The sequence below is a fragment of the Phasianus colchicus genome, chromosome 5 (assembly GCF_987193195.1).
Source record: "Phasianus colchicus chromosome 5, bPhaCol1.hap1.1, whole genome shotgun sequence".
NCBI lineage: Eukaryota > Metazoa > Chordata > Aves > Galliformes > Phasianidae > Phasianus > Phasianus colchicus.
Window position 1 is genome coordinate 37,513,992 of NC_143440.1, and position 144,179 is coordinate 37,658,170.

The 144,179-nt window shown below is 38.6% G+C and overlaps 1 protein-coding gene and 3 long non-coding RNA genes across 6 annotated transcripts in view; 3 read left to right on the forward strand and 1 right to left on the reverse strand.

The window, feature by feature from the left end:
- The first annotated feature begins 37,501 nt into the window (after positions 1 to 37,501).
- On the forward strand, positions 37,502 to 47,116 carry LOC149917859 (uncharacterized). Its single transcript, XR_016466969.1, has 7 exons — positions 37,502 to 37,649; positions 38,223 to 38,284; positions 39,330 to 39,505; positions 41,037 to 41,134; positions 41,989 to 42,132; positions 44,102 to 44,290; positions 46,188 to 47,116. It is a non-coding gene; the product is annotated as an uncharacterized LOC149917859 (long non-coding RNA).
- Positions 47,117 to 50,910: 3,794 nt separating this feature from the next.
- Positions 50,911 to 56,218, forward strand: LOC149917860 (uncharacterized). Of its 2 annotated transcripts, none has more exons than XR_016466970.1 (3): positions 50,911 to 52,161; positions 53,915 to 54,003; positions 55,949 to 56,218. It is a non-coding gene; the product is annotated as an uncharacterized LOC149917860 (long non-coding RNA). The 2 variants fall into 2 exon arrangements; XR_016466971.1 differs by having other exon boundaries at positions 50,911 to 51,968; positions 52,046 to 52,161; positions 53,915 to 56,211.
- Positions 56,219 to 56,316: 98 nt separating this feature from the next.
- Positions 56,317 to 82,805, forward strand: LOC149917861 (uncharacterized). The gene is made up of 4 exons (XR_016467303.1): positions 56,317 to 57,483; positions 75,873 to 75,994; positions 78,327 to 78,443; positions 82,172 to 82,805. It is a non-coding gene; the product is annotated as an uncharacterized LOC149917861 (long non-coding RNA).
- A 48,912-nt stretch (positions 82,806 to 131,717) lies between these two features.
- The window catches only part of MBIP (MAP3K12 binding inhibitory protein 1), a 12,728-nt gene continuing 266 nt past the window's right edge, over positions 131,718 to 144,179 (reverse strand). Inside the window, exons 2-9 of one of the 2 annotated variants that reach the window (XM_031593830.2) lie at positions 140,930 to 141,049; positions 139,029 to 139,250; positions 138,828 to 138,924; positions 137,332 to 137,397; positions 135,639 to 135,791; positions 134,583 to 134,680; positions 134,034 to 134,072; positions 131,718 to 132,603 (exon numbers count right to left, since the gene is read on the reverse strand). In XM_031593830.2, the coding sequence (XP_031449690.2) occupies positions 132,496 to 132,603; positions 134,034 to 134,072; positions 134,583 to 134,680; positions 135,639 to 135,791; positions 137,332 to 137,397; positions 138,828 to 138,924; positions 139,029 to 139,250; positions 140,930 to 141,049 (903 nt within the window). In that variant the 3' untranslated portion in view covers positions 131,718 to 132,495. Of the gene's footprint in view, positions 132,607 to 134,033; positions 134,073 to 134,582; positions 134,681 to 135,638; positions 135,792 to 137,331; positions 137,398 to 138,827; positions 138,925 to 139,028; positions 139,251 to 140,929; positions 141,050 to 144,179 lie in introns of both variants that reach the window. The other variant, XM_031593829.2, reaches the window with a different exon arrangement.

Below are 144,179 nucleotides of genomic sequence, written 5' to 3' on the forward strand. Positions count from 1 at the left end.
GACAGCATGCAATTTCTCAAAATATATATATATATGTCCATTAAGGAAACAATCATGTTAACTATCCATCTGATTTGAAAAACAGTGGATCCTCACCATCTGAATTAACATAAAGAAAGCATAATGTTGGAAAAACACTACTCATTTTCTTACACTTGAATTTAAAAAAAAAAGAAAAAGAAAAAGAAAGGAAAATTTCCATTAAGGTAGGAAAGATTATCAGCCTCAACAAATTCAAATTTTCCCTTTAGCCATACAGAGATTATAATAAAAGTGCAGCACGATCTCATTTTTCTCTGTGCCTTACTCCACTTTCAGGCCTTTAGTATTTTTAATGGAAATGTTTTAATTAATGAATTAACTGAGAGGCATAAGGACAGAGGCATAGTTTCAAAGGTTCTTTTTAAAAATGCATATTGTTTGTTACTGCATTTCAACTCAGATTAAAAGCCAGGGAAAGCTACAAAATCCTTCCCCTCCTACAGTCTTGCTCAGTAAAAACTGTCTTAAAAATACTGTTGCTTAAAAAAAGGTATTACTCATAAAGCGCTGTATATGAGGACTAGAAGAGCATGCATCTATGATGAATGTATATTGCTTATTCTTTGGAATAATTTGGTGTGTATGTCTGCACTTGGATTTATTCAATTTGAAACAAAAACATCATGAGAGATGGACAGATATCTGCCAATTATGCTGGTAAATGTACAGCTGTTGCTGTAAATGTTACGTAGGAAGCAATACGAATCAGTAGTGGTGTTATAAAAAATGGTCTACCTGTCCTACAGTTTGGCTTTAAAGCTATGAAACCCACTTTCTTCAGATGATAAATTTTGTTTATTTGCCCGCACTGAGCTGTGTCTTTGTCTCTACTGAGCTGTACAAGTATGAAGAAAGAATGCAGGTCAGCACTGCTCTTCAACATGAGAAAAACAATTAATTTTTCTTCTCTTTTTTCTTCATCTAAATCAGTCTGTTTTATGCACTTTGAGTTATAGCAAGCAGATTACATTTCATCCCAGAGAATGCTGAGATATGCTTTCGTCAACTGTATAGACTTTAGGCTGTAAATGTGTTGTGAATTGTCCTTGGACTTGCCATGATGATGCTTTTTTGGGGAGACCTCATTGTTTTGGCCAGATAAGATCACTTTTGCACTTTTGTCACGTGGAACACTGAAAGCCTTTCTCTAGGAAAGGCTTTGGCTCCTTCACAGCCCCAAACATAGGAGGAGAACCAAAGATTTATTGAAGCCTTGCAGCTTAGGGGTAGTGAGCAATGGTATTAAGCTGTTCAGGTGAGGTTCTGAGAGGCATGGTTCTCCTTGCTGACATCAGCAGTGTAATCAGTAGAGTGACACTGCTTGCATAAATGCATTAGTCTGCTGTTTCTAGATAGGCACTCACCTCATTGAATTTTGTCTCTTTATACATTTAGTGACTCCAGTTACTGCGTGAGGTTTTTGGTTCACTTGTCAGTGTCTGCAAGGAATAGATAGCAGAAGCCAAATTTATTTCTCTGTTTCCCTACAGAACTCTGATTTGGAAAAGAGATTTGTTGTAATACAAACTCAAATGGAAAAGAATATAACTGTATTTAATTATTCAGCAAATAAATTTGCTTAAGACATGTGAAAACATTCTCTAATTTGATGACACTTCTGGAAGATGTGTTTTATCCAAAAGAATATCTGACCATTGTCTGCCCTTCAAGTACACTACTGACTTCCTTTTTAGAAGAGGAGAGGTACATCCTGACCAGTTTTATTCAGCAATATTCTTATGTGACACTGATCCTTTGCCAAGCCAGGAGAAGGAGGAAGGCAGCATAGGGTAGGGGATGTGGCTTCCTTGCCATGGTACATGACTTCATTTGAGAAGCTCCCACACAGAAAACATGCAATAGCAAATAATAGAGAAGTCGAAAATACCACATTTGGCATTACATCTAGTGTGGAGAATGAAGTGTAAAGTGAACTGTAGCAAAAATGAATATGACAAAGGTAAATGTTGTGCGAGTTCTTTAGTAGAACTATTCCAACATAACTAAAAATCATTATACCAGCATGTAGAAAAATATAATCAAACTATCTTTTGACAACATAACAAGAGCTCTCAAAAGAAACTTACTCTGCTTATATAAACAATTAGTAAAACTTTAATTTCTGCTTTATTAATAATAGCTATTAAAGACTATGTGTTACTGAGCAATGCCTTAATTCCTAAAGACATTGAGATTACAGTCTTAACAGATCGAATAAAAGCACAAAGAGGAGCAAAGAGAGAACTTCCATAGGCAAAGAAAACATAAGCTATTGAGATCAGTGGCAATCTAACACTTCAACCAAGAAATATGCATAAAGGAGGAGGAAATGTGTTCCACAGAGGTAGTCAAACTTATCTCCTAATTGTGTAAGGACAATTGTTGAGGCATTTGCCATAAAAGAATTTCATTCTTTTTTCTTTAAATTAAAATTATATAAACTGACAACTGTACTATTCTATTTATTTCAGAAGAAAGATGTAGAGGATATTTTTCACCCTCTAGGCTAAGAGAAGGCCAAGATTGCCCAAATACAATGACTAAATGTAAACAATTGTCAGTATCTCAAGTTCATGTAATTCTGGGATATGGGATTTGTAACAAGCTAAGGCAGAAGCTCTTTGCAAGATCCTCTTGGTAAAAAAGTTGGCAGAGTATGATTGAGAAAGCTTCATTAATGCCTTCCTTCACATTCAGTTAAAATAATTTCCTTCCCTCATCAGCAGATTTTAATATAATTTAAATTTGAACATATATAAATTTCAAGAACTGCAGCATCTAACTATTATGTTCTGTGAATAGCCGCATATTCAGCAACAAAAACTTTCATTCTAATGTTTTAAAGCCAGGTAACATCTCTCCAGGACTTCTCAGCTATACATCCTGCTCATTAAGCTGTGAGTTATTTACATATGAGAATAGATGAGAGTGTGGTTCTTGAAAACTGGGGTGTTGGCAAGACAGGACATGCTTGTCAGGATGATTGTCTGATACCTGGGGAACTTATCTGGTTCTTGTTTCAATTGGAACGTGGGTTAGTATTTGTGCCAAATGCTTTGAGGTTTGTGTTTTCAAGCATTTCAGTGTCATTAATACGGTTTAATATTCATTGGAGTAAGACAGCTTTTTATAAATTGCTCCATGAGTTACAAGAAAGCACAGGCAAAAGTTCAGTGGTAAAATTTTAAAGCAATTCTGCATACCCTCGTCCTTTGTGGGCCCATTTTTCCATGGTTGCTTCGGGTGATAAGTAACTGTTGTGGATGGATGGTCCAATGTGGCAGAGATGGGAGGAGGAGTCAAGAAACACCATTTGGAGAAAAAAGACACCTATTTTTACAATATTTTTTTTCCAGAGAATATGTTGATCGAAATAAATGAAAACAAATAACAAAGCAAGCACATAATACGCCTACTGTTTTCTCTGAATCACAAACAGGCTCAGGGGTCCCTAAGCCAATAAGTTTTCCATCCTTCTTATTTTTATACTACACCATGAAAAGACTGTGCTTTGATACAATGAACACTGAGGTACTGGGGAAAAAGGCATTTCCGCTCGAGTACCATCCCTAATCTGTGGGTGTTAACTAGCTCCAACTGGCTTAGGCAGAGGCAGACAGCTATGTGGATACAGGGCAATAAATCAAGAAGGGAGAGAAAGAGGAGGGAAATCAGGCAGGTGAATAAAAGAATACACATGTAAACGGAAAAAGAGGGAAAAGAATGTAACACTGACAGGAAAAAAAATAGGGCAAAGTGCAGAGGAAAGGAAAAAATAGTATGGATTTTGGAAAAGGCAAGGTGAAAAAGAAAACATTTTTTTTCTTTTACTAAAATTTATTGCAAAAACATATGTAGTTTAAATGATTTTCACTGTAGTGTGTGCATAGATTTGTGTGTTCTTGACTACACCCTACATTGTCTAAATTGTGTTTCTTTAGAGTGCTTGCACGAGGTGTTTGTGTGCAATATTTTTTTATACTTAAATTGTATTTGAAATAAAAATATTGCTTTTCCTGTTTTAAGTGCACAGAAGGGTGGTTTTGGTTGCAGTCTGTGTAATTACAGGATGGAAAGATCCTCCTGGTTTTGGTGTTATCATTATTCAGTGCCTATCCTTCAAATTTCAGGTGGTCCTGAAAACTGTCTGTACTTTCATACTCACTTAAGAAAATGAAAGCCCTTAACATAGTCTTTAGTCACCTTTATTCATCCTTGACTTCTGTTCAGAATTTGCTTTATGGCTCAGATCTGGTTTTTGTCTTATTATTAGAACACTCAGTGACTCTTTACTAACATGCAGATCCTCCGCTATGTTTCAGTGTGATGGGGCAGCTCACGCAGCCTTATCTCTGACTAAAATAAGCATGCCTTGTCATCGTTCTGTTTTTATTTTGAGGGAAAGGCTTTGGGTAGCAAAGTGGGTAGAGGAGACGTTATAAGGAAATATCTGTATGTACCTGAACCGATTTAGTCATGGTGCAGGTGTTTGGATGACAACTGACTCTGTTTGCGCAGAGCTGAGTCACTTGCTGACACTGACTGTTGTTGCAGCAGCTCTCCATAATATAAAATGTCTAAAAAAATCCCAGTCAGTGTTTATATAAAATAGGTGTTTATTAACCTTTGATCCTCCTTCAGTTAAAAGCAAACATGCAAAAACACTGATTTTGAATTGGTTTCCACCTGTAGCCCTTTTTCTGCTCTGTTTAAAAAAGCTGAAATTTGTTGATCTCATGGATCAGTGTTTCAAATGTCTTGCAGTCCGCCACAGCCACTGGTAAAATTCAGAGAAGAGTGATGCTGTTTAACATTTAAAATAAATAAAAATTTAGCATCAACCAAAAATAAACTTTAATTGAATATCATTGTGGGTAGTCCAGTATGGTCCAATTGATGTCACACTGCCAAAAATGTTTAGTAAAAATTGGTGTAGTAGTTTGGTCAGGTATTGGAACAGGCTGCCCGGGGAGGTGGTGGGGACAGCATCCCTGGAGGTGTTCCAGAACTGTGTAGATGTGGCACTGAGGGACATGGTTAGTGGGCATGGTGGGTCAGCAGTTGCACTAGATGATCTTAGAGGTCTTTTCAAACCCTCATGATTCTATGATTCTGTAATTCAAGTTCATTTTCAGTTATTTTGCCTTTTGCTATGCTGAAAAATGAGAATGTGAAGTTATTGTTGACAAAAAATGTTCTGAATTTTTCACAGTATGGGCAAAGTATGACAAAAAAACTGCTGACAGATTGGAATAATTTCTTTGAGGTCACTGATGTCAATAGTAACATGCAGAAATTCTTGTTTTTATAAGAATTAATTTTAAGTTATTTACTTAACAATTATCATTTTTGTTTTTCTCACCTCTAGTGGCACAAATTTCAGTGAATCCTTTGCTCTTTTTTCATTTGAATTATCTCTAAATAGAAATGGCTGAAATGATAACAAGCTTTATTTTCCTTGTAATTTAGGTAGGTTTTATTGATGCACATTGAATGATGAAGTGCCATGTCTAATCTTTATCCCAGGTGAAAGGTTCTACACCTTCATGAGAAAGGCAGGCTTAGTCAGGTAAATGATCTAAATCAATTTTAAAACAACAAGAGAAAGGTCCACATCATCGTAATAATTTAATAAATAATTAATAATTATTTAATAAATAATCCAGGATAGCACACATTTTATCCTGCTTTCTCACTCGATGGCTGTGATTTAAATAAGATTTTGATGTTACTTACATGCCACGCATTGCACATACCTGCATATATGCATATACCTAAGGCAGTTATTTTAATCCAACAATTAATGATTACAAATTGATATTGAAAATAATATTCTGTTATTTATAGAAATTCTTTCCTGAAATCAAATCAATCATCTGCCCTGCAGTGCTGGCCCCAGCATTCTCAAATTCAATTTCACCCAGGCCAGAAAAGAACAATTCTCAGCACATCTTCCCATCATAATATAATCTCAAAGAGGAAAATGAGTACACACAAAGAGCCTTGCTTAAAAAAAAATTAAAAGAGGCAAGCACAAGGGTAAAACTCATGCAGAAGACTGCTAAAGGTATCAGGGACAACTTCAGTTGTGGCAAAAATTTTGTTCAAAGTAGAATATAGAAAATCCTGGAAGCTTCAATTTAAAACTGTAATGAAACAAGCCAAAAGGTTGTTGAGCCTCAACACGCATGATAAAAACACACAAATAGTGACATCATTTAAATTAGAAAGGGAGAAATCCTGGCTGTAGCTCATTCAAAACGTAAAAGAAGCATACTAGAAAAATAAGATTGTAGTAAATCCATACAAAATCCTCAAATTTACATGAATTATTTCTATTGTTTATGTATTATGGTTTATGAGTGTTCTTAGTAACTTGATGGAACAAAGGGAAGTGTTTGTATGTTTCTTTTTTTTTTTCTTTTTCTTTCTTTCTTTCTTTCTTTTTTTCTTTCTTTTTTTTTTTTTTTTTTTTGGTGCTATTATTATTATACTTGAACCTTTCTGTGTGGAGAACAAAGTAGAATATTCCTGTTCTGAAGATCTTAATATATGTATAGTAATAAACTGATAGAAATAGATTGTGTTAATCTAAGAACCTGAAAAAAACCACAAGTGAACTTCTAAACTGCTAACTGTGGGGGATAGTGACAGCTTTTATCAGCACTGATACCTGAGGAGTGGAAAGGGCCATTTGTGATGCCTGTTTGTTGTTTTTTTCAGAGCCTGTAGAGTGTGAAATTCATTAGAGACCAAAATTCATTAGTGTATCTGAATTCTGCAATGAGCAGATTAGCTGAAACTGTAATAGAGGCCAGAACTAATACGTGACAGTGTTTTAATGTATTGTAATGGAGAAAATTGCAGCAAAACTTGATGTTATGTACTTGGATATTTAATTGGCATCTTACCAAAGGTTAACAAAAATTGACTATTATGGAGTAAGAAATAAGTTTCTTCCTGATTTAGTAATGGATTAAAGAAAATGGGAGAAATGATAGGTGATCATATTCCAAAAGATTTAGAAGGGCTGTCTGCTATTCAACGTATCTTTGACTGATTTAGAAAAGGAGGGGGTAAGGAGATGATTTTTGGCTGATATGAAATTTCTCAGGATAGCACAAGCTTTCTCTTTAGGATTATAGAAGCATTTTACTGAATTGAATGATCAGGTAAGAAAATACCAAATTAATGCAAAGTAATGCGCCTGAGGGAAAAACAATTGTAATTATGAAGCTCACAGTGGTGGACTCAAAATTAGCAAAAATGATCTTGGAGCTATTCTGATTAATTCCTTAAAAACATCAGCCCAGCTCTCAGCAGCCATCAGAAGACAAACAATACTCAGAAGTATCTGAAAAAGAATGAAAAGAGAAACTGAAATCTTGATTATGTCACTGCATACATTGATGAGATAGCAACACAGTGATTGATTTGGGGAGCTGACAGAGGATATATAGACCTAGAAAGGGAATGGTTCTGTATGAGAATTGTACTCATACTCTTCAGCTTGGAAAGAGACAACAAAAGGTGGGTGTGAGAGAGGAATAGAAAATCATGAATGACATGAAGAATCTGAATAGGGAATGATTACTCACTGCAGGGCACCCAGGGAAACTTTTTGGCAGCAGGTTTAAAACAAACATAAGAAAGAGCTTTCCTGCTTAAGAATATCGTATTTTAAAATTTATTTTCACAGGATGCCAAAATTACAAAATGTTTAAAAGCAATAAAACATTTTTAAAAAGAAGAAATAATTAAGAGCTATTAAATACAAGATGGATGATTTTTTTAGAGTGCAACTAGCACTCTACTTTTCCTCTTTTACATACTGCTTTTCCTAAGTATCACCTTCTGGCCACTGGCTGAGAAAAATCTGTTAGTTTGATCTAGCATGTCTGTTTTTATGGAAAACAGCATAGAAAATATGGTTTATTCAATACTAAGTATGCAAGTTCTGATTCTGCTATCCTTTCCGCTGGCCTATGCTTAGCATAAAAGCTAGCAAGGTTTTTGTTGAGATTGCTTGATTAAATTTGGTGTAACTTAATAATCACCAAACTCTCAATAATAATCTAACAAAATCCAATATTTCTTTCTATGCGTTTATAAAAGATCTAATAACATACAAATGTTTTCAATGTTGATAAGAATGATTAATCAAATAGAACACTTAGACTGAGATTCAGAACAGTAAGTACAGTGTGAGTTACAGATGAGAGATATATCTCTATGATCAAGTGAAAGGCGTTAATTCATTCTCTGTACAGTCTTGCTTTAGTAAAGCAAAAACAGAGAAGGAAGGGATGGTTCCATATTTTCAGTATCTTTGTATTCATAAAACAGTACTGGAAGAACAGTAATCCATTACTGTATTACTGTATGAATGCTGAGGCTTCCATTCATTTCAACGGCTGCCCCACTAAACGTGTGGTTTCTGTGGGAACAGAAAACAGTGTAGTTGGAGAACGTGGATGTCTTTGTGGGTCTACAGAGCTAATGCAACAATAGCCCTTTCTCTGTCAAGGCCCAAGATGAACAGAAACATAACTATACAATCAGCTATGTGTTAGAGGGCTTTTCCTCGTCTCTTTCTGGGCAGAGAAAATTAGATTCTTCTGAGTCAAAAGCAGAATGTGTTGAGAATACTGTGCCAAAAAAAAAAGAAAAGAAAAGAAAAGAAAAGAAAAGAAAAACCACCCTAAAAATCTGAGGCAGAATGATACCCTAGTGATCTTGAGATGGGGGTAGTGACAAAAAATGGCAAGACTGGCAACTAACATTGTAATCAGCCACTGAAATATTGAGATGAGCTGTCAAGAATCAAGTGTTCTGCTATTTAAAATTTATAGACAGGTACTACTGTGTTGCCTGGAATATACATATATATTTTTGGAAGCTGAAAAACATAAGATCTTGTCTGATGGGCACCCAGCTACTCATGCAGGGTGCTCATCCTAACGGAGCTGGGACCACTGGTGCTACCACTGATTGGATGCAGGGCTGCCAAGAAGGCTGTGCAGAACTGCATCCAGCAGTGGCTATGTTGCATAGTGGCAAATGGCCAAACAGTCCTTTCAGATTATAGACCTGTGGGTTAAGACAGCACAGTCTTGTGGACCATAATGACATCCTGGCCCACGAGACTCAGACACCAAGAAGTCTTTCCATATATCTCCTTCGATATATGCTTGCTGCTGGTTGAACCAAGTAATTACTTGCAGAAATGTTCTGAACTCCTGGAATTTGTGAAACCAGTGAAATAGAAATAGTTCATTGAAACCAGAATAGAAATGGGATTTGCATTTATGCTCAAGTAGGAATACTCAGAATGGAAACTTCATAGATAATGGCTTAGACGACTCAATGTACGTGTAGGTTTGTTTCTACTGGCCAGTGGGCATAAAATATTGGCTGAAAAGAACAAATCTGAACTTCTGTTATTACTCCATAATTTTTTAAAAGAAATCCATGTTTTTACCTTTATCTCTGAAATTTGTTTTGAAATCCAGAAATGAGGATGCTTTTTGGGTTGCACCAGGTAAGGCGAGTCTGATATGAGTAAGGTGTGAATAATGGTTCCTTTCATCCCCCAGATATATGATGCTGATAGTGTTGTTAACAGTGATTCTAAGTGTATGCAGATTGTAATCTGTGAAAATACTTGTTCACTTTTTCTTAACAATATAGGTTCTCCTACCAGAATTAATGTTGTCAAATAAGAAGGGCTGATGGTTTTTTTTCCAAAAAGTGCATTAAAAAAGTCCATCCAAAATTAATGTACTAAACAACACATTTGTGCTTTATGCTTATTTGTAAAACCTAGTTCAGTAATTTAGTATAAATGCAAGATTCAGAGCTATTGTACTACCTGCATGCAGTTGTATTCGTGACAAGTAATGCACGAAGAGACTACAGTGGAGCAGGCATATTTCCTTTCATTTGCTAGAATAACAACTATGGAAAGAAGTTGCAAAATATTCTTCACACAAGTATTAGTAGTATTTTCCTAAACTTTTGTGTGTGTGGACTTCAATTTAACTTGGATTGTCCCCTATTATTTGCATGACTTTCATTTGGGAAAGTAGAGCAATAAGAGTGCTGGAGAATGTGACAAGGTGTGATGCTGTTTTATTTTTTTTTATCCTCCAGCACTGGCTGGCAAGGTCACTGTTTGAATGGATTGCCTGCGTATAACCTTTTCTATCTCACAAATAAGAGCTTTTCTGCTGCAGTTCTCAGAAATTACTAAGAAATCCAGATAAAAAATCAAGTTTTGAACATTGTCTTGTGGGTTTCCTTATATACCAGTATTTGTGATAAGTTTCTTGATTTGAAAACGTGTTTTCAGATGTATTTGCTGTCTGGTTGCATGTGGTAGTGTTACATTTTCCTGAAGCCACTGTTATTTGTGATGAATAGGAACTGTTGGAATAATCTGTAGTGATGTTAATTCACATTCACTTGTAGTGCTGCTGCCTAGATACATAGTAATTGTTCCAGAATACTCCATTCTGATATGGACAAATATTTGTGATGAAGACGTCACAGTGAGTTTTTTAACTCACTTCTTCTATGAGCTCAGAAGTAGCTGTTTTTAAGTGAGGCAAAGCAAAAGGATAGGAATACAGATAGAGTTTTTTAAGATGTATTAATAATTCCATATTTCATTTATTTAATTGTACTGGAATTTGATTATTCAAATTCCAAATCAAATATCAATCGAAATAAAAATCAAATATTGATTTGATTATTTGGTTACTTGATTGACTTTCCTCTTCATAAGCAATTTCACATGTCTTCTTAACTTCTCCTCTTCAGCCTTCTTGCTCTTGTTGACAATTGTTACTTTGAAACAGACTAAGAAAATGTTTGAAAACACTGGAGAGCTTCTATAGCAATGGAAGCTAGTTCATCTGACTTTGTGGCGAATTGGCTCTCAGAACAGCTCCTCTTTGTTCTATCTGTAGTGCTCTTAAAGGCCTTTCGAAAATGGTGATTGTGAATTACCATATATCAAGTACAGAGAATCTATATGGAAAAAAGGAATGTAAGGGACAATAAAATTGCATTCCATAAATAATAGTATAGGGCAAAATTGGAAACCATAAAGATCTGTTGCCCTTTCCACCTTCCAAGACATAATTTTATAATCTTTTACCTGTTTTTTCCCCTGTTATCCAGGGAGTTAATATTACAGCTGAAGATCAATCAATGTCAAATTCAATTTAGATTTATAGCTAATATCAATTTTGGAGAGATAAATTATATGTGTGATAATTTAATATAATGCATTTATTTATAGATTTTTGGAATCTTATTCAGGTTTACTAGTCAACATTTTCCATATTAAACTTTCCCCATTATTTAATTATGTTAAAAAAGAGGAACTTGAGAAATAATTTAAAAAAAAAAAAACAGCTTTCCTGTTACACCAGCAATCATGGACTGACTATTTTTAGAACTCATGTGAACTATCTCTTTTTATTGACACTTTTCTATTAGAAATTTAATTTTAAAACTATATTTCTCTAAGAAGGATTCCCTTGGAGAAATGGTCCAAGTGACCATTCCTGCAATTTTTATAGTGATTCTGCATGGTCTACATCTGTCCTCCTGAACAGTATTTCTGAATACCTGTCCATGGAAAGATAAATTTGATGACATTTTCTAGGCCAGTTGATGACAAACCTGTCTCTCTACCCAAGTCTTCAGTTACTTTGCTCAAACTAAAATCTTGGACCAACTCTCCTGTATGGCTGTAAACTCAGGCAGAGAAAGTTGCTCATTTTTGACTCTAAGTCCACCCTAATTTTTTTTTTTCTTTATGACTTTGTGTACTGCTATGCTTGTCTGGCATACAGTTTGGCTTTGCCCTGTAAGTTGTTTTTCCCATTTGGTCTAATTTGATTATTGTCACTACAGTATTTAAAATCTTTCATGTGTTTCCTTCCAGCTTGAAGAAGTTGGTATTATCAGTTACATGCTTTTTTGTCTTTTGTTTTGATTTGGTCTTTGGACAATGGCTGCAAGACTCTTTCTTCCTATGTTTCTCTCACCTTTAATTCCTTTGCTTTGCAAAAATCCATTTCACCTCACTGACTCATTCTGGAAGCTTTTCAAAACCTTTCTCCTTTTCCTCCAGACTAAGGGTAGTCCCAACTTCCAGTCAGCCTGTGAGCCCAGCTTCTTCATCTACTTGTTGAAGTTCTAGGCAAACACTTTTCTATTTCCTCCATGTTATTCTTATAACTCCCCCTAAGCTGGGGAAAGAGAATATCTCTATAAGCAGCCTCAAACTATTTCATTTATCCTCCAAATCCCTCCTTAATATTTTTCTTAAATAGGACTGGGACAGCAATAGCAGTCAAGTGAGATCAAGCTGAGCAATACTCTTAGCCTTATTTTCCCCACTGACCTATTTGCATTACTTGCATTTGGACTTAGAATGTCATCTGAGGCAGAGACAGCAATATAAACAGCTTAAAAGTACTGCAGCAAGTCAGTTGATAAGCACGGTTTCAGAATACTTGCTAGAGAACTGAGAAGTGGTGGACTGTAATGGATGAATGCTTCCAGCTGAAGGTGAGAAGGTATTAAGGGATTTACTTTTCACTTCCTTACTTCTCAGACAGGTTTGTTTTATTTGATGGAACGTTTATTGTTTCCCAATTAAGTTATTTGTATGTTAATGATATCTATGGATAGCGCAGGATGATAAATATTAAAATAGGATGTGGAAGTGATTCATATTTCGTGAACTCTGGTCCTGAGGTTTTTACAATTATCAGAAAAAATTACATTAATTGCACCAAATTATATGATGAGTGGGGGAAGTTTTCATTAGTATCCATTACATAAAGCAACGTAGAAATAAACATCACCCATTATATATGCATCACTAATATGTTCAATCTTACATAATAGCGATGCATATATAATGGGTGATGTTTATTGCTTTGTGGAGTTCTAAGACTTCTAATACTTACGGATTTGGGTTAATTATGTCTGCAGGAGAAGGAAATTAGATGAGAGGGAAATATTTTGGTCACACAAACCTTGTTTCCTTAGATAAAAAATATTCTCTATGAAGATCAGCATCTTAAAATGTGAACCTGAAAGCAATCTTGCAGCATCAGACTGCATGGGCCATGTGGCTGGCTGCCAAAACATGAGACTCCACCAAGAGTCCAACCAGCCCCTACCACAGGGTAGATACTGTACTTGCTCTTCCATTTCAGCTACAGTGCATTGCTTCTGAGGTGAAAGAATTTGATAAAAAAGGGAGATATTCTAATATGTGATGTGTACGATTTTTCTTCATGTATGTCATAGTGGAATTGTTTACAAAGCACACTAGAAATTCCAATTCAATGAAAAAATGCACCCTCCATTTTTTTCCAATGGAAGAGGGTAGTTGAAAGGCACATTGAAGATCTTGTTACTCCTTCAATTTATTTGTCAAACCCTTCACTCTCTTCTTCCCTGTAGAGCTTGTAGTACAGACTTTCCTTTTGGTCTTTTTCCTGGCTCCATTATTCATTTATAAGACAAGTTTTATCCCTGACAAAAAAAAAGTTTCTGGAAAGAAAACTAACTTTACTTTAATCCTTTGATGGTATTATTACAAAAAGTGAGGAAACAGTTATGAAAAATAACTGAGCAACTCCCTTTCAACACATTTTTTCAGAAAATCTCTGCTTCTCTGTGAACATTTTATAGAATGTGACAGAAGTGGCGGATAATATATTCTGGAGACTGGTTTATTCCATTATCAAGTATTTAATTCACTTTGTACACTGCTTTTAATCAGCAGACAGCTTAGAAAAACTGAGCCATCTTTCTTTTCTGGAATTCTAAGCAGAATAGACTTTAAATGCAATTTAATACATTGGGCTTGTTCAGCCTGAAGAAGGCAGAGGAGAGACCTCATTGTGGCCTCATTGTGTGTACAGGTATTTGCTTGTACAATACATACTCTTTTGTTCATGCAGTTGGCATGGTAAGAACAAATCAGGCTTCTTCTGTAAACTTTGGAGTCTTTCTCAGGTAGCAGAATGTACAACTTGATGTATGCAAAACAAACAGCCATTAAAAAACACATGGATCTTATTTTAAAAATGTAAATCTCCCGTTTGAATTAAATGATCATTATTTTCACATAAGCTCTGTGTTGTAATAAAATCTGATAAATTAAGTAAGAACATAATCCAGTAATCTCTACATCCAGAATCTTTGCAAAGAAGCAAATATAATGTGTGATAGTTAACAGTGGAGAGGGAAAGGTGTGAAAGAAGGCTTGAAAAGAAAAAAAAAAAAAAAACCAATTAAAATTATCCTTAAGAATATAGTCAGAAAAGACAGATTTCAATTTAAGATAAGATTTGAGTGAGAGTTGGACTTGAGGAAAGAGTTAGAAGTACCCACAGAAGTTGTTCCACACTGAGCTGTCCTCTTGCTCAGACTCAGAAGTCATTAGAAGACATTTCTAATGGGCTGTTCTGTAGGGGAAAAAGAAAAGAAAATTAAGATCCAAAACTAAAATACACAGCAGTCTCTGTAGACTTTCTTCTCTTCTTATTTTTCAACTTTTTCTACAACTTCATGTTCTTTCAAAGAGGCAGCACATAAGCAGAGGGGTCGGGGTGTTACTTTTGTGACAGAAGAGTTCCTCTTTATCTGAAGTCATGCTGAATGAAGGTGGGAAATGGACATCAGTCCAACACACAGCACTTAGGGAGCGATGTGTTTGCGTCAAGGCCTCTAAGATGCCTGCTGGCCTGGGGCAGCTGGAGACTCCAGGTCCCACAGAAGGGCACTGTGATTGCTCCATCATTGTTATCCAGAGAGGGTCCTTAAGCAATTCAAAGTAGTGTATGGCTAAGAAACCTTACCTTGTTCAATAAAGTACTTTGGAATGGTGGTCCAGCACTCTAGTGTGTGGAATAAACAACATATTTCTGTTATATGTGCTCTTATTAACAAGAGGACGGGTGCTAATAGAGCCCTGAGACTGCATTGTTTATAATGAGATTTCTGCAAAAGTTGATTTTTTTTTAGAGATCACGTGAATAGAAATCCTGGAGAAAAGGGTACATTTTGTGCTTTGCCTTGCACAAACTGAGGCATGTGTTTGTTGGCTCTGTACAGTGGAAGCTTTCTTTCTGAGTCTGTCTGACACAATAGGAGGAGCAACTTTACATGTGGAATCAGAGTTTAGAAAAGTGTTTGTATTGCAACAAATAGACAAACCTATTAAGTTGCAGTGATGTGATCCAGGCCCTCAGCAGCTTCATCTGAAAGCTAACCTATATATCAGCTCCAGATGCAGAAAGACTGGAATGTATGGTGCACAGGATTTAGATATTTCACAGTAAATTAATTAGGAATCAAAATTTTTGAAACTGTATGCTCAACATCTTGTGTTTTCTAACTTGATTTGTAGACGTTAAGCCGTTCTGCCCTTTTCCTAGGAAACTACTACATTAAAAGAAATTCAGTTGTTTGGTATGTTATTATAATCTTCTTCTGAACCAGCATTGAGCTTTAGTGCTTAATACCATTTAACACTGTATAATCATTTAAATCCACTTTAATGACTTTTGTAATATAAATGTTTTAAGTGTAGTAACAATTATTTTAACAAGTGTTTCCTGATTCTAGGCATGTGTAAAGAAGATGGGGTATGTAATATGTCTGACCAGATAACTGCTTTTACAAATTATATTCATTCTTCTTTATTTAGCTGCAAAATGAAGAGAGTTCAGTGTAGTTCAAGGAAAGCATTGTGGTAAACAGACAGCTTAAATGTGAGCAGTGTAAAGAGCAGCAGCTTGCAGAAATATTGCTATAGATACTAAGACCATATCCTGGCTTGGTACGGACCACACATAATTGAATCATGTTCAATAGAAGGCCATTACAAAACAGAACTGATTTGCAATGCTAATGCAATGAAGACAGCTGTCGCTGGGAATTAAATATGATCATTCAAAGCCTGAATAAATGAGGTGCCCATTATCTTCTGGCTCTGCTGCAGCCTGCTTAAAGAACACAAATAAATGATACTGTCTCAATAACCAGCTCAGTTTTGTCTTCTAGCCATAGAAATATTAAGAAGACAGGGAAGAGGGAGGGAATACAACAACACCAACAACAAAAAGCATAGTCAATTTACAAAGGCAAGCAGAGAAGCAGTGCCCTAGGACTCTATTTTCAACAGAATGGTATTTGTGGAAAAATGGGGAAAATAGCTCTTTAACCAAGCTAACGTGTTTTAGTTTAAAAAACGTGTTCTTATTTGCAGAGAAACAGTGAAAAATAACGGGTGTCTAAAAATTACCAGCAGCAATTTTTCCAAAAGAAATCAGCCAGAGAATCCAAAATGTCCAGTGGACTGGTGTGGAGACTGTGAAGAATGAGAAGGGGAAGGTTAAGGGAAATTTCCTTTCCTTTTTCCGTGCAGTGCTGTGAATGTCATGAAATATTGCTACCAGTTTTAATGTGAGCCACAATCTATGCACAAGGAAAAAGCTAATTAAGGTGAAAGAAATTTACACTTGTTTGAAGAGGAAGTTTGTTTAATTTCATCAAGCCCACAGCTGGAAGAAGGGAAAAGAAAGTTATCGCAGACATGAAGGCTGCTTCTGTTTCAAGTCAGGCTGGTACCAGTGCAGTGGGCAGGTCAGCAGATTATGTGGCAAGTAGGGCATTGGCTAGAATCTCACTGCAGAAAATACTGTGTAAAGTCTGCGCTTAAAAGGAAAAAAGAGAGCAGGTAACTTGCATAAATCATATTGCTAGGATATATGTATGTGTGAAAACATTTCCGTAGAAGTGTGATATCCTTGATGGGTGATCATGAATGAAAGACTATAGAGCTGCTTTTCTCTGATCAGACAAACTATTTCCCCATCACTTCCCCTTTGTATTATTTTTTGTTTTCCAAAACAGAAATAACAATCAGAGCCTGGAAATGGTCAAAATAGGCTGGGAGATGTGGGAGACCCTGACTTTATAATAAATACCAGCAAACGTAAAGTCATATGCAGACACACAAAGGCAAATAAACAGGATGGATTCCATTTGGAGATTATCTTTTTAGAAGTCAGAAACGTTAGTAATGGGTAGAAAAAAAATTGTTGTGTAATAATGGACTGAAGGCCAGGCTGGTTGCGGTGGAATGCGCTGTAAGTCAGTGCATAAACTACAACAGTGTTTGCAAGACTCATTTTATAAGAGCGTCTGCACTTGAAATATAGTATGTGTCCTTTAGATCCTCACATGTACTGAAACTGTAATTTAAAAAGAAGACAATTAATATGGGGAAAAAAGTAATGGAGTATGTGTGTGGAATGACCAATAGAACCAATCACTGCTCTGTAGAAATCAGAGGAATTGGAGACACAGATAAGTGAAGCTATACATGAAGAAGTGGAATTATTTGTATTTTGAAAGAAATAATGGACATAAGAGATACCTCCATAAAGCAACTGTGAGAGGTGTTTCAAGGACAGAACCCTTTGATATCAAAACATTTTGTAGGTTAACTCCTCTTGTGAAATTAAATAGAGCAAGGTCAAAGAAATGAGTATTTGAAATTATTATTTTAAGTTCCTTCATCTACCATTTTCTTGATAACTATATAGTTTGCAAATGCTTTAGCTGTGAGCTGCTAAATAGAAGGCCTATTGTGCCCTACTGTGAGAATATCTTTAATGGATTCTCTATTTTCCCATTTTCTCTCAGGTTTTAGTATTTTTCCTGTTTTAAAACCCAGGGAGGAAAAACCTTGCATTCACTGTTTTGAAACTCTGTGAGTGCAATGCAGAACCTGTATATTTACTATCAAAGCCTTTGATTATGTTGAGCTGGAGGGGTTATTCCCTGCCCCTTTCCCACCAGAGACTATTGCATTCCCTGTAGATTTATGCCTTTTACCACTTCAAAAATTTCAAAATACATTTTAATTGATAGGAAACTTTGTAGGACTGTGGTTGATGGTTGTGGATTTTTATTTATTTATTTATTTCAGTGAACGGCAACACCACAGGTGATATCCAGCCAGAGAAAGAAGCACAGCACTGCATGGTACTGAAGTGTGGTGCACTTGAGCATGGCACCTCACAGACAGTGGGAACATGCATGGCAAGGCCTTTCCAATGCTGTCCTCTGTTGACGGTTTTCTCTTCTAGGAAGAGGGAAAGCATCTCAAGCATTACCAGATAAATGAATCATCCTGTTGCTCTGGAAAACAAAGCCAGGAGAATTCAACTTTTTTCCCATCTTTAGTAAAGCACTTGGTGTTTTCATGCTCTGTAATTGTAGCAATTAAAACTGACAAATGTAGAACAGTTTGCATGTTTACCAAATGGAAGTACGGCTCGCAAATTATCCTGCTAGCACTGTGAGAGCAAACTTCAATATTGTTTCACAAATACACTCCTGTGGCTAATTCTTTAATTTAGGGTGATGCCATCTTAGCATAGAGAGAAATGAAGACTTATGAAATATTTTATTACAGAAAGTAGATTTAAGCTGGCCCTACAGTGTATGAAAATTCAATCACTTAAGGTTCTTCATACAGGAAACGAAGTTTGATTTCACAAATTTTGGGCCTTGTGTTGGACTGAAATGGCACTAGTTCCCTCCTGTTCCCCTTATACTTAGCTGTGTTGTGGAAGAAAAGGGGTCAAAATGCATATAATGACTCACTATCTTCTATTTGAGTTGAAATCAAAGCATTTGCGAATAAAAGCCAGGGAAAGCAGGACAGAACAGGAGAAATGGGTACTGTGCTCTCTCCTCAGCAGCTGGAGCACTTTCTGGGTACAAGAGGGCAGTGTTCCCTTTCCTTATACCTGGATGGATTTTAGCCCATTGCAGTGAATATTCCAAAGATCAGTGCAATGTAGGTGCATGTATTTCAATTCTAAAATGTTCTGAATCCTCTTGCGTGGTTGTTCTGCCCCTACTTAATTTCAAATTCCCTTTGAATGCTATCGAAATCCAAGGAAATTCCTGTTCTTTTCCAGGTGTAGACTGTAGTTAGTTTCCTGTATTGTGGTATTTAATTGGTAGAAGCTTCCTTTAAAAAAAAAATAAAAAATCTTCATGATATCTGGATCATATTTCATTTTCTATTTCATCTAAGTACCTAGAACAGTCCAGAAAGAAGAATACAGGTAATGATAGTATTGCTTCCAGGTAAGAAAGAAGTAAAATCCCATTTGGTTTGCTCTTCTTAACATAGTTAAGGAATGCAGCTTGTGTCCACCATGTTGTGCAATTCACAGACTAAACCAGCATTTATCATAATAAATGGTAAGTGATTGATGGAGACTAATTACAACATTTCACAAGTAATAATTGTTGTTAAATGTTGGTCTTTACAGCTTAATCTTTGCGTAGCTCTGAAGAGGTCTTTTTGATTTCACTTGATATGATGACATCACCTTCAGTTCCCTAAATTCCAGACTGTGCTCTGTCTTGTAGCTCTGCATTAGGGAACCAGGTGCTGGGCTGCCCTTCCCATCATGGTGTTTTCAATTCCAAGAGATGCACTTCAAAGTGGGCAGAACTTGATATAATCTTTGAAACCTTGGAGCTGATAATCTTTGAAACCTTGGAGCTGGAGAACCATATGGATACCTACGTATTCTCATAGTTTTTGCTTTGTTTCTGCACGTGTGGATGGTTGTGGCTGGGCTACTTAGAATCCAGCTTCAGAACACTGGATAGGTTTGATGTGTTTGTTCAACCTTCTTTGCATAATTCTTTGCATAAATTGTAATTTAATTCTTTTTCTTATTAAGCATAAGCTTGAATAGAAATAAGTACTGAGCAAAAGTGTTTGTGTTGTGTTGATAAGGCTGGATGTGCAGCTATGAAGCTGTTGCACAGCAACAATATGCATTATCTTTACATTATGAGACGACTGTAATTTTTGTATTGTATACTCAAAACATGAAAATAAACTGTAACAGAAGGTCTTCAGTAGATCTTTGTTCTCAGCCTGCATTTTTTCAGTCATTTTGTTTCTCTTCCAAATGGTCTAAACTGTATTACATTTCCTGACAAATTTAATTTAAAAAAAAAAAAAAAACAACTTCACACTAATTAGCTAATTAGGGGCCATAAAATGTTCTTTCTGTCCCTCTCCATTTTTATTCTTGTTTATTTCTGAAGTGTGAATGGGGTGGAAAATCCATCCACTAAAAGGGAGATGGAGATTAATTGAACTCTTTTCATACAGTTCCAGGTAGAAATCAAATCCAAGACCCAGAGGTGAAAGGTGAGCTCTGTAACTACTATACCAAACTATTCTTGGTAATTATCAGCATGAGCATAATTATTAACATTTCAATTATACTCACAGCACTACATCTCTCCAAGGGGTTTAACTCCACTGATTTTTAACTTGTCTTGTTTTTTGGTAGACATCCAGTTGGAACAAAGTTGCTGGATAATATTTTTGACACAAAAGGGTAACACACTTTTCAGAATATGTGATCTATATGTTTTGTCCTCAATGACACTTGCGTGCTTCCAGATTTTGATTGCTTGGTAAGACTACTTGGCATAGTGAGGTGTCTATTTCAATAGACTTAAATAACTTGTTACACAAGAAAGAAATGAACAGCTCCAGACTATCCTCTCTTAAAATCTAAAGTTGAAATTACAACTTAGATGAATAATACTGCATCCTTCGATTTAAAACAAATATTTGATCTCTGCTGCCTAATAACTTCTAATGTAACTGCTTTCTAAAATTTAAAATGCCCAAGTATGAAGACCAATGTTTTATGATTTTTAAAATATCTTATATATTTTTAACAGTTTGTGATTATTCAAATCTAAATAGCTTAATAAATAAAAAAATTATAAGTAGAAATCACTTGCTGCTTCTCTATTTCTTCTATGTTATGGTTGAGTTTTGCCTATACGGTGTTTGCTATCTGAGTAAAGTTGCCACATTGTTCTATATTTACAGGAGTGGTACTTTCTGAAAATGCTTATTAGAACAGCCTACCTGGGGAGGAATGGAGACTTCAGCTTGACTGCTGATAAGACAGCAAAAGCAACTCACCTAAGGACTTGCTGACCCTGCAGAAGAGAAATTAAATGAAACAATGTGTAGCACAGGTAGTATCCTATGTTCCTGCTGTGCAGTACATGGGTATGAAAGTAAATGGGTTCAACAGATGTAAAGTTCTTAAATCTTCATTAAAAAATGGCAAGCTTCTAACAGGGCTGGAAGAAAGAAGAGTGCAGTGTCCTATATATTCTTTCCTATTCTTGTGCTTTTTCATGGAAACCTGCTTATGGCCAGAAAATTATGCATTAGATGAACCTCTGGACTGATACTGCATGGACACTTAAATTTTCTTCTGTAAGAACTGTTCTTTTAACAGTTATTAGTTAAGGCTGCAACACAGCCTAAAAACATCTGCATGCAGCAGCAGGATGTTGGGTCATTGGCAGGATTTATGTGTAATCAGGATCCTAGAAAAAAGTATATTGCAAGCTTACATTTTAGATGGTGGGCATTGTACTTTGGTGGTGTACACAAAAGATGCAAGAACACGAGAATGCTACAAGACCAAACACAGGATCTACGAAATGTGTTGATTTATTTCTTCCTAAAACAACAATAATAGAGAAACAGAAATACCACAGAAGAAGTTCAGTAACACAGGAAAAAGATGCAATGGCTTTGGAGGACTCTCCCAACTTCCCCCTGGAAAAGCAGGATGTACCTTTATGAAAAGATAAACCATAGTTAAAAGGGAAGGTGGAAGAAAAGCACTGATTTGAGGAGCTTTGTAGAGACTACAAAAACTATTTTGCACAAGTTAGTGCTGCACAAAGCTTCAAAATAAGTGGATCATGAGGCTCAGAACAAGAAAACAAAGGCCAGCAGACAAATTGGACATTTACAAATATGTCAGGTTATGATGATGTCAATAGCAACTTAAAACAACTGCAAGTAAAACCAAGCCATGTGCAATTGTGCAGTGAAGTGACAAAATATCACCAGGAGAAATATAAGCAGTATTTACAATCCCAGGTAAAATGTTCAACCTGAAATGATCTGGTATCAGCACATAAGCAAGTTTATGAGTTGTATCAAATGACTTTGAACCAAAAAAACAAAACACAACTCAGAATTGATTAGATACCAGGACTATCCTCCAGCAATAGTATAAAATTGCCAAGGTGTAGTTGAGGAAAATAAAAATCTTCTGGGCACATTACACCTGGAAATACATTGAGCACTTCCACAGACTAGAAATTTTTTCCTTAAGGCATACTTGTTCATAACTTTAAACAAAAACATATGGGACAATTATCTAAACTGGAAATGGCTGCTTACCTGACAGTGTGATATTGCTAGCAGGTTTGGTTAACAGTAACTTCCTAAGTCTGGACTAGTAACATAAGACTGATAATGAAAATTATGGGCTGGTTCTCCTAATGCAAGTAAAAGACTTTTCCCTTCATAATAAATAGCACTGTTTGCATGCTATCTGTCCTTCTGCTTTGTCAGAGCTTGATACCACTGCAGCTGGGAATGATCACGTTCCAGATTTCAGCTGCTGCAGCTGACCACAGCCACATTCTGCATTCTCTGCCATCTTTGCTGTGAGAGCAGCAGTCACAGCAAACCTGCAGGTTTGTGACTGCATGTGTATTTATAGTAAAGCTTTCTTTTTCAGCCACTCTTCTTTTTTTAAATAGGAGATTAATTTTTTAAAAATGAAAGATGAGACTAAGCCAGAATATACTGCTTTACCTCATGATGCCAGTGTAGGTGCTAAAGGAAGGCTGCTGATGAAATGCAGCCCCTTTTGTGTCTTCCTAGCAAACAGGTGATGCAGGTTCAAACCTAGCATGACAAATCCAAAACGGTTTCTACAAGGACATCTCCAAAGAATAAAGAGATTCTTCTACTGAGCTACAAATGCATTATGTGGAAGCTGAAAAATCTTTGTAACAACTGAAGATAGTAGAGGCCAGAGATCAATTCAATGCTTATCAGTGCAGTTAAAAAACTGAGCGGTCCCCAGAGCTTGGCCAACCAGCACTGTCTTTTCTCAGATAAAATTCTCATAGTGTTAACTAGAGTCTTAATGAGCTCAAGTTCATTAGTACAAGATAGCTGAGATCACACCTTCCTGGCTTCACTACCTCTTCAGCAAACCAGGTGAGCATTTATTTTAAACACTAAGATGTAATTTGTAACAATAATTCCAAAAATAAATGAAAAGAAGGTAATGTGTAAGTAATAGTGAAAGATTAACAAATCTAAGAGAGTGAGCTTAGAATATTTTATACAGACAAATAAACGTTAGCTTATGCAAGGATGTTGTGTCTGCCAGAAATAAAGGTAAACTCCCAGAGCTGTTCCTACTCACTGTAACATAAGATTGGATTATAGAACAAAGCAGCTCTACCTTTGTTCATGTAAGCTTGAAGGAGACATGCACCAAGCTTCTCTGAAGTAGCTTTACCAGAAAATACTGCAGCTGAAGAAGGGGTTATGTACTGCAAGTCTATTGTCCCTTGTCATGTCAGGCAAGTCTTTTGCTTGGTGAACAACATGCTTTGGGCAGGAGATCAAGCTGTTGGTGAAGCTGTGCAGTGTTAGATATGTATCCTGCACCTGGCAAGATTGTGTTCATGTCTGGTTTCTAAAATGCTGTGTTTTGTCTCAGATTGGAAGTTGTGACAGTGGAAACTTAAATTCAGTGTGTGCAGTTACTGAGGGCAAATGGTTCTGTGGAAGTGTGTTTAGTCACAACTCACTAGATACAGTCAAAGGGAAAAACAGCTCTTTTTCAAGAGCTGTTTCAAGAAACACAAGTGAATAGAATGGAAGAAGCTGGAGAAGAGTTGTTATGTTGCCTTCAAACTGAGAGCAGGATTTTAAATTTTATTAAAGGATAAGAGGGAGGCACAGGGGGAAGGCTATCTTAACTGCTTCAATTTGGGCAGCATGTAGAGGGGAGAGCTGAGAATAAGATGGGAAGATTCTGTATTAGTTCAGAGGAAAATAGTGAGTTAAGCATTTAATGATAACAGTGGTCCCATTTTCTTTTTACAGAGAATGGAAATAGATAAAATATGAATAAGGTCAGCCTTGAATGCATTGCCTTGAGTAAGTGCCTCATGAAAATGAGGAATCTAACCCTAGGTAAAAGTGTGATTGAAGTACGCATGCTTTTATAGCATGCAAAATACTAAATCAGTAAATCCTCCATGTGTGCATAGGCATGTACATGTGTGCATGCACAGTGGGGATGTGCACTGTCATAACTTGTTACCAAGCAAACATTGTTAACCAATCAGTTCATACAATAGTAACCTCCTATGTCAGTGACAGATTCTACAGATTTAATTTAGTCAGTAAGCTCTGCCTGTATTGATACTGATGAGCAGTAAAAGCCCCTGTCAGTAGAGTAACTCAGACTCCTTGGCTCTTATGCCCCTGTTGTGTTTGACTTTGGAACTCAGTTTGGAAAGTATTTTCATCTGCATCTTTGAAACTAGGACTGTACATTTAACCCATCTTTCTACAAGCCCATTTTTACTTCTGGAACAGTTTGCCTTTTTTCCTCTAATGGTTGCAAGTGTGACAGTTGTGTTTTACGTATGATGCAGAGCTACATCATTACAATCCATTGTAGCCAGCAAAAAGAGTTCCTGATACAGGGAGCACTCTGAACCCTGAAAACCCAAATTACTTGTCCTAACAGGCTCCAAGCTCTTTCCAATGGTCTGTCAAAACAAACAAAGGAAAACTGGAAGAACAAAGGAAGGAGGGGGAGTGTAGACATGTATAATGTAAGATTGTAGAACTCCATTGTTTTAAATCAAACACTATTTTTTATTTTTAAGCATATGATGGTTTGCATCAGGCAAGCTTCAATTTTTTCAGTGGGTTTTGCACCGTTGGTGAGCTTTGCTGTAGTTTGTTCAAGGATAGCATGAAACATCTGCCTATCTGCCTGTTGCATATAGAAGTATTTGGAGATCTCTGCTTTATCCATTGTCATTGATAGGAGGTGCTGAGATTTACAGGATTTGTTCCTAATCGCAAAACTGTAAAAAGAGTTGCTAAACTTCATTTATAATTACTATACTGGAGAAGAACATACAGTTAAATTCAATACATAACAGCTATCTACATTTCTTTTTCTAGTTTCAACAATTTTTTTCCTGTAGAAATAGGCTTTGAACTCAGCAGCAAATGGACCAGAGTGTATGTGTATAGAAACTCTAATATAAATTAGTGCCTTTTAAAAATCACTGTAAATTCTGTTTTCTGTAATTATAACAAGCCCTAGAGTTTTACCCATGTAATAGTATTTTTTTTTACTGTCTTCACCATTATTTTCCTTTTGATTTATTTAACTACATCTAACTTGAGCAAACAGTGTTAAGTGGGGAAACGGATGTGGTTAAATAGTCTATAATTATGCCTTTAGTCATCTGTTGCCATCACAAGGCTCCTCCTTGTGATAGCACAGGCTACTATGACCAGAAAAAGTGACCTAAATGATTTCACCAGCAGCCTTGCCAGTGCCTGATGCAGAATAGATGGCCTTATTAAGCAATCAGAAAAAAAAATAAATAAATAAAAATCGACCGTTGCAGTGGAATAGTAATCAGCAGTGTTTATACTATCCCCACAATGCACAATCAGAATCATGAATTCTGCTAATTGGGTACCTTCTGCATCCAGAGGTGCCTGCAGTAGGAAACAAAAGGGATTTGAAAATTAGTGTTTGTAGCAATTAGCTTCTGTCTGAAGGCTTAGCCCAGTTCATGGAAGCCATGATTTAAACAGAGATTATTATAGTAACTCTGGTATTTAAATGTCCTCTGTCATTATTCAGCATCAAATTTAGCATAGCAAGACTAATTTGGATTTACTCTTTAAAATATGATTGTTCTGAATTTTCCTAATCCTTAACTGCAAACCATATATTTTATGCTTTTTTTAATATTTTCCACATCAGTTATTTTCTTTTAAAGATTATGAGCTTGTTTCAGACTAACTGTAGAGGTGATTAAATGTGTTTGCTATTAAATTGCTGAGATTGAACGAATAGCATGTTGAGAGAGTTGGACTATTATTTTTCACAGAATGATCCACATTCTACTGGCATATTGAGGAATTCCATGCTTCGTAAAAATGTAAGGACTTCAAGTTTATTGTTCATAAACATGGCTAGAAAATTCACACCAGTGAGTTGTGATATATGAAAGTTTAAGAAGAGAAATTTAGGCATGCATTTTTCTGAGTAAACTGCTAGTGTATTTACAGATGGGCTTCAGTCAAAGCTCAGTGGATTATATTAAGTAGGTTATAAAAAGCCTTTAGCCCTTTTCTTTCCTTTGAATCTTCAGCATTTCCGATGTAATAAACTGACAGACAAATCTCTGTGCTTCAGTTCTTACCATTACAGACTCCTTGCTGTTGGTGCTTACAGGACAAATTAACAATAGTACAATTTGAGAAACCTCTTCACCTTTTCTATCAAAGCATCAGCTTCATATTCCTGCTTTGCTAAATCTCTCCATATGGTTACAGAAGGTCTGTGACAGGAGCATACAAGAAAAGCTTAGAATTCAGGAAAAAAAAATGAAGAAGAAATAGGAAAAGGGAAGTAAAATGTCTTTAAGCCAGCCCTCAGTTTTAGCTCTGCTCTTTAAAGGTTATGCTGAACAACGGAAATGTATTATCTGCAATTTATTAATAAGTTCCCATCCTCATTAGTTAACCGCTATTTAATCTGTATGTGATTAACTGTGTGACCTTAAAAAGATTGTTATTACTACAAAATATTACATTATGAAATCATTAAGTTATAGGAAAATATTGGTACTTTGAAGACAATCAGAATGATAAGTGTGATAGTTTTTAGAGGTACTGTACCAACACTTCCTCTGACTGATTGCATTACATATTGATATTAGCAAGTATCAGTATGTAGCGCAATCAGTCAGTGGAAAATGAGTGAAATGTGAACTAATGAGAGCTAATTGTCTCATATAATAGCAAGGACAGAGAATTCTATCAATTAAATTAGTCTGAGTTGAAACAACTATCAGTGTAATAATGTTGATAATATCAACCAAATTAGATGTAATGAAATAAATGCTACGCTAAAGATCAAGGATACCCATTGGCTCTGACTCCCACCTGGTGCTACCTAGTGAGAGAGCCTCACGACTTAGGGCTCAGTTTGCTCAAATTTCTGCCTACAGCACATGCATTTCTGTTCCCAGGAAACAGAAGGAATTTTGAATTCTTGTAATTCAAATATGGCAAACAGAGGAAGCCTTCTGAGAGAGCGAGGCAATGAACAACACGTAGTACAGATGTACCACTAAAGACTATTGCTATCTCTGGCACACCTCTTAGTGACAGTGGGTGATGTGATAGGTGGGAAATGCAAGCTTGAGCAATCCTTGCAAATCTGCCCAGGTATCAAGGCTTTTTTTCTTTTTTTTCCCTCTTAGAAATTACTGCATTTAAACATCTGTCTGACGTAATCAGTAATGGTCTTATAGTCTGTAACACTGTTTTCCCTTTTCCTCCTAAGTCCCGTTCCTTCTGTTTGTTTGGCAAGTCAGATATTCACAACCAGATCCCAGACCCTTAACTCACAATGGGGAGTGGATGGGGATGGTTGGGTTTTCAGAAAAGCTGAACCCGCAGCAGGTCCCACTGAGGGCATGGAAAGCATGAAGGTTTCAGCCCTGGTATTTAGGAGTCCAAATGGAATTTTTCTATCCTTATCAAAGAAAACACAAGTGTGTTATAATTGAGCTCTCAGTGATACCTCTTCTGAGTAAAATTAATCTCTTGTTATATAGGATCAAAGGAAGAAAAAGCTAGAAATAACAGCACCCAGGAGAAAGCTTGAGTTAGAGAAGGGTGACACACAGTTCATCAGCAGCCCTGAAGCCACATAATCAGCCACTAATTGAACAGCTTATTATTTAGAAAACATTTGACATCTTTCCACCTTACAGACTTCAGAGAATGCTGAGAGATGTAGAAACTCAAAAAGCACGTGTACTGACATAAGTAGTAAAGATAAAATGATTTTTTTAATAATTAAAAATATGTTTAGAGATATGGTTTTAACTTAGCCAAAAAACAAGCTAAAAATCTTACATTTGTGTATAAATGGGAAAACAATCAAGAAAGCAACTGCAGAAGCACTAGTGGTGGATCACACAGGGGAGGACAGCCAGCTTGAAGGCTGAATTGATGATGGATAGACTGGCAAGGCCACAAAGATACTAGCCCATCTGAAAAAGCACCTGGAAACTCTGGTATGATATCAACATGAGTCATGAATGAATATGCAGATGTACTTACCAAAGGTATAGTAAGTAGTGATTGAATAAATTTATTAGTTAATTCTCTTAATACATGAGGATAAGTGAAATATTTAATGTGGAGTCTTAGATGTGATTACCAATGGTTATTTTCAGAGGACCTTCCAGCTCCTTTTTGTTTCTTCTATTTTTCATTTAGCAATACTATTATCTCACCTATTTTTGAGTTGCCATAATTTCATCCCCTCATCTGTTAATGGACTTTCTTTCTCTTTAGTATTTACTTCCCGATCTATAAAAGCTTTTTTAATCCTCCCGAGCTCCTTTTATTCTTTCTGGGCTTGATTGTAATGCTACACCCTCCCCTGGCTAAGTAGCTCCATAGCCCCGGAGCAGCCTGGAGAATTAAGTAGGACTTGAAGTTCTGGTCTCCTTCTGTGCTCTGCTTCAGAAGACAAGGCTGGGCTGTGGCTGTGTGACTTCCAGTCTAACCAGTAACCCTGGCAAACCAAAGAGAAAAGCATTTTGCAGGTACCGTGCCTTCTTTCCCTGCTGACCTGCTTGCACGCGGTGAGCCCTGCTCTTCGTGCCAAAACTTTGGCTGCACAAGAGAGCAGTGTGCAGCAGGTAATGTAATACTTTGCTCCTTCTGTTAGTCCCAGCTTCAGCTTCTTAATTTTTTATAGCCTTCAGTTAAATGAGGAGGTCTTATTGCTGTGCTGGCTAGCAGGCTCAGGAGCACTGTCAAAATGCTATAATCAGGCAGTCTGGATGTGGAAACAGCATCGTGCACTGGTGCACCATCAGTGAAGATGGGACAGTTCAGCCTTCTGATTTTTGGCTCCTCGTGTCAGCTTCCTCTAGCTCACTCTGGTTATTTTCAGACAGTTTTCTAAGGAAATGGTTCTTATATGATTTTACCACGTGTTTGCATACACTTCTGTCCATTTTCCCTTTAGTTATTTTCTTTCTCCCTTTTTCTCCTTTCTCCTTCCCTCTCCTCTATGACATTTAGCTTATTTTCTCAAGCCAATTGCACAGGAATAATGGTGTTAGGGAAAAAAAGAAAAGAAAATCCCATGAACATCATCTCTGAAGAAAAAAATGCAACCTGTGCTCAGTCTTCATTAGGTCTGAGAGATCTCAGTGCTTGGTAAAGTTTCATCTCTCATTATGTTTTCTGAGTCTAACTGGGGACAACTTCTGGGGGAAGAATTCCCATTGCTGAACTCATATGTGTCTGGTGAGTAAGCTCATGCTTAATGTTGATGTAACTCAGTCAGAAGAGTGGTCGGCTGTGGCACAAAAGACATTTGGCTTCATTAGTTTAGCCTCACTGGATTATGTAATACTTGTTTTACATCTCTTTTTGATACCAGATATTTGAGCAAAGCTTCAAAAATCCAGTATTAGGTTTCAAATTTTCCTGCTTTGTTTCTCACAGGAACTATCTGCAGTACCTTACTTCAAACTATGTGCTGCTATTTTTTTTTTTCTTTTGAGGGCTCCTTTGTTATCTTCAGTATGGTTGTTTTCAAGAAATCAGACACCCTTTAGTTTCTGCTTCACTGTCTTCCTTTCAGTACTTCCCAAATATTGTTTCTTCATTTTTCTCTGAGAATTAACATGGTTTCATTTTCTGAGCAATAAAAGTTTGTAACTTAATTTCCTCTCTAATATATATGTGACTCTATTTGTTATCCTTCAGAGAAATTCTCAGGAATTACCCAGGTCAGGATCTCTCCATCATGGATTTTACAGGCTTGAGAAATAATTATTCTTCCTTGCCTGTTTGTGCTTTGTAGTCAGTTCTCTAGGCTGGCTTCATGTGTATCACCATGGTTTCTCTGTGGGGCAGGAGAGCTGCCACGTGTGGCCAGCTGTCCACCTTGTGTAAAACACACATGGTCACACTGTGTTTCACTAAAAACCTGAAGCACTGTTCACACAGCTGAATAGAACTTTGAGGGGAGACCAGTGGGAGCAGTTAATTTGTAGAAATAAAAAGGAGAAAGTAGTCAGATATTTTCTCTAAGGTTGGTACCAATCAAAATGTTGGTAAGAAAATGTGCCAGAATACTGGAGTAATATATGAAGATGTAGATAAATATCCTAGCTCATGTTTCATTGGTGACTTCTACATTTTTGCCCTTAGGTTTCTGTCACAGACAGTACTGAATCATCCTGTGAAGTAAACAGGAGTTATGACATCTGAAGATAATGAATTTAAGGACCCCAAAATATGTTGTTTTTCCACAATTAACTGCTTTCAGGTAACCTTCAGATTTGGCTGCTGTTATGTTTCATAATGTATATTGTGGCTCTCTCTTTTTTTCCCCTTCTTTTGCTTTTGTATTGCTTTAAAAAGACAACAGAACATGCTGTGAGTTAATGTTTCACTTGTAAAAGGTTATGGATTAAGCTCAGCTGGTTTCTCAGGCTGACACAGGGTTCATGATTAGAAGAATGAAAACAAACATGAATTGAAAATGTCACTAACCTTTATTGGGCCCTGAAAATCCCTGAGCCTGCATGACAGGAGGCTTTCCTGTTTTCAACAGGATAAAGAAGATTGAAACAAAACAGCATGGATCTTGGCTATTTGCATCTTTTAATGAATGCTCTTCACGTTTGGGTCCCTTTATCAATCTCCCAGTTTTCAAGGGTTTAGCTGTGAAAGTGCGGATGGTATCACATACTCTTATGAACCATGGAGTAGACATCTGTCTAGGAGGCTTTTTCCTCCAAATTGTGCTCAGTGTAAAAGACTAAGTCTTAAGCTTCATTTATGACTGTGCATGGATAAGGTAGCCAGTTATCCAGTCTGAGTGATAGGCCAAATAAAACCATCTCTAAATAATGCCACCTTTTTTAAAAAAAAATTTGAAAAACTATTGTTATAAATCCAATATCAGAATATGTTTTGAATGTCAGAACAGGTTAATGAAAAAAAAAAAAGCTCACCTTTTTTTTTAGGAAAAAAGTCAGTTCTTTCTCTGACAATAGAAGAAGTCCTGTCTAAGCCACGGTAGGAGAAACTTGAAACAGACTTGGACAGGCTGGAGAGGAAATGAAAATGCCCCTTGGCTGGGAAGCTTTGCTCTGTTAAGAGCACAGGTTCTGGCCCTGTGTCTTAGACCTACATATTGAAAGAGTATATTGCATGGTGTGCCTGCACTTCCTCTGCACTTATTCTTCCTATGCCTTAGGGAAGAATTACATACAGCACTTGGCCTTGGAGACTCAAATATTCCCTGCTCACTCATTACCTTACACTGCTCAGCTGATTTTTCCCGGTCAAATTACTGAACACACAAAAGAATTATCAAATGTTTTTAGTCTAGGCAGTGAAGAAACAAAGCCTGTGCTTTCCTTCATTTTAAAATTTTGAACTGCATGTTTTAGCTACAGCTGTGTCACTGCTTCACTGATTTCATAGGTAACCTGAGAGAATGCTTTATGGAGGAAGAACACCAGGGGATCCTGTGGCCAAATGTATTTCCTTCTCCTGATCTATAAATGTCTGGCGGATATAGAATTTTTGCCTCACAAAATCAAATTTACTTTTTTTTTTGTGAAGTGAGGCAATACAGACCCATGCTTAGTACATAATTATTTAATATATCCCACTATTTCATGGTGCAACTCTGACCTGTAACTGAGATTTAATGAAGTGCTTTGGCAGAGAATTAATATTAGAAGAAACACAAACCTGCAACTGTTAAGTCTCACTTCATCCAATTATAGCTTGTTCTTAAGTTACATAATCCATTTTACAGGTTTTAAGGTAGGAAAAGAGTGATCTCTCACAGCATTTTAATGAGGACCAGTTTTTATCTCAAACTATTTTAGTCTTTTGCAAATATTGAGGAATGTTATATCTGATAAAATTTACCTAGGTATCTTAATGATGTAGAACTCTAAACCACTGTTTCAAAATTGGTCACGTCTCTAAATGTGCATGGACATGTGACTCATTTATTGAAAGAGACAAACCATATCAATGAACTGAAAATTAAATAGATGGCTATTAGGTGCTCTAATCTTAGAGATCTCCTTGTCTTCTGTTGACATAAGAAGCTTTGTAAGAGGTAAAAGTGAATTCACACTTCCAATTGCACACTAAGTGATGAACAGTAGGAAACACTGCACAGAGATAACCACATTTCCAATGGGAAGAAATGCTGAGAAGTACTGGGAGCGTGAGTACAACTCTCATGTTTGCAGTTGAGTATCTTGCCTCGTCCCTTCCTGATTTTTTCTCTTTCACCTCTCCAAAGTCACTTTTGAGAGAGAGAGGATTCTTCTCTGCAAATCTATAATTGCATATGAAGTGTGAGGCGTGCTTCTTACATAATGACAGTTTTAACAGCCTGCAGTTTGATAGTGAAGTCACCCACATGGAGAGCAAGTTCAAGGGAAATTGCACCCCGAGGAAATACTTCTAATACTACTAATGACTGGGATGAGTAGAGAAAGGACAGCTTCTCTTCCCAATTATGATTTGACTAAGATCAGATATGCTTGGTGTATATCTCACAGGTCAGCTCCTGAAGGTCAGGCTTTCTGCCTTATCTGGGAAGATCAGTCAGTTGAAGTGTGGGAATGACACCACACTGCTAAGTGCTTTCAGGACCCAAAAAATTTCGGCTCATTCCTAGTGCAGAAACTTAGTCTTCCAGGAGGTTTGACCTGTGGAAATCTGAGGAATCTTTGAGTATCTGAAATTTTTACTTGGATACTTAGAGCGATATTAAGATGCTCTTCATTCTCCTCCATTGAATCTAACATATGGACAGAAATTTTTAACAATACACAGTGCACTGAAATTAATTTGGGGACGTCATTTGGTTTGTCAAATGTGCATGGGCAATTCACTTTATTTTAGTATCATTTGTCTGAGATGCATGGGAATTTTCAGCAGAAAACCAGTTAGAATGAGACTAGGACTCTTAAATATCCTTATCTATCTATCATCTCTCGATCAGTCTGTGTGTTTAGACACTGAATACATTTGTGAAATTAGCCCAATGGGCAATAGCTCCAAAGGCACTTATGTGTCTCTGAAAATATTTCTAATAGCATTATCCTGGTGCATTATGTGTTCTGTGGTAATAGAAGATGCAGAGAAGAAAAAGGGTAAGTGCTGTTCTTCTCATTTTGTCTCAAGCTATAGTAGTTAAATCCTCATGTTATTTCTCTGGGAAAAAAAAAAAAAAAAAAAGATCCACATTGAGAGCATATGGAGCAATGTAACATCATTTAGGTTAATTTGCTAAGCTCCTGAGAGCCATTTCACATAATATATGGTGCTATGTGATGTCTTGGCTTACTCTGGGCTGTGTGAGAGTTGCACATGAATTCAGGCATAACTTAGTGACTGTCATTTTCAGTTCTGAAAATATATGGACACACCTGATTTATAATAAAAGTGAGGAGCTAGTGACACTTGGCGTGAGGAAATTACTGTTCAGTTTGGTGCCAGTTCCTGTTAAACTCTTCCAGTGTACTTTTGTCTTGGCTTGAGTTCTTCTGACTGCTCAAGCAGAAAGGTTTCCTGCAGCAGAGAACTAAGCCAACTGTTTAGAGGGTGTTTTTTTCCCCTAATAAAACTTTACTGCACTTCTATGTGAATTTAGTGTTCATGAAATGCCCTGCTCTGATGGCCTGGGCAACGGAGACCCTAACTTCATGCACAGCCCATAGACAATGCAAGCAGGACTGACTCTGCCCTGCCATGTGTATTCTTCATCACAGCCCAAATGTGATTACTGTGACAGGTAAAACCTTGATTCAGTCTCTGATGATCTTCCATCATTTTCTTTTCATCTGACACCATCACAAGGCTGCAGTCTGACTTCAGCCCATTATGCACGTGAAAGCCATAGACTGAGTCACAATAAGCAATGTACCAAGTGACAGGACGCTCACCCCAGCTGGTACCAAGTGCCAAGATATGACATTTGACATGCTCCTTGCATTAGCTGGACAATCTGACTTCTGAAAATATAGTAAGAGTTTACTGAGCAGCCCAGTGCTGGGAGCAATGCTCAGAAGGGAAATACAGACACTCCCACCACCCAGGGCTCTGCAGGGAAGGAGGCTCAAGTATCTTGAGCTGTCTTAGGTAGAAAATCAGTAGGTGGGTAGTTCAGCAAAGAAACAGTACCTCTAACTATAAGTAGCACAGCTTTGAGCACCAAGGCCACATTTTACAGATATCTTGTTTAAGCATTGAGAATCTATAAAATTATGGCTGAATTTCTTGCACTATAAGGAAATTAAGAAGATGCATTTTGCCATTTTTTGTTTTGATCAGTATTCTCTTTGAGTGTTACAGAAAGTACACAAATTGTGGTCTGTGAAACAGTTCAGGTAATTCATGCTTTCACTGAGGCTTTAAAACATAGAAGGAACTGAACAAGAATGGAAATGCTTCTCAGTCTAGTATGTGCATTTTCTGGAGGTGGTAAGAATACTTTCTAAGTAAAAAAAAAAAAAAAGTCATATAATGTTATATAATATAACATCTTATTATTTGATTCTTTCTGAGAACGTATTGTCAAGACATAACCGGTTCTCTTGGAGAACTGTCTAATTGTGATCTGAGGTTAAATGTCTCATTGTATCTCCCCAGTGATTCACCTCTGAGGGGTTAAAGAATCATTTAAATCTATTAAGCCTCCATTAATCTAGGCTGAATTCAATACAGATGACAGTATTTTGAGTTAAGTGCTACAACTGAAAGACAAAAAAAATCTCACCTCAAAATGTACTTTCTGAGCCCGCTATTTCAAGTAAAATACAGTTGAATGGTTTCTTAATTTTTCTTTACTGTTTGTGCTTCTTAAGGCCTTCTGGGATCTGTTATTGTTATGCTTAATTTTACGTATTAAGAAATGGGATGGAGAAGGGTTTGACAGATGTAATGGGATATGCTTCATTCACCTGTCCACCTACAAAGCATTCTGTCTCTCTGGCGCTGCAGCTTGGCCCTGAGAAGCTTATTTCATTGCATTTCACTTCACGGTTCCCTATGAATGCCTTGTACACAAAGTTCCTGTATGTTTTTTCATTTAGGGAGAACTGCTGGGAAAGTTAATATGCTAATATGTTTCAAGTAGTTCTGTATATGAACCGCAGCAGGTTTATTGCAGGTTGTTGTGTGATGGTATCTCGGATTCCTGACAAAACAACCTACTTAGGATCTGAACCTGCATATGTACCAAGTGCATGGAGGCTGATTGTATTTAGTTTAACAAAACTAATTTAATTAAACTGGCTTACTATCTGGCTTTTAATTTTTTAATTTTTTAATGAGACCTTTTCTCTTGTTTATCTTCCTCTTACTCTTTTCTCTCTTCTCCCTTCCTTTCTCCTTCCTCTTTCTCTTCTCCTCATCCACTTCCTCTCTGTTTCTCTCCCTGAGAGCCTGGGCAGTATCAGAAGACTCTAGTTTGAAAGATGAGCATGTGTAGGTAACAATCCTTTGGAGCTGTGCAGAACTATTAATGGTCTCTGGCATGCATCACCCTTGGAACACCATCACTGAGATGATGGAGAACTCCCATGAATCTGGGCCACTCAGAAATAGGGCAGATCTCAGGTGGTAACTAGAGGCTCATTGTACTTTACTCAGCATAGAGGAAACTGCTTAAGAGTTTTCTAGCTGGCAAAAGCTGTATGAACTGCTTACCAGCCCCAAAGTAGAGCCTGAAACGACTGTAAGTGCCTCCACAGACTCATTTTTTCCCTCTATGTGGTACAAGTGTGGTGCAGCACATGTGCGGAGCTGCCTCCTGCCCAAGAGCAGGGCCATCTGATGCAAAGCAAGGCAGCAAACTGCACACAGGAAGGCCCTTGCCTGCTGCCACAGCTGCTCCCGCTGCTAATTGATGCTGTGTATCTGTGGCATCATCCCAGCAACTATTTTAGTTGGTTTCCAGCTGTGAAGGTTTTTGTCTCACAGCTAGTGGTATCTTTGCAGCTGGTGGAGCAAGGTAAAAATAAACACAACTAATTCAGCACAGCAAAGAGAGGGAATGTTCACAGAAATTAAAAAACAATTTTTATCCAAAGTTATTTGGGAGAGATATCTGCGTCTGTGGGGAGGAAGGCTGATTTGCATTGAAAAGAGTTGCCTGTGAGTTCCAAGGAAAGGGAAATATTTCCATGTGAATATTGACCTTATGAAATGAGTTAAATGCTAAAATTTTCCACACATCAAACTGTGGCGGTGTTATTGACAGCTCGTCTACAATGTTCCACACATGTATGTATGGAACATATATGTTCAAATATGTACTGCACAGGAGGCATTCTGAAGAATGAGAATATATTCTTTCACTTATGATTTTTCATAAACTCCTCGCTGTGTTTTCAAGCAGCAGTTCAATAATTCCTGCTAGTTAGAGGGCTTGTTTTTTCTCCCTTAGCTTGGGTATCTTTCTTTCATAAAAAAGATTAAAAAAAAACCTGTACTACCAAGCTCATGTCTCCTGTTTCTCCATAATTTCTCCAATAATACCCATGTTAACCCTTAAATCTCGAGCAGCACCAAAGGTGGCTCTGCAGGTTCTAGGTTGCACCACCTGGTTTTGGTAATTTTATTTATCTTAAATCCTTGTAGTTTCTCATAGTATTGTGAAAAATGTAGGACGTGTACTTGATAATGCTTAAAACTATCTTAGGACACTCGCTATCTTAGGAAACTTTATGTTTTCAGAAAGAAAATTTTGACTATAACTTAGAAAAATGTATTTTTATTTTTATTTTATTTGTTCTTTCCTTTGCTTTCATGTTTTGAAATATTTTTACTGTTTTACCTTAGACTTTCGGACACAATAGTATGAGTTGTACAATCACAAACCCAGATGCACAGTGCCTACATTCTAGCTTGCGTCATGGCAGTCTCTGCCCACAAACCTGCAATTGCTGTATTGCAATGAATGCTATTTAAAGAGAGATCTCTTCATTGCTAAAACACTATTTTTAATCCATTCTTTCTCATAAAATTCACTTAGGATAATTTCCATGGATGTCCTTCCTTAAGGGGTCGATGACTCAAGGAAAAATAAGTTTGAGAGTTCGGAGATGAAAAACTTTCTGGGATAAACAAGTTCTTCTCTTTTCTCAGAGCATCCCGCTCCTTTTATCAAGCCACCTAGGTAGATTCTTGAATCCACCTCCTGGAAAGGAGGCATAAACCTGCTGCCTGAGCTGTCTTAAGAGCTTGATCAAGCAGTGAGGTAAGTGCCTTTTACTACATGGAAACTACAAGGTCAGAAGGGGAAAAAGTACTGAGAAGATGGTGATTATGAGCATTAATCATAATAATATCGAGTTCTTGTGTAGCACTTTTCATCAGGAGATTTTAAAGCACTGTACAAAAGAGATGAGTCTCATTATCTCCATATTTTAGATCTAAAATGTGACCTCTGCTACCTTAAGGCTGTTTTTCACAGGTAAAAAAGGCTTCTGGAATCAACAGTTCTTTTTTGCTGTTAAATTTCTAATCATCACAATGAAGATTTTTGAATTCTACTTGTTTCTGTGTTCTCTGCAATGGAATTTTAATTGTTTTGCTTACAGCCCAGGATATCATGAATGAATAAATGTGATTTTTATCAGCACACTGACATCCGCTGATTGAACTGACATGTTAGCATTCTCAGGGTATATTCTGACAATTATTTTAACACGTCCAATTATGTTGAGAAATGGTAACTGATTATATTGGTGTTGCAATGCACGATGAAATGGATCAGAGTAAACCACTCTCAAGGAGGGCTTAAATGAATCCTCTTCTTTTTCATTTGCAGAGGACTGATGGATGGACCTTTTAGAGCATCCAGTTGAGAGCATGCTATCTAGCAGCAGAGAGGTGGTCTTTTAAAACTTGCTAATACTCCTGTGACAACTGTCTGTGTCCTAAATGCCCCACAAAAGAATTATACTAAGCAAAACATCAATATTATTGCCAATTGTTATTTTTACCTCTGCTGTCAGGAAAATATTTGTTTTACTATCCTAGAAGATGGAGCCTGATATCTACCAGCATAATTTTATTGTAAGAGAAAAGGCTTATGTCTGCAGAACAGCAAAGGACAAAACTGGGTGCTCACCTTTTTTTTTTGGTGCAGAGAGGCTCAAGTATTTGCTGAGGAATTGTTCTGGGGGGTTCCCCTCTGGGGCAAAGTTTGGTCTTCATGAGTAAGTCCTACCAAAAAGAGAAAGGATAATATCAGAAAGGAAAATCAGAATAACAAAAGTATACTCTTGTCTATGTTCAGAAAATTGCACTAGAGAGGTGGTGTGTAGGTTGCTCTGAAAATAATGCCCCATATTTACTTCAATGGAAACTCCAACAGATACAATGAGCACAATAACGCTACTTGATTGGGCAAATTATCTGTTACAAAACACTGTTTTTTAATAGAGTCGCCACCATTAGCTATGCATTTTCACCAACAATGAACAAGAACCTACATGCCTTGCTCATAAAAATCTGTGCCAGTGGAAGTGACCACTGGCACCACAGCTGAAACGCACCACCTCACTGTACTCATATCCACTGTTTTTCTCTATGAACGTTCAGCAAGTGTTGAGGAAGGTCAGTGGGTACCATTTCTTTTCCTGCATGTACAAATTCACACACCTTTGCCTTATGTGCACTTCCATGTCAGATACCATTTTGTCAGGCTGCCCCCTTGCTGCCATCTGTCACACAGCAAGAACATGTAACTTGGTGGGAAGGTTCAGCCTCTAGTGCCATACCACCATCTGCCTCCAAAGGCATGAGTCAACATAATAAAATAGGAGGCATTATTTTTAGAGCATGTGTTGTATTTGAGAGGGCTTACGAAACACCCTGTGCAGTTTTGAGACCCTGCTCACAGGAAATTATTTTGTGAAATAATGTTTTTTAGAAGGTCAGTATTGAGTGCTGATGTGAACATCGACTTTTGAAGAAGCTGCTTCTAGCGCAAAGCTTGCCTCTCTCCTTCCTAAGGAAAGAATTGAGATATAAACCACAAAAGGGAAAAAAGAAGCGAAGCTACTGGAAGATGCTATGTTTCAGGGAATTGCTTGTCTTTCTACCAAGGTGAGACTTTTTCGTCAAGTAACTGCAAACATTTTTATCTAATAACAAATTATTGTGTGTTTTCCATTTGGCTAAAAATAACATGAATGTCAGACATTGGGCCTGAAGTACCATCTGCTCATTATTTTTATTTAGAATTTCTCTTTTCATTAGGTCTTTTTTGTTTGCAGTAATGAGAAGGAATAAGTAAGACAGATCACTTAAAACGCTATTCATCAGGTTTGTTAGCTCCATGGGAGCTGGTGATAGAATTTGTAGTTCCTGTACCAGCTGAACTTAATGCTGTTCATGAACTTTAAGCTTCCTGACACTGACGAAATGAGGCTAGACTTTAGACTTTAGCTCATAACCATTTTCTGATTACTTATTTGGATTCCCAGGTGGAATACTTCAGTTACTTCAGAAAAGTAAGCTTCTCATTAATATTCTCTCTTCTAGCTTATTTTTTTTTCAGTTAAGTGTGGTTATTCCTTGTAAGAATTAATTTGCTAAGTTATTGGCAAGAGCGTTCATACTGGATGTATAACATCAAATTGAATGCCTTTTGAACATTTTTAGCAAATCCTGTGGGAATTTTTGCAGTATTTTACCCTTACAGTATCTACATACAAGGTAGGATTAGCATAACATGAGTGATTTCTTTCCAAGCCGAAAAAATATGGGGACACAGCAGTTGCTGACACAGCTTTACATTTCTGGAGTAAGTGGGTACTACATTTATTACATTTATATAAAGACTTAGTGCAAGAACAACACTTTATGGCTTACTCGTGTCATGTGATGAATGCTCTCAGCTTTCAATATGCAAAGTGAACTGGGAAAGTCTGCACATCCTGAGACCCACTCCCAGATGAATGCCACTCTTCAGATTATAGTTATTTCTTTCCAACTCCTGTCAAATGTTTACAGATGTGCTGGTTTTCAAAATAAAGATATAAAAAATTAATGTCTGTATAGCAGGTGGGCATTGGAAAGAGAAACAACTTTGCACTGCAAAAAAAAAAAAAAAAACAAAAAAAAAACGGGGAAACAATCCAGGAGCAGTCTTCAAAAGACCCTTCAGATAGGAATTCCACACTTTTGAGCTGCTTAGGAATCAAGTGGCCCATAAAGACTTCTCCATGTCATCATAGAGACCATGTTTCTGTGAACACAGAGCCATGTTTCAGACTCACACAGGGCAAGTGGAAAAACTGTAGAACTGTAGAGGATGCCAGAAAACTGCAGAAGACGTCAAGAGGATGAAAGAGAATCAAGAGCCAAAATAAGCAAGGCAAATGGATCTCTAGTGTTTTTGTTAGCAAAGCAAACAGTGTGCTAGTGCTTTAGCTTCTCTTGTTCTAGTTAATTTCATGGGTAGGGATTGCCCTACCCAAGGTGGGCACTGGGATGGGGTAGAAAATGGGATGTCTTCCAGGTGAGCAAGTCAGAACATACTTAGTGCAAGTGTTGTTTTGAAACATGTTTTTGTTTAAGAAACCATGAATACGAACCCTGAACATCCTAACGTAGCAGAAATTTTGTTTTCCAGACGAATTGATGAAAACACGAATGTGATTAGAAGTACAGTGCCCACAGATTTCATGTTCCTTCTCTCCCTCGAGGACCAGGGTGTTGCATCCGATGGCAGTAAGTTGTTCTCCGTGTGTGGCACCACAGTGTGATAAGAGAGCAATGTCAGATTTCCTGCAGCAGTGTCCCTGACCACAGCACTGCTTGGGCCCTCCAGCTAGCACAGATGAGGACAGGGACTCATCCTGCCACTGGCAGATGCGTTCCAGATGTTGTTCAGTTTCTCGCTTTTGGTTCCATCTCTGCAGAATTTTATAGTATGTCTTCAGTTACAGTCATAAGCAGATGCATAAGAAAATATTACATTTACACTGGGAGGCTTCCAGTCCATTTATTTAAGCCCAACCAACTCTGACTTTGTCCTCATTTCAGTACAGTACACTTTTCTTCTCAAACTGTAAGAATTAACTGCTGTGAATATTTAACAACTGATTTCCCAAGTTGGTGATCTTGTTCAGAAGGTTACAGTACCATGCTTTCTTGACTTTAATTTAGTGTGTCTTTCATTTTGTTGTCTGATCTGTATGACACTTACAAGGTAAATGCTCTGTTTTGTCACTGCCCCAGTATAGTAAATCATATTCCTGTAATTTGTCACACTGATTGTTTCTGTGAATAGAGATCATTGATGAATAGCGACTTAGAAAATAAGACTTAATTTGTGAATGAAATAAGCTTAACCTGGAGGGAATCTATTGATGTTTTTCCTCCCTGATCATTGAATAAAATATGTAAAAGATTACTTTCTTGTACTGCAATATTTTGACAGGACATCAAAATCCTTACATCTAATGACAAAAGTACAGCTAGATTTGAGTGAGTCAAGAAAAAAACACGTACTCAGCTGTACTAGGTGTTAAGTTCAGATTATTCGCGTTCTAGACTTTGTTTACTCTATTTCTTAATTACAGATTAAAACATTAAAATAAACCAGCTGTAAACATGAGACAGACTTCTCATCTGTGTTGGTAGGCTTGGAGACAAGGAAAAAAGATCAGAGAACAGATGCTTAGCTGTGCCTTTCTCTCTCTGCCTCTCCATTTATGAAGAGCAAGGTAAATACACTGGATGGCCAACATGCACTCAACCAAACAGAACATCTTGTGTTTTACATAGCAGCTGATAGGGCTCCTCTTACAAGTAAAGTGATGTGAATATGTAGACTGAGGAATGTGAGCTGCCGTGATGGTTCTTCACAGGGAATGCAGAAGGTGACTTGGGGAGATGCCTGGTATGAAGCACCATGCAGGCCTTCAGCTTCTCTTGGGAACTGAAACACACAGAGAGCCCTACTGAATGTCTCAGTTATGGTTAGATAATGGTCGGAGGATTGAAATGAGAGAAGGGCCTGTTTAGCTGCTTTAGCTGTTTAGCTGCTTACCCTTCATGTCCCTTTCTAAAGTCTCATGCTGGAGCCTTTTTTCTTCAGATCCTGAGAAGAAGTGAGAAAAATTTGGGCTTGATTGATTTTCCCTCCCCTCTTTGCTGAGGGAAGTAGGAGATGCATTAGCATGAGAAACTATCATGTCTTTCTCCCACCACATATCTTATTCATTGGCTGCCTATGCAGAAGAGTTTGTTAACCCTGGAGGAGCAAATACAATGACAGTCATACTCTGTAATCATGTATGACCCATCCTGCAATCACAGATAACAGTGCACATGCAACCATGGTCAGACTTGGCTCATTAAAAAAAAGTAGTTTGGATTTATCTTCAAGGCCAAAACTGGAAGTTTGACTCTTCCAGATTAGTCAGTTTTGAAATCTGTGCATTTCAACAGGAAACTGTTTTGTGCAGCCAAAGAACTCAAGACGAGATCAAGACTATACATATGTAACTTGCTGACTTATGGGCTGGAGAGATGTGAAGGGAATGTAATGAAGCAACTGTAAATAATGCAGCAATAGGTTGTGAGTTAAAACGGAAAAAAAGATTAAATTATCAATACATTTGTTGGAATTTCCTGAGTTAAAATATGATTTTCTGATTAAGAGGGACTTTTAAATGGCTTAGATAGTTGGATAAAGATTAGCAAAAGAAAATCTAGGAGAAACATCCCGAGTCCCCTGAAGCATTCAAAATGTCTTTTCTACTAATTTTCCTCTCTTTGTCAATAAGCTAATTAAGAACTAGGGCTATATTTTCTTCCAAAACTTTTTTTTTAATTGAAAAATAATTGAATTGAAAGAAAAAATCAATATTAAGACAAGAATTCCAATAAATAAATTTATTTCTTGAAAATGTGCTGGATGTTAAAGATGCTTCTGATTTTTTTCTTCCTCCTGTTTTTGTGCTTTCTGTGGTGCCCAGTGTCTTTTAGCAACCAATAGACTGTTAAAATATCTGATTGCTTTGCTACTTTTGGGAAAATCAGATAGATTGCTTTTACGTGTGCTGAAGAAACGTAGTGCAAGTTTTCATACCACTAGAACTCCTTCTGTGAGTCAATCTATTTCTTGAGAGCATTCCTGAACACCCCAGTTAATTCAACCCAATTGTTACTGCTGGCATTTTGCCTTTCTACATCTTCTCTCCAATTGTAATCAGCTGCTCTATAATCATTTGTTTCAAAGTGAAATGGATGTGGATTTATTATTTTATCTATCTATCTATCTATTTATTTATTTATTTGTGTGTTCTACCATTCCAAACACCAGCAAAAAGCGTGTCAGTACCACGGAGTCATTTGGGCTGTTCTTTCTTTGAAGGAGGAAAGAAGATAGTAGGCTTCAGAAGATATGTTTTTATGACCATTACTATAGAAATAATAATAAAATAAAACCTGCAGTATTTTGACAGTTTTTATTAATACATTTACAAGCTAAAACAAATGAATAAAAACCTACATTATTGTACATCTGATCACAATTGTTAAAATACCTATAAAAATTGTTTAAAAATATTAAGCCCACAAAACTATAGAAGGATATATAGAAGCTAGGGTACGTGTAGGGTTGGAGTAGGTTAGGTTGGTGGGGAAACCATCAAGGAAAATTTGTAATAAACGTTTCTCATACTCCAGCTACGACAGAAAATATTGTGTATTGAAGGAATAAAATCAGGCAGCCCTGCCACATGAGGGATATTATATCATGTAACGTTGAAGGCATTATACTGCAATATTTCAAGAGCTTATAAAGAGGATCGTGATATACCATCATTTTTTGTTCCATGAAACAATGGAACAGCACTGGAAAGAAGAAACCATCAGGTATGTGGAGACCTTGGCAAGTTTGTTTCTGTGGTAGACAATTTTCTCTAATTTGCCAGAATATCTCTTACACTCATTCAACATCTGATAGCATGAGAGACAATTCACTAAGGAGGTGTTGATTAATCAAATTATGCTGAGAGATGTCTAGTTGTCTGAATTTTCTTCTGACAACTGAAATACTCTGAAGCAATAATTCAGGGGTAATGATCACTGCTATCACTGACATGATCTGGAAAAGACAAGGCTTCCTAGGATCTAAAGAACTTTTAAAATTATCAGTGAAAGCTCTTAAAAGGTCAAAATTAATTTGAAGATGTACCTAAAGAAGAGTTGGTCAGATACTTTCCCATACATAGTATTCTTTTTGAAAAAATATATATTTTTTCTATATAGGGCTTATTTTATCTGGATTATTATTATTATTATTATTTACATATAGTGCAGTGCTGTGCAGAAAAGACACAAATGCATTGGGCACAGTATGGATCTATTCCTTTGAAGTTTAATCCAAAAGAATCTCTACTGAATTTTGGTTTGGGCAGAACTGACATTATATCTTTAAATATGGGTAAGACTCTTGAGTATATAGATCTCCAAATACAATGAATACATACATTTAGGTAATGGAATGAGAGGTCGCTACATGCATATGAATTGTTTGCCTGCTATCAAGTGGAATTGAAAGTTATAATTGTTTGACTTGGGAAATGTGATATTTCTCTTTAAGTTCATCCTTAAATTTTAAAGCATAATTTGTTTTGATTGAATTTCTAATGTTAATTAGTGAGGCTTGCACAATTAAAGACATCAAGAACATATAATTATGTTCCTTATAATTATACCATAATTGTTTTAGTGTGTTAAATGATCTAATAGATTTTTCCTGTTTCAACAGCAGCATTACAACCATCTCTGTTGAAATAACTGGCAAACATTCAGTAGGTACTTTCAAGCATTTCAAGTAAAGTTTTGATGGGTATTCATCTACTAATGAAATATTCATGCATTATATTTTTCTCTATTACAAGTGACTTTCTCTGAAGCGCCTAATGCTCGGTTTGCTTAGACAGATATAACATTCAATCAAACTAATGGAAACTGTGGAGTACTGTTATACTGGATATTATTAAATCAAATGCTCTTGATAAATATTGAGTCTCTGATGTTAAACAGCATTTCGAGCACAGTGCATGGATAGTAAAACAATACTCTGGCCTCTTGTTAATAATGTTAATATTGCAACTGTCATCATTTGACAACTAATATGATTTCCCACGTGCATAAATGTTTTGATCGTCAAAAAATATTTTTTGTGTGCTATTTGAGATTTTCCATACTATGTACACCTTCACTCCCAGTGTGGGACTATTAGTCAAATTAATATTACTAGCGAAGGATATATTCTTTGTCTGTTTAAAATTTAATATCTCCTTCAAGTAGCATAACTTGCACCCATGTCAATACAAAGGCATCAATTTTGCTAATTTTGTAGGCAGGAAGCTAATGATGCTCTTAAAAAGCAATTGCTTAAGGCCTTTGGAGAATTGTCTGGGCATATTAATGCTGCCTCTCCTTGTTTCCTAGATGCTAAATTTCATTAAATTAAACTAAACTGGATCAAATATTTTCCTGCAATACTTTTGCACAGGAGTTCTTTTGTTAGTTTTTACAAGAAAATCAGGGTGAAAATGTGAAGTGGTTGACAAAAAAAATGAATAAAACATGCTTCATGCTTGGTTTTTAATGAATACAATTAAAATTCAGAGCTTAATATTATGCCTTGTTTTACCATTTCTGCACACGTGGAAGTAGTAGCTCTCTCATAATATATCCCTAGTCAACATGAACTTTGAGTTCATTTATTTTCAGATGACGCTGTATTGGCTTCTTCCAGGGATCCAGTGAAGTCAGAGCAAGAGCCAAATCAGCAGGAAGAGCATCAGAGGAATAATGGGAAAAAAAAATACAGAGAAGATCGGTAATGAGAAACTCCTACCTACTTTATTCAAAGTGATTATGGAATGAGTCTTTGCAACTTTTTATGGAACATGTTAAAAAAACAAGATTCTACACCCTCTTAAAGGTAGGTGGTGATAGTTTCCCTGTTTCACTTTGTGTAATCCAACTGCCAATGATCCCTGGTAACTTCATGAACTTAGTAGTCCTCCTAGTAGTTCTTAAAGACTGCATTAACCTCTTTTTGCATTAAAGACAAGAACCTGCACCATTTGATACCTATTAAAGGAGTGATTGGGTATCTGAAAATATTTCACCAAATATTTCTCCTGCTAGCGGATAAAAGAGTCAGCCAGAAAATAAGACACCTTAAGTGATGCTTGCTGTAAACACATACAATTCACAGGCCCTGACAAAAAGATTTCCTTTAGCTTGCCATGTAACAACGTGGCCTCATGACTGTCCTCAGGAAAGCGTTTATGGTAGGTGGGTGCTGTGCACATGTGGAGCACAAAATTCTGGGGTCAGGCAACTCCTGTTCAGAGTTAAAAATGAGATGCAGATGTACACTGAGGTCTGTAGGACTGCTTTTGGAAAACTGCCTAAAATCTAAGCTAACCCAGTGAGTCACCAGCTTCCAGCAGCCTTCCTTTGCCATCCTGCAAGCTATAGAACCAGTGAAAGGGCATCAATACCAGAAGAAAAACTTCCTCCTTCCGGGTGCAATTCTGCCACTTTTACTTGAGTTATTTGGTTTAAAATACTACCATGCTGTATTCAGGGATCAGCTGAATAGTTCTTTTGAGATTGATGTTTTATTTTACTTTTTCTTTACAATCAATTTTAGAAGAGCAAAGCACAGTGCTAGGAAAATTAGGAAATGTGTATAAAATTATGGAGCAGTGACTCTGTGGGGAAAGTGTTTACCCTGCGGGCTTTTCTCTTTAGAACACAACTGCTTGAAAGTATCACATTAAATACTAATGTGTGTGTATTTAAAGAAGGTACAATATATGAGAGGAAAAAAGCCTATGAAGTGAGTAAGGTGGAGCTGCTGTGGTTAAGCACTCCTCACAGAACACTGCCATGGTGCCGTGAAATCCCACGTAAGTGGTCAGAACACAAGTAAGAGCTGCCTGTGGGTAGTCCCAACCTATTCACAAGCCCTTTTGAACAATTTTCCTACTTTTTTAAATACTGTTTTTGGCAAACATTCGATACTTGAAATACAAAATGCATGAGTCACCTACTGGGACAGGCACAGTGTGTGGTTTATTGAATTTAGCTAAATTGTGAGTCATCTATCAAAAGTCCTCATAGTGAAAATACTTGTAATAATTTCACACATTACAAACAAGAGCAGGTATGATTTTTCAAGATTTTTTGAAGTATTTTTCATTTGGAGATTTTACTCTTTGTGCTTCACTTTATGTTGTAGGAAATTGTTAACTTTTTAATGCCGCAGATCAAAAGGAAAGGTGGTTATTGCTCATCAGTTTAAACAACAAAGATCAGAAATGCAAAACCTGACATATTACAAAATACTGTTGTACAAGGCAAAGTCCTCAACATGAGACTGAATACAAATTCTCCTTGTGCCACTGTTGAGATTTATTCTTCTACCAGAATACCAATTTCTGTTGAGATAGGTAGTTTTAAAATTCAGAGGCAGCAGTTCTGAAGGGGAGAGCTGCAAATTACCATGGATTCTGAGTTGCCAAAAACATGTGGTAGTTCTGTGTATGTAGTGGATGGTTTTTTTGGTTTTTGTGTGTTTTTTTTTGTTTTTTTTTGGTGTAGTTGGAAGGAGGACACTCGTGAGCAGAAGATAAGGATGTGAAAAACAGGAGTGTATTAAATAGTGTCAGAATTGTCATCTATTTACATAAAAGCATAAACAGCTCAAAGATGAAGATAAAGGCAGAAAAGCACCAAGGAATCTTCTGAACAGATTCCTGAGTGGGATGGACCTGAATGCCTCTGACGTACACGATGGGTGGTCTTCAGAGCCAGCTCTTGAGCTGGGCCTTCCCCGAACGTTTGTCGCAGGCGTTTCGCCCAGGCGTTCCCAGCGCGGCTCTGCAGGAAAACTCCGCGCTCCCTCCGCCTCCCGCCCCCCTTCCTCCGCTGGCAGGAGACGCCGCTCCCTCCGGATCGCCGCCGCCTCCACGCACCGCGCCGCCAGATGGCGCTCTTGCACAAGGCACTCCGCTGGACGGGGCGGACGGGCCGGGGCGACGCGCGGGAGCGGGCCGGGCCGCGGAGTTTTCCTGCCAGCCTCCTGCAATGCGTAGCTTTGCATTGCTCCGCTGTTTTTCACTCGTTTTAAGATCAGCGCCATCGTTTCGTTGCGCAGTTACGGAATATTTGTCAGTGTGGAGGAGAAGCAAAATGACGGGTTCGAGGAGTGAAGCTGGGAATTAGAAAATGCATATAAACGAAGCAGAGAGCACTAACAATGCATAAATGAGAAATGTCTGCAGAGAAAGGAGGTGAAAACCACATTTGGACGTGTACAGTAAGACCTGAAGGCAGAACTGCATGCCCCCATTCACAGTTTTGTTGGGTTTAAATAAAAATCTTTTGTGTGGTCACTGTAAAAGAAAATGTTACATATCAGTTACATATTGTACATACTGTGTGTTGTATATCATATATTTATTATATACGAGTTCACTTTTCTACCTGGAATGTGACTGCTGAAAGTGTAATGTTTTCTATTCTTTCTCTACCATTTAAAATCTGAGATTGTGAGGGTGACAACAGACCTCTCCCAAATATTCTACCCCATTCTCAGGATTCTGCATTATTCAGAAGTGAAGTTCTAAACCACTGTGGCTGCCCACCGCCCTGGTCACCATCCCATCCCAACCCATCCCATCCCATCCCATCCCATCCCATCCCAACCCACGCTCCCTGTCACTCAGAACTATCCAGCCTCAGGAGACATCTTTGGGTGGTGTTCTTAAATAAATGTTTAATCATGAACATAACCCGAAGCACATTCATGACACATAGAAATAGATGCACAAAATTCTCAAGAGCCTTTGTAACTAGTTTAAAGAAGGAAAAGTGGAAGAGAAAGGGAGGCTGAGGAACTGCTGGAAAATGTCCTCCCATCTCCTCAATAGCATGGCTCCCTGAGGAGACAAAGCAAAGAGCGTAATTACTAATAGCCTCCACAATATGGTTCCCGAAGCCCAGAGACGACTGCAGTGCTGAATACAAACACCAGATTAGTTTCCCAAACAACAATTTTATCATAACATAGGCCAAGGCCACACAGCATAGCAAAATAAAAACATAAATCCAACTCCCAGAATTGACAAACAATACAGCAGGTAAAATAAACTGCAGAGTGCTACATAACATAGTTCCATGAGAAGACAATCAACGACCTCCATAAACAGGGAAAAAATTAGCATACTGACTATGAATGATCAAACTACTACAACATCCTCAATAACGCTGAGTTAACATGCTATGGTCAGATCTGCTGAAAAAAAAAGACAATTATATATATATGTACATATATAAAAAGCAATGTAAAAGCAATTGCAAAGTACGCAATGACTGGTGCCCAGCCAGTCCTTGAGCAGCAGCACAGTGATGAACTCCCCCCTTCTCAGAGTTTCCTTCCACAATATGTTGTATGGCATGGAATATCCATTTGGCTGTCCTGGTTCTGTCCCCTCCCATCTCCTTGGGTCTCCCCAGCCCCCTTGCTGGCAGTACAGTAGAAGATGCTGAATAAACTAAAACATTCTTAACTCTGTCCGAAGCAGCCCCAAATGACTGTGCTCCACCTCAGTGTTGGAAGTGATCTGCATTTACCTTCTGCTGTACTATTGGTCATGACTAGGAACTGCTTTAAAAGCATCCTGAAGAACGAACAATATTTTGGGGGTATTTCTAATTGTAATTATGATGATGAAATTCCAAATTCATTTGTGTTTGTTCAAGCTGTGGTGATTTATTTTTTGGTGGAGTTTTGCAAATGGAACAATCTCCACTATTTACATAATCAAGACATCCTAATCTTCAGAGCAGGGCATACATACTATCAGCAGCTGGCTGTGCCACATGTGGTAGGATCCCATCATTTTTACAGTTTGTGTTTGCATTCAGTCTTGGTATCTATTGGCCTATAATGAAAATCTACTGTCTTCTACTAATTGAGTTTAATTTACATTGATATATGGAGTTGTAGCTGTGTTATGTCAGCTGCTGAAGCCCATTCAGCCACACCTGAGGCCAAGCAGGTCCTGCTGGGGGCAGGACTCCACTCTGCAGCTTCTTACACATGCAACATACAGCTGGGAAGGGCAATTGGAAAAACACCTTTGTCAAAAGCTGGTGAGAAATTACATGAACAATTAAATTCACAGGCAAAATGAATCTGTGAGCATTTTCCATGGTGGCAACCACAGCAAACAGGCGGTGGTGCAGACCTCCCCTGTGGGATGTGCTCCACACCTCACAGCTACAAAACCTCTGTATGGACAATTACAATTTTTTCTCTCACCTACTCCGATAATTTTTAAAAATTGTTTGTATTTTTTTTTGTGACAAAGAGATATTAAAAATACTCATTTTCATAACTTTTTTTTTTTTTTTTTTTAATGAGGTGCACCTTACTGCATTTCTGTTGGGCTGCAGACAGGTGATCCCAGCTGTGTGTGATGGAGCTGCTCGGGCACTGCTGTGCCCTGACCAGGGGGGTAAAGGGGAGCGAAAGTATTTCTGAGTTAGGAGGGGTTTGGTTGGTCACTGTGAGGAATTCGTTAACAAAAAGTATGTTTTTAATTATGTTTCTGGACATCTACTGCCTTAGAAGGAACACCAAACATATGTGAGTTTCAAAAGAAGCAGGGAAAGTGAAGAAATGACTCAGGGCGTGGTGGAAGTTGAGAGTTCCAAGTGGGATGCCAGAGAGAAGTCGACTGGGCTGAGGTAAGGGGATGAGGGCCATCCTCGTTGGGCTTGAAGGGATGGGGGGTGGTGGGGCAGGACGGCACTGAGTCGGGAAGCATGAAAGTGTCGTCGCTGAGGGCTGTTGGTGGGTGGAGGGCGGCGGGGGAGGGTGGTGTCATCCCCGGGCTGAGGAGTGCGTGAAGGGATGGAGGAAAACGTCTCTGGTGGGGTGAGGGGCGCCTGACTGGAGCGACGAGAAATGCCGCTCCCGGGTAGAGGGGCTAATGGGGGGGCGAAGGCGGGTGCCGTTCCTGGGCAGATCTGACTGGAGCGGGGACAGATGTCGTTTGCGTGCTGAGGCGTGTGTGAGGAGGCGGGTGCCGTTCCCGAGCTGAGGCGCCTGACCGGACCGGGGACAAATGCCGTTCCTGGGCTGGGGGGCGCGTGAGGGGGCGGCGCAGGCAGGTGTCGCTGGCGAGCTGAGGAGCGCCTGATGGAAGGAGAAAAGCTGTTCTCGGGCGGAGCGGCGGGGGGGGGGTGGGGGGGGGCGGCGGTAGATGCCGTTCGCGGGCTGATCGGTGCCTGACTGGAGCGGAGATAAACGTCGTTCCCGCGCTCAGGGGCGCGAGAAGGGAGGAAGACAATACTGCTCCCGAGCTGAAAGCAGTCTGACGGATGGAGGCAGGAGTCGTTCCCGCGCTGAGGGCTGTGTAAGAGGAGGCAGACAAATGTCATTGGCGGGCTGAGGGGTGCGTGAGAGGGGAGGATGCAAGCCTCATTCCTGCTCCGAGGGAAGGGAAAGGGAGTAAGCTGCCATGCCATGGACTAGATGCCAGAGCAGCAGCAAGCCACCCACCTAACCTGTTCCATCTCTGGCTGCAGGGAGTACCTGACCCTGCAGCTGTCAGGGGAGGGTGTCTGAGTGAGGTGTGAGCAGGTGGAAGAGCTGCTCAGTCTGGTAGTGGAACTCAGGAAGGAGAAAGACGAAGGGCCATCAGGTAGTGTGAGTGGGAGATTATCTGGTGGAGTGACTGAAATACCAGAAGGAAGGGTGTCTAGGAGATGGCCCCCCAAAAAGTGGTGGATTCTGTGTCAAAGTCGGGCAGACCTGACAGATGGAGGAGGGTTGGAAGAGAGTCTCAGCTCGGCATCATGGGCACACCCTTGCATGCCTACCCAACTACCAACAACCCCCTTTAGCATCCTTATAATAAAGCTGAAGAAACGTGGAATGTATGAGTGGATAGTGAGGTGGGTTGAGAACTGGTTGACTGAGCTCAAAGCATTGTGATTGGTGGCAGAATCCAGATGGAGACTTGTATTTAGTGGTGTTCCTCACGGGTTGGTGCTGGGTTTGGTTTTATTCAGCATCTTCATTAGTAACCTTGGTGAGAGGGTAGTGTCCACCCTCAGCAAATCTGGTGATGGTACAAAGCTGGGAGGAATGGCTGACAACAGAAGGCTGTACTGCCATTCAGTGAGACCTGGACAGGCTGGAGAGTTGGGCAGACAGGAACCAGATGAGGTTTAACAAGATAGAGTGTAGAGTTTAACATCTAGGGAGGAATAACTACATGAACTAGGACAAGTTGAGAGGTGACCTGCTGGAGAGCAGCACTGCAGAAAGGGACCTGGGGGCCCAGGTGGATGGCAGGTTGGCTGTGAGCCAGCAGTGTGTCCGGGTGGCCAAGGAGACCAGTGGCATTCTGGGGTGCATTGAAAAGAGTCAGCAGATCAAGGGAGGTGATCCTCCCCCTGTACTCTGCTTTGGAGTACTGTGACCAGTTCTGGGCTGCTCAGTACAAAAAAAACCAAACAAACAAACAAAAAAAACCCAAACAGATGTTCTGGAAGGCATCAAATAGGGGGCCAGAAGGAGGATAAAGGGTCTGGAGCATCTCTTATGAGGAAAGGCTGAGCAGGGGGCCAGAAGGAGGATAAAGGGTCTGGAGCATCTCTTATGAGGAAAGGCTGAGCACGCCTGTTCAGCCTTGAGAAAAGAAGACCTGAGGGGATTTGATCAATGTCCACAAATAACAAAGATGTGGGAGGTGGAGGGATGAGGCCAGGCTCTTTTCAGCACTGCGTGGCATTAGGACAAGGGTAAACAGCCACAGACTGAAGCATAGGAACTTCTGCACAGTAGTGTAATAACTTAGTCTAAGGGTGATAAAGCACTGGAATGGGCTACCCAGAAAGGTTGTGGCTTCTCTGAGCTCCGTGGGTGTCATCAGCCTGCCTGTAATCAGGGTCTGGGCATGGGAGTCTTTGTGCTCCGCTGGCAGCCTGTGTGGGTTGACCGCCCTGTTAGCGGGGTGCAGGTCATGGTGACCCCCGACTGGCAAAGAAGGAGCCTCCCTCAGCCTTTGGGACCAGGGCTGCCCTGCAAGTGAGGACCTGGTGGTGCTGGAGTCCTGGGCACTTTGCAATGGAAACAATGGCTTGGGCCTCCTGTAAGCAGGGGAAGAGCCAACTCTTTGGCCATCACTTTGCGTGCCCAGCTCCATTTGCCCTGGCTGTCCGACTCTGTGCCCTGCTGCAGCACTGGCCGGACCTCCGTGGCGTGTCAGTGTGGTGAGAAAAGCTGCTTTAAGTTGTTTATGCTGGGACAAATTGGGGGTGGGGGATGCATGGTCATTGTTGGCTGGGTGGTTGTGTGCTGGGCACCCTTGGGGTGTTGGCTTCCCTGTCGCCTTTAGGTGGGGAGAGTTAGTGTTCCTTGGGTCTAAGGGTCTCTTCCTTCATCTAAAGGATCAGCCACTGAAGAAAGAAGAAGCAGGATGTGGAGCTCCGAGGCAACTGTGGGGAAGAAGAGGAAGGAAGACAACGACTGCGGATGGGTAAAGGGAGAGGCTCCCTGGGCAAAAGCATGTCACATTGCAGTAGAGCATTGCTGGCACCTGCTGGTTTTGTGCTGGGCGGCCTCCCTGCAACCAGGGCTCAGGTCTTTTGCTGTAATTGGCCTTTTGCCTTGTTGCTCCTTTGGCTGCCCCAGGGAGTGTGGCCCCCTGTAAGGAGGGCGAGAGCCACTTCTTCACGCTCGAGTGGGAAACAGAGCTCGCTGGACCTGGATGGCACCCTGTAAGCAGGGTAGTGCCCTTTCCCTGTTGCCCTTCCTCCAGCCCCTCGGCACGGTTGCCTGCTGGCAACCTGCCAACGTGATGGCCCTGTAGTTGGGGTGTGTGTCGTGCCATTTGGCCCTTGGCCCCCTGTAAAGCCCCTTGGCATATCGAGGCCCATGGCCTCTGTGCAGCCTGGGGGTGGGTCAGTGGCTCTTGTCTGCTGCTTGTGGGTGTGGGTTTTTGCCCAGGAATTGGCTATGCTGTGTTCTCCTTCCGTTCTGGAAAGCTGTACCTGTGTGTGTGTGTTCCCCTTCCTTCCCTTGTTTGCGTTTGTGTGGGTGACAGAGCGATTGAGCTTTAAGCATCCCTGAAAATGGCTGCAGCCAAGCTTAGGCTTCCCAGGGGGGAATGGAGGACTTGATCCATCAAGTCAGCAGGGTGTTCCCGCTCAGTGGAGCGAGTGTCCTGTTGTCTCGCCCCTTTTTTTTTTTTTTCCTTAGGACAGAGCAGAGCTAGAGCAGGTAGTTTTGTGGCCAAGGCTACCCTGTAGTTGGGACTTGGGTCTGTGCCTGCGCGGCCACCTGTCCTGCTGGTGATGTGCCAGTGTGGCAGCCCTGTAGTCGGGGTGTATGTCACAAGCCCTGGAGCCCTCTGTCCCCTGGGCAGCCCGCCCCCCCTGTACGGCAGTCTCTCCGGACTTGCTTACTGCAGCTGGCTGCTCTAGCCAGCTCATGGGAATGACCCCTCCCTAGCCCATTACTGGGTGCAGGTTGAGGTGCTGCTTGAGGTTGGGGCGACCTCCCCGCTGTGTTAGTCGAGGTTGCTCCCTGAGCTCCCAGAGACGTGGCGTTGTGGTGCAGCTGGGTGGGCCGGCCTGTCCCTCAGGCGCTGGCGGGAGCTGTGTGCTCCATGGGGCTTTTTGGAGATGGTGAGGCATGGGGTGCTGTCCTGTAGGCAGGCCTGTGCGTGCCCCCTGTTTATGATGAGATGCGTGCTGTGGAACCGCCTGTCCTCGGGTGGGTATCTCTGGCCCCAACATTTTAGAGATGTGAGGCTGTGGAGTTGTGGGGCTGGGCTTGCACCCTGCCTGGAATCGGGGCTTGGATCCCGGGCGCAGCTTTTGTCTGTGCTGCCCCGCTGTCTGGCTGCTGAGACTCGTTCCTGCTTCAGTGGGGGAAACTGAGCTCTGTGCTCCGTGGGTGTTGTCAGCCCGCCTGTAATCAGGGTCTGAGGATGGGAGCCTTTGTGCTCCCCTGGCAGCCTGTGTGGGGTGACCACCCTGTTAGCAGGGTGCAGGTCATGGTGACCCCCGACTGGCAAAGAAGGAGCCTCCCTCAGCCTTTGGGACCAGGGCTGCCCTGCAAGTGAGGGCCTGGTGCTGGAGTCCTGGGCACTTTGCAGTGGAAGCAGTGGCTTGGGCCTCCTGTAAGCAGGGGAAGAGCCAACTCTTTGGCCATCGCTTTGCGTGCCCAGCTCCATTTGCCCTGGCTGTCTGACTCTGTGCCCTGATGCAGCACTGGCCGGACCTCCGTGGCGTGTCAGTGTGGTGAGAAAAGCTGCTTTAAGTTGTTTATGCTGGGACAAATTGGGGGTGGGGGATGCATGGTCATTGTTGGCTGGGTGGTTGTGTGCTGGGCACCCTTGGGGTGTTGGCTTCCCTGTCGCCTTTAGGTGGGGAGAGTTAGTGTTCCTTGGGTCTAAGGGTCTCTTCCTTCATCTGAAGAATCGGCTGCTGAAGAAGGAAGCAGGATGTGGAGCTCTGAGGCAACTGTGGGGAAGAAAGATAAACTCCTCTTCTGCTCTCATGGGATTAGCTTCCACAGTTCTAGGCTTTCAGTGCTCATGGATTTGTGTGCAATTTTTAGTACGTGTACTATATGAAATAAATGTTATTTTCACTTCATTTCTGGTATGTTGGTTGTCTTTTTTTCTCTGCAGTTATTTAAGAAATTTAGCCATTGATGGAAATTTAGCTTTATGTTCTCTGAAGCTCATGGCTTTCCTGTTGGTATTTGTTTAGCCCTCTTTTTTTTTTTTTTTTTTTTCCTTGTGTGATGGAAGGCTTGGTCTTTCTTTCTGGTGTTTGATGATTTTTGTCTTGTTCTTAGGGAAGAAATTGTTGGCTAGTGTGGCAGGCCTCATTCTCCAATTTGACTGTTGTATACATGTGAAATTGTCTTTTGTTGTGGGGTTTGCCTGCTGAATGAGATATCCTTGCCTTCATAAGCTTTCTCTTCTGAAGTACACCAATTTCTGGTTAGCTAGTGTGGGCTTATGTCTGGAAATGAAAATCTAGCTTTCAAATCTTTTGAGTTCTATGTTTTGGAAAACAGAAGAAGAAGATAGCCCATGGAAATTACCTAAGGAACTTGTGACAACAAGTATCTTTTTCATTTATTGAGTTATGAAATGCATGATCCCTTTTCATGTGCAAAGGAAGTACAAGACAACTCAGTAAAAATGGTAGAGTAGTTATTGCCTAATGGCCATGCCTAAGAGTTTTTTTTACTGTATTAAACTTGTCTCACTTATTTAAAAAAAATTTACACCTTCTTTTTCTGAGTTGTGCTTTATTCTTGGTTATATTTTCATCGTGTTATGTATGTACGTCTCGTGTTATGTTAAGTATGACTCTATGCTAGTATTGTTTGTCAGAGTATCACAGCAAAGAGGTTGCTATGTCAGTACTGATATTCTTGTCCCTCCTGGATCTAGAGGGCAAATTGTTCTGGAGCTGTGAGAAGTCATTCATTCTCCTACAAAACAGGACCATGCTGATGGACTTCTACAGTGACTTTTAAATTCTTTGTCAGTTGTGTTTAAGGGAACATCAATCCTTAAAATCTGGCAATGTATTTTAATCATAATGTATGTTTTTTTTCTGTTGTGCAGATTCCAAGTTATGTGGTATGAATTGTGTTTTAACTTTGCTTTATGTTTTCAAGAATTTTTTGAGTGCCTATCAATGTGGATCTGGTGATACATGTTTTCTTAGCTTATGAAAAGTCAGACTTCTAATTAGCTGCATTTTCTGAGAATGCATATGTGTATGCGAACTGTTGAATCATGGCCTGAACCACTAATTGATCACCTGAGGCAAGCACTGCATCAGCCATGGGAGCAATTCACCTGTGTGACTGGAAGGGGTGGAGCTCCACATCTCCTAGACCCCTTTTAAGAGCTGACTGCCACTGGGGAAGGGTCTCTTTCTGGAGGTTGCTCAATTTGGAGTTGTTTTACTGTGAGCCTATGGCACAGGTGAGCTTTTCATTTATTTTTGATTCTCTCTTTTCACCTTGATAATTTTCCTAGTTATACAACCTGTAAAATACCAGCCTTACCACATCTCTCTGCTAATTGTATATTTGTTCATTGTACGCGTATGTATTTCCCTGTTTTTATGTCTGTATCTGAGGCAATAAAAAGCACAGAATTCCAGTTTTTTCTTTGTGTGTAAGGTTTAATCCAATGACTGCTGAACTCATCCTTTTTGTGAACTTTAAGACTTGTACTTATTGCAAAGGTGTTGTGAAGAGTTTATTCTTATATAATGAAGTTTATTATTTTATCAAGGATTTTGTCTGTCTTTACGCCCTAGCGGAATACAGTGTTAGGCATCCATGAGACCCTCTAAACTGAATTCTGAATGTTTGGGTTTGACGTATAGGCACAGCCTGACCTGCCTGAAGAAAGTTACGTGCCAGAGAAGCATTTAGTGCATTTGTTTTGTCTTAGAATGTGAGAACTTGGTTATGTATGGCCTGTGGTCTTTAGTCCCGGTCTTTTTTTGTTTTTAAATGTAATATCAAGAACTATTGTGCTGACAGTATCAGTCCAATACTCAGTCTTATGAGCTTGAAGTACAATGCAATCAATGATTACATGGAATCCTTTCAAAAGAGGACTAAGTATGTTATATCACTCTAAAATTCCACATCCTTCCCTTGATCCTTTACATGAAGATACATATTTCACTGCTATGTGGTGAATGCTAAGGGAATGTTGATACTAATCCTAGCCTTACTTTCCTTTTTGATAAAGCTTTTAAAGAACTGTGGTGAATCTTGACAGAGGATTTAACAGCTTGTCAGGCAGTGTCCTACACAGGGAAGCAACAGTTAAAACTGGTACTTGTAGTAGTTGGGGCACCTTAAAAGCCCATACCTCATCAACCCCACTCAACTCCTTATTTTTGCTGGTTTCAGTTAGCATACCCTTTTCCCTCTTTGTTGGAAGAAACTCAAAAATTCTTCTGGATCCCCCTGGAATGATAATGCAGATGGACCACCTTGGCTGTTTCAGAAACTTGCTGTGCAACAATAGAGACACTCAGGGTGCATCACCCACACTGCTTAGCATTGCACCTGGAAAGAACTGATTGTCAGTCTGAGCATCTTCAATGGGAGGGTCTCCAGGGTGTTCTGCTGCCTCTATTGTCTCAGCAATATTTTAGCAATGATTGCTGGTGTTGCAAATTCTCAGTAGCTTGGAAATATGGCTTTAAATAATGGAAAATGCAATTGAAAACTTGAGAAGGAGGGGGGAAAAAAAGAATGCTTAAATGAGCTAAAGGTTGCAAAACCACAGGGAAAAGTAAACACTACTTCTTGACCCTGGATGTTAATCTGAATAAAAACAGAGTTCAAGGCTTGCTATGAAGGATCAAAGAGATCAGATGACTAACTAGCAAGAATAAAAACAAGGATTAGAAGTGGCAGATGGAAACCTGAACAGGAAAGCAAATGAAAGCTTTCTGCTGCTGAAGAGGCTTGGCTAAAAGGATCAAACCACACGAAGAATGAGAGCTTCAGACACAATGTAAATGAAATAATACTTGCAAAAGTCTTGGATTGTAATAAAGGAGGTTGGCTGCCTAAAACCATACTCAAAATGCTTGTCTCTGCTATTTGGCTTTCATGGAATTTTTCTGGTGAGTTTAAGTTTGGTTAGAGGAGAGCACTGAGATTCAGGAAGTGGACTAAATGACATATTCTCTTGGAATTCATGAGATTTGTACTGTGCATATGTTAGGATCAATTGTATCTGCTGCATGTTCCACATCTCCAAGTGGCTGGTGGCCAATTAGGGGGTGAATGGTAGGAACAAAACTAAATGGGTTAATACACACCTTCACAAATAGCACATGAGCACCTCTCTTCATGGTTGATGTCATCCAGGCAGTGTGGGTGCACTGAACTCTGGATCCGTTAATTCAGTTGGTGCTGCTGAATTGCTACCCACCCCTTTACAGGCAAAGCTGCTAATATGTTTGTCATTGCAAAGTAATGTAGCTGTCTGATGAAAAGTGTCTGTGAGGGAACCACATCCTGCTTGCTGACTGCAGCTCCTGCCCAGTTTTGTTGTGTTGACTGCAAAAGCTAATGCTTTTATCTCAGGATTCAAATAGGCCACACAGTGGGGATTTTACCTGCTTTTGGTGTCATCATTAGGTATAAAGTATACGAGACCACCACCATTTCTGCATTTTGGATCACGGCTGTCTTCAGTTTGAAGCCCTCCTGGCTATGCAGGCAGGTGGCATTGTTTGGACTTTTTCTTTGGGCAGCTATGTTGTGTGCTGGGATTTGTAGCACTGCTGCCTCCTAGAGCTCTTGTGCAAGTATTGGTGGCTAGCACTTCTTTCTAGCACTGTTCTCACACTTTCTGGGATCTTGCATGAAGTTTCCACTGTTAGCAGGGCTCATGAATAAGCAGGTAAATATGCCACTGCTAGGCACAGCAAGGAGGAAACAGTGCTCAAATACTCAGTAGCATTGTGAGAGGGGGTGAGGATATAATTACACAGAAAACAACAGTGGTGGCAAGACCTGCAGATACCCATTTTCTCTGCTACTTATTCTCAAGATACCATTTCAGTGATCTGAGGATCCAAACAGCTCGCTATAGGAAGGGGCAGGAGCTTGATCTTCTGTGACATCCCAGCTGCACCTGTGACTTTCTGTGGGGTTCTATGATGTTTGTTGTCCCTCCTGTGGTCACTGGGTCTGAGTGTGGCATTCTTCACCCCCCTCCTGTACGGGGCATGCTGCTTGTGGGATAGCGAGCTCAACCTAGTACTGCTTTGTGACATACTGTTGGGGTGAAGCATTCTGAGCCTTGCTGCACAGAATTAATTCAGGGCAACTTCTCTGAATCATTCTGAGGATGGGATTAGCTCCTTGGTTTTTACTTTGTGAGAGATGTATATGGATAAGGAGGGTGATGGAAAATTACCTTTTTCTTACCCATTGATCTGGTCCTGCATACAGCATGGGTTGTAACTGTGCAGTAAAGCCAGAGCTGAATTTGATTTTTTTTTTTTTTTGTAAAAAGATTTCTGAGGTAAACATCACAGATTCCAGGAGACTGATGGGTGTGCGGGGAGGGGAGTGGGAGGAAGAGTTGTTCTTTCCTGGGGGGTTCATTTTTATATCTGAAGAGTCTTGAAACATCATTGCAGAGGATGGTCCTTGAACTCTGCAATCAGGTGCAAATATAAACCACTGTGAGTGACACAGAATGGAAATAAATATTCTTTGTAAGGCTGGTTGAAAATTTGTGTGAAAAAATTATTCAGTGTCAGATCAGAAAGTCAGTAATAAATTCCCCCCCCCCCCCCTTTCTTAACATATACATTAAGAGCACTGAGTTTCTTGGCAAAACCTGAATGTGCTGAAACCCAAACTGACACTTGAGGTGGTAATTTTTTAGTTCATCTCTGGTGCTGCTGAGATTAGAGTTGAAAATTACAAAGTGACTTTAAAGAAATGTAGCTTTTGTTAGAATAAAAGCTTTGAGTAACTGCCAAAGTTACTCATATGTAGGAGTTCCAAACTGGGAACTATGGTCTGTTTGCCTGCTTTTCTGTCTGAGCTGTTCTTCCTTGTCTGTTACACATCCACAGGGCAGTAGGTAGGAGGGCTGGAAGCAATGGACATCTCATCTGGTAGGGAAAATACCTATCTCAGGCTAGGGCACCTCATCCCCAGTGTAGTGTGGCACCATGAGTCACAGTAACAACCTTTCCAAATCAGAATTTCCCCCAGTTCTGACAGTGACTTCCTAAGCTCCCTTGACTAAGTCTCTGTCTCAGTTTCTTTCCATTTCTCATTTGCTATTTAGGTGGCAGACTCAACGGGGGAAATAGTGTCTCTCCCCTGATGTATTTGTATAGTACTGAACTCAGAAGATCAATATTCTTAATTACTGTTCAGATATGGATGCTCTACAAATAATAATTAATTAGGCATTTAATCACCATCAATATTTACGTAACTTTGCAAACGTTTCATGTGAAAGTTTTATCTAAGTATCTAGTAGGAGTTTTCCCATGTATTTTTATAATGACAGTGTTACCAATCTCCATAAGGGAAAAAGCAATAGTTATTGCTGTAGTTTGAGTTTGAAAGTGGAAATTGCCTTGATGGCCAGCCATAGGAGCAGCATGGCAGGAAGGTGTGCTCAGGGAGCTGCAGTACTGTTGGCCCTTCTCCCTGCAGCCAGATTACTGTAGGAGTTCTCAGTGCTGTACAGGGAACTAGGCAAGGCCATTTTATATGATGGGCCACAACAAGCAATGCTACAACGAACAATGGTTGTAATGAGATTGCTGTGATCTTCAGGCTGCTCTCTTCTGTTGATGGTGTTCTTATCACTACTATGCAACAGAAAATACTGTCTTTGAGAAAGCATTCCGTGCCTTAGCTGTGACTTTCATTTGAAACAAACATGGATTTTTGTTGGCAAAGTTTAGATTGAAATGTAGAAAAGGTGAACATGATGAGATTGCATTTGCTGTTTGAGCTGTAATAGTTTATACTTGGTATTTGCACTTTTTTATTTCATGTGGTGATTTTGAGATTTGCTGGAAATGGTTATCTTCAAATTTGGTTTGCTGGTCCCAATTATTCCAAATGATTGCGGGGCTTTGCCTCCCCCAGTGGACCCACTAATCTGTCTCAACATATTCCATGCATAATTTTTGCTTTTAGGTTAAATCATTTCCCAGGATAATCAAAAACTCTATCTTTTAGTTGCATTTCTAAAAACTGCATAGGAGTTATGAGAGGGGTGGGAGAACGTTCTCCTTCCTGCTCTTTCTCCCCTTTTTAGGTGATAAGTTGTTAAAAACTCTGTACTGCTGCTACAATCCAGTGAAAAGTTTCTCAAAGAATATGAAAACAGTTTTGTCACTAAAATTTGCACATCCCTTGTTTGCTGCTTGCCAGCAGAGGGCTGGACAATTTCTTCAAAAGAAGTTTTCCTCTGCATTCTTAACATTCAGCTTCTTGCAGGAGTGTTGTCCAGCTTCTTGTTTTCAAGGATGTGCACATGAGCCAGCAGTGTGTGCTTGCAGCCTGGAAGGCCAACTATATCCTGTGCTGCATTAAAAAAGGGGTGGCCAGCAGGGAGAAGGAAGTGATTGTCCCCCTCTACTTGGCTCTTGTGAGAACCCATCTGGAGTACTGTGTCCAGGCCTGGGGCCCCCCAATACAGAAAGGACATGCAGCTCTTGGAGCGGGTCCGGAGGAGGGCCACTAAGATGATCAGAGGGCTGGAGCACCTCTCTTATGAGAAAAGGCTTGTTTAGCTTAGAGAAGAGAAGGCTTTGGGGAGACCTCATTGTGGCTTTCTAACACTTGAAGGGAGCATAGACAGGAGGGGGTATGACTGTTTATATGGGTAGATAGTGACAATACAAAGAGGAATGTTAAAATCACTGAGACACGGGAGGTTTAGGTTAGATATTAGGAGGAAGTTTTTCACACAGAGGGTGGTGACACACTGGAACAGGTTGCCCAAGGAGGTTGTGGATGCCCCAACCCTGGAGGCATTCAAGGCCAGGCTGGACGTGGCTCTAGGCAGCCTGGTCTAGTGGTTGGCGACCTGGCCCATGCAGAGGCATTTGAAACTAGATGATCTTTAAGGTCCTTTTCAACCCAGGCCATTCTATGAGAATATAGCACTTTGTACTGTTTGGTCCTGTTTTGTCAAAAGATTTAAAAGGTTCTATTAAGATAAGAGGTAGTTCATGTGAAAACTGCAATTGTGGGAACAGACATGAGGGGGAAAATAAACCAGTTTTTTTTTGTTTATTAAACAAGGTTTTGGGTTTTTTTTCGAGCATCTCACTGACTCGGTGGTCTGGCTATTAGCTCCTCCATCCCACCGCACTGATTGCATTTTCACCAAAATCCTACTGCCTGAAACTGAGCAGCAGTAGAACATCACCAGTTCTTCCTGTGAATTGACCTTTTCTCTTCCTCAAGATTTCTGGAAGAAAGCAATTGTGTTACCTAATTTGTGTCTTTCCTTGCCTGTCTGTCTTTTTTTGTGCTATTATTGCTCAAAAGCGGTGGTGAAACTTTCTGATCTGTGTACTTTCAAAAGTATCTTTTTTTAGACTTACTCACTTTGGCGTGGGCATAACTAGGTAAAATATAATTATTTAATTGAAAGCACAATAGCATGTAGAAAGAAGATATTTAATCCAAGGAACAAGTGTGTACTGTTAATTCAATGGGGATAAATCAAAGGTGTGTTCTGCAAGTGAGCTCTGTTCCATGTTCTACTTGGACAATGAATGGGTCTGTGGTGTGGAAGGGGGTGGCTTCGAGCAAGCTTGTCACTGGTAATCACCACTAAGCTGGAGCTATTTGGCATGCTGATTCTCTTAATTTCAACTGATCAGAAAGTGCAGCCAAGTTCTTTTATGAAAGTATACAATAAAATAAGAGATGCCTCTCTACAAACTTTAAACAATTAGAATTATCACAGGGAAAAAAAATAAACAACTATTTGGAAGAAAAAGGTGTTATTCTGTCAGGAGGATATGGGAGACTGCCATTGTGGTAATTCAGAGAAAAGGTACTGGGTGGAACGCAGCCGTGCATGCTGGAAGCAGAGAAGCAGAGCTGCAGCAGGAGAGGCAGGAGTGCTCTGAACAGAGCTGCGTTGCCAACGCAGCCCTGAGAGGAAGCCAAGACCGAAATTCTTTTGAGCAGATTGCTGTTTGAAAAGGCAAGCTTGGAAATGTGCCCAGGTGAACTGCTTCTTGTCTGTTCCTATTGTGTTTAGAGAAGCAGAGAGATATGTACATTCTTTGCATATAAAAAGAGTTGTAGTGAAGAAATATCTGACTCAAATCATAAGCTTCTCTGCCTAATAGAAAGAATACAGCAAATCCCAAGCATTGTCATTTATGAACAGAAGGAAAACAACAAAATAAAGAGATGTAAATAGGTATGAGTCTTCCACTGGAATGATCCACTAGTGGTAAACGATGTTTCTACACAGGAATATTTTCATTAGAAACTGCTTTTCTGTGCGTGTTTTTAATTTAACCATGATTTAAGTGGAGTTGGTGTGACCTTAGCTGCAATGTGCTATTTTATCTTGGCTGAAAAAAAAATGTGAACTTAAACTCCATGACAGTGAATTGTCTTCAAGGGTCAATGTTTGGGTATCCACTACTGCAAAAGCTTGCTGGAGAACTTCATCTCTCCTTAGCGAGTTTCACAAATTTCAGTTCTTCCTGCTTTCCCCCAATTCCCTGTGAGAAAAGAGGCAAGACGTCCCTCCAGAGTTTGAATTAAAATTGATCAACAATGCATTTTCTGCTGAAGGCACAGTATAGAAGCATAGATAAATCACATCAAATTTGGTTAAGATTTTTTATTTGATTTAAAAAAAGGGGGGGGAGGGGGAGGGGGTTGAGAAGCTGAAAAACTTCAGTATTTTCTGAGAATGAACTTGGCTTCTCATTTTAAAATGGCTTTTGGATTTTGAAATAGACAGATTTCAAGAAAATTTGTCTTCATTAAAAGACATTAAATAGTCCAAAAGATTAAAATAAAATTATTTTCTCATATGCGTCATCTTTGGAAATATTATTTTATTAATTAGGTGCTCTTTCTCAAAAATATGAAACACATGTATTAGGACCTGTTTATTCTATGTATACAGAATTTTAAGCAATCCACACTCCCACAGCATCCTCTCTGCTCAAACCTGTGTCAAACACATCCAATTATTTTTTTATTTTTATTTTTTGTGGAAATTGCAGACAGGTAGTTTTTCTCAGAGTGCATTAAATTTACTTAAAATTGAATTTAGAGACAGGAATCAAAACTTCATTAAAAAAAATAATCAGTCAAATGTGATGACAAGGATAAAAAGAAGTTGGAAATATAGTTGAAATTCTTTAATTACTACTCTTTTTTTTTTTTTTTAAACCAATGTTTAACATGGAAGTTGTTTTAAAAATAGGATAGAAAAGGCTTGTTTTTCAAAACTCTTTTCCCCTTGTTTAACAGCTCAGCTTTTGAACTCAAAAACCGAAACTCAGTTCTACCTGCCATTCTTTTGCCTCTGCAGCTGTCAGGCAACCTTTGCAGGTGTTAGGCTCTGAACTAGCGAGTCTAGCAATGTTAGGTGTATGACAGTCATTAGTTTTGACATTCACCACTCTAAACTCAATAGCAGAGCTGTGCCCACACATTTCAGCAATCTGCCCTGCACTTGGTGCCAGTCTGGCAGGAGCTTCTTGGTGCAAGGCCTTGTTTTCACTACTTCCCAGTGTCTAGGTGGGCACTGCTGTGCCCAGATCTTTTCTCTACCAATGGCTTTAGTTAATGGATATTTTCCCAAGCTCCTCTCATTAAAATAATGCTGAGGGCTGTTTCTGGTCCTGATTCTTTAAATACTGTGTTTCCAAATATTACAAGAACATCTCAAAACAATCCCTATGATGTAAGCACTTGCTCTGAGGAGGTAGGTGGAGTTGCATTAGATCCTTTGTGTTGTTCAGCTTAAAGGTTTTGTTGTTTTGATGAGTTTAATGTTCTTAACAGCTGATGAAAAAGCTATGAGCAATTAGAAACTGTTTCTATTAAAATCTCTCGCATGTCTTTTAATGTTAGGTTCCTATTTCAGTTTGAGGTGAAAAGAACCTTTGTACTAACGTTCAATTTTTATGCTGCTTGTGCTAAAGAGGCCTTTGCAGTGATACTTTTTACTAATGACACTGTCAGTCACTCCTTGTGGTCTGAGTGATTTACTTGTTCTAAGATGAACTGAGCATTACTTACACCTCATTTATTCTTCATGTTTAACTTAAGAGTTTTGATTTGAGAAAAATCCATTTATAAGTGAGAGCCAGACTAGCTTTATCCATTGCGTTGCAAGAATGCCTTTTTTTTCAAGGGGGTCATAAACCCAAGAGGCTGAGGCATAACTAGAACATTAATTGCCAGTGATTGACCTGCTTTTCCAGCTTCTCTATAGTGTGTTATTCTCCTTACTTCACTGACTTACCTGTCTTCCTTACTTTTGTAACAGCCTGTGTTATTTACAATGTTATTAGCTATTTGTATTGTTATTGATAATATAAATACTCATCCTTTCCTAAGACATGCTGGAAAGGTTTTTGGGACTCTCCCAGATAACTGAAAAGTCAGTTAGAGTGGCACTCACAAAACTTATAATAGACCCAACCACTTCAGAAATGACGTCAGTATGCAGGGAATGGAGACAAAGGTTTTGGGATGCCCAGTCACATCAATTTCTAGGTGAGGATGGGACACCTAGGATAGATTTGGATTATTCTTCAGGTAAACGTGTGGTGACACAGCAGTGGCAGGAGAGGTTTGGCCAGATAAACTGCGTGAATTTGTTTCGGTACTACATGGAGATGGGATGGGTGACCTCTGAAGGTCTCTTCCAGCTTCAGCAGGAGAAGCCTTGACTCTTTCTGTCCCACCACCTCTCAGTGAGGACAGCCCAAACAGCTGAGATGGAAGCTGGGTGTCTTTCCACTTCCTGACTCCAATGATTTTGGTTCTCTGATCACCCATCTGTGACATTGGCATTGGACACAACGAAGGGTAATTATGAATTACTTTGAAAGGAGAAAGCATCGTCCCAATTTCCCACTGCAACTCAATGTTATTTCAATTATGTCAGTATGTTTAATCATTCCCCTTTTGTTTTGTGCTGTGTGAACCGTTGTGTAAACAATGGTGCATTAATGGCACCATCATTCCTACTCCTCAGGCTCAGATGTGTAGAGATGGTTGCTTTATGCCCGGTTGGGTGGAGCAGGGGTGTTTGAGAGGTAAAGAGGAACTGAGGTACTTTGCAGGATTTGAGGTTGTGCTGGGAATCCCCAAACTGGCCAGGTGCTCTCAGTATCAGCTGCTGAGTAAGGATTGTTCTTATCTGTAATCTTGAAGGCTGGCACCTGAAGGTTGTCTGAGTTTTGGGTTGGGGTCTGGTTTCTGTGAAAAACCTGCTGAAAAGGCTGCAATAAAATCACAGGTGGTGGTTTTGGGGATATCTGTGTGATGAGATTACAAGCAGTTATCCCAAGAGTAAGATTTTGTGTATATTTGTATTTTATTTGAGAATCCATCTTATTTAGTATTTCTTATGGTAACATTGCCATGTGTTATGCCTATCTTAATTATGAAGTGAATATGAGAAAATTGAATTACAACTGATACTCTGGCAAGTTTTGTTTTTTTTTTTGAGATGATTAATTCTGACCATAGACTATGCAAATAATACTGAATGTTAAATAATAACTTTGTTATAAATGTTAACATTTAGAGGGAAAAAAGGGGGGGAAAAAATACAACATTGAAATAATGGCAGACAGCATAAATTCCATGGAACAAAATTGCTCTTATCAATGAAAATCTTGTCATTTCCCTTAGAGAAGCCAGATATTATTTGGCTTTTCACCTCACATTGTTTATAGTATGAAAATATGTTTCTGCTACATATTACTGGAGAACTAGAGTACAAGATAATCTCCTCTGTAAAATGGCAGGCTTTTGTTCAAAATGTCTGCATTCATTGGCTTTATCTGCCTTATCATCTCTTTTCCTCTCTGATGAGTGCAAAATGTTTGGGTAATTTGCTTTGACCAGATCTGTCTGTGAGATCTTAAGTGGAAAAACTATTTGCATACTTAAGAATCCTGAGAACAGAGAGTGGCATTATAGTTGGGGATTTGGTCGGCTTCCCCCCCCTCTATGCTGGGCCAAGAGAGACACTTTACATTTATATGTAGCAATTACCATTCCTAATTTTTCTAATTAAACTGCCTTGTGAAAAATTTAATGTATAAAATGAAATGGAGGCTGCCAAGCTGATCTGCTTTGCTCTTTGCCTTACTCATTTTTCACATACCAGCTCCCAGAAGTTGAAATAGATTTTTTTTTTTTTTCTCATACTTTGACTTTTTAAAAAGTCGTTTTGGAACATATCTTCTTTCAAAAAATACAGTATCCATATGAATAAGTTTACTGAAACTGATTTTAAAAAATAATAATTTAGCAGCTGCTTCCTTAAGTTGTTTGTTTTTTTTGGAGGGGGGTGAGGGGGGATAAAAAATACCAATACAGAACACTATGAATTAAGTTACTGACAAAAAATAATTCTACTCAGAAATACATGTGCTGATAGATTTTGCTGAGCTGGCCAGAAGCATGAATGTGTTTGACAGAACATACCCATCTGCTTGCAGTCAGGACCTCCATTCAGCAGAGCAACTCACTGAATAAAGCCCACCACTGTGCTTACACACACACAGACAAGTTCATGGGAAATGACCACCTTCTATTTTGCCTGTGATTATTATTTTTTTTTTTTTAACAAATCAAAACTAACATGTAGTGTTAGCAATTTTTTCTTCATTTGTATTTAATCATCTGAGTGCAATTCAGAGGCTGAAAGAGCAGCAGTGTTAATTGGAAGTATTCACTCTGAAAGACTGCAGAGCAGAGAGTAATAAACTCAAATTGGAAGTGGCAGGATGTTTTTGCTGATAACACTTGTGCATATTTCATTATGCTTTCTGACCCTGGTAGAAGGTAAACTATAAAACTTGTGATTAAAAATATGATTTTTTACGTATTAAATGCGTTTTATAATGTTATGGCTGTTGCTGATGAGAATTGAAAAAGATCCATTCACTTCCCCTAACAGTTTCTGACTTTTTCAGGAGGCTGCAGAGTCTTGAAAAGTATGGGAATAAAACAACATTTCTTCTAGTCTCCAGTGCTTGGGTTCCAGATGAGTTACAAAGATATGTGAAATAATGTCTTAAAATGAGATCGTTGTTGTTCAGGAGTGAGATAACGCACTTCTACAAATTCTATTTCAGAATGTTCCCATGTGACTGACAAACTGCTGCATACCAGATCATAATTATGTTGAGAAACATGGAAATATTTTATATTTAATTCCCATTGTCATTAGTACACCATATGTAACTTTTTATGTGGATTTATGATCCTAGTTTTGCAGGTATTAATTGTGCAGTCCTTTGTTTTTGTGAATTTCAGTAATAATACAGTACTCTGCCTGAGTTTTCAGGAGTGTTAATTCTTTCCTAATGCTCAGGCTCATGGGAAAGAGTTTGCTTCCTCTGAAATGGAACCAGCTGTGACGGTGAGAAAATCAGATCTTATGTCCAGACGCTTTATAATTTAGATTTGTTTTTTAAGCTACTGAAAAAGTGCAGTCTATGGGCAGAAAAATCTCCTTCCTTAAAATCAGCATTGCGAGTGAATTTAAAGTTGTACAAATGGATTTGAAGTTTGATGATAAGAAAATTGATTGGAGATTGTACATTGTGAATACATTAGGTTTGTAAAGACAAAACATGCATGAAGTGCAATTACTGCTAGTGTTGCTATATTAGTATGAATGTTAATAGCATGTTTGTTTTTGAAATGGGTTATGCATTCTGGTAAATGTCTGCTTGAATCTAGTCATCTGTGTATCACTTGTCTAAGTACTCTCATTTAAGATGCCATATCCCTTCTTGTAGCAATAAAGGGGTAAAGCAACATTAATATTAAATAATTAGAAAAACAAAAGGGGAATGATTAAACATATTTACATAATTGAAATAACACTGAGTCGCAGTGGGAAATCGGGACAATGTTGTCTCCTTTCAAAGTAATTCATAATTCAGATTTTTAATTATGGCATATTCATTCATTTAAAGATGATTCTGGATGAGAGGGCCACTAATGAAATACAATCATTAGCATCTAAACAAAGTAATTTAGAAAGTCTCCTTTCGGGGAAAAGATTTCTAGAACATCATCAATCACACAAGATATGCAAAAACAAGCAATTAAACCACACACAAGAACTACAACAACCTTATATATTAGTAATGTACACATGAAAACATAACTGATTACAATGATTAGAGTAGGGTAGTGTGGTTAATTTGTATGTTATGTAGCAATTTCATGGAAGAATGTACCAGGACAGACTCATCACACAACAAATGAATGCCATGTCATTGATATATGTTTTAAATAGACTAATGTCATTTCAGTTCGTGCAAAGTTATCAATAAAAAATCCAGCGACACAAATCTGGAGGTGCGTCCTTCACAGAAGCATAAATACCCCATTGTGCATCTGCAGGCTGACTTTTGGTTTCAGCTATGATTTTGTTTGGGATTTTTTTGTTTCTGTTTTTCTTCTCTCTCTCTCTCTCTCTCTCTCTCTCTCTCTTTTTTTTTTTTTTTTTTTTTTTTGGTGTTTGCATTGTATTTGGTTTTGTTAAGATGGCAAAATAAAGGCTTAGGAAGGTATTTCATGAGAGAAGCAGGTGTTGCATTAGTTTCTCATTAACTACTCAAGTCCTGCTTTGGGCTTATAGCAACAGAGTGCTCATAGATCTAAATGGGTCAGTGATTTACTGGGTCTTTCCATATACACAATTACAATTCATTAAACATGCAGCAGCATTAAATGGACAGAGTAATTCTGCATGACTTTTAGTGTCTGTGCACAGTGTCCTGTTAAAGAGAGACACAAAAAAAACCTGGCTTAAATACCTTCTTCTTTTGGTTAAATCATAATCTTGTTGGAAACTTGCAACATTTCCTCCTCTCTTAAAGAAAAGGCAGAAATAGCTGTGTGTGTGTGTGTGTGTGTGTGAATGCAGGGAGCATCTTGCCACAGAGAGCCTGGTGCAGTTGCTCTGCCTTTGATAACCACCAGGCTTAGAAGCCAAAATATGTTCTATTGGGTACTCAAAGGATAAAAATACTGGTTAATTTTCAGCAGTGCTCCTTCATTTGACTTTACAATTTATAGCAGCGAACATTAATGCAAGAATAGCTTGGTCGAGGAGGAGTTTAAAATTAGAGCACCTCTTCTCATTAGCCCCAGCAGCCTGACCCAGGGTGAACTGAGAAGTAATTTGCCGCCAGATCCTCATTTTGCTTCTGTTATCACTCCTTGTAAATGAAGCGCAGCAATTTATTGTAGCACCTCAAGGAGTCAAGAACATAATGTGTAAAACACATACAAAAAAAATCTTTCTTCACATTCATTAACACCCAGCACACAGAGGCTGTTCACTTTTCACTCTAATGAAGGAGGGGGATCTTAAATCTAAAGCTTTCCAGCCTGTGAAGAAGGCCTCTTCAGGTCATTAGACAGAAGCTGAGTTGGACTGAAGAAAGGTCATTGACAAAAAAGGGAGAATGGCAATATGATGAAAAATAGAAAATGGATAAAAGAAGAGACTTTAGAAAGCTCAGAGAATGGAAAGTACATTTTTGGCTTCAGTGATCAACCCTTCTTGTCTATGTTCATTTTCTGTTGTAGGCGAAGAAAAGAATATCTGGCTTTTTATTTAGCTGGGAATTGCTCTCATGTTTGGTCAATTCTCATTTCATCACCCTTGATCTGACCTTGCAGGAAGCATTAATAGGATTATTTTTAAGGGAGCTTTGTCTGCTGCCCGTTAATTCAGCTCTTCATTTTGCTCTTTTTTATTAAAAACATGCTGTCTACTAGATTTTAATGTATTCTGATTATGTAACTGACAATTTCCCCATAGGGAAACCTTTTGTCTCTCCCATCCTGATTAGCACTTTGAGTTTATAGCTCTCTATTAACATCACGTTCAGAAGTATTAGGAAGTGTCTATATGCAAATTAATTTATATTGGTAATAGAAATAGAACTTAAAGAGAAGCCAGAATCACACTGGACACGTGCTGAATGCACAGTAAAACTGTACTTTGGGCTGGAGGTTTCCTAAGTCAAGAGGCGTAGAATCTTGTAGAAAATGCCTTTTTGTATCATTCATCCAGCCTTCGGTGACTGTATCCTGCAGTCCTGTAGCAATCACTACTGGGCAGTGCTTTTCTCCATTAACGCAGACAGCTTGTGCTGATATATTCTGTTACTGACATAAAAGTATGTCATTGACACAATAGAGATGTATTTTTTTGTGTTATCTTGTTTGTTATTATAGATGAGAAAATATTATTTTTTGCATATTTTCTTATGCTTGCCCACATCCCATTGCTGAATGTTCCCTTTATGTAACTTAATCTTATGTATTAGAGTGTATACATTTTGCAATAAATGCTTTCCATTTAGCTAACAGCATGAGACCATTATCTTGTGACAAAACTCTGTTCCAGTGAAGCCTCTTCATTAAATAAGTAATCAACCTTTACTTACAACAGAAACTGGAATTAGTAATATATAAATATATGATGCTGAAAAGCCACCAGTTGAAAACAACATGACCTACATCAAATTTTATCATATTGTTCTAATCCTTCTGGAAATTGATATGCAGTAATGTGCCTCATGCAGTCTTAGACAAACAGACAAAAAGTGCTAGAAAAACAAGACAAATGGACTGTCAACATCCACAATATATCCAAGAGATGGAAAAACTTATTTTGGAACTCTACTAGGGTTTGTATTAACTTTCCTTTAAAATGTACCCTTGTGAATTATGCATGTAAATACTACAACTCTGTATCCAAAGCTGCAATCTGCTTTATTTATTGCTGAGCTGGAATAGCAGTCTTTCAGAAAGTGATCCTTCACATTACTCCCAGTTCATCCTGCTTTGCTGTTCATCTACTCTCTTAGTACTGGGTTGAGGTATTCTTTTTAAACCAGGTAGCTTAGCAGGAGGAGGATGGGGAACGATTGGTCAGGCAGGTAGCACCTCTGGGCTGTAGGCACTGACACCATGGTTGGGTGAACAAGGTGCTAGACCTTCTAAATCAGTGCTGCTCTCATGTATTCCCAGTTCCATGAGCTCCTTAGCACTGGTATTCCTAGACACGGATACCCTGAAGTACTTCTGGAGCACCAGTTTTCTCTAATATTTTACATGTAGCATATTGTGAAATATGCTTGTAAAATACAAGTTTTGTGCTGACTTTATAATTATTGCTGAAATTATAGTTTTAACTGGAAGCTACATTCTTTTACTTGTCTGGAACTCAGAAGCATGCAGATGTCTTTCTGAGCACAAAGGAGTATGGTAGAGCAGCAGAGGGCAGAGCTCAACTCTGAAAGGAAGAGGGGAGATGATATTAATTAAGCTTGTATTTAAGTGTCCAGAATGTCCACCTCTAACTGGAAAACTATGGATAAGGTGTGATTCAGAAAAATTAGCTTCCTGACTTTAAAATGAGTTTTTAGTTAGCAAAAGTTGTGGGTACTCCTTTGCATTGCCAGTCCGTATTGCAGCTGGGTATTGTCAAACTAGCAGCTCCTACAAAACAGCTAAGGGCCAGAGCATTAAATGTGAGTAGTAGGTACAAAACAGAATGAATGTTATTCAGAGTGAAGTGCATAGCTACTATACAGATTTGTCACATACTTAGTCACATGCTTATGATCTGAGAGATAGATGTGATGCATGTAATATTTACTCATAACTCTATGAGGTGAGTTTGCTGTGTTCTACTTGGTGTCCAAAAGTAGTCTCTTAATTTCCTTTCTCACTTTTCTAGAACGCGATGAGGTCTCACATACCTTCTACCTCAGAGACATACAATAGACTATAAAAGATCTGATGATAATTAACAGCACTGAATCAGGAACTGCAGCACCTTACAGAAATATCCGTATTTACTGAGTAGTAACTTAAAACAAAGAAAACAGTCTTTGAGAGAGGATGGACAGCCTAGTTTAAAAGTTCTGAAGCCGTGGTTGAGCACATATCCAAAGGAAAGGTATATTTGTTTGAAAATATTCAAGAAAATTTCTCAGAATTTCACTTGGGAAATTACTTGGGGATGTTTTAGTCCTTATTTCTTGAACTGAAATTAAGAAAAAGGAAATTGGGAAGTGGACAGGGAAAAACCTTACAAACCTTACCAAACTCTATTTTTTGTAGTCCAATTACATAAAAAGATGACATTTCCCAAAGGCCAATTTATTTTCATCTAATAGTCTTGGTCCTTTTGGGGTCCCAAATATCTTACTATAAAAAACTGCCAGTGAAGTCATAAAGACATAGTTTTCTCTTATCATTGGATCATTTGGGTGGACAAAGTGCTCAGAAGTATAAAAGTAGTTATTCAGACAATGTGTATTTAAAAAATTTGTATATGTATATATGTATGTGCATTAAAATCGGTACATATACTCTTGCTTTAATTTTATGTGCAGTGCTTTCTGAGCCTAGTCTCCATTCAGAACTTCTCTACCCATGTCCTCTTTTGTTCATCCAGCTCTCGATTCCTTCTTATTTCACTTGCCTGGAGATTTAAAATGGTGAAAGCTGGCTTCTTTTCTACCAGTGTATATATATATCTGGCAGGATATGAGGAGGTTTTATGCTGATAGCTACCCTCTGTGGTTGGGAAGGAAGAGTGAACTGGGAGAGGTTAGTTAACCAATGTGCAGAATGGGGAAATAGTCCATCTCTTGCCCTCTGTAATTCACAGACTATTTTAGACACTAAAATTGTGACAGCTTGCTCTTGTTATAAAGATGTTAACAAGACGAGAAAATGACATTAATTTAATCTATTCTTACAGGTCATACTGAAATGAGTCTGTGATGATACAAAATTATAATAATAAATATGGTAGTAATTTTACAATTCTTTATAGATACCATTCGCAACCCTTTCACATGCAAATGTCCTATCCCATCCTTCACAGCAGTGATTTTTTTTGAGCCATCCAGACTCTAATTCAGAATCTTCTAATAGTTGATTCCATAATTACTTTATATTGCAAGAACAATACAAAATACTATTCCAAATTAGGATCTCAAGACAGCTCTCCTTTTATTTCTCTTTCTCCTGGCCTTCTAGGAACATTTCCAATTTAGACATTTTCCACACTCTCAAAAATGAATTACATCATCAACATTCTTAGCTCATACTACATCAGTAGCTAACGAACAGCAGTATACAAACCCTTCAGTATTGTAAATAATATATATATATATGTAGATATATGATTTAAAGATATTCTAATGTGAATGAAAGTAGCAGTTCTGATTTGTTGGTATTTTCAGTATCTTGGTAAACCTGACACATTAATTCCCAAATACTGAAAAGTTTCATAAATCTGTGGGCAAATGATTATTTAAATTAACATGATTATCAGTTAGTTAAAATTCAGTACTTTTGTAAGTGCCTCAGTCAGTCAAGGAAGAAAAATACTTTTTTTTTTTTTCCCTAGGAAGTATTTTAAAGATTAGTATTAAATTACAGAAAAAAAAAAAAAAAAAGTAATTCTAATCAAATCTGAAAGTTCAAATTCTAATTTAACTTTAAAAAAAAAAAAAAAAAAAAAACAAACCAATAACAGAATTGTATCATCCTTATTTTCAGACTAGTTTATCTCTCAGGAGGACTTTTACCAGTTGGTGTTTATGAGCCACCTGGGCACTGGCAGTTGCTGAAACAAAGCAGCTGATCTGCATCTGTGGACAGGTGAAGGACCCTCAGCTGAGGTGAGCACATGTAGCCCAACTTCAGCAACAACTTCACCATTGTGTATTGTTGAGTTTACACCTTTGTAATCTGCTAGATTCAGAGGGTGGAGCATGGCCCCTGCATTCTGTTTAATAGCCTCAATTACAGGTGGAAAAGCACATGGTATGTAAATCGGTACTCACTAGATGTGTAATAATTGCAAGGTCAGTGTGGACAATGTTTTGTTGAAGTGCTGCTTTAAGTGAATAATTTCAGTGATGAAAGTGTATTTTTTCATATTTGAGAGCTAATGTACTGAATGGGTCTTTCAGAAACATTGCTCCAATTGCACTGTAATGTTAGAAATAGCAATAGCCAAATTTCACCAACTTCAGCACTAAGAGCATATCTTAGCAGATAATGTGACACATAGGTGCCCATAATTGTGCTGGGATTCAAAATACAGTGCTCTCAGATTTTGGATGTGGAGTCATGGGAGAGAAAGCTCCCATGGAAGGTATTTAATAGTTGTAAGCAAAGCAGACAAGGGCAGAGTTATGTTTGCTGGAGGTACTGAAAGCATTACAGAAGATCACTATGGTAGAACAGTTGGTGGGAGCACGTGCTCCCCTTTCAAAAGCAACATTTCAGGATGCCTATGTGGATTTTGAAGAGGATAACCATGATTTCCTTTAAACAAAACTAAATTTATTTTACTACGAGTGCAAGTTAAATGTTACGCCTTCAATTTTTTTTTTCAGATATTTCAAGATATTTCAACTTCCAGTGGCTTATACAGAGTAAGATCTCATGTGATATACTCAGGCAGAAATTCTCAAGACATTACATTTAAAACAGTTTTGAACATGTTTTACAATAGAGTTGCAGAAAGGTCTCCTGTTCTCCTTTGAAGCACCAGTTATTCTTATAAAATTATTAAGCATCAATCTGCTCTTTCATGTAAATGTAAAATCGGTGACTCAGTGCATGCTTCTTGTATGCAGAAGTACTTCCTTGATTTTAGTGAGATTACACTCATGAGGAAATATATATAATAATGAAAAACATCAGCAGTCTTAATAGTTTTGTTAGAAAACAAAAATCTGGCAAGACCATAGCATAACTATAAACAAAGAGGAACATAAACTATAGAAAAACTGTAGTCATGTGACATATTTGAGATCAACAGATTTTATTATTTGTCTTTTTCACCCTGGTGGTTTGTGATGTAAAGGTTCTAAGATGACTTTAAATTAATTTACTCTGTATTCATAATTCTGACTTAATAATCATTAATAATTAGATAACTTTAATTAAGCTGATTATTTCCCATTAACTTCTGTTAAACATCACAGTTGCTCTATTTGCTTAAGTCAATTTCACATTTTCTTCTATGCAAATTATTTCTAATTTATTATGAAATTCAAGAAAGTAAGCATCTGAGTATAAAGGAAGTTTATTGGCAAGGGTCTAATTGAGCACACAGAAGTACCATTATTCTTTATTACCCTCATTATAGTGCAAAAGACTTGAGCTAGCCTTTCAAGAAACACAATTTGTAACTAGATGGAGAAGGTTAGGAAGAAACAAACTCATTTCTCTTTTCAAACCAATGGCAGCATGAGCTATTCCTGGTGATATGTGTTGACTACCTTTTTTCCCTTCACTTCTCATTTTTTCTTCACTATAGCGCAATGATTTTTCATTATGCTTACCTGGCACATAAGGATCCCTGTATAAGACAAGGCTGGGGAATGAAGAGTTGTTAACAAAATGTGCCTCCCACTAAAAGGGTGCATGTTACAAAAAATTGGCAGGGCTGATTTAATGACAAATTTTAGTTTCTTGATAGAAACATGGAACATCAGTTTTATGAATAGAACTGCTCTGAAATTTTATACAAACCAATTTTTAGTGGGAGGATTACTATCAGTTACAGATAGTACTCTGGTTTTGTTTACAAGATCAATTTTTTCTATGTAAAGACAAAACACTTTTTTAATCAAAGGAGAAAACGTGCATAATAAATTGCTCTTACTTTCAAATTCACTTCTTTCTTCAAATGTTTTGTCAGGAAATGAGTATATTATATGCCTTGATTACTATATGCCATGAAAACATGACAAAAGATAAAGCAAATTCAACAAGTTCTTTTGTTTTGTGTTAAAATTATGGCAAGCTTGATCACTGCAGTCATCCCTTTGATAAATTCCCATTGGAATCAATGGTCCTCAGACTGCAAGACCAGAACTCTTTGCGTGTTGTGGAAGGTGATGTTCTCCCTTAAGCCCAAGCACTGTTTTTTATGTTATTCACATTTAAATGCAAATAAGTTATGCAATATAAAATTGTTTTTGTGCTCTTTTGTAGATAACTGAAGTAATTGAAGGAAACAGGGAGACAACTAGACACACTGGAAGCCGTGCGGTAGGATTTGGCCAACTAGCAGACTCATTCAGTTGCACAAACACAAAGGAAGTACACAGGGTAAGGAGATTTTTTTTCAAGCCACCTGTATGCTGTTACTGCATTAAAAAGAAGAACATTTCTGGGTGCTTCTTTTATTCCTGCATTTGGGTGAACAGATTTTTAAGGATGTCTGTTCCCTTCTTATAACAGCCTCCTCCAAATGAGAGGAAAAAAAATGCTTAAAATAACAGTCAGTATTAGAACAGGAGAAAACACATTCACTACATAAATGAAATAATTGTAATCAGAAGAGTGGAGTTATCACATTAAGAGGATTTCAGTGAATAGATGAATTCTGCGTATAACATAATCAAATTGTCAACATTGTTTAGTCTGGTCCTACTTTTATTCATTTCCCAGATTTTCTGATTAATTTAAATCATGGTTAATTGAGTAATGAAACATTCAGGAAAGTTCAGTTTGGTAACGACAATTTCCACTTGTTAATACACATTAGTAGAAAGTCTGAAAGATTATTAAAAGAAAAATGGTATTTTTGACTGCAGATTACTTAAATTCTGAAGCCACTTAAAAGGGGTTGGTAATACCTTGTGCCAAAACCCATGTGTTTGATTTCACATGTTATACAAACAATAGAATTTTGGTTGATTTCCTGAGGAGGAAGAAACCCGGGTTAGGAGAAAGAAATACCTCATTCATTATGATAATTTTATATTAGCTGACATTACTGAGAGAAAGTGAGGAAACAACAGGATGGAGCATTATTACATCATCCTGGTCTGTCAGCTTTTGCCTTCTCCAAGTTCAGTGACCTTGTCTGGGGCTTCCTAGCCCATCTACTGACATTCAATTAGTCCCAGCCCAGAGTCAAGAAAAGCATGAATTCTTGAAGACAGGGAAAACAGACAGTTGTATTAAAGTTGGAAAAGCATAGTGCAAACTTTGGCAAAGAGCATCCATTTGCTTGGTACAAGCAGGTATTGGCAAGCAGATAGCTGCTGGCATCTGCCCAGCAATTGTAAATTGACCCCTTGGCTTAGAAGTTTAATTGTGTTAATGTTGCACTGAAATATTGTTCATTGTCACTAATTGTGATCTTAGTAATCGTTCCAGTGTTTTTTGTGAGAACTTAGTCAAACTGAAAGAAGAGCCTTCCTAAGACTGCTTTTTCTTTATCTCAATATGTATTCATTGACTGGTCTTAACAATGCCAGCTATGAAGTGGTTAGTATAATAAAATACATTTAACCTGATATTTTGATAAAAGATACCATAGAAAAAAATGTAATTCTTTAAAATGGAAGTTGATGAGGCAAAAAAATGGTCAATCTAAATACCATTGATCCAAATGGTAGAGGTGGACAGCTGACGATAGGGTACATTATTCCACTCCACTGGATGAAGTGACTTTCAAGGACTGATTAGCTCCATGTCTGAGAGGGTTAGCCCCCTGCCTGTTATAACAAGTGCCTATGAAAGGGAGAGCTGCTCTGACAACTAGCTATGCCAACCGTGAAGTTATTTCAATACTTTCTCTGCTAACAAGTTGATTAATCCCATCATCATTTTGAAAACCTATTTCGTATTGAATAAATCATTTTCTAATAAAGAGCAGTTAGGAGTGTAAAACTTTGACTTTGTCTCAATGGCATTACTAGCCATACAGCAGATTCTACTCTCTTCAAGTTCTCTGTAATTAAGATGACTTTTTAATGCTGACTGACAAGTTTTATTTAAAAAATGCAGCATACACTAGGCTGATATCCTAGTGGCAACGTTGTATCATGAATCTTCTACAGTGAAGAAATGTTCAGGTTTTACTGTGAGCATCAATGTTAAATGTCTATTATTTCTATTACTTCTCCCCATTTTTTCTTTCGCTTTTGCTATTAAGTCAAATGTAATGTAAGCAAATGATGGCTGGCACATGGCAAATACATCACTGCACATGAAAGATCCAGTATAATGTCTTGCATTTGAGTCATCACATAACTGTTTGAAACGTTTAGGAGAATGTAGACAGCCTGTGAGGAAGAAAAGATATTCCAGTTAGCTATGGAAAGTGTTCACTTATGTGCACAAAAATGTGAAGATCTGAAAAATACAGAGCTTAACACTCAGTGGAACTGCAACGAATCATATTATGAACAGTAAAATGGGTATTTTGTCTCCATAAAACAGTTCCTATAATGACATAGCATTAAAACCATCTTGACGCCCAGGAAAAAAAAGAACCCCGAACAAAAAGATAAAGTGATATTTTTAGTAAGTCCAAGATTTCACAATTGTATAAATACAATCTCAGAAAAAGTGGAATAAGTGCATTGCTAACTACCTTCCTTCCTCTTCATTGTTGCAAATTATTGCATTGTCTGTTTTGGGGGTTAAAAGTAAGTCTTTGTGTTTCCTTGTGTTAGCAGAGATTTCAAGGTGACTGGGCTCCATGTCTAGTTGCAGTAAGCATTTGTATTGTGATCCTGGGGCAGCTCTAGAGCACTGATCCCCAATAAAAGCAATGTGTAATTGAGGACAACTTCCTTAAGCTGCAAGTCAGCAGTGGTACCGTGGGGTGATCATGGAGGGTACAATTCTTGAGAGCATTACGGGCAGGAGAAGCTCTCAGGTGCAGCAGTCTGGGAACAAAGCTGTAGTCCTTTTCCCTCCCTTGTTTGTGGGAGTTCTTACAATATAATGGGGACATGACAAGCCCTGGGCTGGACTTGGCTCTGTGCTCTGCCTGTAGTTTCTGACGTGCATTATCAGTAACTGAGTGGTTAGATAAGATGGTATTTACTTGGGGACTCTGAAAATTTTTATGATATGAATTCAAGTCATTCCACTAAGGGCTATTTTGCATTTTTAAAATCTAATATTCTTAGCTAGTTTCCTCCAGGGCATGAACACACTTAGTTAAATACGGAGCTGGAATTACCTTATCCCTTAAACTAGAGGAAAAGAGCAGTATTGCAGTAATAGCAATGACTAGAAAAGAAGAAAATAAAAGCTGAAAGTTCTAATCAAAACTGCAATCAGAAAGATGACAAATGGCAAAGATTATTAAATTTTCTTTGCTCCCTTGATGAATTTAATAAAGAACTAATCAAAGATCATTAGAAGGCTTTTGTGCTTGGTGTGCATTGTAGCTGGATTGCAATCGGAATTTATGTTTTAGCAGTTATCTAGAGTTGAATTGGATGTGTAAATATAGAAAAGAGATATTTTTAGCTTTTTTCTTTGAAAATATTTGTTGTAAGATATATATCCATTGTATTTTGCTTCTGAGCTTCACTTGGTAAAAGCAGAAAATCTTTCACTGTGATTAGATACTTTAAAATTAATGTCAATGTATAGTTTTAATTTTTAATTATTTTTGATTATTTCCTTCTTCAGATTTTCCAGAAATGTAGAAAAGAATCATTTATTACCTAGAAAATGCATAAGCATTCCAGATGCTACAACTACTGGTAATTTATAGAGAGCCACACTAACATGGAAATTTATCTTCCGCAGATCTTCAGGGTTAAGTTAGCACTCTTAAATTATAAAGGGTTCTTTTAAGTTTCATTTTTATAACCTTTATTTGGTTCTGGAGTAATAGTGCTTAATAGATTTAGGAACTGAAGGTGTCATCTATTTAAATTAAAATTATTGACATTGTGAAGGACACAAGAATTTATTAATGTGTTCTGGTAAGGAATAGGAGAAGGCTATAACAAGGGAGGTATGAGCTTGTCCACTCCAGTGTACTTTGAGGTGTATGCAAGATCCATTTTTCCATCTCACAGGAGCCTGCATGCTGCTCTCACAAATATGTGCGTGACCGTCTGGAATGGGGCATGTCTTTCCTGCTGCTGTGGCTGCTGCTGAAATGCACCATCCACCTCCTCACTGTGCTCACATCCACCGTTAGATCTCCATAAATGTTCAGTAAACATTGACGAATGTCAGTGGGTGCCATTTTCCTCAATTTCATGGAGGAATTCAGTGACACACACCTTTTCTTCATAAACGCTCCCATGTCAGATGCCACTTTGTCAGACTGCCCCTCTACTGCCCTACCACAAATATCTGTCACTGACGTCATGGGCCAATGTCATAAAACAGGAGATACTACTTTCAGAGCAGCCTTCACATCACAGAATTCACTACCCAAGCACCAGTATGTTCCCAAGTGTGCTGCAAGGACACACGTAGTGGAGATATGAGATTTCTTCTGATAGTATTCAGCAATCATTTATTAATTTTTTATTATTTATGTGACTGTACCCATGACATAGCATAGTACTAGAGGAAAGGATTTTAGAGGTGCAGCTTCTTTTGGGTTTCCCTTCCCTGTGGGAAGGAACCTCAATTGTAGACCTGGCTCTTACTGGTGTGTGGAGCCACCACTACCCTCAGTAAAGTGTATTAGTGATTAATAAGCACCATCAGGAACGTGCTCATTTCACTCTTGAATTTGCTTTGGTTTGAATTCAAGTAGCAAGAGATTGTACCTTTCCTTGTCAAGCTGCAGAGCCTATTATTGCAGTTTTGATTCCTACACAGCTGTTTATCTGCTGTCGTGAAGTTGCTCCTTGGTATCTATCCCCTTTAGAGAGAGACGGCATATATAGTCGTCTACTCTAGAACCCATTTACCAGCCATTTAATGCCATGCATCCTTTTTGAATGTAGACTCTAGGTAATCCTTGAGTTAGGTGAATGCAAGACTTTTATTGAAGTCCCAGGTCTTGTGTCCATTCCTCTTCAGTTTCTTCTTTCAGTGGCTTGAAAATCCACTAAGAAATATTTGACCTGTGTCTATTATTCACTATTATTTTGTTGGAAGATTTTCTAAGAGCATCTGAGTGCACAGGCACTGCAGAGGCCAAGGACTGAACATACCCTGAATCTGAGATATTAATAGACTGATGTTTTTCTGTGTAACTGTCATCACTTTAAACCCTTTAGGTCTTCCTTCCTCTTCAAGAGGAACAAAGGACAGTCCAACTCTCCCCAAGAAATTGAAGACTTCCAAGGGGAACAAAGAAACAAGCAATATGAATAACAAATACATTATCATCTCATAGGAGCAGGTGAAGATCCATGTGCCTGAGCGTAGGGTTGTGCCCTTGGGAATTGTGTGCATCCCTCCTTGCAGTATCCAGCACCACTTGTTTCCTACATCCACACAGAGTCAGGGGTACAGGGAATGTGAGGGAAGAACAAAACCTCTGCTTTAGTCTGTGCTCAGCATCAGATTTGCTCTTGCTCTGTCAGAACTGGTGGCTGCCCACTCCTCTGAGCTGTAGTAAACCTTTAAGCATGCACCTTCTGACTGCAAAAGGCATCCCACGTCTCTCATATGGTATCTGTACTGGTGCATACAGTCTTGATTCCGTTTCGTGTTTGTATCAAGGCCTTGTTGTTCCTGTGAGGGATGGAAAGCAGATGTGGAGCTCTGCCTGAGGATGTCCTGGCTTTTACAGCTCTTACTGTCCAGAAATCGCAGGACTCCTCACCAGGATTCATCTGACAAGAAAATTCCAGTTTTTCCAAACCCTTAGCTGTATGAGCAATGAGGTTTGTTTTTTATGCAGTATAACAGCTATGAGCACAGCTATTTATTGCTATACCTTAAAGGGATTTGCACTTTTGTGGAATTTGTTTCTATTTACTGCAATATTTTGAATTAGTGAATATGGGGAAAAATATGATAGTGAGTTTCCTCAGCTTGCATCTTTACACTCCAGTGAAAGAAGCCATGGGATAGGGAATCTAAAAAAAAATTATATCCAAATTACCCTAAAGCATGAAGAAATTGTGGAGGTGTGAGACGAGGGAGGGCAGCACGTGCTGTATTTTTCTGTGAGCACTGAGGAAACTTGCCACAGAAAATGTGTCTGCAGTGGGATTGAAGGCATAATGACAGCAGGAGAGAGGAGCACATACTGCAGCACGGATTGCTGCTCAGATCAGATTTTGAGATGCACTCTGTTTGTTAGATTCCAAATTTGCACTCATTGCCTGAGCTAGCTGGTTTAGAGCTGGAGTGGGTGTGTTTCCAGACACTGAACGCCTTACATTACTCTGCAGGCACACAGGCACAAAGACAGTGTGGACTTGCTGGCTCTCAGTCTCTGCCTCTCCTTCCTTCCTTCAGTCCATGCTTTCACTCTTGCAGATAGCATTGTAAATACAGTCTGACCCCTACACTCTGGCTGACTCCTGTACCCAGCTTGCTCTTATGATGCAGGAGTACATAGCAACACAAGATGGAGAGCACTGCTAATAAAAGGAAGAATTAAAAATCATTGCAAAACTCATTCAAACGCAAGTCTACCTTGAACTCCATTGTCAGTGGTATAGTCTTTTGCTTTGCATCATTTGTAGCTGAGCAGAATTTGTGCAAAATACTCCTTACTGTATTTTCAAAATATACTTATGCATGGAGAGATGCCTTTCTCTCTGTTCCACTCCACCCCATATGCCTGCTTGTACTACACAGCAGTAAACAAGCAGCTGTTGTTCAGCTGCTATTCACCTTTCCCTTTTGTTCTAGCCAATCTTGTTGATGCAGTGTGAGAAAACAAGTCAAGAGAGAGGGTTATATCATTTGTTTCTGAGAATCACAGTGAATGCTACATTTGTACTTCACTTGTTGTCTTTTACTGCACAGTAAAAAGTGAAGAAGCTAAGTATTTTATCATAGGAGTAGAAAATACTTGTGTCCATAATTAAATCCTTCAAGTATAAGAATCAAAGCATAACCCATAGATTTTCAAATTATTAAGTGGTTTGCGTTGCTGTACTTCCCTGTAGCTGTACAGGGAAGTCCTGGTGAGCTGGTTGTAAAATACACCTTACAGTCTTTATACTTTTCACTGAACTCTCTGCAAAATGATTTATGGAGGTGTAGCATGCTCAGCCTGTTAAATTAGGCGGTGCAACTGTCAGGAAGAAGCTAGTGTCTTGAACTGAATGTTATAATTTCACATGTCAATAACAACTTTAAAACATTAATAACAACTTAATTGGACAGACATTGCTTCTGAGTGTCTTATGGCCATTTAGGTAATATTTTGGTACTCATTTCTTTAAGCATCATAGTAAAATTATGCAGACAAAATTCTATTTTAGTTCATTACATAAAATCTGAAGAAAAAATTATGAATGAAATGAAATATTCCCGTTGAGAACAGAATGAATTGTGGCTGCTATTTAAAATAAAATATTTTCTCATTTACAAATCTTGTAGAATAAAATTAGAAAGCACTATTTGCACGTATATCCCGTTGGCACATTTTTAGCATCAGGTACAACTCCAACACAGCTCATCAGAGTAATTAGCTGTTAAACGTTTAAATCATGGTAAAAATATCTTAAAACTTCTTTTGTGATCTTATCGCTTTTTAGGGAGCACATTTATACACAAATTGCTTGGCATCTCTGTATCAAGGCTTTGATCTCTTGCACTATCAATTGTTGGCTCAGGTACAAGAGACCGTAAAATATACAAAGCTCCCTGCTCTAGACTCCAGCTGAAATGAAAAAGGAGGCTGTTTATACACAGGCATTCATTAGCTAAGTCTGTCAATATTTACATGATGCAAGTATAATGCCTTCTTTATGTTAGATAAATTATTTAATGCAACTCTAATGAGACTTCTTTCAGAAGTGTAACACTTAAAGTAAGTAACTTTCTAGTTCCCTCACTATAATCATAGCCTGCATACAGTCCTTTTCTGCTATTTCTTTTTAACTATTTGTTTAGCTTTGGAAAAACAATAAGCTATATTTTATGACTGATAAATAAAGCCATCTATGATTTTGTTGCCTGATAGCGTTTCTTGAAAATGTCATCAAACTATGCAGCAAGCTCTCTCCTTATGTATATTTTCTAGTCTCACAGAAAATGCTGAGTACTGTAGGCATACTCATCACACCTCTACCTGAGAATTAAAGTTCAAGACTGCAGGAACTGGCAGGTGCTGGCATAGCCCGTGTGCCTTGCTGACAGACACACATTTAGCACATTAGATCACATTAGTGCTTTTCAACAAATCAAGGCTAGAATCAACTGTGCCTTTCTCCATTTGTGCCTCTGTCTATTAGTACTTTTTTTTGCTCTTTGGCCTGGCTCCTTTCTGGCCCCTGAAGGCAGTTGTAGGGAGAGTTTAGAGCTCTGTGTCTGATTCTTATTTTAATATTTGAAATGGCATGCAAATGTTATGATTAGAAATGTCTATAACAGAAAAAGAAGTAGCAGCATCTCTTGGAAAGAATTGGAATGAGGAGGAAATTATTCCTGGCCTTACAAATGTACAAGAAAATACAAGCTGTAAGCATATCTGTCCATGCCTTTTCAGATAGAGAGGGTGCTAAATCCTGAAGTTAAGCTTCCAATATCCTAAAAAATAATTTCTTGGGTTTTTTGGTGTTTTGTTTCTGTTTTGATGTTAACCTGTTAGTTGTTTATATAAATATGCCTGTATGTAGCTTTTTGTTTTAAGCACTTGCATGTGCAGGTAAATATTTTCCAGCTACTATGTTATCATAACTGTTACGTGTATAGTCCTATCATCACTGTAACAATTCTCTGGTGGATGATGCTAGCAGAATTTTTGTGTGCATCAAGATGTATTTCAGAGCTGTAAGAAGGCAATTGTCATTATTTGCAGATGTTTCCTGTGGCAGTTTTAGAATTTTTCTGTATTTCTTCACTAGCTCCAGTAATAGCTGTTGCCTTAAATATTCTTACACTTAAATATTGTTTGTGCACAGCCATCATTTCTTTTGTGAAAGACTCCTCCAGGCTGATATTAAAGATCAGGCTGATAATAAAGATATTAAAGATTAAAGTTTATGCCCTAAATAAAGATAACCAAGGAATGTTTTACATGGGGACAGATATAATTTAGGTCTCCCAACATAAACAAGACTATTTCACGAAGAAAAGTGGAGCATAAACCAATATTTTCTGTTTTGTACTTGGAAAAGGGAGAAACAAGATTTTATTCTTGCTCCAGGCTGAATCTTCTGTTTGTGGATAATCCAAGGAATTCCACAGGTACCAGTGATTCACCTGAAAGAATTGTGACCCCACTGTATTTCGTCTTCTGTTGCAAGTCATCTGCTTCCTGATAAGTCTAGGAGAACCATACAAAAGAAATTCTCTGGTCAGTATTTAGAAGAAAGAATGTGCGTGATGATGACTCGGTGTGCTCTGAGCTATCTGAAAGGCTGATGCAAACCTCCCTTCCACAGACCTTGCAGTCCTTTAAGAGCCTGAGGGACACTGCGTGGCCCACAGATGTGCCAACAGGACTGCATGCAAGGCACAAGTTCTGGGGCCTGACAGCCCCTGCATATTAGGACCAGGCTTCAGTGCTGACACAGGGCCTGCAGCCATCAGGCTCCTGGGGCTGGAGGCACTGCCGAGCCATTGCATTTGATTTTAAAGTGGGAGAGAGCTGCAAGATCCTCTCTTCACACAGCATTTCCTACTTGAAGTGGTATTACTGTTGGCTCTAAAGCAAGCATGTTCTCACACTAAAGATTACACTAAAACCCACCATGTATTATTTATAGAGTAGCTCCCAGGGAATGTTTCCTAATTTGAAGGAAAAGCTTGTGGATTCTTGATGGCCAAAATTTCTACTTATTTGACCACTCATTTTCTACTCAGATTTTACAACTGTGAAATGATTTCCTGTTATTAGCATAAAAGAGATGTTTTGTGCTATTGCTCCTTCTGCCTTAAAGATGAGAAAATACAGGTTTGAGGTATCTGGTGAAAGAAAGCAAAATCATCCTTTAGGGATTTTACAATGATCCTGTGTGATTCAGACCTGTGCTGTATGATGAACTGCAATGTTGGTAGCAGTGTCATTTATATTTTATTTATGTGACCAGATGTCATTACACTCCATGTGTGAGCACTGATGAGTATCTGGTATGTTTCATTCTTTTTCTAGTAGCCACGTGTGCTGCATTTTGTCTTTGAGAGCAGCGGAGCATACTTGAAAGTTGTGAGGACAGTACATCAAGAATGTCCCCATGCTATCAATTAATCTTATAAAATGTTCATATAATCCCTTCGCAAATATGTAAATGCACTGCCGCTATGGGGCTGGCAAATAATAAACAATAGTTATCTTATCCTGGCTTTTCCTTCATGTAATTCCCAGCAATAATTTAGTCCTTGTCTTCCACTCTGAAGGATTTAAATGGAATGACCTTAATTCTGGTTTTGTTTGCTCTCAATCTACTAAGCAGCTGCAGTGAAGACGAAGACAAACAGTAGATTAACAGTGGTACCTTTTATAAGGCTGATTAGTTCTCAAAATATGCTCAGTGGAAACAAAAAAGCACAAAATGAGGACTGAGAGAGAGGCTTTTACTCTTTTCACTGAAATTGCTACGTTCCTTTCAGTAACCCACAGATACTGATTTTTCAATGAAATATTTTCTGGGAGGGTGATTGTTTTCACCAGCACAGCATGCATAATATTTCACAGAATCCCAGAATCAGAATCATAAACATTGGAAGGGAAATACAAGACACATACTTCTGAAATAATTGTACTTCATTCACTTTTCTGTTTCAAATGAGAACTTTTTGGTGCATGAATTAAAAATATTTACTGGTATTTCAAAGCACTTTTTCTGTGTGTAACAATACTGGCAGTAGTTAAAACCAACACAAGATTTGATGCAGGCGATAATTGGAATTTCTGCAACTGATAAGCTTTTTGCAAAACTACGTTTTTTGTATGTCCAAAGTGTTTTTTGCAGTAAAGCAAATCAAGACAACAGGTTGTAAACGTAGTCTATGGTATGGTCTAAGAGTGCCTGATAATACCCCATAAATTCTAGGAGTGTGAGTTCGTCCAATTAGTCAGCCAGACAAAATATATGTACCTGAGCTGGTGTTAGTTAAAGCCACTGCCAGGGGAAAGATGACAGTTTGATTGGGATTTCTTCTTTTATTCATCTCCCCAAAGATTTCCCCTTCAACAGCATATGATCTGCTCTGTTTGCTCATTACTGAAATGAAGGGGGGAGCAAGCTGGCTGATGTGACCAGCTCTCTAATTCACTCACATCCCCTTCCTGAAACACCTAGGCATTCCTTAGATGTCTCCCATCAAAATCCTGACCCAGCCTGACCCTGCTTATCAACTGCTTGTTGTTCTTTCAAAGAGTTGAAAGGATTATGGCAGATTAGCTAGCACAGCTCCCGTCCCTATATTGTTCTGTGACATTCAGGTCTATAATAAAAATAGAGTAACAGTTTTAAAGCAAGATGTTAGAATGGACATACTTCTAACTTGCTGTATCTCATGTTTTGATGCAGCTAAACTAATTGTTGCAATACTTTTAATTTGCATTCATCGGAAACTAACTTGGTTGTTTTTCCTTTTTTTCTAGATCTGGTTTAGTTAGGATTAAATTCACATCCTATCTATTAAAATCCATCCTCCGTGAAGAAATTTTTCTCACTACTGTCAAATACACATTTGTGTTTTGATATAAAATACGCACAAAGGGATTTTTTTCAACTCATTCTAATATTTATTTGGATTTTTAAAGTATATAATTATTTATATACCTAGCACTATAGAGAATAGCCAGAAGGTATTTGGGCATTAAAATATTTAATTCTTAGGAAGAATTTTATTTTGGAATTGTAAGTCAAAATAATACCAAATAGCAATAATGAAATACCAGAGTATGGTGAGTGGATCACTTTTATGTAATTTCAGTTTAAAAATAAATCAGTGTAAAGAAAAGAAAAAAAAATGATGAAAATAAAATGGAGAGGGAAAGAAAGTAGCTGCTCCAGTGCTTAGACAAAGGGAAAGTCAAGCTCCCAAGCAACTCACAAACCTGAACTTCTGAGTTTGCCATAATGTCAGGTTTGAAAGAAGAAAGGTAGTTTGGACAGTAGTGTCAGAGCCTGTCTTGCCAATGAAAACTTAGGAACCAAGGTGAAGACAAAAGCAAAAGCAGCACTAGCAGCAGTTCATTTTCTGGAAATCAGTTATCCCTTTAAGTCTTATCTCCCTTTTTTTTTTTTTTTTTTTTTTTGATAAATTCTCTGGAGTTTCATCTCTCTAGTGAAACACAGAGAGAGCACCACTTGCTCTGGAGAACTGGTGAGTAGTTTTCATCCTCTTCAACTTCACCTCCACTAGTTATGGTGTTACAGGGCACCTGCAGGACTACAGGCTCAAGAAGTGACATGTTTTCCTGTGTTTTTTTCTGTTATATTAACTTTTAGAAATTTTGGGAGTTCTTGGGTTGGGTCACATTGAAGTGTGGGTTTGAGAAAGGAAATGGTGGTGGTAAGATCTACAATCAACTTTTGGGCCTGAGCAGTTGCATGGAAGCCACCTACCTGTGTAGCTGTGGATAGCGAAGCATCGCTTCTCTTCAAGTTAAACAGATGTGAGAACATTCTGGTCTGAAAACCACACAGCTACAGTCTCTGTGCTGCTCTGGCTTGACTTAATAAGCTTTGCTGAGGTACAGAAACATGGAAGTTTTCATGGTTGTCGTTTTCCTTGATCCCTGTGCAGAGCAAGTCCCTTTTCTCCCTCTGTCACTTCCAACTGCTTGGTAGTGAAACAAACTCTTGTACTGTTGTTTTCATTTTGTTGTCAGGCTGATGTTCAGGAGAGGGTGGGAGGGAAGAAGCTTTGTCTGGCTCTGAAAGGCACCAGATGTGCTTTTTTTTTTTTTTTTTTTTTTTTTTTTTGAGCCGAGGGGAAGAATTAATTAAAATGAGGTAATAATATTAATCTGTTGATTGCGGTGAACGTGTGCTGCGACAGGAGGGGGAGCTCTCAGCGCATCAGGCAGAGAAAGGGGGCTCGAGGGGAGCGCGGCTCTCCCAAACAAGAGAGGGGCCAGGGGAGGGCAGGCGGATCTCACTCCGTCACGGGAATACCTGCGTGTCATTGATGGCTGCTGCCGCACAGCCCAGAGCAGAAAACAGGAATGAATATTCAGCGATGAATACTAGTGGAAATGCTGTTGGGAGGAATGAAGTGCAAATTAAGAAGCTTTGGGAATCTTCTTAAAGTGTGTCTGCTTTGATTGCTATTTCTGTAGACTTTTTGCTATGTATTATACTGTTTAACAGAGGAAAAGAAAAACAGAATATGTGTTTACTGTGTACTAAGCTGTAAGTACCTTTTTCAGACATCATAATCATCCTTTCCAGCTGAGAAGGCAATGGAGCTCTCCAAAAAACAACAATTGTCCTATTTTAGCATTTCTGAAGATATCCCTTATGGAAAAACCCTCCAGAATTTAATAAGAGTAAACCGAACAGAGCTATATAGTAGTACCATAGAATTAAAAGAGAATTAGGAATTCAGTAGTGTTTATACCTCTGCCATAGACGAGGCTGTCAAGGGCTGCATGCACACCTGCCTCTACTGTGCGAGTAAATAACTCTTGTGCATACATGTGAGCACATTGTGTCCTGAGGTACCCCAGCCTCAGAGGTGCCCGTGTGCCAGGCTGTGCAAGGTACACCTGTGGGGCAGCCCAAGGAGCAGCATGAGGAAGGTGGGGGTTCTGCTGCAGCAATGCCTGCTGTAGGAGGTGGGAAGTCACTGTGGCACTGATGCCCAAGTCACTTGGTTATTTCTGAAATACCAACTCTTTGGCCTCTCATCACTCTGTGATGAGGCAATTTTCTTTATTTTTTTCCTCAAAGGTTAAATTCCCTTTGAGGTTGCACATAATAGGCGTTTAAAAGTTTCCTACTCGTGGCAAATAGATATTTTTCTACCTTCACCTACTTTTTTTTTTTTTTTTTCCATTAGATTCCTCTGCAAGGAAATCAGTGCCTCTTACTTTTATTGCTTTTATTGTTTTTCTTTTTATACTCCCCATCTTTTGTACGAAGCACCTGAGAGGCAAAGGCTTCCTTCATATATTCATGTGTACCACCAACTGCACCCAATGTGTACGGGACATTTCCAGCCCTGCTGGCCTCCAGAAACAGTTCAGACAGAGTTCTGGCCAAAAACAAAAGGAGGACAAAGACAAGTGTTAATTTCATTTTACAGAATTGAATAGGAAAAGTTTATGTAAAATATAACAATAAAATATAACAAAATTTATGTAAAATATAACAAGTACTACTGCTCAACTTCAGCTGCTCTGTGCAGTTTTTCAGAATTGCCAAGGGCTGTTCCAGCAGACAAAATCTTACCTAACTCTGTGCCTGTGGGTCATGAACCTGCTCAAAGCCACAGCGCTGAACTGCATCTGTAGCTGAGGTAAACTCCAGTGGCTACACAGGAGAAAGTGAGTGTACCCAGATCATTTTTATGCTAGGCTACCTTTAACAGGCCTTTCTGCTTGCTTGTTTGAAGATTCTTGAGTTTTATTGATAAATTAGTGCTGTTTTGCCTGCAAATTCATGGAACTTTGGTGACATCCAGTGACAGGTTCTGCTGAAAGGTATTTTTTCCCTGGAATGACAGGAGAGAAATGTTGGCACCCTGCTGCTTTCCCCTGATGGTGTGAGCAGGTGAATTTGAATACAGGCTGAAAATCAGAGGTGCTGGAACCCTGTGTTATTGATTTTTATAGGCTGTTGTGATCTTCCTTAGGATTACCTTCAATCTTCAGACTTTAAGTTGCAGTCGAAAAGTGTTAATCACAATTTAAAGCAAATATTTTGCCAGCCAAACTGTTTAAATAAGACAAGGTCTCTGAAGAACTTTCTCAGGGCTTCTCCCATAATTTTCTTCCCATCTGAAGTTTCTCTTAAAGTAATGGTCTGAATGTCAAAGTCAAACTGTGAGTACAGCGTGATGTTTTAATACTACTTTTTTTTTCCAGATTAACAGTGGAGATAAACCTCATTTACTGAGTAATAAAGAACAAGCATTCTGATGGTGATGGAAAAAGTAATAAACTAATTATGATAGTTTACTTGAAAAGGCAGAAATTCATGGATTAAAATTCTAAGAGTAAATTATTGCATTAACCTCTTGAAGCACAATGCTGTAAGCTAAACAGAATCGGGGTCAAATGACACAGTAAAATGGAGAGAAATAAGCAATGCTAAAGCCGTATCATTAAAAACTATATTCAAGCTAAATTGCAAAATGGTTAGTGTTGTATAGTAACATTCAAATCCTAGCAATTGTTCTTTTAATAAATATAATTTCTATAGCATTTTCTTAGATTATTCAGTTAATCGTTTGTGCTGTTTTACCTCTTTACAATAATGCGCACTTTCTTTTAAAAAGAACTTGGTTATTTCTTTGGTCAGGGCCTATTTGCTCCTTTTTTATGTGAGATTTTCAATACTCTGCAATGATGCAGAGCAAAAAAGGTCCATCCACTTCACTTGTGATGCCTCGTGCATTACCTAAAGCACAACAGAACAATGCCAGACAACAGAGCCTTTCTCCCCGCTAACAATGCAGTCACCATGACAACCAGCAGAAGAACGTTTGGCCAGAAAAAGCTTTGAGCTTGGCGGACCAGACTAATCAAAAAATGGAATAACATGACAACAATTACACTGATGAGTGAGAGGGAAGCTACAGATGCATTCAGACACCTATGGCACTGCAGACTAGATGCATTCAGCATTTTTGTTTAGTGTCTTGTGTTTTTTAAGAGCAGGTAAATAGACAAGATCGAATTGTGTAACAGAATGTCAGTGCTCTAGTTAAATTGAAAATTCCTTTTCTTTAGCTGTGCTACTTCAAGCACACTGAAGAGGCTTTAGGAGAGATGAGGTTTTGAAGTGAAATATGTAATAGATACAATATGAGTGTCACAAGGCAACTTTATTTAGCTTTAAACAATGTAAACTTGGATTTTCAAACATGCGGATGCAAATAAATACGGCCAGGTTGTGCGGTGAATATCTGACCGTGCCTTTCACTTCAGTCTCAGGAAACTGGACGTGTCAAGCATTGATTGGAAGTGATGGCTTGTTGTTTTTTAAACCAACCTTTTGTGCATATTTGTGTCCACTGTAAAATTTGTCACAGCCTTCTGTACAGGCCTCTCTTCCAGCTCAAAGCAAACTTGAACTGCAACTGTGCATGTGCCACAAATCAAGCTGCAGACATAACAGCGTACTCCTCTGAAAGATTCCAAATTTAGCTTTGACTAATAGCCTCCTATTATAAGCTCGCAATTGTATGTTAGAAATTCTGGTATTTTCTTTACAGGAAGGGAGGAAGGGAATTTTTGCTGCTGTTATAGGAATACATGTCTATGATTTCTACAGTTGAGAATAACATAAATTTTAGGAAAGGAAGGAAAAAAGCTGTTGTTTAAAAACTTTGAGGTATTTGAGAATAGACAGGAGATGTCTTAGAGATTTGGAAGCAGCAGTGGGCACAAACCCCAGCCATTTCTTTGTGCTAATCTAAGAATGGCATGTTACAGTTGCTCTGCAGTTCCATACAGCTTCCTGCCTTATCCAAAACTGCCTCTTTGCTTCTCCTGCCCTCTTTCATGTTCTCACTGGCACCTAGGCATACATTGTAGCTATCCTGGGGGATTATTAACTGCTTGAATGCATAATCAAAACACTACCTAAAAAACTGTTTGGGCACTTTGAACCTAACTGGTTGTGCTGAGCAGCCTTCAGCCATTGCAGTGAGAAAGCTGGTGATGCTCATACCAGGAGTAGGTCTTGGCCAGGCACAGCCACCAGCACTCATTGCTGAGTCGCAAACATGTAGGATGGGAAGACTGCTGGATGCCAAGGACGGAGCATGCCCAGCTCAACAAACAGGATAGCCAAGCTAACACTGATCCCAAGCACTGCCTTATATGAAGTGATTCTGATGCACTGATACCATGTCTTTATGTCTGCAGTATGAGATTTTAGGCTGCTGATTACTGGTTTGCCACTCTCCCACTAAATTCTGCGCTCCCAATTGCCCACTGGATTCTTAGCACCATTTTCATATCTAAATTCTACAGTCAGCTAGATGTGGATACGTAAAGATCCTTAACTGCATACGCTCACTTTCTTGCACATGTACTAAACTGTTTTCCTCTTGGCCTCTGAAAGATCTGCATTTCACTCGTACACTGATGCTGGCCATCTCTCTGTGCAGCCATCTAACAACCACCACCTCAACAGTAATGCTAAATGCCTTGCTGAACTTAGACTAGTTGAAAGTAAAATTCCCAAGCTAACAATGACCTTATCTCTTGACAGAAAAGTGCTAACCCCCATCACAATCATCTGGGAGTTTTGGATATTGGAGCTATGAGCTCTGGCTACTCTGCTGCTCTTGTGCATCCTGGATCTGAGCAGGTGGAGTTAGCACTGCAAAAAAACTTTCATGGGGCAGCCAGCCCACTCTACCTGGTCTCAGCTTGGCACAGGGCAGAATTGGTGGTGCACTCTCTTTCCCCAGCCATCCTCATGAAGAGCAGAGCAGGGAGAAGATATACTGTACATGTAGGTAGGCTGTGCAGACTGTGGCATGCCACCCCATCAAAAATTGTCTTTATTAGCTGTGCAGGGCACAATTGGTACTTTGTACTTATCACATTTCAGTACACCTCTGTCCTGACTGTCTCAGCTTTCCATCATTACCAAGAACACACTTCTACTTTTTGTATAAAATGATTAAGAGAAGAACTTAATGCAATCATTTGGAAGGCTCGCTTTGACTGAATTCTAACATTAACTTGTATACACTCCTAAAAATATTTGAATAACATAGTTTCCTTTTTCCCTATCCAGTTCTTTATTCATTTTTCAGATCTTGGAATATTCTTTCATTTATCCGGGTAAACTAATGATTTCTTATACACCATAACATCAAAGATTTTTGTAAACCATAGATGTAAAATTTATAGTTTACACAGATGAAAATTATTAATTAAAATAATAATAAAAATTGTAGCCTATTTTTGATAAAGTAAAAAGAATTTTCCATTTTCAAATGTTTTTAACCCTTATATATTTAATCATCTTTTAATCATCTTTTTTTTTTTCCATTCCTGCCCCCTCCCCCCCCCAGTAAGTAGAACCCATATATTAGATAACCTGTAAAACTATTGTACTCAGAAGATAAGTGCCATGTAATTCAATGCCAGCGGGTAACATGTGGGTTATATACATGAAAATACCACGTGCAAATATGGCATTTGTTTTCTTTAAAGTGTGGCAGGAAACTTTATATGCTACCGATGTGAGGATACTAATGGTTTGTACCAGCCCAGGGTATTTCTTTGCTCTTTTAAAAATAGGTTCTCTGTTTGCTCTTTATAAGTCAGATAATACCATCCTGAGTTGGTAGATTTATTTTTACTCCTTTCTATAGGGCTCACAATTTCATGTCCTTTCAGTGGTCTGGGATGAAGATTTTCTAGTTTCTGGAACACACTGAGGTTTTTTTTTAAGTCTTCTTACTTAAGATAGAAAATTCTTTTTTAACAGTATCTATATACTTTTCCCATTAGCCAAGCTGCTTTTGTGCCTGTCTTCTACTTTATTATCCTAACTGAAACCTGAAGTAAAAAAATAATTTAATTTGGAAGGCATTTTTAATCTCATCCTCTTTTCTTTGTTCCTTCTGTCTTTATTGCAGAGAGCAGGAAACATTCTGACTGCTAGCTTTCACTTTCTTTGGAAAAATATTTTGGATAAAACCCTGATCTGGTCTTCCCATTGCTACAATGTGGTAAAAAGATTTGCTTGCTATTCAATACACAGTAAATGCAAAACTTTCAGAATACGGTACTTGATTTTGCTTTGTTTTACTGAGCAATTAGTTCTCTCTGCATAAAAGTAAAAATGGCAAATGAAAGAAATTTGTAACAAAAAAAAATAATAATCATACTTTATTATGCTTAGCAAAAAAAGTTTATAGCACAAATTAAAGTATTTCTAGTACAGATGTTATCAGCACAAAGTCTTCTGTGGATATTTATAGGTTTTGATAACAATGAGGAAAAAAGTGTAATGAATACAAAAGATAAAGAAATACATTATTGTTTGCAATATTGGCCTTAATGAATATGAAAACAAAACTCCAAATGGCATTCTGTTCCAATTAATGGAAAAGTTATATGGCCAGGTTTCCATACAAAATACTGTTTCTATTAAAAACTTGCTATCTATTATTGCTATCTTTTTTTAAGAAAAGGAATGTAGATCTTACTATAACTTTCAAATTGCTGCAGCAGCTTATGGATTTCGATCATTTCATTTCTTTTTCACTTATTTTTCCCAGTATTTAAATGTCATAATAGCAGATTTTAAAAAATAATCTGAACTCAAGAAGAAACCTGCATTTTAATTTATAAATAGAAGGTTGCTTAGTAGGTTAGTAGAACGAAGTGGAAATATTTATACAGTATATTCTTTTAGTTGAATTTGTCTTTACTGCTTCTTGTACTTGTCTTTACACAGAATAGCTATATTCTGATCTGAATTTGCATTTTTGGGCTTCTGATGTTTGAATTTCTCATCCATAATTGGTGTTACTCTAATAAACCTTAGGAATGACCTAACGTACTATTCTTCACCAAGGAGTGCTTGAGGCTATTTTTATGGGCTAGTGCACTTTCAACAAGGAATGCTCTGAACTCAGACCTACAGAGAGCGCAGCAAAGACCTTTCTTTTCCCTGCTCTGCCCCTTCAATTCCCATCCCCTACTGACAATATGATGAACCAAGAGACATCTTTTCCTCTTTTCCCCGACCCTGCCACACTCAATTTCCATGAGCAAATTGAAAGGACAACTCACCAAATTGCAGAAATGTCAAACTTCCAAATATTCAAAGAGCACGATTCGAGTTTCCTTCTATCCATTGATAAGTGGTTGAATCTCTCATGGACTTTTCAGGATTTTGTTTTCTTTTATTTTCCTCTTACCTCTTCTACCTGTTCTGTCCTGCTCAGCCATCTTCTCTTCCAAGTCCAATGCCCCTCAATTTTCTTTCCAGTATGTATCTCTGAACTAAATGTACCGATTATAAATAACATGTTATGCCCCTTACAGCCTCTTACAGCTGAGGTAAAACCTAAGCTGATCTTACCTACAAGCTTGTTCTCATAAAAAGGTAAGAAATCTCTGTTATCAAAGCATAACAGAGATTGTTTGGAGATTTCTCTCAGCAGTGTCAAGTTAGTACTGCACCACAGGCAGAATCAGCTCAAGTACTAGGAATCATGCTGTGGCCCTTGGGGCCCTGGTATAGGTCTTCAAACTTGGCCAATTGCTAAGAAGAAAGGTTCATCAAATATGTTGGGCCTTGAATAAAGGAAAATCTAGCTCATATCATCAGAAGAAAATGGGTACGTTAAGGGGGGATTTGGTACAGAAAATGTTATTCCTGCAGTGTGTTTATGTGTGGTGACCTCCAGTTTTAAGATTTCTTTTTCTTCTTGGAAAGAATGATAATTTCAGTAATTCTGGTACTGTTTTTGGATGTAAATATATCATACCTGAATAATAACTGTCCGGATATTTCTTTCTACCCTCATATTTCATCGAAGATCCTTTTATCTCCAGCCCTCACTAAAAGCTCATGTGACTTTTGCTTGGCCAAATCTTGGGAGACTGCATCACTGCCCTTTTACTGCTATTAGCAATTGTCTCCTCCTTCAGCTCCAACAGCTGTCATTTACTTTCCAAATCTGCAGTAATTCATATGAAAAATTGCTGTCCGTCAGTTTTTTTCTCAGGTCTCACCAAGCTTTTTGTTATCCCTTTTTGCTTCTCTCATCAGAAGTTTCTAGAGGGGACAGACATTAGAAATACTCTTGTTGCTCCTACAAGCTGCCAGAGATAGCAGACTCTATGAAAGAGTGAGAGACAGTGTCACTGGAAACTGGTGACATACAAACTCCTTCTAAGGTAATAGAAAGTCATTGTCATAAACAAATCTGATTTTGTAGAAAATAATGATTTGCTGTCTCGGAGAAAAATGCTTACCCTGTTTTTATCAAATAAAATAACAAAATGCACTGAGCTCAGTGGTTTTAAATCAGACTTACAGATGTCTTTTTACTTGGTGCAAAACTGACAATATTTCTCTCCTAAAGAAATACAACCTTAAATAAAATCTAATGCAACAAAACATCAATTTTAACTCTGAATTGTTTTCCAATATCTGACTAGAGTATAGAGACATATAATCACTGGTGCTGCATTCTTAAATTGAAGTTAAAAAAGATGGGTAAAGAAATAATGTCTAAATGGATATCGCTGGAAAATAGGATTATTTAAGGAGACTCATTTCCAAGGTGGATAAAAATAAGATATTCAGGTAATTTTCAAAATGCACAGCTATCTTATACAATGGAGATGGCTACAAAGTACCATTTGCTAGCCTGCAGTGAATGATTTGTAGTCATCAGAATCCTGCAGGTAATTGAGGAAATCTGCATCGACATATTCTGCTCTACTGCAAGGGTATTATTATAATGAGCCAGTGCACGTGAATGAGAGTAATTGCCCTCTAGTGCACAGCCTTGGAACTGATCCCAGCTGTGCTGCAGAACCACGCTGCTCCAGAAAGAAAAAGGATTCTTCCAGTAAGAGCTGAAGCCAAGCTCCGCTGGCGTCAGGAGGCTCTGTGGAGCCATAGATGCGATAACGGAGAGAATCCACTTAGTGTCTGCCAAGACTGCCATAGAGTCTGAACCAATGTGGTGTAAGTGGAGTTGTCTGGAGGATCCTCTCCCAAACCCAAATACTAACACAGACGCAAACATTAGGAGCCTAGATAACCATGGGCCTATTCTGCATCACTCCCAATTGTTTGCACAGGGTTGTGTTTCATGGGAGGCTCAAGGTGGAGTTCCATAGCCTTCTAGTAAAATGTGGTAATTATCTCAGAGCAGAAAAGGAAAAACAAACAAACAAACCAAACTTTCTGAAAGTGTCAGTTTTTTCCTCATATGCTCAAAGGAATCAACCTTGTACTCCCCAGGGCAAAATCCCCTCTGCACTGCTGGACAAACACTCAAGAAAAGTGGTTGGCAAGAAAGTTCATAGCTCCAGCTTCCAAGGTAGGTATTTCCTTTCAGTTATTTCACACTACATAACATGTAAAGACTTTTCAGTAAGGAAAGATAATTTCTAAGGAAATCATTACAATACCTTGTCTCTTAATGTGAAGAAATTATTTAGCAACTTCTGTAGTTCTCTGTTGGTACTGGGGTTGTGTGGGTGTTCTAGTTACTGCAGGCTATGCACAGTTACCTACTTTCTCTCTACCTTGTTCACTGTTGCCTGACAGCTATCCTATGACTTATAAGGAACTGACTGTTGGCAGTATTTCTGTTTCTTGATTGCTATGATAAGCTACTGTGTGTGAGGTAGGAGTAAAATGATGTAAGGACCTTAATTCAATGTTTTCTGCATTTTAGTTTGATCCAGTCATTCTTCTGACCCCCATGTTTCCACCTCACAACTTCTGACCCCACTGGCTAGTTTCAACCATATAGAAATGATGCTCATAGGCAGAGCCATTCTCCCCAGCTGGAGCTTCTGCCAAAGCTGCATTTGCATCATCCTTAAAACAGTGCCTCTACCCTGCTTTCTCACACATCCATGTCCTCTGCATCATACTGCAGTAGAACTGGGGAACAGAAGGAAAATACTGGGGGGAAACTTTCAAACCACCCTCTCCACTCCCCCTAGCAAAAAAAAACCCAAAAAAACAAAAAGGCCAACCAAACAAGCAAACAAAACCCAATCCACACGAAAAAAGAAAAACCTAATAAACAGATTTATCTATTCTTGTTTATTCTAATTGCAAAGTAACAGTCACCATTGTTTTAATTAAGCTGCCTTTTCTTGATTGCTTTAGACTTAATTCCAGTTTCTAGGAGTAAGTTGTCCATTCTTTGTTCCTTGCTATACTTTTCTATAAGAAGCTGAGTTCACATTGTTCAAACCTCATAAGACTTTTCCAGTGTGGAATGAAGTCTGGATTTCTTTCAAGTCAATGGTAAAATTCCTACTGACTTTCACAGGATTTTTGCCCACGCAGATTTCAGTATATGCCATATGACTTTATTTAAGACCTCATTAAAGTTTTAAATCTCCAAAGCTGCATCCAGAGCTGTATCCAAAGCTGTATTTTTCTGATTTTTCTCATCATTGTCCTTCCTTTCAAAAAGAATAAATACATTTGCAATGCATCAAGAGCCTTTCTACAATAGTACCTAAGAAATAGCCTCTGCCACCAGACATTTGCAGCAAAACTGTGTTATTACATTTAAATTTCCAAGTCTCAGTAGCCAGCAAGTTACTAGAGTTCTATTATAGTTGTGATACATGAACTGCACATTGTTATGGTAATGACTTCTTTTTTTCCTTGCCTTTGAAGTAGCAGTGTAAATACAAAGGATATCACATTGGTCTTGGAATGATACCTCCTTTACTTCAACTCTGTGTACTGTGCAGTAATCACAATTGCTCAAGAAGGAATTAAAGTGCATTAGAGCTCCACGTTCACTGTTCCTGCTAGCTCAACAATGGCCAAAGTTAACTCAAAGCATTAACTTCAAAACAAATTAAAAGAAATATAAAAGATCCTTTACTTGTCCATCAACCGTGATGCCCAAGAAGCCAATCTTCAGGTTCAAGTGTGACACTGGGGTAGAATCCAAACCTACACAATGGCACTTAAAAAGCATCATAGTGGTTTACAATGGTGGTTAAGAAAAATAACATTGTTTCTTCATATAGTCATCATAAAATATTACAGCTGACCAGATGGTGGAGCAATTACATTTCCATAGTACTAAATGGCTATTTAGCTTATCCACTTGTGAACTGTTAATTAAAATTGGAAGAGATATCATTTATATTCAAAGGGAAGAAAGAAATATATTGGACATGCTTAAACAAAGACTCACAAATTTTATTCAACAAGAGATCCAATTATTTCACCCTTCCACTGACCCCACTAGGGAACAAACAAACAAAAAGTCACTGACAATAAGGCTGTGGTATAAACTGATGAGGAGTAGGAGATGATTCAGGGAGCTGAGCAATCCTGAGAGCACATGTGCACAGCACATCTTGTTGTTTGCTGCAAATAAGCTGAACCCCTCCAGCTGCATGGGTGAGTACATGGTGCACTGAAGATCACTCACACATGGAGGGAGAAACTGCTGTGTGAATGCAGCCCCCTCCCCCAGGACCAAATAGGACTGCCACTTACACAGCATTGTGAGATCAGGTCAGACTTGTGTGGGTATTTATACTAATTCATCTGTAACACTGAGAGTTCGTGGGTTCAGCTTTATGCAATAGTTCATCAATGTGCTATTAAATTCTGCTACAAACTAATGATTAATTTAGCCAAACAGATATACAGTTCAAAGTACTTATCTGTGAAGGTAATTATATTCCCGTATTGTTCTAGAGTGAGTTCTTGCACCGTTGCCTTGATTTGGGTACACAAGAATAAATTCATTAATAAACAAAGGGCTGGAGTGAACAAAGCAGGGATGATTTTTAGGAAGAAGCAATTAGGCAATCTAATTTAAATGGGAAGAAGAAAACAGACAATGAGTGCTCCTTTAAAACTGAAACACATGACAGCAGAGATAAGTTTTGTGTAGCTTAGTGCATTCACTTTAATCTGCCCTAGTTAGTCAATTCAAGTAAACTTTTACGAGCTCCTCTATGTAAATGAAACCTTGCTCTTCTGAGCCAAGCTGTGATATGCTGGAAGTCCTCACCTCCTCCCTGGCTTCAGCTGAGGCTGAGCCCTTTTGCAGTGCCTCTCCTTTGAAACAGATTTCCCCCACCACTGAGTATAGTGCTCCTTGGCACTAGATGGCAAAGGCAGTGCACACACTCTCTGGTGTGCTTGGTGCTATGCACTGTATGCCTTCTCCCTCTTCTTGGTGAATCTTGATCCTAATTCTGCTGGACAATTGAAGTTCTCAAGAGCCTGAGCCAGGAAGTTTCTGGGCCTTCTCTCTGCCTATAAAGCTGGAAAGCACAGTCTGCTTTTATTGTCTGTGAGATTAAAAATGCCCCAAACAGCTTGAGCAAAAAAATGTAGAGGAAAAAGAGAGAAAAGAAGGTTGATGTCTCATTCACCATAAAATGGCCTCAGGCTTCAGTAGCCCCATAGCTAACACGACCTTGGCAGTCTGTGTTCATTGAGAAAAAGCATGTTTTGATAGTTGAAGTGGAGTTTGCAGTCTCTTAGAAAACTTAAGCTACTGTTTTTATGGGTTACCTACTGGGGGTGCTCAACACACACTGCTGTTCATTTCTGCCCACTTAATTTGTTTGCTATCTTTATGTCCTTTTCTTGTTAAATGTAAAATGTTTAAGGGAGCCACAGAAGAAATGACCTAAGTACCTGTGTGCAGTAACTGCACTTGCTATCCAGGAAGAATTGACCAAGTATGTAATTTTCAAATTTTATTCCTCAAAAGACTTCTGGAGTATATTCATTTTTATCCAATATGAAAGACCTTTAAGATAAAATGCTCTCTCTTAGTGACAAATCTTCAGAACTTGCCCTTCCTTTCAGATGAGAAGCTCAGGGCTGTGTGCCCATGGCTGCACCCCGCACCCTGCTGTGCCATCACCTTGCCAGGACAAGGTCACAGTGTGTCCACTGAGTGTGAGCTCTGCTCTTTTACAAGATTGGCCTGGTGCTAGACTTCCCAAGTCACTTCCAGGGCTGTAATTGGAGGTAAGCAAAATTGTAAGTGATCAGATAAGCCAACCTGCCATTTTCTTTGCTGTGGTAGTCTCCAAATGCAAAAACAAAGCAAGAGCTCCTTCTCACAGCCCTTTGACTAGGAGGAATCATTATTTCCTGATGATTCCTCAGACTTTCCTGGATCTTGGATGCCTTCTTCCTAATGTTATGGCTGTCCTAGTGTGGCTGCATTGGAAGCATTAAGAGACATGGGCTTTTGAATGAAAAACAAGGGACAAAAGTGGCAGTAACTGCTGACTCTGCTTTATGACACATTTGTGGTGTTCCACTAAAGGAAAATAGAATCTGAGCTCCAAAAGTAGAGCCAGCTTGAGTCCTCACAGCAGGGAAGTCCAAGCAGTGTGGTTTCTACTTTCATCTCTTTGTTTGTAGTGAGACCCAAATGAGTTGGGTCTAACTGTATTTTGCAGAATGTGTACATTTATGTGTGAACTGTATAAAATATACACTGAAAACTCCCAAATTTAAGATCATATATAGTAGTTAACATCAAATGGAGATGCTTTAGTGGTATGAGTTACACTTCTCTTCATCCAGAGAATCCCAATTTGCTTTCCAGAGAACTGCTGGAATTGCAGGAAGAACTTTGTGGCCAATTTTGTCCAGCAGTGCTTGCACTCATTCTGCGTTAAGTGGTGCATCCACGTGACTGTGTGCGTGGCTATGCGAGTGGCTGAAACCATCACACTGAGAGTCTGTCCATATGACCTTTAGCGATATGTTAACAGCCCCACTTGCAAACTGTTTGCAGGAATCAGTTTTCCTTCCCTTCACTTCAAAGTTGGATGCTGAGCTACATGACTCTCCAATTCTTTTGACTGGTCTTTCTGTTCTCTGAAGATTGACTCATTTCCTGTGTTTGAATAAGATAGTAAAAGTGGATATGAAATATTATTTTGCAATTGTAATCAGAATAGCTCTCAGTGCAGATATTAATAGTGAATTCTAAGACTCTGCCTGATAACAGCTGAATTTATCGTTTCATGGGTTAGATTCTGCTCTCATTTATTTCACTGTAAACCTGGAGTAACTGCCAGAAGTCAGTAGATTTGCTCCAGATTTCCACAAATATAATAGAGGTCTGCCTCTTGCTCCGTATTTCTCCTACAGTGTTGGTGACATCAGCAGCCTGGGTATGTGAATCAGGGCACAGATGAATCAGTGCAGGCAGAATTGAAAGCAGCTCATTCCCCCAACTAAAACCACTGCTCTTCGGATTCTCCTCCATAAAGAGATCCATTATCCTCTGCTCTTTGGAACCAGGTATATCCTACTTACTCTATGCTCTTTCTATAGCCATGCCTCTGTTTCATACTTTGCCTGGCGTTTTTTCACTCCAGTTCATACTACGGTCTACAGAACACTGAAGAAAGAAAACTTGAAGAATTCAAAGCAGAGGTACAGAAAAAACAGGCAGCAATGAAGTATGTGGCTCTTAGTACTTTAGGAGAGGCTGTTGAGCAAGAGATCCTTTGGAATGTGGTTTGGCCGTTAATTCTTGATTTTGCTAGCTGTTGTGTTGCTTCAGACTTTCCAGAAGTGTGTACATATCTATGTTTGAAGCACTGTGAAAGGATCCAGCTGCTTTGCTGGTTAGGTTTCAAAGGCTGAACTGCAAAGTGTAGTTCTGAAATGTCCCTCAGCCATTAACTCAAATCAGAAATGTTGCCTTTGCACACCTGCCCTAAGTATACAGAAGAAAAACATTAAAAATTTTAACACAGTGGAATTTTATGATCATCCCATGCCAGCTGCTTCATCTTTCGACTCAAACAATCTATCATGGCCTCAGCCTAAAGATGCGGAACATTTAAGACGATCTTTGTCAGGGTTGAAACAAACTGCAGAAAGTAAACTGCTCCTTTATGACTAGATACATTAAAGCTGGCCCTTAAGTAACTTAAAGTTAAGATGACTGGTCTTTGTTAAGGTTTGTAGGGATCAAGAGCATTCTGCTAACAGCTAATAGGTCTCAGTTGCCCAAAGGTATTAAAGGAGTCAGAGTTCAGCTGCAGCTAAAACTTCCTGTTTTCCTGGATATTACAAATTAGCAGATTTTAAAACATGGTTGTAGGATGGTTGCTCAAGATGGATTTTCAAGCATGCTGTGAAAAGTCTGCATGTGCTTAACCTAATGCTGTGGCCAGATCCAAATCACATCAGTTCTGTGATTAAAACAACAGTGCAGTCCTGTTAATTTAGGTACTGGTCACCCATCCAGGGTTCTGCACATTGCATGCCCAGTGTGCCCAAGGAATTTTAGAAATCTGCAGCTTACAAAGAAACAAGTTTTAAGGAAATGGAGAAAAGCTGCTGATAATAAAGGCAAAGATTTGTAAACATTACCTGTGATTAAGTTTTGGGACAGGCATAGACATAGGATGGAAGAAACTGTAGGAAACAAGTTCACAGGACTCAAGGGTTCCTGGAGGCTCTGAACAAGGTGCCAGACTGATGGGGCAGCCTGCATACTCATATTAAAGCAGTGTCATGCAAGATGCCAGTGACACCTTGGAAGAGAAAGGAGAGGAAAGTCTGACTAGTACTGAGGCCTCGTTAGAGAGTCTGCAGAGATCAAGGACATTCAAAGTTCTCTCCTGATACAGGTCAATCTGCATGAATGACATGTAGTCCTAATGGCATTCCAACTTATCACCTTGATATTCTGGCTCCTGGGCCTTCCAGATCTTCCCGGGAGTATTATCTGCATGTGACTGTCCCAAAGCCTCAGCCCAGTACAACAACCATTCCACTGCCTGAAGGCACTGGTTCTGTCTGTGAGGAATTCTCCCTTGAACAATGAGTATGCACAACACTTGCCAAACATTAATGAACTACTTGATTACCTAAATGAGAAAATGGGAGGTAGGGTATGATGGACCTAGTGGATTGCCAGATCGTTATTAAAACTGCCATTTCAGTGTCATCTCTTGGCAGGCTGCCTATTCAGGGGACCCTTGTAGGGGATCTCATTGGGGGCTTCTGTAGTGTGGAGAGCTGTCAATCCATGTGAGGAGGTTTACAGGCAGTAATATTTCATTAATGGGATGTTCGTCTCTTCTGGACAGTGTAGAAGAGGGACGAGGCTTTGCCAGTTCTCCTCTCACCTTGTGTAGGTGGGGCAGCTAGATGTGGTTGATGCCTGCAGGAGCTTACAATCATGGCAGAGAAATCAATGTGTTCCAATACAGCTCTGAGGGATGGGCCACTGTTTTTGTCCCAAATGAAAAGGCAATTCTGTGTTTCTTAGTTGTCATGTATTTATGTGATGTGTTTAATATATTTTAGATCATATATAAAATAAATATAAAACTATTGAGCAACTTAACTCAGAGGGAAATAAATACATTTGGCACATTTATCGCGATGTACATATTCTGACATAGCATATATCAGGTGCAGACATTTCCTTAGCAATATCTGTCTTCTTTGGTTTTGACTGCAAATGCAGTTATATTTCCAAGTAGGTACTTGCTGATGTTTTAATTTCTTCAGCACTGATGACATAAAAGATCTTTGCACTGGGTATGTGGCTTGCTTAGGAAAATTCCACTTGAACTCCAGAGCAATCTGAAGAATTTTGTCAGAAAGTTTGAGAGGGGAGAATTTTACTTTGCACTCTCTTGATTGCTGCCTTTGAAGACAGACATAAAGCTAACATTGATTTAAATGGAAACATAAATAAAACAATCCTGAAAATTCTGAGCTCAGAAAACATCAGCTTTTAAATCCACTGTTACTGTGTGTACTACAGTTTAAAAAGAAAGCGTTGCCTACTTAGGTTTTCATTAAACTCATTTATTTCATATCAGTTAAACTCATTTACTGTATTTTCCAACGAGCAACACTGTTTTGCTTAAACTTGTGAAGTCTGCAAAAAAACCTAATATTTCTGAGAAACTGAATTTAGGAAAAATAAGGAAAACGCTGCAGTAGCGTTGGCACAAATTGTTTCCACATTTATGCTTATTTGCATTTTGAGAAGTGATGCATAAGATGAAGTAGTATTAATTTTGAAATAAAATAATGATGGAAATATTAAAATTAATTAATTTTTTAAAAAACTTTTTTTTTTTTTTAATTTTTTACCCAGTGAAATTCTTTGCTCCAGCTGAAAATTCATTTGATGGATCACTTAATATTTACAAACTTTTTGGTTTCCATTTTGGAAAACAGAAAATGCATTCCTGACAGTTGTACTATGTGGGAGACATTTCACTTAGCACTGCAGAACGAAATAATGGTTATTTGTTCAGAGATGTGCTCTTTCTAACAAGATTTGTTATACTGCTGACAAATACAGGGTATTTTAATCTTCTGGAAGAAGGAATACGGCTCTTATTTTTAAAGATGGTGCAAGCATTTTGGAAAGTAGTTTCAGAAAATAAGGTTGGAATACTTGGGGATGAAATGATTGAGCTCTTGGTGTGGGACTTGAGAAGGTTTTTGATGAATCAATGGGAAAAAAAAACAAAACAAAACAAAATAGAAGCCAGATCCTTAATACAAACATCAATGAGATTGCTACTGGAAGAACAGATTGTGTCTGTCTTTCTGCCCTTTGAAAGGATACTGACATGGTTAAATAGGTTCAGAAAAGAGTTACAGGAAAAAGTCTGGGAAGTCTGTCTGCAGTAAGAAAGTGTGTCTACAGTGAGAAAGTACGGAGGCACCATCTCTTTTAGTTTATCCAGAAGATGGAGAGGAGACTTGACTATGGTATGTAATTCCTACAGAGAGCTGATTTCTGATAGCCCAGGGCTCTTGAACTCTGCAGACCAAGACACGAGTAGAAAGAAAAAATTCAGACTGAAAATAAGATAGTCTTATGGTGATATTAATTAAGTTTCAGAACAACTTGCCCAGGGATGGAGTAGATTTTCTGTCATCTGAAATCTTGAAATCAGGATGGATTATGTTATATATTTAACTATGTGTCTTCCTTCCCATCCCTGAGATATGGAAAGCACACAGAAATTAACAGCTGCAAACCTCTGCCCCGTGTTGTGCAAGCGATTAGAGAATACATTCTGCCTACCTGTCTGAGCATTTGCAGTTTTGGATAGCGAATAGAATGGACAGGATAAATAGATGGAGAGATTGACAGGAGAACTATGCGGTTACTGCAGGTATTATACTTTTATATTCAATCTTTTATTCAGTGGTGTCTGCAGCAAATCTTGAAAGGTTTAGATGTTAAAAATTAAACTAAATGAGAGAAGAATGTAGCCTGAGGGGTCTGCCATGTGGTGGGTTTTGTAGGTAAGATGCAGCTGGAGGAGCTGGCAAGGGGGAAGGTGAAGAATTTGTGAATTAGGAATAAGCAGCCAACATGCCTACCTTTACTGTTGTTTTTAAATCTATAGATTCCAAAGGCAGTAGATTAAGTTTCTATACATATATAGAAACAGGATTTTACTATAAACAGCTCCTAATGCAGGTGAAAAACATGTATTGATTACTTAAAGAAAGTTAAAATAAAAGCAATTTTCCCCCCATTTCCACACATTGCAGCTTTTGGCCTATCCACTCATAGCTAAAAAAGCATTCTTTCCTGATAATCAAGCTTCAGCTGTCTGAATTTCAGGCCGAGCCTCTCATCTTGAGCTCTGCTGAAGAGCTTCTTTAATTAACCATTATACCACAGATGTTATTGATTTTTTTTTTTTTTTCAAAATCTGGTTGAAACATCATTGTGCTGGATCGTCGCCAAGATGAAGGCCTGAATTTTTTGTGCACTGCTTTTACTCCTTCTGCATACCTTATTAGTCTCCATGTCTGTTAAGTGCAACCCTTAGTATTAACTCAGAAAATATAGCATTGATTTTTAGCCTTGCAGGCGTGATCTAAGGGCTCCTAATTTGGAATGTGGAAGCCTGAGTTCTCCGTGAAGCTGTATCACTGTATGCTTCCTGCAAGTAAGACCTTTTGCTCTCTTTACGTTTTTGCTAGACTTCATTTAAAGTTCTTGGAGCAGTTTTATTGCAGGAGGGATGGGGCAATGTGAGCAAACATGCCAGCCTGCATGCATGTGTATGCAGAGAAAACACAGTCTGATTTGCAAGGGTGCTGCTCACCACTGTTTCTGGTTATTTCCTCAGGGTTGTGGCAGCTCGATTTCTCTGCAAACCCGCTTGCTTATCTTTAGCTGCCTAAGTGTGATTTGGAGGATAAATGTTGCTGCCCAAGTTGCAGTGCTTTGGTTGTGTTGCTTTAAATGTCTTGTGATCGTTTAGTCCGTCATCGGGATACTCAGGTCAGGCACTAGCATGGCACAACATCCCTAGTGGAATTAATTGTTGAATTTAAAGACTCGATTAAATCAAGTCTGAGCTGTCAGGGCGTTTTTCTCTTTAACTCGCGGGAGACGCTGTGTCCCAGCTTCAAGAAGGCTCAGCCTTCCTAACAACAGCACATTCCTTTCAAAACACGTCTTCCTCTGGTGATGAATTCAAGAACTAAAACAACGACAATAGGTTCTTAAATTCTGATAAGATTCCTCCGAGTTTAGTGATACGTTATTTAAACATAATTTGAAGCTTTTAAAATACTGTAATGGCACCTCTTGACCTTTCAGAAATCACATGGAGCAAGAGATGGTGAAAAATGTTTATTTACTCTGCATTAGAAGCTAAATCCCTGTTCCTTCTTAGAACCGGTAGTTCTTTTATACGCGGGAACTCATGCATGTCGCTTCCATTCTTCAAACAAGAGCTAGACAGTGCTACTTGAACTGGAGAAACAATGACCTGCAGTCTATCCTATGCCTGAGTGATAAACAACAATGCAGACCTCTTGACAAGCTCTGGCATCAAGCGTGGAGTCTTGCAGCTCAACATGTCTGCTGAACAGAAGTTAGAAAAAGAAAAGATCATCTTGTAAACAATTAATTAATGTTTGTCATGAATTATCATTTTTACTTCCTTCTCAAGAGGCTCAAAGGGAATAAAAAGGCATTTTTGCAGGTGGTGGCATTCAAAGTAAGGGCAATCAAATGTTTGAGAGCAGTGGCACAGCACTCTGAGTCTCTAAGGGTGAATGGTGCTAGGATTAGAGCACAGCAGGGGGTTGAGGGTTTCAGGTGTGAAGCTTAATGTTTGTGATCAGCAAAAAAAAGTCTTGAATTTATCTAAACTGCTCTTCTGCTAACAGTACTTCTAGCACATAAATGTTCTGAAAGTGACAAGTGTTCTCATTGCTCTTCTAATGCAAACATGATCTGCATTTGAAAGATGCATCCCTTTTGCCTAAATTAGAATGTGCATCACAAAGAGCGTAAGATGATGACCGAAAAACAGTTCTTTACACACACACGCACGCACTTCAATCCAGGATACAGACAGAAAAATGCACAAACTTCCACTCCTTTTTACGCAGCTCCCAGCGCTGCAGTTCTGTCCATTATTCCGTTCGCGCCGCAGGTTTGTAATTAGGATGTTTTACCACTGGTGCTTCAGTTCCATCTAGCATCATTCACACGGAGCTCAGTGTCTTCGCAGCGCTGTGCACGAGGAGCTCAGTTTTATTTTGGCCGAACAGTTTTCAGGGATCTTTCTGCCTTTCCATCCTAATGCATGCACACTCCTTACCTTCTTCCCCTGCTCGTAACGCTGAGTACTGCACAGAGGATGGGGTGATAGGAGCCCTAACAAGAAGTTAAAGCTATTCTGAAGGAACTAAAAGGTTTAGGAATTGTATACAATGTTTTCTAGCCCTCGGGAAGAAAGAAAGTGTTTAGTAATTACAACCAAGAAATGACTTACACAAATTAATTTCTCTCTCTCTAGGGACTGTGCATTTGGCCTTTTTATTTTATTTATTTTTTAAATATGTTTCCTTCATTCCTTCATCTTAGTGAGAGTACGGAGCAGGAAGGACCTTCCTGGACCTGAGATGGCAGTGTAAGACTGGGTGAAAAACCTCAGCTTTCAGTTCAGAAGCTTGTCCATGTGTAAAATAAGAATACTAACTATTGTAGAAGCCAGTCACCTGGGAATTTTGGTATTTGATAGCATCATAAATTATTACATTATTTTCACAAGATAGTACCAGACAAAGAAGGAAGAGTAGCAAAGCAAATTAAAGGTGTTTGGTTTTGTTTTTTTGTTTTTTGTTTTTTTTTTTTTTGCTGGCACGGGTTGACTTAATTGCTTGGTGTTCATTTTCACACCACAGTGCTGTGCAACCTGAGGTCCTTCTACTCAGTTTGGCAGCGTCAGGGGCTCCATGACGTAGCACTTTCTCATTAGAAAACCTTTATTTGTCACAACAAATCAGTTTTAATCTGATTTGGCAGTACCTGTTCCCAGGCGGTGCTGCAGGAGAAGAACTCTGTGCTCACTCAGCCCTGGCCACTCTCCAGTTCTGGGAACCCAGCACCACCACAGCACTCCCTGCACTAAGCTTCAGTTGAGGATCTGGATGTTGTTTTGTCCCTTCATCAAGTCCTTGAACCCCTCTTAATGGTGCCCATCAGCTCTGCAGGGGGTCCACTCACTCATTCCTCCCATTTGCGATTGTGTTTTTGAGTCTCTCTGGACATATTGTAGCAGAGGCTGATACCCATCACTCTGGCTTGCTGATTATTTTTCTTTAAATTGTTTGCTTGCTTTTTGCATAACTACAAAACCAAATAAATAAATAAATAAATAAAGGTCCTCCTGGACCCCAGCAAGTTATGGGGTAAGGCTTCCAGCCCAAGAAAAGTTTTCTGCCCAGTTTAGTGCAATTTTCAAGCAAAGACTTCAAATCCAGGGGATTTTCACCCCACTGTAAGGCCCCTTCTGCACAAAGTAGCTTGAAAGGCTCCAGACAGATCAGGGATCTGGTCAGAAATGCTCCTGCTCTAATTCCTATTGCCAGCAATTTCTTAAAGTTGCCCTCAGAGACAGGAAATAAAAAATAGCAGCAAGTGCTTTGGGACTGTTTTCTTGTTTGCCCCCCTTCTCCACTGCCTCCACCTGATTTCCAAGCTGCAGCAGCTTATGCAACAACTTACACCCCCAAGGGGCCAATGTCAGGGGGATTGAGCCAGGACCTCTCCCTCCTGCTGGTCAGGCCCCATGTCAAAACACGTCTGACTCCCAGGAAGGCGGTGAAGCCGCATCCCGAGGCTTGCCAGTGCCAGTCAGCTGCTGTTTGAACTAGGTCCTGACCGCAAAATCAAAAGTGGGTCCAAAGAAAGCTGTAAACAGTGTGCAATGAGCCATTTGAAGGCAGCTGATGCCTCATTTGGGGTGACATGTTGTGGCTGATGAGTGTGGATGATGTGGGGTTTTCGATAAGTGCCTCATCAGTATCCTCATCATGATCGTGTTGCTCAGCCACGGCGTGTGCCCTGACTTGATTGTAATTGCCTGAATCTGCTCCTGCTGCTCAGGAGCGCACAGTAATATGCAATAAAACAGCAAGAAGTGAATGTTAACCATCTGAGTTCTGACATGGCTGCTGGCAGTTCAAGTTTTCCATTAAGGACAAAAAAAATAACCTATATATACACATAAATATGGATATATAATTGCATGTTTATAATAATAATTGTTTGTATATGCAATAAACTCCTTTTATAAATAATGTATGATGGCCATAGGCAGATACATACCTGCATGCATCTGTATACATTCTTCCCCCGACACCTGTATATAACATATAGTAATGAGTACCGCATGCTCATGGTGTGTAGGTAAACAGCACTGGGATGGAGAGCATTGGGGCCATACTTGGATTGAAATTTTTAGTAACGTAAGTAGAACCTGTAGTTAAATCTATGCAGGGGCTTCATAAATCTTAATAACACGTGTGCATACAAATAAGTAATTGATTTTTAGATGCAGTTAATCTACTCATGTAAATGTGTGTGCGTGTACTTGTGCAGGTGTGTGGGGGGGCAAGGTACACATGCATATGTGCTTCGTGCGTACTCTTTGGAAAGAAAGCAGTGCATTTTCACAAGTTAACCAGTTTGGATTAATAACATCACTGGCTTGACAGAAAAAAAAAATAATAGTAACAATGAAAAAGCAAAACAAAAATACTTTTAGAAGCTCATTTGTGTCAGGCAGAGGTGTTGAGGACTTGCACCCAGTGGGAGCTCTTCAGATCAGAGACTGTCTGTGAGATGGGAACAGTTGGTTCTCTGTGAGGGCCCTTTGTATGGGGGAGTCCTGCAGCCAAGTTTGTGCCCGTCAGTGGCAAAGGAAGTGACAGTTTTGCAGATGACTTGTTAGAAACAGAATTCAGTCAGAATGTGGGCTATGCTCTCTGTTAATAAATCAGTGGCAATTATTGTGTTCTTGCCTCTAAACTGCACCTATACCAAAATTACATTCACCTTAAGTCAGGGAGATAACAAAATATGTTTATGGTTGTATAGTTGTAATCTGTGATGTTTCCATCTAATGCTACACTTTGGCACTTAACATGGATTTTCTATGCAGCTGTTTTTATGTCATAGTTACACAGATATTCAAGTAATAAAATTTACATAGGCAAGCTTTGTTTGCAGGCAGTTAATGCCTACTGGAAGGAACGCGTGGGTTTCTTTCAGCTCCACTGTGTTATTTAATCATTTCAGTAAAAGTGCACAAAAATGTTTTGCAAACGTTATTGGCAGCTGCTGGTGCTGCTGAGCATTGTCCTGAGTGCTCAGTGCCTGCATGCAGCGGCGACCACCGCGAGGAACCTCACCCCATTCTGGCTGCACTGATCCAGAGATCCTCATTACGGTGAGGAGAGACAGGAGAGGGGTTGTCATGTGCAGCCCCAAGTTCTCAGGGCATAAGAATTTTGAAATCTTTTTAGCAATAAATCTCTTTCCCCAGTTGAGAAATTTGCTCTGTCTTGGAAATGCCCTCCCTATCTTTATTATTGAAAAAAAATCTGTGCAATTATACACTCTAAGTCTGACCATTTGAGAAGTAAGGTAATCGTTGTAATTATAAATACTTCTGTTGTCATGCATGATCATGTGGACTCGCTGTTGTAGCTTAAATACATTAACTTTAACCCTTTTTAATTATGGATTTTGCACAATGCTGACGGAGTTGTTTCCCGATTCCTGCATTCACCCTGAGCCCCTCTTTATATTCAAAATATGTAGAAAAATATGGAGGAATTCCAGGGAGGATAGAAAACATGACTGAGAAGTTGGAAGGATTTGTTTATGAGGAAAGATTAGAGGGATGAAATGGGGAGCTTTAGTTAAATGGGATTACAAGCAACTAATTTGAGTAGCGTATACAGTTTCAGAATATGAAAGTCATCACTCAAATTAACTAGGCTTCATTCTCAGCATTTGTATATCTGATACTCAATTGCTGCTTTTCTAATATATGAAATAAAAAAGCACTTCATAGCAACAACAGTTGTGATTTTTCACTGTTTTAAGAAAATATTCAATATTTATAACAGGATCCAAGTATAAAAAGTGTTTTGATGAGGAATGGTATTTCTTGGCTTGGTAAATATTGATATGGACCAGTAACAGAGATTTTTTAAAAGGGAACAATAGCTGAACAAAATCTCAGGCTTTCCCCCAGTAGCACCTATAGGTAGCAAGGCAACGTTTCAAAAAGTGTACTGGGATCTCCACTGAAGAAACACTGACTGCTAAGGTGGGTTAAGAAACTGGACAAAATTTTAAAAGCCCCGAGATACTCAGTTTTGCTCTTCAAGTAGGTCGTCCTTGCACTTGGTGGTTTTTTTGTTTTTTGTTTTTTTTTTTTAATAAGTGAGGCATTTCACTCACATGCACACAAACAGCTTTGGATGCAATTTATTATTATAATTATAGATCATCTTGAGAAAAATTCTGTTGCAATCCTTTGCAGAGAATTTCTAAAACTTCGGGAAGCGACAGTATGCGTCTTGAAAAGTTTTCACACTAATTTAAATTACCTCTGAACCAAAAGCTTTGCACAAGTTTAAAGCAAAATTATTAGCGATGAACCATGCCACACAGCTTAGACAAATCACAGAACTTTCAGTACAGAATATTATTTATTAACTTTACAGGATTAATGCATCTTCACACGAAATGCTTTCTTTAGAAATGGAGGGCAAACAATTCTTTCAGACTGAAGTTTCTACTTAAGGCCCACAACAAGAAAAATTGTCATTTTTTCCTCCTTGAAGATTTGTGCAACATCAGAATTCCTTTGCATTAAACAATTTCTCCCTAATAATAAGATATAAATGAAAGTACCAAACTAATAAACAAACAAAGCAGGATGAAAACCTAAGATTCAGTTATTATAAATCAATTGTAATCATACTTTTTTTTCTCTAGCCCTTGTGCTCTTAACCAAATGCTCTGGCCCTGATTTGTTGATCTCTCTCACTTCAAGCCCCTGTTCCTAGTCCTGTCAGTGCGAGGAGAGGCCACCATATTTATCATGTTTGGGTGTCGCTTCTATCCCAAAAGTGGTGCTGTTATCCCCTCACATGCAGAAATAATAATGTAGCAGCACAGATGAACAAAGAATTCCTGGTAGATTCAAGCTGGGCAGAATATTTCTCTTTCCCTCCCCTTGCAGCCCTCCTTTCCTACAACACACATGCAAGTACCCGAAGTTTTCTTTAAAAGTAAGCAGTGCTCCCAGAAGTGTGGATATAACTGTCATGTGGTCTACATGCAATAAGCAGCATGCCATCCCCCAAACAAAAGCATTTTTCTGAGACCTGAGTTTTGCCTGAACTGGAATAGCGGCGGCCAAATAAAGAGTTAATCATTGGTAATCATGGAGGAAACACTGGAAATGAAGAATGACACTAGATAAAAATTAGATAAAATAAGATTGTCCAATAGATTTTCATTCACAGCTCCTTGAAAGGTGAAGATGCATAAAGAACTTTTTCTTTAAGAAAGCTGTAAAGTCAAACACTTAATTAGAGCTATTAAGAATTATACTTTTTCAAGCTTCAAGGAACAAATGGGTCAGTGTTGCCCCTTGCACACTGGTTGTATGTCTTCTCTCTATGCTGGTGGAATTGCTCTGAAAGGACTGTGTCAATGCCCACCTGCGGGAAGCTTCTTAATCACCCATCTCCCTGACGAGTTTCACACTCACCCTTTTCTCAGGGCTTGTTTTCCTGCTCAGGGCTTTGCCTTCTGCCCCAGCATCTGCCCCTGACTCCTTTCCCAGAGCCCAACATCTCTTGGGGCACCAACGGGGCTGTGTGAACTCTTACCATTCTTTTTATGTTTTCTGTGCAAAGGTTTCAAACTTTTGTTTGTTTTACATTCATCTCTCTGGGCAGGGAGCACACTTCAGTCTGCTGTGGTCAGGTGAATTATTTTCTTGCTCTGTAATAGTAAGGGAAGGGATTCTTTTTGCCTTAACCTGCCAAATGTTCTTTCTGGTTTCACTCTTCACCCATGTCCCAGATATTTTCATGTCCTTGAGATAACGTCAGAGATAAGGGGTTACTTAACTCTGTCAAATTGCAGCATTTGTTCTATACAATGTATAACTGCCAAATATTTTTGCAACTAACATCTGAATTCAATCATACTTTAGCAGTGCAAAGATGTGATTAGTCTCACCAGAATGTAATTTTTATAATGGACGTGGCTCCCACTTTCCAGTGAAGATTTAATAGCTGAGTCCTGCAGGGAAGTCTCCATTTACTGAACTTTTATAGCTGTAAAAATATCCTAGAGTACATTCCCTAGCATGCAGCATGGCACGACACAGAATTTAAATGATATGTTGTGTTCAAAATGAACAAAGTACTGTCAAACAGTACACCTTTTTTTTCTGGCCCAAACCACATCAGCTACTGGTCCTGACAGCCAGCAGGGCTCAGGTGCTTGGGAGCAGCCTTTTCCCTCTCCAGCCCAATGATGTGGAATGGGGGTTGAGAGGCTCACAGCGTGCTCTGGGGGAAGCCCTGAACTTTCCTCACTACTCCTCACACTGCAAGAGGCCTGGAGAAAGCTGAGCTCCCACGGCTATGGAGAGAGCATCCTGCTGGATGGGGGGGGGCCTGCAGGGGCGGCTGCTTGAAGCTCTGTCACCTTCAGTGGCACAGCACAGGTACAAGGGTGGCAACTCTCATGGGTCTGAGACACTGTGCTTCTAGGAATGTAGTGACTTGGTGTTGAATATGCTCTGCCCCATGAAGGTTCTGAGGCCTACCAGGATCCCAGGACCCTTCTGCACAAACTCGTACCGTGTTGTCTCTTGGAGAAAAGCCCAAACGTATCTCAGTCTGGTTGCTAAACAGACATACTTTTTGATCCCTTCACACCGGTGTTCTCAAGAACAGAAACTGGCTCCTGAGCCATGAGACAGAGGACAGAAAACCATTTACACATCAACGCACTTGCTGAAGGAGAAATGGGGAAAAATAACCACAGCAGAATCATGTTAAAATCAAAACCCCACTACTGCGTGTGATATTTTTTTACAATTAAGTCATCTGAAAAAAAAATAAATAAGCTATTGCTGCTGTAGGACAGAAAAACAGCAACAGGAATGTATGTAATATGTGTTATCAGTGAGGACAGTGAGGACAGTCAGTGGGCAGCTGAACTGCCTTTCAACGAGGACCAACAACTCACTGAGACTATGTTTCTGATACAAGTAGCCAAGCATGCAGTATCTGTAGAATCAGCATCCTGTTATGAAAGGACTCCTGCAAATCCTGCAGGAACATTTCAGTACTAGATGGTGTTGCTATGGGCACCAGAGGGAAGCTTAATATAAGAGAAACTGTCTTAGGAATTCATGGGGGATGGGTGTAAACATAAGACGTAGGTAGTAACTGGAATGTCCCTGGCACTAAGAAGCAAATACCATTTTGGGGTTTTTAAATACTCTGTTAGTAGCATCCTGGTGCAGTTCTTTTCAGTGGAAAAATATAAGGTTACAAATAGTCAAGTTTCCTAAAGTAAAATATAGATACATTGATAATAAAGTTCAATTAACTGTATCCCACATATTATAGGCGTACTGAAATCTGGATGCTCCAGAAATAATTCCTCTGTAAAAACAGATTATATAAGAGGAACAGAAAGTGAGGGGATTGTAAGAACTGAAGTTCCCTGTCAGACTCACGAGTAAGAATCTTATTCAATCTTTGAGAACAATTCAAACTTCAGGCAAAAAAAAAAAAAAAAAAAAAGCTGGCAAAGGACACCCAGACAATTTAATTCACGCCTAAATTTCTTCTGTTCTGACTGTTCTTCTGCCAGTCTAAACTACATAAGTGAACAAAAAAAAAGAAGTAACCAGTGTAGAATAATGGCAAGTGTACCTCAAGATAGACAAAGAGAATGCAAAATTAAATTATTGAAAAGGATGAGACAATGAGCCCCTCTCCGCAAGATACCTTTAGAGAGGATTCCATTTCAGTGCTTTATTTCCTGCTTGCTTGCATTATTTTTCACTGACGTGTCCAAAGAAAGCCTGAAAGCCTTTTATTATTTCTTATTTTCTTTTTTCTTTTTAGTACGTGGCATACGTTCTTTTTTATTATTATTATTTTCCTGCCAATGTTAAAGCAGTTCCCGTTTATCTAGTTTGTTTCTGACACCTAGCTGTGATCAACAATGCTTCCCACTGAATCACTTCTTTCATCTATTCAGCTTCTGTTATTTCCCTTATCTCATCTCCCCCTTCACCAGCTTACCTCTCATTAACCCTCAGGGTTCCAAACACACTGCATCTCTCCCAAAGATACATATTTTTATTCAGACATAAGTCATTCTTGCTTGCTAGCCTACGTTTCCATAATTCCCTGGCACAATAGCTGTGTGGAGTACATACTCTTTATGTTACAGTGAACAATAAACCTAGACATTAATTTATACTTGTACATTGTTCCACTTCACCTTTTTTCCCTCACTGAACCAGCAGTCACATAAAAACTCATTTTCTTCTCAAATAGGAAACAGTTCACTCCACATGCAAAAATCTGCTTGGCTAGCAGTTTTGTTTGCCTAACCAAACTATTGTTTCATAAGTCATTTTAGCCAATAGCGATGTATTTAAAATCACTCAACTTTTGAAATTAGAGGTAGTGATGACATATTAAGCGATATTTTTGTTTAGATAAAATACATGAGGTTTTCTGGAAAATAAGTTCTCTCAGGTATGACAATAAATATAGGACTCATTTTCCAATGTGCAACTGTTTTGACATTTCTGAGGATGAAAAATATGCAAAACTCCTGAGCTTCAGCTTTAACTTTTGTGACTGACAGTAGTGAAGGCGGATGGAAAGACGACCGATTTTCCACGCAGATTTCTGTTGTTACTATCACTTAAATTACCCGGGCAACCCAGTTCCAATTTTGAAATCCTTTCCCAGGTAAAATCCTTATAATGATTCTGGAATTATATGCTGAATACTGTAAGGTGAAAGTGCATATTCTGTTGCACAGACAGAGAGAAAGCTCATTGCTAGCTCTGTTAAATAAAATACATGCCAATAAGCTTATGTGGATGTTTATTTTTAAGAAAAAATAATGTATGGAAGATTATGTAAATAATTTCAGAACTCATCAGGAAACAAAGAAAACATTTTGGAAAACATCTTTGTTCCTTTCTAATTCAAACATTATTAGTGTTGGTTTTCAATAGAAGTTAACGCTCGTGGAAAGTATTTGCTTTGTTAACACATTAAGGGGTGAGTTTAATGGAATCGTGTGGGAGGTTTTATGTTCTATAGGAAATTAAAATGTGTGAATGAGTTCATCTGTTTGAACTTAAAAACGAATGATTGGAGGATTCGATGTTTATAAAAGACGAACGACGTTTTGGGGTTTAAGTTTTGTTTTTTAAAATGAGGCAACATTTCCGGATTTTATGATGTAAATAATCATCATCACTTAACTGATTCAGCATCTTCCATTAATAAAATGAACAAACAAACACTTTAGAAAATGAATGTAGTTTTCAAATTCTCATGTAAAAGTTTAATAATGGTTTATGGTAAACTTTTTCAAAATTTTAAAATTCTGGGGCCATTCAGTGTGCTGTTTTGAAAAAAATTCCAAGAACATTGCCATAAACATTAAAAATAATTGGTATCTCTAAAATTCTCGAGTTTGATCCAGGAGCAAAATAAATATTTTAGTGAGATTGTTTGCAAGTAGCCCTTGGTAATTTAGTCATCGCAGATTCTCAGCTATGTACAACTTAGAGTCTCATTCCCCTTATATTTATTACTTCAAAAGGGTAGTTTTCTATTATACAGGAACTTATTGCTGCATAAAAGGTTTAATTGAGCTCCTTTTAAAGTATCATGATTGTCACTATAAAATCATGCATCTGCAAAAAGCGCATTTACAGAGAACTTACAGCTTTAAATTTCACTTAGGAAAAAAAAGCCTTACACTTTCCTGCAGGTTTTCAATGCAGATTTACTATAAAATAAGTGAATAATAATACTAGGTTATTTTGGAAAGTGTTCTTTCATGCAATCACTGCATTTAATACAATCCCAAAATGGCAGCCCAACAGGTGGTCTTTTCACAGGGTTAAGCCAAAACAATTGGAACAAAAAGGACACCAGAATCTAATGTTCTTCAGAATTTAAAAAGCTGTTCACTTTCCTTTGTTAATTTTCAGATTTAGCCATGTTCATTATTGTTGAGCCACAAATGCAGGACATTCTTTTTTGACATTTTGCCATAAATAGACACTGACTGAGGCTGACTAGCCAGCTAGCTGTTTTGTCACATGCAAGCGGAAACTACTTATTAACAATGAGTATGCATTCTTGGTGCCTCAATGGCTGAGGAAAGCACCAGTTTTGACATGCTGCAAATGTGGCAAAGTCTAGGTTAACAAAAGTGTGGTTGACAAAGGATGAAGTTTCTCTTCCTATATTTTCCTCAAAGTAAGTATTTAATTCTGGCCTAATGAATTTGCCTGGAAGACTGGGTGTCACGTTGACAGGCTCTTGAATGTCTGAAAATATACTTCTGCATTGTGGACTCTCTTTGGAGGGAACTATTAGTTAACCAGCAATTATGAACATCGGAGGTGAAATCTAAGATGAAATACTTGTTTCTCAGTATTTTAAAAGTTGTAAAAGTTCCTTGTTACGGTGGTCTCAGTCTCAACATGTGTAACAAAAGGTAGACCCACTCCTATGAGTCTTTAATGATGCAAGGAGCCTTTGCAACCTCCTTTATTGAACTGCAAGGAATTATGCCAGTGGTGGACCAAGATATTTTTCCTCTTATGGATGAAGAAATGTGTAAAACACACATTCTGTACAAAAGACAGAGCCAAATCTGTATCCACTTGTTTGAATAGAGCAACTGAATTTCTCTTAAAATCTTTAAATTTACTGAGTGGGATCCTCTTCTGCTGATGTATAATCTAGAAGAATGGAGTTTTAAAATGAAATTAAATAGATTATTAATGAAGTATTTTAAAATTAAGAGTTATTGTTTGTTTGTTTGGTCGGTTGGTTTTGTTTAGTTTTGTTTTTTGTTTTGTTTTGGCATTTCTAGATGAATTCTCAGGCTTTCCTACTGCCATTACCTTTGGGATTTCCCCATGCTGAATGTGGGCAACCAAGGAATTTCCTGGCTCCTTGTGGGCTGGCTAGCTGTGTATTCAGAGTGCTTCTGTCTTGGAAAGGGATGCATCAGTATCTTGGATGTCTCTACTAAAGGAGCACAGGTCATTGTTAAGGAGATTGGCTGCCCACCCCACTCTGAGTGACACTCAGCAGCAGATTGGGAGCTTCAAGTCATCCTTAACAGTCATCATGTCTCCACTGAGCCAATATTGCAGATCCATGTAGGTTGCTCTGAAAGTAATTCTTCCTACGTATTTCCATAGAAATGATAACAAATACAAAGAGCACAATAACACTATTTGATAAACAAAATGCACAGCTGCAAAACACTGTTTTTCGACTTAGTCAGCACCATCAGCTATGCATTTTCACATGTGATGAACAAGAACCTGCATGCCATACTTGTAAAAATCTGCACCAGTGGAGGTGACCCGCTGTTGTTGAAGTGCCCCATCCTCTGCCTCACTGTGCTCACATCCACTGGCTGTTCTCCATAAATGCTCAGCAAGAACTGATGAATGGCAGTGGGTGCCATTTTTTCCTCCTGGAGGAATTCAATGTGTATTCCATATGCACTCCCACGCCAGATGATGTTTTGTCAGACTGCCCCTCTGCTGCCATCTGTCAACCAAAATTCCGTAACAACTTATTTAAATCAATTTCTCATTTCATAAGAATATGGAATTATACAAAATATCTACTTTTGATTTTTTTTTTCAAGTTAAAACTCTAGGGAAAATAAAAGAATTCTCTTTAATGGAAATGCTTGTTGAAAGGAAGAAAAGTGGGAGTGCAGGAGATGGAGAAACTTCATTAGAATAAATCAAATAGCACTGAAAGTCAATTAATGCAGAGGTAGAAGCATCCAGCTTTACCTCTCTCCAGACAGCAGTAAGTCTTGCAAATCTAGCTGTCAGAAATGATTGCTTTGTTTTCGACAAGTGGCATTACTTCCTCTTATACTGGAATTAAAATTGATTGAAATTGATTCATGACTTTTCAATATTTTCTGCATTCCTTTATTCCTTTCAATTTGGAAACATTATTTCAGAGAAATAAACACAGGTATAAAAAGCATATATTTTTTTCCTTTTTTGCTTCTCTCAGGCATTTTTCATTCTGCAGAATTATTAAAACACAGTTCTACTAGAAAGTTTGCTTATTCTAGATAATGCTAGATGTTGTAGCACAATTTTAAGTGCTGAAGGACCCAAACACATCCTTGAACACATTCTGATGTATCATCACAGCAACCTTGTGAGACAGAAAAGCTTTATGATCCCCATTTACCAACACAGAGCTGAAGGATGAAGCATAGAAAGGTCAAACAATTTGCACAGAGACTCACTGGTAAATTGTGGGTGTGCTGGGAACAGGATTTGTCTCTGCTAAATCTCAACTAAACACATCTTTTCCTCCAGAATTTAAAAGTTTGTATTCATCTAAGGGAATTCTTTGTGGTTTTTTTTTTTTTTTTCCTGCTCCCTTTTCTGCTACTCCTTGAATGCAGAAGCACACACAAAACCAAGGCAACTTGCTGTAAAATGGAGATATCTATGTCACCGTAATGCAAGACCACCAGACTTTTTCACATGGTCAAAGCAGTAAATAATGGGAAGACCACCAAAAGCATGGCCAAAAAGGGAAAGATGAGAGCAGCAATCACAGCAAGGGAGAATGAGCGGGTATGGTAGCAGTGACTACACAGCTGGGTCATCATGCATGGGAGTGACTGAAATAAATCACAGCAGCTGCGGTCACAGAGGGTATGTTGGGATATGGTGAGGGTTGCTGGATGGTGGAAGGGGGGTAAGGCTCTTGGCATAAAGATGTATGTTTGGTTTTGGTGTTTTACACTTGGTAAGCCTATTTTTCTAATGCTGTACTAACTCTATTCTTCAGGAGTAGGCACTGAGGCAAAATTCACTGTTCCTGCGCGGCAGTCTCTGAATGACTGAAGAACTGAAGGGATTTAATAAATGTTTTGTAACTGACTAAATTACAATAGTTACAGAAGTAACCATAATGGTCTCCTTAAAGCCTAGATTATAAAGCTGATTCCTTCCTTAGGTTCTTCTTCAAAATCCTGGTATGCTGGTTGTAAGACTCTGTATTGGTGTTAACTGAGAGAAGGGCTGTTCCTGAGACCTGCAGCTACTGCAAGTAGAACCCCGAGGTATCAGAAACACCTTTTCTATATTGAAATTGCTTGCTATGTATTTAATGACAAGATACCCTTTAGCCATCAGGTCTGTGTGACCAATGGCCCAGCTGCTGCCAGAGTCATATAACCAGAACTGGTTTACCTTATCAAACTGCTCCTCCTTGTATTTTTTTTTTTTTTTCATCTGCTTGCCTGTGGCATCGTGTGAAGCTGGACCATGGTGTTCTCCTTTGGCTTATCCTGCATCATTTTGGTCTCTTCCCTATCATCATGGCTGCATCTGCTGGCTAAGTATCTTCTCTTCTGCTGTTCTGCCACCTGGAACAAGCTTATTTTGTCTCTTGTTGACTCTGCCTTTTCTCAAATTGCACTTGAAATACCTTTTCACCCTTGCTGTACCAATTTTTCTCATTCTCTGCTGCTTGCTTACCTATTAATTAGGCTAGATGTATGCAGTGCATGTTTTAACATAGATAAAAGACAAGTACAATAACATTTGCACATACAGATCTATATTAAAGCAGAATTCACAGGTCAGGATGATTTGCTCATTGTGTGTTATTGCTGTAAAATCAAAGCAGAAGTGAAGCACTTCCTCTAAGTGTAGGTTTTGAACTGATACTTCACTCAACATGTGCATGAGGGTGGATCAGCACCTGCTGTCTGTAGGTAAGAAGCAATTGGTCTCAGCCCCTTTTAGCATTCTGGTTGATTCAGTGTTCCAAAACATCTCCACTTTGTAGTGTTTTTCCTCCTTTGTTATTTGAGGCATACAAAATGGTTAGTTTTGATAGTGACCACTCTAAAGAAGAACCTCTGATTCAACAATGTAAGAAATACTTCTGTCATATGTGGCTGCAACATGCCAGCTGAGCTTTCCTGCTGTGATGAGGAGCTCCTTTATTTGGCTGCCTTATGTTGCAGTATACAACCCAAGCAAGCATGAGGCTGCTTCTTGTTGCAGCTGTAACTGGAGTTGCACACAGGAGGATCTGTTTAGCTATGCCAACTGGACAGGCTGCCTACAACATAACACCAGGCTCTTGCCACCTCTTCATGATGCTGTTCTTTGGTGACAACAAATTCTGAAAAATTGGCCAATGATCCACGTAACTTTTTTACTTTCTTAAGTTTTGTTGAAGAAAGGGCTCAGGATTTGAGCTTGCTTCAAAACCTGTTGCCTCTTGGCAACAGAAGTCTGTGGCCCTTAGAAGTTCACATTAGCTTTCTTTGGATTAACTAGTATTGGCTGTTGACATGCACGAACTATTGACTACCTATTGCAGGATTGGGATTATTGAATGAATAAGGATGCTTTCTTCATTCTTTGAATGAGTTGGACAATTTGTGGTCTATGGTTAAAAACAATCCCCTATGTCTAAAGACACTTAAAATGCAGTTTATTCAAGCTTCTCCCTTATACATCCAGAAGACCCCCAGATGCAAACCACAGCAAGAGCTAGTTTTGCAGGGCAGGGCTTGGCTCGTAGAATCCTTGCTCATGTCATATGCTTCCACAAGAAAGGGGAACGTCCAGTGGAGAACACCTAGGCAGATCCCGATCATTCTGATAGCTCACAAGGATGGGGGAGGGTATCAGTCGCATGTTAAAACCTATGCACATAAACTTTATATAAAATAGCTGTAGTGGAAATACTAAGTCACAGCCTGAAACAGTGATTGAGCACCTAGTGGGAAGGCAGGGCCAACCCAGGGGAGCTCAGCTGCATGCAATGAGCTCCCTGTGAATGTACCTGAGAGACCAGAAGAGGCGGAGCCAGGATGCAGCCCTTCCCAGACCTCATTTAAGGGGTGGCACTGGAGGTGAGGACATCTGGCTAGAGCTCCCTGTCTACAAGAGGTCTTCTAAAGGTAAGCGGTTTTCTTCCTTTTTTTCTGCATTCATGGCTGCTGCATTTGGGCTTGTACTTATTTGCTGTAGCCTAGGATTGTGCCACTCTGCTGTACTTTCCATCACATTGTCACGTTACAGCTATACAGTGTATACCTGTATAGCTACATGAGGCATCCCAGTAGGTTTATGTGCAGGCTTACCACAGGTACAGAGCAGGCTACAGAGACAGTGCTCTTATTTTCTGACTAGTAGGAGTGTAATCCTGGTTTTCAGTCAAATGAGTCTGTGACAATTGATTTAGCCTGGCTGTTTCTACAAAACTTAGTAATAAGAGAGGTGTAGAACTGGTAAAATAGGCCATAATTAAGTAAGAACTCCTATTATATTTATGTATAAACAACTTATTTGTATTCATAGTGGATTGTCTCTGCAAATCTATTCTTGTCTCAGAGCCAAATAGAGATTTAATGTCATTGTTATGTTTAGGTGAACATTGCACTCGTGTTCTCCTCTGTTTGGCCTTGAATAAAAATCAGAGCAACAATAATATAAACTGTATGAAAGTAGTCGTGAGCAGTAGCCCATCTGTACTGGACAGAATTCTACAAATCAATTAGATGGTCATAAAAAGCTAAACAGATGTGGATGAATCAACTGTGGAAATAAAATAGATTGAACTCTTGCATTTATTGTTTGTGTATAACCCTTTTTAATAACTAAGATGGGTAAATTACACTAATTAACCTTTAAAAATTTAGATGATTTATAAATAATAGCTTTAAACAATGCCTATTCTTTTCTTTGTTACTTCTAAGAGTTTTGTCCGTGACAAAGCATAGTTTCATTAGAAGATACTATAGAGGTAGTTGTTTAAGTATGTGTTTTTTGGTTTTTTTTTAATGTTGTTTTTTTGTTCTTTTTTTTTTTTTTTTTTTTTTGAATTTCTCTTTCCATCATCAGACTTTCTACAATACATACTCCCATCTAACTCCCATTAAGCTCTCCCTTAAAGTCAGGAGAAATCAAATCCACTTATCCTAGCAAGTAATGACAAGAAAAGTCAGCTCTTGGAGACCACTTGAGTTACTCTCACTGCTCTTGGGTGGCATAGATTTCTCCATCAGGACAGCAAATCCTATTCCCAGCCATAAGAATCAGCTGTCTGGGCTAAAGCAATGCTGGAAGCAAAGACAATGTATGGATAATATTTCTGGATAGGTTGACTGGATATGGATTTTTCAGCTACTTTCTGTTATGTCTGGAGATAGCAAACAATTGCGAGAGGATTATATGGGCTCATGCACAGCTAAAATCAGAGGACAGAGACTGACAAAGCTACAGAAGCCTGAAGAAAGTCTTAACAGGAAGGGTGAGGAGAAATGTTTATTTTTAATAGGGAAGGGAAAAATACCTGTAAGGGAATTTTTTTCTGGGGACTTTCTCCCTCTTTGAAGTCCTCTCTCCATATCCTCATTCAGGAGAGGATTACAATAGAAAATGTTTTTGTTTGTTCTTGTTGCTGCAAATTATTTGTAATCAATCAGAAGTATATTTGACTGCTTCTCCTTTAAATAACATATCTTCAGTATTCCGGGGTTCAAATTACTCAGTAATACTGTAAAGCCTTAATTAAAACAAGAGATAGCTTATGTATTTTACAAAGCAAAAATCCATCCAATGTATTGTTGTGATCGGTACTGGAATGGTGAATGGTTTGAGTTTCCTAAATTACTGATATTACCTGCTGACATGAGGGCTGTTCAAAAGGGTACTTCACTTTTGGGTTTATTTATTAAAATCTTGCACTTAACTCTAAGAAATTAGCCTCCTAGAGGTGAATCACTCCCTGCTCAGGGGAGTTTGCAGCAAAGAAACCAATCATGCACACATTGCAGAACTGCACAGTAACACAAAATCCAGTGTTTTGCTACGTCCCTTGTGCAAGGTGCTAAACAGAAATGTTAAGCATTCCAAAGAGAGACCACTTTTTTTGGCTTAAAAGTGATGCTTAGACACTGTCCTCAAATAATGCCCATTTTATAGTGCTACAGAATTATTATTTTCATGCTATTTTTTTTTTTTTTTTAACTGGAAGTCCTCACTGAGGTGAATTGTGTAGCACAGGATCTCTGGGTTGTTGGGGAGGGGGGGGGGTGAACCTGGAAAGAGCTCTAGATCAGCTTCCAGGTGACCAAAAGTTAGAAGATATTCTGAGTTTTTCTGTAATGCAGCTGGGATGCAAGACTTCCTTGACTTCTTCTAGTGGAAGCCAAGCTATCATTTCAAATCTTGTTTGGTGACAGATTTAAAAGCATTCCCTTCAAAGTACGCACCTTGAAAACATGATCAGCTTGGAAAGCAAATGGTATCCTGGGCTCCATCAGAAGAGGGGTGGCCAGCAGGGACAGGGAGGTGATTGTCCCTCTCTACTCTGCTCTTATGAGGCTCCATCTGGAGTACTGCATTCAGGTCTGGAGCCTCCAGTACAAGAAAGACAGAGAGCTGTTGGGGAGGGTCCAGAGTAGGGGGGATGGGATGGTCAGGGGGCTGGAGCACCTCCCCTACAAAGACAGGCTGAGGGAGCTGGGCTTGTCCAGCCTGGAGAAAAGAAGGCTGCGGGGTGACCTCATTGCAGCCTTTCAGTACCTAAAAGGGGCCTACAAACAGGAGGTGAATCAACTCTTTGAAAGGGTAGATAATGGCAGGACAATGGGAAATGGTTTTAAGTTGAGGGATGGAAAATTTAAGTTGGATGTCAGGGGGAAGTTCTTTACTATGAGAGTGGTGAGGTACTGGAACAGGCTGCCCAGAGAGGTTGTGGATGCCCCGTCCTTAGAGGTGTTCAAGGCCAGATTGGGTGGGGCTGTCTGGTCTAGTATTAAACGGGAAGGTTGGTGGCCCTGCATGTGGCAGGGTGTTGGAGATTCGTAATTCTTGAGGTCCCTTCCAACCTGGGCCATTCTGTGATACGCACAAAATTGATATACACATAGCAGAGAAAGGGAAATTTCCAACAGCTTGAAAGCCCTCCAAATTCTTGAACTACTTCTCAGTTGCATATTAGAACAGAGAACATTCTAAAGAACATATATTAGAACAAATGAACGTTTCTAAAGAACGTGCACGTTGGCATTAGCTGCACAAGAAGTTAACAACTTAAAGCCAAAGGATGAGAAAAGTCTCCTAACAAAGCAAGATGAATACCTCAACAGTTTAAGTGTGTCTGTACCATTTATTTGGCGAAGTATATAAGGCAAATAAATTATCAGAGTACTTCTGCTATTGCTTCTCTATATACTGTCTTGTTATAATGCATCTTCATTATGCTTTTAACCCTTAACTGCTAAGTTGCTGCCATCCTGAGAAAGAGAAGGAGAATCTCATAGTAAGGGATCTTTTAAGTAGCAGAGCAATTTGCTATAGAAAAAGCCACTTCAAAATTGCTAATGCTGTCTTTTTGTAAGCAGAAAGAAGATTGAAGTTTCTCCCTATTATGTATGTGTACCTATAAAATACACAGGTACTTACTTGCTTTAATGTAAATAAACAGCTAAAAATTTAACATAGCTAAGTCTTGCCCCAGCTTAGTTTCCTCTAGGGCCACATTCTAATTTACCAGAGAAAACTGCATAGTGGAAATACAGTAGACATAAGCAATATGTGCCTGAAGTGGTTGAATTATGCTGCAGGTGAATAAAGATACTACTTAACTTTTTGTAATCCTTGCAATTATGCTCCCTGTCACCCTTTATAACTACTCCATCCCAGCAATATTTAAAGTGTTACCATGAGAAGTGCGCTGTGTCAGGCCTAGTTATCTCTATTATACTCTTCCTGAAATTCTGCATCTTCAGATATAGTACATATGTACTGTAGGGAGCACATTAAACTTAACTGCTTGTGGTAAAATTTGCTTCTTTACCACACTATCCCTCATAATATGAGCTGCTAGGACTTAAAGCAATGGCAATACTGTGTAACAAAAGTAACCTGTATCTTACACACTACTGCTATATAGCATGCAATCTGAGCAATGGTCCTGTGCACAGACAAGTTTCTCTTTGTGGGTTGACATTAAGGATCTGAACAGGTAACTATCATTCTACGTGGGTTGCTCTGCAAGCAATGCATCCTATTATTTCCATGGAAACCACAACGGAGACGAAGGGTGCAATACCACACTTTGATAGAGCAAGTTCTCAGCTATTATATGCTGTTTTTCAACACAGTATCACCACTGGTAGCCAATTTATACAGGTGAGCTAACAGAGATGCTCTTCATTTCATGGCATGACAGCTTGTGTGTGACTCTCTGGACTGAGGCTTGTCTTTCATGCTGCTGTCACCACAGCTGCAATGTACCACTCACCACATCACTGTGCTGATATCCCCTGTTTGTTATTCATAAATGTTCAGCAAGTGCTGATGACTATCAATGGATGCAATTTTTTAAACAAGGAAGAATTCAGTTCCACATCTTTGCTTCATCTGCACTTCCAAGTCAGACACCATTTTGTCAGATTGCCACTCTGCTGCCATCGGTCATGTAGCAACGAAAAGTAATGGAATATTGGTGGGAAGGTTCAGCCTCTACTGCCATATCACATCTGACTTGGTTCTCATAGGTCAGCATAAAAAAACAGGAGGCATTACTTTCAGAGCAGACTTTGTATCTTCTTGCCTAGAGCTAAGACCAAATCTGAGGCAACTTCATTTCCCACCTCTGCTGGTTCTTTTACATAGAAGCATTATGTGCACTTGCTGTAACAGATACTGCTACAGAAAAGGCTTCTGTTCTTCAATGGACAAGAGTGTGTCCAGTCACTGTTACTCTTAACATCTCTCACAGCCACTGAAGAAGGGATATCAGTAATAGAACCACTGTAAGTTGAGCAGTTAACAGTATACTTCCCCTATGAAGACACCATCTGTATCAGTCATTTCTTTTCTGGAGTAGAATAAAGACAAAAAAAAAAAAGACCAACCAACCAAAAAAAACTAAAAGAGAACTGACATAAGTAGAAAATAATTTGCTTAAAAATAAATGCCTACATGCTGAAGTGTGATTATAAAGATCTGATTTTTATTATAAATTATCTGCCTAACATCTATGCTTTTGCATTGATATAAGCATGCTTATGGAAGGAAGGGAAGCTGGTGCCTCCTACCAACTCCCCTTGAATGGTTTTTAGAGCACTTCCCATCTGTTAGTAGGGAATGAAGTTTGCATTCTTTTAGGACACAGGAAGTGAAGAACAGGTATTTGTCTCTATTTACAAATGCAGGATTTTTGTAATCACCCTTGTTTGGAATATAGCAAAAAAGTAATTTTCAGTGGCTATGAAAACAATGACAAACAGAAAATATGTAGATAATGTGCATGCTGCAACTTTTGTAATATCTTTTTTATTTTCTACTAAGACAGTTATGAAAACATATTTCATTTTATTTCACAAGTCTATGCAAACTACTTAGTTACATGAAAAATATTAAAAGATAGCCCCTTCTGAATACTTGATTATCAAGAAGTACATATGAGATGTGGCTTTCGTATGACAGATAAGACCTTCCTTGTAACAACAATACTGCAATCCTCCTTTATAACAGAAGGGAGTGAATTATTAGAATGCTATTTCTAAAACATTCTTCATTTTAAAGTAACTATTTCATTCATAAGATCGTTTTTAAATGAGTTCTTCAGAAAGCAAGCTTCCAAAAATACCCAAAAGGAGCTTATACACGCATGCTTTATTTTCACTGCTGAAGTCATTTTTGATGAACACCACTTGGTCTACGGTTTGGCTAAGTATGAAACACGATGAGATTCTGAAGCCTTCTTAATTATCCAAGAAGTTGCTCAGCCTCCCTGGACTTGCTTTCCTTTGTTTTCCTCAGTAGTGCTTGTTTTATAGCATTGATCTTTTCATCAAGTTCCGCCAATGAATAGTTCTGCTAGAAGATAAAAAAAAAACGTATTTACATCTTCTAACTGCTAAGAGTGGCCTAGCACTACATACTGGTGATCATTTCATATTGCACCTGATGACAAAAGAACTTCTGCAGAATTGTCTGATTCATCTGTGACAATTTAAACTTGAAAGGGAAGAATGTAAAGTTAGAAAAAACTTACAGTATCAATCGTATCAATATACCCATGCTACTTTCATTAGATGCTTGTTTACTCTGATGACAAAAGAAAGCAACACAAAAATCTTTTGATAATAAAACTGGACTTTACAACGGAAGGGTTTTTATCTTATTGTCCAGCATCAACCTCCTCTGTACTGATGTAACCTGCTTTTTTTTCTTTTTTCCTCTTCTTAAATAAAAACAACTAGTCATTTCTCATTTTATAAAGATTTTTCACGCTGTTCTGCTCACAAAGAAGCAAAATTGCTTCTGACAGATTCTTGGCAATATCAGGCAAAGTATATGCTAGTAGTCCAACAGACATGCACAGAAAGAAGAGTTGAACTCATCCAACTGGTGAAGAGACTCCTCTGATTTCTCAGTACTCCTCAGGAAGCAGCCCTAGGTCCAAGAGAAGCTCTCCCTTCAGGGGCAGGCCCTTGTAGGAGCCCAGGGTGGCTCCATCCTGGGTCCACCCCTTCTGGTCACACAGGAGGCAAAAGCGCAAACAATTTGCCTGTGATTCCTAGGCCAGCCATGCTCTTTCACCAGTTTAAACCATTACCTAACAGCTCCCCTACACACACTAAAAACTTTTTTGTGTGTGTGTGAATAAGCTTAGTTCCTCAATGCTGATATGGCCCACGTCCCTTTCTAAGTGCTTTCTCTGTCACCTGTCTTCAAGTGTGATGATGAGTGTGTGCTGGCTCTGGTCTCCCTTACATTAAGGAGAAATTTGATCATGTTTCAAATTAATCTAGTATCTGATGTGACACTGATGCAAAAACAGCAATTCTCACTGACTTAAGCTTATATCCTCTATAATTTCAGGTTTTTCTCCAGAACTCTTGCTGAGTCAACCATTTCCACTTTTATCATCTCTTCATAAACTAATAAAGTAATTAAAAAACCAAACAAATCAGAAGATGTTACAAAGAAGCTGAACAGAATTTACAAACTGCTTGTTATTTCCAGCCTAGTAGGTATCTATCACAGAGTTAATTTATTATATTTTTTAACCAGTGAAAACACTAACACACTCAACCTAGTACAAACTTATAGAAGACTCATTTCATTGTGACATACTATTAAACTTTCTCCTTTCTTTCTTTCCTTTCCTTGGCAGCAAACTACCCAATATTGATACAGCTATTTTTGAGAAGTCAGATATTTGCTTGGTAGAACTTCTGTTTACTTCTCTTTCTCAAAACATTCTAAACTGAAAGTAAGTAGAAATTAATGACACTTACATGAGGAGGTTGAACCTTTCTCCTCTTGCCAGAACAGCTCTAAAGAAAAGACATAATCGAAACAGACTTAATGTTACGCTGACAGAGGCTGTTACTGCAGGTAATTCTGAAATCTACAGAGTCTGTAACAATGTTGACAAGTGTCTTAAAAGTACAGAAAGAACACTAACTGCCATTCCAAAGATTAAAGAAATCTTTTTATATTAAGTGTACTTTAGATCATGAAAAATATTACTGGAGAGCAGTCAGAAGCTGTCAAAGCTTCTCTGTGCTTGGCAACTAACGTGTTCACCAGCAATTTAACTGGAGCTTCCTTCAGTAAAAACAAAGATCAATATCCAGCTCTTGAGACTCCCAATATTTTTAAGATTTTCCTGTATCCACGCAACTATTTATGCAAATCTCTGGGAGAAAAAAAAGGCAATTAATCCACAGTACTAATCTTGCCACCATCGCTTTCTTTCCTCCCAGATGCACTCTAACCTATTTCATTTTTGTATATCAAACAACAATTACTTAAGTATCCGTAAGTTGAGAAAAAATTCTTACTACAGATTGAAAGTATTCAGGAGACAGTCCTTCCAGCTCAAGAATTTTATCTTCAAGCTTCTTAATTCTCTGATAAATGTCTCTTGGTACAGGACCACCTAAGTACAACAGTACAAACAGAGAAACATCAGGAAAAGCACTTAAATGACATTTTAAATTAAAGGTGGCAAGTTTTTCATTCTTTGAGTCCAGCTAGCAACCAGCACCTGAAAGTTAACAAGCTGGTGGGAAAAGGAAAGTGAAGGGCAATTAATATAAATCACAGTAAAATATGGTTGGTAAGCCTCTACAATCTGTGAAAGCAATAGGCAACTTCATACACAAAGTTGAGTATATGTCTGAAGAAGTCCCTGGAACAAAAAACAATCACTCTTAAAATACAGTCAAACACCAAATGTTACCACTTAAGAATTGACAGCAAGAGGGAGCACAGGGGATGGCAAACAATACACAAATTCAGCACTGCTATGCAAGACTGTCTTTAAGGGAGCCTATCTACAGAGTATCAAGACTGGAGGACAGGCATAAGTTGTGGTTGACGAAGAACAGCATTTACCTGGTCACAAATGGGAGAAACAGGGGTGGGAAATGTGCATGATGAATGGAATAACAGACCATTAAAAACAAACAAACAAACCCCATCAATCTGCCACTTGTTGCTGGCAGCTGTACTAAAGCAGCTTGGGCTTACTTCCCCACATAAGACTAGAAGTGAGCAAAAAAATCACCCTTACAATGTACATAATGTATACTAGGTTGTATTCTACAAAATCACAGTTATCATGACTATTGGGTATTTCAATTAGAATGACAATCTAGACCTGACCATGTGTATTTATCAACTCAGCATCCTAATTTGGGCACAAATCTAGATTTCATTTTGGGCATATGGTCCAAAATATTAAGACTACAGTATTTGGGTGACAGAACTCTTTAATGTATGTAGCCTACTGTTTTACTGTCACAGAACTTACTGACTTGCCCAGTTTTTCTACAGGAATGATAACTGTAGCAGAAACTGGCACATCTATTTCAAAACTTCAGTGTGGTACAAACCTGTTTGTAACCGTAAGTGCGCCTCAATGTTCTGCAATCTCTCCTCAACTGCTTGGTTTCCACAATCATGAACAGGTACACCAGCTTTATGGTTGGAGCCATGTGTTCCTTCAGATCTAGTCTGAGGCCCGTATGTATTTACTACCCTAGAAACTAAGTAAAGAGAACACAAATTTAACACACGTGCACGTGAAACATATCAATATAAGTGTACTTAAAACAAACAAAAAAATCATTAAATAATTAACATTACTACAACCTGAAAAGCTGTGTGCTGAATCTATTTCACTAATCTTATATTTGAAGGGTCTCACAAACACCAAGATCAAAAGTTCAGCATAAGTCCTTACTTTTAAATATATCAGTAACCAAAGTAAATAAAAACCTAGGACTCTACATTTGCAAAGGAAGAAAAAATAATCACATTTACATCATCAGCTGCAGACAAACAGCAGAAAAATAGATATCTGTCAGGAGCTGCATGTGTGAACTGTTGTGAATGCAAAGAAGAGGGAGACCTAATATTACAGGAAGAACCATAAATACATACAGTTGAGGGAAGACACAATTACAATCTCGGGAAGTTCTCCCCAATTTTTGTTATTCAGGTAGCAGCCTTACTGAATTTTCACCTGCTTCATCTTTCTCCCCCATTGAGCTGCGTCTTCATCGAAAGACTTTGGTCACTTCTCTTTAATCAGGGTAATTTCTCAAGTCAAATAGGATTACTGCAGGGTACTGCAGAGTTAAAGACTACACTGGCAACTACAAACACTGCAGCACACTGACACTTCATACTGCAGGTTGGAATGGCCAAGTTACATTCTTGCTTCCCAGTTCCTTTCTCTGTGTCATTAAATTTTCAGATACCGTTCAGGCTTCAGTTACTTGAAGTGTAACCTTTTCTTCCCACACAAAGCTACAATTCAAGTTAAAAAATTAGTGCTGGGACTTTAAAAAGTGACTGCTGAAGAAGGTTTGTAGTCAAATATTATTCTTGATTCAAATTTACTTCTCCCTCTCCCTCAACTCACCAGACCCCTTAATGCTTATAACCAGCATTGTGCTTCAGAGCAGTTTCTTAAAAAATGGAACAAAATGTTACTCCATTCTTGGATTTTGACTGTTTTAATCACAGAGTAACCTGTGTACAAGCAACCTTTCATACATGATATCTGCTGCACAATAACTTCTACACCATTCAATCCTTTGCAAAAAATAATGCAGTGGTAACTTTGTTCCTCAAATTCCTATGTCTGTCTTGGAACTTCCACTGTGCCTCTGGATTATTTTCTAATTTGGTGTAACTACATTGAGATTAAATAAAATTATCTTCTATTTTAAATTAATCAATTCCTTAACTGGACTGATGGCCTTACCTTAGCAGAAAAGCTAAGAATTGCTCAGCTTCTCTGTCCTGCTTTATGTTTTTCATTTATGCTTTCAGGCAATGACAGCAGGCTACTCATTAAAGGATTTGGTATTCAGGGCGTAACCAATAGCCTACTGACGAAATTATGGGATAAAAAAAACTTGAAGAGGTAAGGGAAGATTTAAAGTATTTGTCAGAGTCATAAATCAATTTGTTAAGTTTCCACTTATAAGAACTCCGTAAAAAGAGTCAAAGCCAAAATTTATGAGTACTGCTTTATCTTAACTTTTTTAATAAATGGATATTAAAGGAGTTGCTTACCCTTTATATGGCTTTTAAATCCTGGATAGGGTGTGAAAATAGCATCTGTTCTGGCACAGCTATTTTCTAAATAAACAGTAATAATAACAAGAAAAAAACAATTAAAAAAAAAGAGTGAAGACCTAATTATGGATTTATAATTTAAAATATTCTAACCATCATCAGTTTTGAAGCCAATCTAATCTAATTAAAAATTTTCAAACAACAAAAGCATCAGAAATCATTCATCCTATGAAAACATGCTCATACCTAATTTCACGCATTTGCATGGACCTATCAGTTTTACCTGGCTAAGTCACCTCCATAAATATGGGCACACACATATACAAGGTTATTGGATCAGGATCAAATTTCTTCTAATTTATTTCTTTTTTTAATTTTTATTTTTCATTGTGTTGTTCTGTCATTTATTTCTTTCTGTACAGAAGTCTCTTCCTTGCACACCGGTGCTGTTTTACTTCTATTTCCTTTCTTAAAACTGCTTTCTTCCTATTTTTAACCTGGTATGGTTTATTGATCAGCATCCTTTTTTCACCTTCCTGCATTTACTCTGATGCCTGTGGCTGCTTTAATTTGCTTAGACATAAAACCTGTCAGTACAGGCCATCTCAGTTTACTCTAATGTTCCTATTTAAATATAAATACACCAAAGCTCTACAAGTATTTTATTATGGCTGAACATACAAAAGAAAGACTTAAGTTACTGTCATTTCTTCAGTAACTTAATTAAGTTTTATGAAGCAGTGTTTTACCAGCTAGTGTCTTCTACACAGATTCTCTGGGAAACTTATGGAAAAATAAGCTTTGATCTCTAACAGAATGAAGTACATACTTCACAGAGACAATGCACTCAGGGGTTCACAGTTACATAGAAAAATCTATGTCTCTTTACTGCTTAGGTATATAGTAGTGTCTTTGCTGGTTACACAGGCACTAACTGTGCAAATGGGATCCAGTCTACCAGATGGATTTAAGACTGGTTACAGAAATAGTTAGTTGTGCCAGGTGGTATATTAAAAATAGCAATAGCATGAGTTATGTTGAAACAAAATAGCTATTCTAAGTAGATCATAATTAATATTGATTACAGATATATTTCTTTGTAATTCAGCTAGCATTAACTTCAATTTGAAATTTGCAATTCTCAAGACATATGAATTGCAATTCTGTTAACTTTGGAAGGGATATCTAGCTAAAACATTGAAAACAACAGCTACAAAAGTAATCTGGTAGCAGTAAGTGCTGTAAGCTTTCCTACAGAATCCATTAAGCATTTCCTTTTTTTTTTTTTTTCCACCTTAGTCTGTCTGGCAACATCTGCAGAGCATGTGCAAATTCTTAAGATTTTTTTTTTTAAAGTTACTCTTAAAATAAAGTTGTATTTTACATATAAAATAGTGCCCTTGAAAAATACTTTTTTTTTTTTTTAATTAAAAGAAAAAAAAAACCAACAAACTTAAATTGCTATGAAGATTAAAGTCTGGCTAGCCAGTTACCTTGATTACAATCAATAACATTGCAAAATTCCCTGACATTATTTTCATTGATCTCAGCTTGTTTCCTCTTGATGAAGGCTGATATCCGCCTGTCAATCTGTAGGTAACAAATATGATGGGATATATCTATTTCACTCTTTAAATTTAAAATTTAGAAAGAAAAAAGACCTTTCTTTTTTCAAATTTAGGGAAATCACTTACTTCTGCTTTTCCAGCTTTTATTTGGACCACCTCTGGATCAAAATTAGAACGCGCATCTTTCAGATCTCCCAAGTCATAACTTGCATACTTCTCCTCAGTCTGAGAGTTATTATCATAAACATTTAAACTTGTTTCACAACTTTGGTCTTCTGTTTTACCTGCAGGTTCAGTTTGACCTACACTCTCCTCTTTAATCAGTGGCTGGAGTTTTTCTAAAAGAGGCTGAACAAAGAAAACAGTACGTTAGGGTTAAAAGGGGGGGTGGAAAAAACGAACAAAAAAGGCCAAGTATTATTAAAAGTTCCAAAACAGACTGACTGAAATAAGGAAATGCAACATTTGCTTCTGACAGAGGATGGTAAGTTAAAAAAATAAAAATTTGTCATTCCAAACACTGCGCATACTATGACTTTGGTCTTTTTGACCTGTGTCTTTTAGATACTTGTACAGAAAAACTCCCAAAACTCCCTGAGAAAAATCTCTAACTTATGTGTTAGTAGCTAAATCAAAAGTTTCAATCACTGGCATCAGTGCCACTTTTACCATGTCATTCAAATGCCTACTCAGAACTGTAAGGCTCAGTATACTTCCTTCTTAACACGAAAGCCAATGCTTTCGCACTGTAAAGCCTTTACTTTATCACCAGAGCACTACATTCTCCACTTGAAACTGCAGTTGCCCAAGTGAATGAGAGAACACAGATACGAAATATATAGGTATTATCCAGAACACATGCTTTTCTTGACATGGCTGATTATCTACTTAAGTCATGAAATTAAATGACAGAATGTGCACTAACATTTGTAGCAGCAAAATAAAAGCTTATAATTCTACTGCAGTAACACTTCCATGAGCTGTAAAAACAAAACTTCTATATATGTCACACATCCTCATTTTTGTTTTTACCAGTTTCATCCAATCTAAATTTACCCTCCAGAAATTCAGATTTATTTCTTTTAAATACCACCTGATTTTTGCAATCCTTTTCATGAAATTCCTCCATTGAACTGAAGGAACACCGCAAGTAATTTTTACTTGCTTGTATCTGGCTTGTTTTCTCTTTGTGTTTGTTCCGAGAAAGATTTTGCTTATCTGGGAAACACAAAGGGATTTTCCTATACCTGTATACAAGTAAATACAGAAATTTTATTTATTTTTCACTGTCTCAGAACTGCACTCTTGAACTAATTTGTTGACTAGCTGAAGGGAAAACGGATATTCAAATTTCCATCTTTTACATATCAGCTATCAAAGTCAAAACTCTATTCAGATACCAGCTGATACCACCATGGAACTAAATTATAGCTACTTTTGACAGAGTTAGAAAGTTTCACATAGCTAGAAGAAATGACAGTAATAGTGACTGGCTACTTGGCAGGATGAGACATTAATGTCAAAGAAATTACTCTTTAAAAAAAAAAAAACAAAAAAAAACCTACGCTGAAAATATATTTAATTGCAGTAAGACACTCCAGGATGTGTCATGCTGGGATAATGCCACTTCTTGAACCACTGAAAGCACTCCATGAGCCTCAAAACTCACCCAACGCATGGAATCATTATCATAGCATGACACACACCTGCCGTGTCTTATTGCTTAATTATAACCCACCATAGATGGAAATGTATCACATTTACAATGCAAGTCTAGAAATCAATGAGGCTGCATTTATGCAGCCTGCTCACCTACAGCGGCTATTCCCACCATTAATACAAAAAATCTGTAAGTGCAGGTACCTATGAAGCATACCAGGATTTCAAGCATATAATACTCGTGAACCCATTTTTGTTGAACATAGCAGCAAGATCAAACAAACTAAAATTTTTCAGTTTAGGTAATGTGGCTACATTCAGTTGTTGACCACTTTAGTCAAGTTGAAGGTGTCCAATGAAATATTTACCTGCAAACATAAAATATGCTGCTGAAGTGCACTAAAGAGCAATGTTGGCTGAAGTGCTGATGTGCTCTGAAGCTTGCTCCAGTCGATAACAACTTTCACGACGTCATCTCCAAGGTTAAGCTTCCACAGGGAAGAACAAACACCGCAAAAAAACAGTACATTATGCCGTATTAATGTCAGAAAAGCATACAGGAGACCTACAGAACAACAATTATGCTCATTCTCATGCAGACCCCACCTTTACGTGGGGATATAGAATAGGTTTGACATTATGATTCAGATACCCATTGCTTTCAAAGTAAGCTAGCACTAGTAGAATATGTTCAAAATGTAGAAAATGCTAACTATCTAAACGCACTTTCACTGTATTAATTTGAACTTTAACTTTGGTAAATTCTCTATTCAATTAACCACTGTACTTGAGCATACTGCTCATGCTAATCACACAAACATTTTCTTTAAGAGGTAATAGAACCAGCAGCAGGAAGAAACACCCATCCAGAATGGCATTCTGCTGTACATACATGCGTGTGAATTAAATGTGCAAGGCTGTATGACCAGAATCTTGATACTGTGCCATCTGTACTTGTTAATGCAAAGCAGGCTTTATATCAAAAACAATACTGTTAAAGTCATTACAAAATCTTCCAGTTACACAAACTCTGAACCACACAGCATCACTGTCAAACCCACTTTGAAATCCCTATTTCCCTTCATGAGTATTCAAAACAAACAGCAATTGCCATATCCTATTGTCTTTGCTGAGAAATGGCAGCACTTAACTCCCAAAACAATGAAGAGAAACACACATAGGGAACCTGAAGTTACATTTATAGGAATTATGTATCTTCTATGAACTAAAAATTCAGTTTAACTTTTTAATACAAAACTGATTGTTAATAATCACTAATTAATTATGTACTTCCACATAGCTCTTTGTCATATTTGTTACGCTAAAGCTTTCCTGAGAAGATCTTGAAAGGACAAAAACTTTCATTTTCACAAGCCAACTGGGTTGTTTTCCAACTAAACATCCCCAACAATCTCCCAGATTATAAATACAGATAAAACAATGGTTTAAAATGAACAGGACCCACAGGTGCTCTGTTTCAGATGCAGAATCCTAAATCATGAGCAAATTTGTACACCTACATCTAATTCCTATCATATTAAAAAAATAAATTGAAAAAAAAAAAGTACCACATCAATGATAAGACTGACCTTGAACACATGGTCTAAAAAGTCACTGTCTTCCAATAGCATCAAATATTATGAACACAAAACGCATATGTACTTGTTTCATAGCACTGCATATTATGAAACAGAAATAAAAATCAAGAATGCTTTCATTACACTGAAGGCAAAGCAGTGGAACCTGAGGTTGCTCTACATCAGTTTTGGAACCAAGCGATACTGTAACATCACAGGTGAAGAAGGACAAGCTTGAACCCTCATTCTTTAGCCAAAGAACAGCCTTGTTAAATCCAGTGTTAGATTACAGATCAGTTACATAGTAAAAGAGATGGAAGATTACTGAACCTTAGAGACAAAAAAAATAAACACCTAGGGGAACAGCAAATAGATTTGCATTGTTTTCCAATGCACTACAAAATAACAACTGAATCATGGTTTTTATCTACTTAGATATGTAATGTATTTTAGGTAATTTTCACAAACATTATTATTCTTAGTACTTAATCTACATAAGAGGCAAGGAAAATAATGTTTTAGTAAATAATTGTTATGAAACCTCAGAAACATTAAGAACATATTAAGAATTTAATAGAATAAAACTTCACCTTACAAGTAAAATGTCTGTGCCTGTGTAATCATCTAAAGGGCACTAAGTGAAGCAAGTATTTCCTCCCAAAGTTTTGAGAGTAATACATGCTACACTACAGAGCACTGACAAGATAAACAGGTACAGAGGTACACTACATAAGAGACAAAATACGTGTCCTACTGTAATGGCCTACTAAGCCCCTTTTTCTGAAATGAATCAGTTGACGTGCACATTTGTATCATACAGTGGTACGGTGCAATGTGCAAAAACAATACCTTCTGACTTAGAATCTAGAGGCAAGGGATAAACTCACACGCACCATTAAGTAAACTCCTTCTGCAACCAAACATGTCTCAAAAACTGCACACTTGTTTTTCTATTTTACATCCTGTAAGAATTGTAAAAAGAAGGGTTATAAATTCTATAATTTGATAACTTCAAAACCTTCATGGATTTAGAGGTCTTGAGTCTATTCAGCAGCAACTTGCAGAAACAAAAGTTATTCCAGCTCTTTGAAATTATTTTTATGAACTACACGAATTATCCCTTGAGACTTAAAGAACGTTCCAAGATCTGCCATATTGCTTTCAAGAGCTGTTATCTCCAGATGTCCCCCAAATCACTGTACTGCAAGTCATTGTTCCAGTAAATATAATTTTTTTTTCCTGTTTCCAGTGCAACTTGGTAGCATAAATGTAGCTTAAGTTGCTATGACAGATCACAGATTGTGATAGATGAAGACCTGGCAAATATTGAACCATCTCAGTACAAGGGAAAAGGGGACCAGAAGCATCAGTCTAAAGTGCAAGACAGATATCTGATGTGGATAAGCTGCTAAAACACCACCAGTCTACCAGAAGTGCTGGCAGGTAAGAATGTAACTCAACAGCTGGAAATGACCTTGACTGAGCAATTAGAAGAGTCTCATCAGCTAAGATGGGGTAACCAAACCCCAACCTACCCATGGTTCAGCGCACAGCGAAACGGCTTTGTCACAGAAAGAACACGCTCCAAACACCAGTGCTTCCAAAGACCTTTATTCTGCTCCACAACTACTGCAACCCACCTGAGGGCATGCAGCAACTCTACTATCAACTGCATTACCTCCCCAGGACACCAATTCGCCGCCTGACCCCAGACCATAAACTGCTGCCTAACTGCAGGACCAAGACTGCACTTCTACTGCCTCCACTGAACGACGCCTGTGCTTCCACAAAGGAAGATGAGTTAACTCGTAAATTATTTATGGCAATGATTAAGTTGTTACTGGAAGCTTCTCTTGATAAGGGCCTCCCACCACAGCCGCGCTGTCTGCTACATAATTCATCACCACTGAAACCCCAAACAGGTGTTTCAGCCTGAAGTACCACAGAGCAACGCCACTTCTAAGCACCGCACACAACCCCACGGTTCCCGTTATCCCCTTCAGGCGTGACAGCCTCCCTGCTTTAAGCCCACCCCCGAAGA